General features: G+C 42.3%; 2 protein-coding genes and 1 long non-coding RNA gene across 5 annotated transcripts; 2 read left to right on the top strand and 1 right to left on the bottom strand.

The window, feature by feature from the left end:
* Window positions 1-8,252: 8,252 nt before the first annotated feature.
* TMEM271 (transmembrane protein 271) lies at window positions 8,253-13,985 on the top strand. The gene has a single exon (XM_036403110.2). The coding sequence runs from the start codon at window positions 8,575-8,577 to the stop codon at window positions 9,667-9,669; it is 1,095 nt and encodes a 364-aa protein (XP_036259003.1). The 5' UTR covers window positions 8,253-8,574; the 3' UTR covers window positions 9,670-13,985.
* Window positions 13,986-23,624: 9,639 nt separating this feature from the next.
* LOC118699501 (uncharacterized) lies at window positions 23,625-27,046 on the top strand. The gene is made up of 3 exons (XR_004982089.1): window positions 23,625-23,725; window positions 24,810-24,883; window positions 25,868-27,046. It is a non-coding gene; the product is annotated as an uncharacterized LOC118699501 (long non-coding RNA).
* A 26,655-nt stretch (window positions 27,047-53,701) lies between these two features.
* On the bottom strand, window positions 53,702-138,056 carry PIGG (phosphatidylinositol glycan anchor biosynthesis class G). Of its 3 annotated transcripts, XM_036402987.1 has the most exons (14): window positions 137,867-137,955; window positions 135,374-135,503; window positions 134,484-134,689; window positions 133,282-133,491; window positions 131,585-131,773; window positions 129,896-130,034; window positions 126,103-126,315; window positions 117,830-118,047; window positions 115,173-115,454; window positions 107,773-108,230; window positions 100,153-100,344; window positions 98,093-98,402; window positions 88,082-88,245; window positions 53,702-55,353 (listed from the first exon to the last, which is right to left on the bottom strand). In XM_036402987.1, the coding sequence occupies exons 3-14, from the start codon at window positions 134,685-134,687 to the stop codon at window positions 55,128-55,130; spliced, it is 2,805 nt and encodes a 934-aa protein (XP_036258880.1). In that variant the 5' UTR covers window positions 134,688-134,689; window positions 135,374-135,503; window positions 137,867-137,955; the 3' UTR covers window positions 53,702-55,127. The 3 variants fall into 3 exon arrangements, with proteins under 3 accessions (XP_036258880.1, XP_036258879.1, XP_036258881.1); XM_036402986.2 differs by lacking the exon at window positions 135,374-135,503 and having other exon boundaries at window positions 137,867-138,056; XM_036402988.1 differs by lacking the exons at window positions 53,702-55,353; window positions 88,082-88,245; window positions 98,093-98,402; ... (2 more) ...; window positions 115,173-115,454; window positions 135,374-135,503 and adding an exon at window positions 117,099-117,119 and having other exon boundaries at window positions 137,867-138,056.
* Between the last annotated feature and the right edge of the window lie 6,123 nt (window positions 138,057-144,179).

Below are 144,179 nucleotides of genomic sequence, written 5' to 3'. Positions count from 1 at the left end.
TGAAGGGATCCAGCGTAATTAAGTTAAGAACAGAAATTAAGTTCTAAGTGCAGTGGTAGATTCTTTCATGCTTTTGAAAATGAATGCAAGGAACAAAAGTCTGAAATCATGGCAGATGGGAAGACCTTAAAAATTTGTAGACAATAGATGAGAAGATTAGGCAGGCCAAGGATCCTTTACAGCATTCCTGAGTATGAAAAAGAATCCTTGATGAATGCACCTCAAAGTCAAATAGGAATATGCAGCCATGACAGAGGAAAAGAAAGAAAAAGAGAAGATGGCTGAAGATATATAGGACAGCATAGATCTTTAGCTCTGGTCAATGCACAAAGCAGAAAACATGCAGCAAAGATAGACTTCCTCTAGAGGAATGAGGTACTCTCATTAGAGGTGAGGTACTGCTTGCACCCAGATAATGGAGAATTAAGCAGAAGGGAACTGTGATGGTAAACAAGAAATGAGCAGAAAGCCTAACATGAGAAAGAAGGGCAAAGAGAGGCTCTATGAGGGAACAAACAACATAGAATAGACAGAAAAATATAACAGAGAGAACTGGAAACCAACCTCCAAATGAGAGAGGGGCAGATTTACATAACAAAGGACTCTGAGGGAAAAAAATCTGTCATCTGAGGGAAAAACATAAGGTTCTTTGAGTAGCGAGAGGCACAATGAAGTTTTCAACAGAGAGAGCGTTTGAAATATCAGAAAGGAAAAAAATTGAGTTACCTTAAAGTAATAACAGAAATTCGGGGGGAAACAGTCACACAGGAGGAAAGGTCATCAGTGCCCCCATCTGGCAGCCCCACAGCTGGGTGAAGGACAAAGAATGAGGCGCACTGAGTACAAGTATAACTTTCTATGGGAAAGACCTGGGTAAAAAGCAATCAAAATTCTCAGATAACTGGGAAAGGACATTCCACTAGAGATGAGGAAGCTGTAATACCATCATTCAAGGCCTTGGTAAGACCATGAAAGATACAGCATACTGTCCTGGTTATGTGCTTAGGGATGAAGTCAAACTGCAGAGTATAAAGAGTTTTTAATACAAAGGGTGGAAAAAAAAGAAAAATAAAAAAGAATAAGGAAAAAAGATCTGGTCTGTTTAGCAAAATAAAATCTCAGAGGGAGTTTGTTTGCTGTCTATAAATACATCCAGAGAGTAAACATCAGAGAAGGAGAAGAGCCATTTAAGTTAAAGGACAATGTTGGCATAGAACAAATATGCGCAAGCTGACCATAAAATACACTTAACACAGAGACAGGCAGTTTCTAATCACCAGAGCTGTCAGGCTCAGCACAGTCTTCCAACAGGCAGGCAAAGAATTCTAGAGAAAAAATGGGAGTTGTTCATGGGTGCCATGACAGGGACATGATGTGTGCAAGACCAGCAGCCTTACAAAGTGTCTTATGAAGTCTCTTGTGTCCCAGCATTTGCTAACAATTTCCACTCTTTTTTAACCTTAAAATTTATTTCCAGTAGTGCTGCAGGCTCAGAACAGTGAATTTATGTCCCCTGACAAAAGTTTCCTCTTACCAGCCCTTTAAAAGCAATCCACCAGTGTCTCAGGGAATCAAGAAAAGTCCAGTGCTACCCTGTGTCCATGGAGAGTCCATGGAGAGTCAACTCCAGCAGCTGCTGCTATGGGCAAAAAGGACAGTGTGTCTGCTGTTCACCCACTGTTGCTCCTTCAGTAGTACCAGCTTCTCTGCCCACTGCTCACCAGCCCACACCCACAAGTGTTCTCCATTGGCATGGAAAAGGATGCACTTTGATGGGGATCATTTGCAATTACAAGCTAGGAAAAGACCAGGCAAGCAGCTGAGATACGGCCTGAGATGTCTGGGAGAAAAAAGCTGTGACAGGCATCTAGGACAGCAGTTTTGTTACCAAGCTACAGCAGAAATCACAGCTCAACCACAAAAGCAAAAGTCTGTAGGCATCATTCAGGCAACAGCCACACTGAGCCCTCAGGCAGCAGGGAGGTACTTCCTAGACTATAGAGCAGTGTAGATCTACATGAAGGCAGACTCACTATGCTCTTTGCATTCAACAATCAGCCAGATTATTCCTTGTCTCAACATCCAGCCAAAGGAAGAAATCATGATGCAAGTGAGCTACACCTTCCTAGCATGACTTTTGCTTACAAGGCAGCCCCAGGTAGGAGAATGATTTCCCTATTACTCTGATTGAAGATCCTAATGTACACTTTCGCAGTGTTTCACAACCCTTGCTGGAGGAGGGACCTTTTCTCCCCCTCCACTCCTGTCTTGAAATCTCTTTCTGTAGAAAATTAAAGGTTATTTAGGCTAAAAAAGAAGGATCCCAATAGGCAACAAGTTTAGTAAAGCACTCAATAGAAGGTGACTTCTAGTCCCTCCTTCAAGAGCAAGTTATGCCCCTGATATTAAACAGTCACTGAATGAAATGCAATTTAGATGCACAGACATTCAGAAGTACAGCATCTTTTGAGGACAGTCTCCTCTAAGACAAAGTAGCATCAGCAGAGAGTTCTCAAGATCCATGTGTCAAGTCCAGTACCTAAATTTTGGACCCGGGCAGGTGAGACTGACAAGACACCTTCTTGAATAAGTGGGCAGCATCTGATGCATCTCAACTCATCTCCTGCACACACAGTCCTTCCTCCCCTGAGATGCAAACAGGTTTGTTGTCCCAACAGATGGGAGAGTACAGTGTCAAATTACAGGACACAGAGCTAAGTAACCCTTTTCTCCCAAATTAGGAAGCTAGCTCCCTTTCCCCTAAACCTGGAATAAACCCTGCTGTGCTGATTATGGCTTGGACAGAGTTAATTTTCATCATAGTGTCAAATATGGAGCTGTGTTTCAGATTTGTCCTGAACACAAGGTGGATAATACAGAGATGTGTTTGTTACTGCTGAGCAGGGCTTACACAGAACGAAAGCCTTTTCTGCTTTTCGTACTGCCAAGCTGGAGAGGCAGGTGGGGGTGCCTGGGAGGTTGGGAGGAGACACAGCCAGGACAGACCACCCAAACTACCCCTGAAAAGGGATATTTCAGACCATTTCACATCATGCTCAACATTTAAAGTGGGGGGAGGGGGAAGAAGGAGGGGGGAAGAAGGAGGAAGAGTGGGACACATTTGGAGTGATGGTGTTTGTCTTCCCAAGCCACTGTCAAGTGTGATGGGGCCCTGTTGTTCTGGAGATGCCTGAACGCCTGCCTTGCCATGGTAATTGGTGAATTAATTCCTTATTTTTCTTTCCTTGTGCGTGCAGCTACTCCTTTCCCCATTAAATGATCTTTATATCAACCCACAAATTTTCTGCCTTTTGCCCTTACAGTTCTCTCCCCAGTCCCAACGGTGGCGGAGTAAGACAGTGACTGCATGGTACTTGTGGGGTTCAGCCACAAAACCATACTGACCTTTCAAACTTCTTAATGTCTTTATTAGCACTGTTCAGCAGAAGACAAAGCACGATGTATGATTGCTGCTCAGGTCTTATGCTGAAGGCCTAACTAGAAGCTAAGAGATATATCTTAAGCCTGATCCCAAAGATAGGGGAATACATCAATTATGCAGACTGAACTGAAAGACTAAACAGAAACACACTTCAAAATAATCTGAGAGCCCAAAGTGAAGGACTTTGAGACACCTTTGGCTGGCAAAGTGTTCAATAATCTTTTATGACCAATTTAACAGCTTCTTAGAACCTACAAAACAAAACACCACCCAGGTCCCACCATTAGAACAGTAGTTAGGAAACTATTAGTTTTCCAAAAATTTGCCATAATTTAACGATTTCGTGACATAAGTAAAGAAGTCCATTGTTTAAGTAATATATCAAATAGTATCAAATACCCAAAGCAACCCGGTCCAACCCCAAAGATGTGTCTGCTTTGAGCAGGTCTCATTAGACACCTCTACTGCTCCCTTCCAACCTAAATTACACCATGATCTTAGAGTGCAAACCAGCTTGCTGTTCTTATAACCCTGACTTCTCAAACATTTCTTCCCTTTTCCAAAACTCCTAGAACTAACAGCTGCCAGGAAAGCCTTACACGTTCAGCTTCTAGCACAGGCTTTGCTTTCTCTATTTTAAATCCTTATATTATCTTCCCAACCTCTCTGAAATGTCACCCATTGAAACAGCATTTGCAGATGTTTTTCATCAGTGCCCAGCAACCAGTTAGGTCCAGAGTTTTAGCCTTATGTAGGTCCTTTTCTAGCATGTGTTCTCCATAAATTTCCTGCAGAGATGAGTCTTTCCCATAAAATACTGTGAAAATTAGAGAACAGCAGGCCTCTGGCACACAGAAATATGCTTGTAGACCTTATAAATGGGAAATAAGAAGAACCAGAAAGAAGTGCAATGGGTTTCACATTCAGTTTCAAATTTCTAAATTCTAATGTATTCTTAGTAACTGTGTGTACAGCAATTTTTGCAAGGAGATTTTACAGTCCATAATGTCCCCTATGGAAACAGGGGAAAAAAAGAAAAGGAAAAAGTAGTAGGAAACAGAATAAGTTATGGTAGGTTACACAGCCATCATGACTGAATAGTTAAAGCTATGACAACCGTTTATCAAACTGGCACAGAAATAACAACACATATATCTTATCATAAACACAGTGTGGGAGAAGAGGCAGACAATAAAATAATGCAATGCACTTTGGTGGCATAAGCTGAAGATCTCCATCTATTTTACAAGCACGCATTTTAGCTTCAAGCCTAGAGTGCAAATAATTAATAGCTCTGTTGTCCTTTGTGCCACTGAGTCACCACAAAAAGTTAAGAGGCTGATCTGCGCGTTACTGAAAACATCCAGTTCTGTGCAGAGCAAGCAAAGCAAGCCACCCAGCTGGTCATGGCAGTGACTACCCCCAACAAGGCACCCAACCCAACAAGCAGAGCTCCCTCAGCTTCCCTGTGAGCCAGACAAAACCTTGAACCAAAGATCTCCTACCATTCTTTGGAGACAGGACCTGGCCATAAATGACTGCAACACCCAGAAAGCCACGACCACAATTGTGAAGACACTGTTGGGAACATATGTTCCAGGCTGGTGCTATTCTACAAAACCTTATACACTTGCTCCAAAGCCCACCAGAATAACTCTTGAAAACAACTCATAAACTTTGGAAAAGAAAAATATGACTAATAAAGTTCAGTGATAAAACAGCTGCCAGGGACTCAAAACTACCTGCAATGACTAATTTAGCAACTGATGTCTGTCAAGGCCAAGTGGCCTGCAGTTCTCCCATCTTTTGTTGCTCACAGATACTATTTTTTTTCAGCGGGCAGACCTGGTTGAGGAATTAGACACAAACAGATCAGCTATGAACATGCAAAAGGGCATCCTAACTGTACTGGAAGGGGCCACTAGCTAGGACTGAGGTGATCAGCATTACCCTTTGGGGTCCAGAGAACTCTTCAGTGACCTTCATTTGCAACAGTAGGTCAGCCCTTCTTTTTATAGTAATGCCAATTCAGTCATCAACAAATCATTCAGTAAAGGCATATGGATGTTTTACAGAGTCTTATGTCTATTATTATTAATGCACCAACATCATTACAATGTTTTTTGACCTGTTATCCAAAGAAGCTGACCTTCAATGTGCAGGATATGCTAATGACCATACTCTGTGTGCATGTGTATGTGTAGATGTGTGATATGTGTGTTACTGAAAATGTGTCACAGTGCAAAGCTGTAAATAACCTGGTGAAAAACTGGGCTAATTCAGAGTGGCAGAGAAACACAGAAAGTTTATGAATAAATAACATGTGGCGAAACAAGTTGGCAGTGAAACTTCTGGCTTTGCATATTGAACATGGCGCTTGGAAGAAAAAGAGGCATTTTGGGGAGAAGCAGGTAAGAGCTGGAAAAGGTTAACAGTAGCAAGCTGCTCCACAGGAGAAATAAAAAGGTACAGCAGAATTATTAATTACATTATTAACTTTGTGTGTTAGCCTGGCCTCTCACAATGCACAGCTTTGTGGGATGCAATCAAAGATCAGTCTCCTATCACAAACACAGGGAGGAAAAGGTCCTTTCTTTAGAAGATGACATTCAAGATGAGGAAGACTGAACACCAGAAACAGCTGTAGGAACACCTGAAGAACCATGCTGGAGAAGCCTTGCTGACTACTTCTGGTAGCTGCCAAAACTAGATGGAAAGGAACACTAAGATGAATGCTTTGTACAAAAAAGGAACAATTTGCCGCCAATGGAAAGTTTGTTTTTTCTACTCTAACCATTGTTAGTTGAAGGCTGATTAATAAAGTGATGCATAAAGGCTTAGGACTTTTCTTAGTTTTGTTTTTATTTAGTGTTAAATTAATCTTCTCACCACTCGCCACAATAAGTATTTCACTTTTTTAAGGTCCTGACAATCAAGTTATACAAATCACACATTTCCCCCACATGTAAGTTTATCTTGTGTGTCAGGGAGTAAGGTACTTTGCACGTTCTACATATAATTAGTTCAGTAAGTGTTTGCTCCCCACTAACTACATCTCCTCATCCTCCACACAGAGTGTGTCTCCCAGGGTTCTCTAGATTAACAGTTGGTTTGAGAGTTTACATGTGCTTTCTGAAGCAATATTTTGATGCTCAATAGAGATCTCAAGCGGTGCATACTGTAATTTATAAAATCCTGTGTGTCCTCTATGCATTCATGTTTTAAGAGTGATGGGGTGAGTTCTTTTCCAGACATCTGAAGATCATCTGCAGTAGTCCAGGCACTCACCACCAGCAAAGCCAAAGTCACAGATCCTATAGCAAAATCTTCACCCGGCCACAGATGAGCAGGCCAAGACACTCAGTCCTCAGGGTTAGGGAAAACCTGGGAAGAGTTGAGGATGACTGGGGATCACATACCCAGCCATACCTTTCTCGAGGGACACAAAAAGGCTGGTCAGGACTTTTGTGTTTTCTCACATACTCCAAGCTCCATGGGCCTTTTGTGAACAGGAGGGAGAGTGCAAAATTCCCTTGGCTGCGTGGTCCTACGGGGCAGGATGGCACATCCCTTTTGGATATTAGCTTTTGGATACTGAGCCAATGATACTTCTGGATACTGTAACCTTTAGAGAGCTGGACGCCAGGCAGGACAGCCTCCCACCAAGCATCCCTGGGAGGACCGCTGCCCCATGCAGGGCCCAGAAACCAGTCTCGGGGAGGAGCAGCTGCTACAAAGGAGACCAGTGCCCATCTGCCCATGGAGATTACAGCTGGGTGCTGTTGTCCTCAGGGAGGTGCCAAGAGGGCCTACCCCGACGAGACAGAGGGAGCAAGGTCGCATCTCTGCAGAAAGCTAAACACCAGATAACGCCACACACACCCCTCCTGCCACCAACAGGTGCACTTGCGCTGCTGGAAGAGAAAACGATTTGGAAAACTGCTTTTTCTCTCTCGCTTGCTCCCCTGAATGCTAATCAGCGGCGCCGGCTAAAAATACCCAGCAAGGCTGGCGTGCGCACGGCAGATAGGGAAAATGGGGGAGCTGAAAGGCTACAGCTTCCCGGAAGAAAAAGGGACTGGCGAAGAAGAGCCTTCCTCAAGAACCCCTTGCCGGACTTGCCCCTCCGAGGCTGAGGTTCCAGCCTCTCCTTCACAAGGCCACTTCAGGTGCTCCCCGAGGAGTCGCCGGGCCACCATCTACCGGGGCAGCTGGCGGCACCACCCCCGAACAGGCTCCCACCCCCGGCAGCGCTTGCAGGCGCTCCCGGACGGGGCGTCCCGAGGGTGCTGCTGTGGCCGTCCGTCCCTCGAGCCCTGCCGCCCACGGGGTGCAATCCCACAGGGATTCACGGTGGTGCACGAAACAAAGAGGGCTGGTGGGGGCCGCCGCCCCCGCCGGCACGAAGGACTGCGCTGGGCAGCGCGGCGTGGGGAGCTCGGTCCGCTCGCTCGCTGCATCAGAGCGGCCGACAGACCGCAACGCGGTCACAGCGATGCCGGCCTCCTGGCGACCGCAAGAGCTAAGAAATAAATAAATAAAATTAAGAGAGGGAGAGAAGGCAGGAACACAGAGCCAAGCAGCAGCCCTCGGCAACGGAACCCGCGGGGGTGTTCAAGCCCCCGCCACCCCCTGCCCGGGCCGCGCGTCCCGAGCCGCGCTCCGCGGTGCGGGGCCGGCCGGAGGGCGATGTGCGGCCCCCCCAGCGCCTCGCGGGTGGGAGGGCGGGCTGGGCAGCTCCGCCGCCCCCGGCCTCACCGGGGGTCGCACTCTCCCCCCGCCACCCGCGACGGCCCGGTGGGCCGCCCCCTCCGTCCCCCCGCCCGCCGCGGCTTCCATCCATAATTAATCGCCTCCCCGCAGCCGCCGCGATAAGAGAGGGCGGGCGGGGACGAGGAGGCGGCGGCGACCGGGAGGCGGTGGGGGGAGCGTTGCGCGCTCGCCGCGCCCGGCTCACTGCGGCCGGCAGCTGCCTGCCGTGCGGAGCGGAGCGGAGCGCAGCCGCCCCGTCGGGGAGCGCCGCGCTCGCATGGCCGCGCCGCGCCGCGCCGCCGCCGCCGCGGGGCCGGGGGGGGCCGCGGGAGGAGGATGAGGCGGACGGCGGGGCGGCGGCGGCGGCGGCGGCGCGGAGGATGAAGTGGAGCGTGCGGGGAGCCTGCGCCGCGCTCTCCAGCTGCCTCCTGCTCGCCTGCGCCCTCAGCGCCGCCGCCGTGGGCCTCAAGTGCTTCTCGCTGGGCTCCGAGCTCAAGGGCGAGCCCTTCCGCTTGGGCACCGCCGCCGGCGCCTTCTACTCGGGGCTGCTGCTGGCCGCCGGCCTCTCGCTGCTCGCCGCTGCGCTGCTCTGCTGTCGCCCGCCCGACGAGGCGCCCGTGGCGCCGGCTCCGGCACCGGCCCCAGCGCCGGCACCGGCCTCTGCTTTGGCCCCCGCCGGAGACCCGGACCCGGCCAGCGGCTGCCCCGGCGGGGCGGAGGCGGCGGCCGCGCCGTCGGGGCCGGTGGAGAAGGCGTCGCCCGGGGGGCGGCAGAACTTCCTGCTTCTGGGGGTGCTGGTGTTCATGCTGGGCGTGCTGAGCGCCTTCGCCGGCGCCGTCATCGACGGCGACACCGTGTCGCTGGTGGAGAGGAAGTACTCGCACTATTGCCTGCTGCAGCCCGGCGGCGGGGCCCGCCCGCGGAGCGGACCCGCGTCCCCCGACGGCACCGCCGCGGCGCTCCGCTGCCAGAAGCTGCGGGACTACCAGCAAGGCTTGGTGCTCTCCACCGTTTTCAACGCGCTGGAGTGCCTCCTGGGCCTGCTTAACCTGCTTCTTGTCAAGAACTACAAGGCCGCACAGCAGCGCGGACGGAGGCGGCGGCGGCGGCGAGCGGCCCCGGCGGCGGCGGCGGCGGCGGGCGGGCGGCGGCGGCGGCGGAGGGGCGGCGGCGCTGGGCGGCGGGCGCCGCGCCACAGCCAGGGCTCCCTCTTCTCCGGCGGCGAGCCCGAGCTCAGCCCCGGGGATTGCCCCTTCCAGGCCGTCTCCTACATCAACGTGGGCGTCTTCCACGTCTTCGACGAGGCCGGCGTGGAGGTGCACTGTGGCGGACATCCCTCCGTCGAGCTGCCCGGCTACTCGCCCATGGACCCCGAGCTCAACGCCTCCTATCCCTACTGCTACCCTCTGCCCAGCGAGCAGCCCCCCGCCTACGAGGAGATCTACCCCGGGGAGCCCTGCTCTCACGGCACTTAGCGCCCGCCGCCGCCGCCGCCGCCGGGACGCCCGGCTCCCCGCCCGGCCCCCGGATCGCCGTGACGGCCGGGAGCGGGCCCGCCAGCGCTTCGCAGCCGCGGGGCTCGGGGACAGTTCTCGCACCACCGACGGGATGGTCCCGCCGTCGCGGGCGCAGCGGGACACGGGCGGCCTGCCGCCGTGCCTCTGGCTCTGCGGAAGCTACTCCTCCCTCCCTCCCTGCTCTCCTCTTCCTTCCCCCCCTTCCCTCCCCCACACCGACCCTTCGTCCGCCGGCGGCTGAATTTTCCGAAGGCTGCGCAAGAAACGCCTAAGGGTTGGTTCCTCCCGTCGCCTCTCCTCTGTAGCCAAGTTTAGTTCCCTTCAAGTGATTCATCAGTCTCCAGCTTTAGCAGTCCAGAGTTACCCATTTATGATAACCAGCCAGTGTAAGGAAAAGGTGTCATGAAGCTTCTTTACCTCTCAAAAGAGCTAAATTTCTAAACAACGCAGAGACATTTGTGTCACGTTTACTAGAGGTGTATTGGGGATCTTTAACGTTTACACTACTCCTTGGGAGAATTGAGTTCTGTTTTAAGATTTAGTGAGTTAAAACATTCGTTGGTCTTGTAAGATGCACATTGAGAAAAACCTGCACTTTGAAAAAGAAACAGGAAAAAAATCAACAACGTTTTTGTACACTAACGTGCCTGCTTTTGTTGATAACTTCTTACTGTAAAAGCTTTCAGAAGTCTATAGTGAAAATGTTTGGTAAATTCACTGCAGTTTGAAATTGATGATTAGTTCCTTTACTAAAATAACTGAGATGTTGCTAGGATATGGCAGTTAAAAAGGAAGTCCAAATGTAGTACACATTCCTTTTTGTAAACAGGTTCTGTGTTTTTAATGCAAGGCAGGATTTCTTTTTGTTTTGCACAGGTGAAGGGTATAATTCTATTTTGTACAACTACATGGTTTACCTTGTAAAGAGTTCCATTTTACCTGTTACAATTCATCAATCTGGTAAGCTTGAATATTAAAAGTTTTATTTGAAATATATATATATTGTAAACAGCCTTAACTGGTGCAGTAGTCACAGTTTTAAAGGATAAAAAATATATATATAAACCATCCTGGAAGACATCTTCCAAATGTGTTTTCAAAACAGTATTTATACTCCTATTTTAAAGCAAGGATTTTGTTTGTTTGTTTGTTTTGTTTGTTTATTTAAAGAAAGGCCAGTCTAATTTCTGAAAAGGGGGAGGGGGAAAGTGATGGGATCGTATGCTGTTAACTCTTAGTGAACTTTGAAGTATTAAAAAGGGTTTCAGCAAAGAGAAGTGCTAAATCCTCCTTTTTGGATTCTGCTGTGGAATGCCAGTACCAGATAGCATAAAAAAAGTGCTAATTAAAGAGAATCAGGTGCCGCATATTTTATTACATCATTTGAGAACAGACAACGGCTTGATTTCGTGTTGCATGCAGAACCAAATAGCAACTCTCCTGTTTGCATTTGGTTCAATACCCCCTCCTCCAGTTAAGGTATATTGAAATGAAGTATTATAAAATAACCTTTTTGTTAATCCTTTGTTTGGAGCCTGCTGCATAATGCCAGTGTATCAGCTACCCAGGGGCTGGGGCGGTGGGGGGAAGGTGGAAGAGGAGGGAAGACAGAGTGGACAGAGAGTTAAGAGTATGCAAAGTTACAGTCTATTTCTGTGGTTCATGGAAAATTATTTTGAACTTTTTAGCTGCAGAGAGGCTGACGTAATTTGCAGCCTTAGAACTGGAGAGAGAGAGATTTGATTCTAAAATAGTAAAAAAACCTCTGCACTGTTGTTTTCTAAAATGTTTTGACTTGCACACTTTGTACAATCTAAAATGCAGAATACCTGAAAAGTCTTAAAGTTGCAAACTGATGTCTGTGAAGCTCACATTTAAAGCTCTAGTCTAGAAAAGAGAGTGAAAAGCAGCAGTTGCCAATTTGTCAAGTAGTTCTAAATAGCAGAAATTTAAAATAGAGCTCCTTTTGGCCAGCAGATTTCCTGGTGTGGAATGCCAGTCTAAAACATATGCCCTGGCTAGGTCCCATTTTAGTACTGAAGATTGGTTTTATGCTGCCTCTCTCTGCAGATGCACCTTCTTAACCCCTTATGGGAAAGTAAGAAGTCCAGTAATCTTTGCCTGTAATATTGATTTAGGCACAAGACCAATTCCATATCATACTTTATTGCTCATACAAATGAGATTTTGCAAAATGAGTAAAGCAGAGAAACTAAATTCTTATGTAGGTCTCCAATTGAATGAGTTTATGAGACAGCATAGTACCTGATACTGAATTAAATGGGAACTGCTAGACTGCAGAGTGATTTTGAAAAACAGACAAACCAGCTAGGTGCCTAAATATAGATGCAGATGCATGATAATAGTTGTTGGTTTTTTAAAAATTGGCTACATACATTGTAGTTCATGAAAGTTGTATCCTAGTTTTACTTAAGGAATGGATTTTTTTGTCATAAAAAGACAGCATTTTACTTAAGATAGTTATTTTAGGAATTATGAACTAGACAATTCTGAAACTCCAGATGTTCCAAAGATCAGTGCTCAGGGAAATAAATGGAAAGTCAAGAAAGCTACCTATTATGCTCAATTGTTTAAATGTAAACAATTTTAGACTATGGATTTTTAAGATTGTTAAAGTCATAACTTTTTTTTGTATGTATGCGTGTGTACATGCCTGTGTAAGTGTGTTTGTGTTTTATTTAAGTCTTTTCAGGATGCCATTGAATTAGAATATTTATTTGCAGCTCAGTTTTAGTTCCTAAATTTCTACTTTTCTTCATTTGGGCTTTTATCCCTGGAATAGTTTAATTTAGTGGTGGACAGATTGCCAGAATAATGTCCAAGTCAGACTCCCACAGAAGCCAGTAGGCGTTGTTTCATTGACTTCAGTGTATCTGGGCACAAATGATATGTAACACCTACTCTAAATAATCTTCAAAGTAATCTCGATCTTCTGGCATGACAGGATGCAGCAGTGGCATATCATTTCTCAGTTATTTGTGATTTCTATGGACAGCAGTATTAACGGAGGTCAGCTGTGGTGTTATACACATGTTTTTAAAAGCAGGAAAATGAATTGGCAGGCAAATTGACCAAACAAGCCATGTTTTATTAAAGATGGTTTATCAGTGTTTCAGATGTCTGGTGACTAACTTTTCTGACAAAACACAAAACACCACACAAATTTATTTCTCAGTGAGAAGAAACTTACAAATACAGGATATGAGATGAAGCTTCACAGGCATGATTGCAGTATTGTGAAGCTGTTTTTAGTAAACCTGAGTCATCATTCTATCTTCTGAGCAATAATGTTAGAGTGTATAAACTATACTGTGCCAAAATTGAAAATAGGCTGGTGTGGGAAGCATTGGAGCTTAGATTAATTACCTGAGAGGACTCATACTGTCCCTTATTTCCCATTCTCCATCACAGGATTGTCAAGGTGAACGCAAACCTGATCAATTCCTGTCACTGAAGGGTGATAACTGCAAGGCTTCTGCCTTAAGTGGCAAAACCATGGAGAAGAGAAGAGAAACATGTATGTGCTATCAAATCTCCATTTTGCCTACCTGAAGTAATGACTTCTTTTTGCCTTATGGCTTGTTGTTTTAATTTGCTTCCAGCTGTACTCACATCTGTTCAAAGGGAGGGAAGGATAGGTTCAATACTACTGTTTTGGTCACAGTGAAGTACTGATTTTGTAGCTTTCAGCTCTCAGCATTCATGTTCCTTCTGCAGGTAATAGTGGCTAGTCAAGGTCTGAAATGGTGGAAAATCAAGTCTGCTGTCTTTGATGAGACAGGATTTGCCTTCATGTGGAAAAAATTTATTCCCACCAGCCTATTAGCAATTCACATGAATTATTTTCACACTCCAACATCCTTGCTTAAATCTTACTTATACTTTGCATTGTAATTGACAGACAGAATATACATTAATCTAAAAACAGGAAAAAATTATGTTAGAGGGAAATTGTATTAAAGTAGTACAATGATTTTACTCAAAGTTTGATTTCACTGTAGGACTTCTTTGGTTCACCAAAAAGTGCTATGGCGGCTGGTATAACTTAGATATATTTCAGACATACTGTTTAATAATCAGAAAAGGTTTCTGAATGTTCACATGAGAATGGCAATCTGTTTCTGCTTTTGGATATAGTACATATGAGAACCTTTTCTTCATTTTGCCATTTAATCCAAGATTGATCCTCAAAAAAATGTCAGTAATTGATCTTGTAACTTTAGGATCAATAAAATAAGTTTTAAAGCACAGCATATCCTATAAGAAAAGCCTAATGCTCTTCATTTCATATTCTTTATTGTCTTAGGTGGATGTCTGGTAGTAATAAATAAACTAGTATTTAATTACAATTTCCATTACAAAAACTTGGTTTTCAGATACTTACAGCTGGTACAAATGGAACCACAGTATAAAATTCCAGGTTTCACCATGAAGTTGAGTCTGTTTCCATAAGTCAGGTATTTCTCAGTTACAAGATGTTCAAATGTTTCAGATAAATTCTGCTGGTCAAAATCTGTTCATTTTGTATGATGGCACTCTATACATGTGCTAGAGTTACCTCTCCTTAATACAGGCACATATTACCAATTAAAGCACAAGGGTAAGACTCAAATTTGTCATGATCACTGTCCAGTTTTTAAATTTCCTAATTATCTCTCAGTAGTTAATGGCATGGGACTAGGGCTGGTGTATGTTCCAGAATCAGCAGCAGCTCATCTAATAACAGTTTAGCAGATAACAGATGGACTTCAGGAAATCCACAGGCTAATGGACTGCAGGGGAAAAAATCTCCAATTACCTGTTGCAACAATTCAGTGTACAGTGTTTCCTGCTCCAAAGGAGGCACTGCCCAAACAAAATAACTAGAAGAAATCTGAGCTTTTAAGTTGAGTACATTGTGTTCTCATTCTTACACTACCAGTTCTGAAATTCTTCCCTTGCATAGCTTTTGAAGAGTGAAATCCTCGAATTGGTCTTCTAAAAATATGATTTAAGTAACTGCCTGGCTTTCTATTGGCCAGGTGTGCTATGTGCTCTCCAGCCAATGTTCGGGCACCACAGGGAAGTTCAGTTGAAGTTACATCTCCCTGATGTCAGCCTAGATAGTCTGTGATAGAAGATCAGTTCTTCTAAGAAGCCATAAGACTCTCTCAGGTGTATTTACTTTACAGGAGAAAGTCCTGCTGTCCTGTTTCATTGCTTTTTTAGATCCAAATGCCTTAAACTTCAGTGAATTTACCTTGAGGCAGGAGTGGAGATGACATTACAGTTTGCCACTACTTTGGTTGTGGAATTTTAAATATCTGGAAGACCTCCTTAAGCTTTGTGGAAGGAAACACTTCTAGTGAAAAACACATACTGACTCATCACCAGAACACAGAAAAGTCAAGTGTAGATGTATTCCCATAGCAATACAACTTAGCAGAAGTTCCCAGGGTTTCACTTATGGATTATTTCTGGCACGGGTCTGTCTGATGGGGAAATTCATTTCATGGTCTTTGCAAATGAATCATTTGTTTCACTTCAGCAGGTAGGATTTAAACACCTCCTAAATACCTCAAGCATCCTTACCAGTTTGTCTCTTCTGTGGCCATTGTTAGCAGAGGATAAAGTGAAGTGTGGGAGGAGAAAAAGCTTATCATGATCCTCTTAATGGGTTCAGAGGACTAAACGTTCCAAAGCATTCATTGGTTTCATATAAAGATTTGAGAATGGAAGAATACCTATAATATCTAAAAGGATTATTTTCCAGGGTTTATATTTTTGGAAACCTAATACTTAGGTTTAGAGAAGTTTCTTTCAAAATTTGCTTTTTCTCCCAGGTTCTACATTTTAAATGAAAGCTCATCTCACAAAAATACTCAGTGAAATCTCCAGGCATTTAAATTATTAAATTTAGGGGGATTAAGTAGAGCTGTCCTACAAACTACTGAGTGCCACCAATTCCTGTAGAGGTCATATAAGGAATTTGACACATGGTGCAAATGAGGTCTTACTTGCCAATATTTAAATTCTGACATTTCCTCACAAATGAAGGAGGCAACAGCACAAAGTTGTGCTATCAAAAAAAGGAAGTTACAGGCAATCAGACAGTCATGGATTTTGGATGAGGTATGTACAGTCTCAAGGTACATTCATGATTAAAATGTATGCCTAAGGGATTGTCAGTGGTGGATCTAAGTAGGGGCTGATCTTGGTATGTCTAGGTCCAATGGCTCCTAGAAACATGGAGAAATCCTACCAAAGGAAGCTCATACTTGCACTGGAAAGGAAAGAGCCACTGAGAAATTTCTATTTCCTTGCATTTTGGAATATTTACCATTTCCTGAATGACACAGAAGCTACTGGTGTATGCAGATTGCCTAAATTAGACTCCTAGGAAAATAGGAAATGGAAATGTAAGTGTTGAAAACTATTTAATCTGTAGTAAAACCTTTTGATGTGTAATCAAAAATGCTAATTCCAGTAGCATATCCTCCTGACCTGGGCACTGAAAATTACTAGAATTGAAAAAATTGCTACCTCCAAAATAAGACTGAAAGATTGAAAAAAAAATCATATTCTGCTTTCTGATTCATCTTTTGCTCTAAATCAAAAAGAAAGAAATTCTGATAACAGCTCTTCTCGAAACTGTTGCTAAGAAATATGGTTTGTTATTCTGAATGGAACATAAGGGTGCTTCTCTCAACAAACTGGGAGATGATAGCTGCACAGAAATGCATTTGGCTAGCACAGAGACTTCCTTATTAGTAAGTCCTTACAGAGCCACTAGAAATGTATTGAAAGGCACCATCATCATCTGGGTTTACCTGGATCATTGTTTACTGCCTTGAGCTTCATTTTTCCCTAAGCAATGGAGCTTGTCTTGTCAGTGGGAACAAGCATCTGTCTCTGGTGACACACTAATCCAGCATCTGGATACGTGTGGGGAGCTCCTGGCCCTGAGAGTCAGAGTGCTGTGGCACCATGCTGTGGGTGCGTGACAGCGGGTGAGGAGCAGCCCAGGTGAAATGCTGTTCTGTGTAACAGCAAGGAGGAAAGCAGATTGCTGTCACAGTGCCAAGTTCCAGACTTGTTATGCAGTGGTCTTGGGGGCAGCTGGAGCTTGGCTACATTTGGGGAGCTGCTTCTGGATCATTTCTGCTAAAGCAAGTTGTTAAAGTCAAGTGGAATGGGAAAAGAACTAAATGTCTTTATTGGTACCCTCTCTCTCCCCCTCCAAAACCAGTGAGTGATCCAATTGCAGATGTTCACAACAGAGGTGTTGTGTCTTGGGTTTAGTATTTATCCTCTACTTCCTCCAGCAACTTCTCCAGAGGATCAGCTCAGGAATGCCAAGTGCACACTGTCTGTTGCCTCTTTGCTTATGGCGAGAGCCTGCTAATGGTGTACTGAATTACTCAATCAGCTGGTGGGGCAATAAATAGAAATGAGCAACAAATGATATTTGGCACATTGCAAGAGCTATGAGCTGCTCTAGGCTATCCTTTACTGAAGGCCTGTGGCAATTCTTATCTGCTTAAGGCCTGCATGATATAGAAGTCTAAGAATGAGGATCCCTGTTGCAAGTTTTCCTGGATGGATTTGTCTGAGAAGTCAAAAAGCAACTGTTCTCGTGTTTCAGTAAATGCATCTTGGCATCCAAGCATGAAAAGGAAGAAAGCATAAACAGGGAAGAAGTGTTGATTCATTCATAGTTCATTAATTTTTCATCAAGGGCAGCAAAAAGACAAACATTAGTGTTAACATCTCAGATTCAGAGAATTGCTTCATTGTAAGAGGTATTGAAGCTGACTGATAAGGAAGCAGCAGAAAGTAAGAAAGTACACCAAAAGAAAATTGATATTTCACAATGCTACTGTCAGACCATTCATAATGTTAGCAAAGGCTAACAAGACCATGAATTTCAACTGGAAATGCTGCAAGTCTCTAGACAATATTCAAAAACTTCTATACATGACTAGACTAGACTTCCAGTCCAGTACTTTCTTTGTTCATAGCTACATGTTGGGACTTTTCAGGCGTGTGTATCTCTGTGTGTGTGTGTGTGTGTGTGTGTGTGTGTGTGTGTGTGTGTGTGAAAAATGTGTAGGCTGGCTGTGGACAGATGGCCATCTTCATCTTGCTTACTGCCACTGCAGAGCCAAGCTCATCCATTCTGTTGGGCACTGCAGCAGAACATAAGAGCAGCCCCGCTCAGGCACTGAATCTCAGCAGAAGTGCAGACACTGCCAGCATCATGGAGCCACACCTGACTCTTTCCCCATCACACTCCATGGAATCCAGTGCAATCTGCAGGTCTGTGGACAGAAGGATTCCACCCTAGTTTTTCTCAGGAGAAAAAGGAAAGCAGGGTACTGATCAAATCTTCAACTTCTCACTTTATACTGAGACCTCTGACATCCTCAGAGATCCTCAGCATAGGCCCATCCTCAGCAGAGACCCTCAGTGCACTCAAGGGTGCAGCACACCAGGTCAGGTGCCAAAAGAAATGCCTTTCTTTCCTGGAGGAGGAATCACTGTCAAGAGCAACAAGAACACAGAGAAGAGAGACCAAAGCACAGATCTCCTTAACTTACAGAGTTATGTAGTTTGAGATAGAGAAGGCCAGGGTGCTGTCCTATGATCCCCAGCCCTACAGTTTATCACCTGATGCACATTGATACATGGGGAAGCAGAGGGAGCAGAATGACAATCACATTAAACCAGTTAAATTGAGTACTGAGGGACCAGACAAGGGGCAAATATGGAGTTAAAACACACAGAGGCAACCTAATCCTCATCCTGCCCTCTCCTGGGCAGGATGAGGATTGGGCACATACCTGGAGAATTTCAATGGATAGAGATTTTGTGAGGGGAAGTTTCAGTTGCATCAAGTGGAAAGAAAATCCCTGTTTACAGTGGAAATGTCAGGGTATTTCCCCCCTAAAATGGTCACCTTGTTACAGCAATATGGAAACCCAAAAAAAAATCCCAGAAGTAATGCAAATGGAGACATCCAGCTAAAACCCACGTAAACAGAGTAGAAGATGATGTCTTAAAATTTTACACCTCTTCTTTCTTTTGGAACAGCCACATCATGTTGTTCTTTGCATTTTCAGCTCCAGCTCTCAGGAAAGATAGAAGGTGGTAGGAGACAGACACTGATAAAGGCTGTACTGGCAAAGTGTCAGCTAAAGGGAAACCATTTTTACATTTCTGCTCTGACAAGAGAGGACAATATATTCTAGCCTGAAAGCTTAGATGGCAGAAGCAGCAGTGATTAATTGCTCTAATTAGGGCTCCAAATAGGAAAGAGTGAGTTTCCTGAACTATTGCATGCTAAATTTCCTCGCTTCTATGAATAACTGTATTGCTCAGAGGAGATGGGCATCAGAGTGCATCATCAGAACAAACATTTACTCACTTCAACCTAGGAATACCACTACAACCTCTACACAACTAACTAATGCAAAGACACAACAGGCCATTTTGGCAGCTGGGAAGCAGCACAACAGTCCAGTTTTCTGCTTCCCTAAAGGGATCATAAGTCAGAGAACCACAGAATCATGGAATGGCCTGGGTTGGAAGAGCCCTAAAGACTACTTGCAACACCCCTGCCATGGGCAGGGACACCTTTCACTAGACCAGGATGCTCAGAGCTCCATCCAGCCTGGCCTTGAACACTTTGAGGCATCTGGCAGCCACAGCTTCTCTGTTTCAGCACCTCACTACCCTTACAGTAAAGAATTTTTTCCTTATATCTAATCTAAACCCACTCTTTTTCAGTTAGAAGTAATTTCTCCTTGCCCTGTCACTGCATGTTCTTGGAAACATCTCTCCTCTTCTTTCTTTTAGGCTCCCCTCAGTTACTGAAAGGGCAAATTAAATCACCCTGAAGCTTCCTCTTCTCCAGGCTGAAAAATCCCAATTCTCCCAGCCTTTCCTCATAGGAGAGATGCTTCAATCCTCTGATCATCTTGGTGGCCTTCTCTGGACTTGCTCCAGCAGGTCAATATCCTTTCTGTGCTGGGACCCCAGAGCTGAATGCAGGGTTTCTGTACTCAAATGCATGCTCACTCAAAATGGGTGAGCTCTTAGTCTACCACACCACCACTTGCTGGTTTCAGTGAACTACGAATTTCTGCTGGCCACCAAAGCATTAACAGGAGATTTTTCTGTAACAGGGCTGGTATCTTAATCCTTTTGTGTTCTTTACTGATGTTTATACCCTTCCACCTCCACCTGCCTTTCAGACACCAGTGAATAAATCTCAGGTCCTGATTCTGACCACTTTGATGTGGACAAATGGAAATAAAATCACTACAGTCAACAGAATTACACAAAAAAAACCTACCTCATATCACCAGAAGGAGAAAAGAACATATAAAGTGCTGACTGTCAGCTTTGCAAAATGCATTATGGGAAATTCTGAGTATACTTCTTCAAAAAAAAAAGCTGGAAAGTGTTTAGGAAAAAAAAATCCCACAACATTATTGTTGGAATATATCCTACACAGCCCGGGAGTCAGCCAACTTTAGCAACACTCTTCTCTCATATGCAGGAAAAAGCTTTTGCTTCAGCTGAGTCCAGCTGCTTCTTATTGACAATCAGATGTACTGGCACAGAGAGCATCTAATCTGGATTGTGGCCATCTACAAGTAGCTAGAAGCACACAAATAATAATGGTTCATCATTGCACACTGATTTATATGAGGCAGGCAGTGACATGCATATGTCCATTATTTTTCTTTCAGTCTTTGTTTGAACTCCTCATTGCCTGACTAATAAAATACACTGATAAAGGCCACCAGGAAAGGAGGAGCTTAGCATAGGTGCATGCCAGCAGCACTTCACATTCAGTAAGTACAGGGTTCCTTTCACTGCCTGTGCCTGTCAGAGGAGTTTCTACAGTGCTACATCACTAGAGAGGCAGCCATCAGGTCTGCAGAGGATTGCAGGCTGGTCTGAGAAATGTTCCTACTGGTGAAGCAAAGCAGAGCAGAAATATGCAAAGCAAGCCTCACTGCTGATTGTACCCTCTCATTTGTATGCTCAGCACTCTTCCAGTAATGAATCATCAGCCCAAGTTCTGCTCAGCTCATCATGGCTAGAAATGCTGCAATAGCACCAAACTGGGTGGGGGGACACAGATTCATCTCCAAATGACCAAGCAGAGGAGATAGTGCATGGCTATGAAACTGGCAAAATTATACCTTGCTTATGTTGAAAGTGTCATAATATACAGGTATCCATGGCAGAGTTGAATAGAGGAGAGATACACCATGACAAGGTGTCTGCAGTGCAATGTGCATCAGTGGTAAAGTAAATGTTATTCCCCTCTAGTCAGAGTACTCTAGAGTGCAGCAAAATTGCACAGCTATGTCCATGTTTCCTTCAGTGAGGAAAACTTTTCATGTCAACGCAGGGGAAAGCAACATGTGCCACAGAGAAAGAACACTCCATCCCTTTCCAATCATCCAAACAATCTAGGGAAATAACACAATGTTTTAGACAAAATGCTTCATACATTCCCAGCCAGAAAGGCACGCTCTGTTCCAGGTGTCTGCAGCACTTACCTTAACATGGTGCCTGGAAATTGCACCCTGGTGAGCAACAGAAGGGAGCTACCAGTCCCATGGACACCTGAGACCAACTATGAACTTTTTCCTAGTGATCCTATCTCTGTAAAAAGATGCACCTGTGTCTGCCAAGAACAAAGCTTACATGTGGAGATAGCAGAGCAACACAGCAGGTTTTTTTCCAAGATTTTATTATGAGAGAGTGAGGGAGTTGGTTTTTTTTAACAGCTCAGTTTTGGTTACAGAGATTTATGCATCAGCTTAGCCAAGTGGAACAAAGCAGAGGGCTGGAAGAACTGAAGGGACACACCAACCCTCAGGTACTGCCTTTTGCCAAAGTTGAACTCATGCAAAATTCGCCTTGTCTTGGTGCCCTTCAGGGAAATAGCAACAGCTGAACAAGTCCCAAGTGCAGAGGAAATTAAGGAGCACTGATGCCATATACGATAAAGGGGAGACATGTCTAAACACAATTTCAAAATTAAAAATCTAAAATCAATTTTGTAAGGTGACATTTTGACATGGAGCCATTTGTCTCCAGTGTGAGTGGTCTCTCAGTTCCTAGAGGATCATAGTACCTTCTTGTTTTAGAGGACTACGTTAGGCCTTTGAAAGCCTGAGAAAAGCCTTACCATCAAGGAAATTTGGGATCCTTTATAAAGCCAGTCCTGAGGGAACAAAGATTTCCCATTTTGTCATGATCCACTTACAGCAGAGCAGTAAGGGGAACGATTGCAGGATCACATATGTCATCTTCAGAAACAAGGAAACATTTCATATGGATAAAGGGATGATTAGGTGGAGATAGGAGAGGAGGAAAGGAACTTGAAAAGGTGGATTTTTAGGAGAGCAGGCGTAACATATAGATCACAACAGCTGTGTTCTATAAAATACACAGACTGGCCACACATCCAGTTAACGACCAGAGAAGTATTTTCTTTCTCATGGGTTGACCACGTGGTTCCCTAGACTATGTATGCTCCTTTTCCTCTATCTCAGTTCCAGAAATTGCCACCTTTGCCATTTTTGCTGCCTGGCAGTATTGTGGAAGGAGGTAGCAGCTCTCCATACCATTACAAGCAGGACAGATAGGGCCAACAGGCCATAGCTCTGCACAAACACATTAGCTCCAGGGATTAAGACACTTCCTTTTCTTGCTATATTGTTGCTAGGGAGCTCCTGAGGTTCCCCTGGATACCATGTAAGAGATAATAAAATGCTGTCATCTGTCTGAAGTGAACGATAACTGCTACCAACAGTTTCTCTTGTTTTCTCTCCTTTTTTTTCCTTGTTTGTTTTATCCCTCATTTGTCTCCAAAACCAAGGTACTGCCTATGGTTGGTTTGGCATAGGCAAGAGAGCAATAAAACCACGTGCATTCAGCCTTGCTTATTGTGCAGACACTGAAGCAACACAGAAGCAACACAGAAGCTGCTGTGCATGTCAGCAGCTTTGTCTGAACCTGCTGGGAGAGGCAGGGATGTGTTCAAGGCTGTGACCTAATGCTTACGTCGAGCCAGGTCCTCATTGCATAACACGGCAGCACTTCCAGGGTGCATCCACAGCACCTCCTTGCCTCTTAGTCACTCTCCTAGTTTGCCTGAGGCATTTGCTTATGTGCACCTCAAAATGCATGTAGCAAATTAGATTCTGAGTTGAAGCCAAAGACATAAATACCTTCTTTGTAAACCACTGTGACCCATGTGTTGCCTGTGAGGATGCAGGCTGGGGAACAGCAGGTCTGAAGCAGAAGAAGAAATGTCAGATTGGCTGGAATCATGAAGTAAAGCCAGAAAGGGAAAAGTGCTCCATTCATACATCTGCCAGTAAAATTTGAAGAAGATGGTTTCATCTGTTGGATTTCCAAATGAGCCAAGATCCAAACATGCAGCATCACTGAAGTCTTGTCCATGTACCTTTCAGCTTCCTGAAAATCTCATTGTTTCTCTATACTCCAAATATTTCATATTCAAATCACACCACAGATCCTATCTGCAGAATCTGCATGATTGAAAAACTTCACAACCAGAACAGCAGGTACAGACAGTCACTGTATCAGATCTAGCTGAGAGCAGGTACCAATAGTGATGCATCATGTCAGCTTAAGGAATAATAAAAAAAGTCTGTCCAAGGCTCTCAGTGGCCTAACACATCTCAGATATAATAAAATCCTAAATCCCAACAATATTAAAATTATTCTACCAGCCAGCTCCAAAACCTCCTCAATAATCATCCATTGTTACTGGGGCCACCTATAGCCTTTTGGTGAAGGCAGATAAGCCCATCTCCAGCCTTTCAGTGAGAGGAATACTGCCTATTCTCAGCAGGTACTTCTACTGGCATCCCCAGTGAAAATTAATTTCCTGTCTCCCTTCAAGGAAAAGTGAACCTTGGAGTCCCTGAGATCAGCCAGAAGATAAGTGAGGACCAAGGTAGTGTGACCTCTTATTCAATGCATTTTTCTAAATCAGGACAGAGATGCTGAGTGACTGATATTCGAGCATTTGTTTTCCTGTGCTTTTCATATGCTTTTCCTTCACCTGTGAGAGGAGTTCTATGTTTCTCCTTTTGCAGCTACTTGCCCTGCAGAAGAATGACATCAGTCCCCACCTTGGGACTGCACTGGCACACAGAGCCCAGACCTTGGAGCAGAAGTGGGATACAGCAGAAGGCTGTTTGCCCAGCTTCTGTCTATTAACTGCTGGCCACAGCACTACTAAGCTCCCACTGGTGCTCCAGAGGTGCAGGCTGGTTCATCTGGTGCAGGAGGAAGGGAGTGCCAAGTCAGAGATCCTGACAGCCAGTCCCGTCTCTCAGCCATATAAAGCGGCTGCTACAGCAAGATGACATTGCAGCCAAGCTCAGCAGGGTGTGGGGGGTGATAGCCCTCCTGCTCAGGGCCAGCAGGCAGACAGCATCTCTGAGCTCAACAGGAGACCTTCTGCACTCAGGTCTGCCTCAGTGCATTCAGTGCATTCACCAGTTGAAAGACCCAGAGCAGCAGCTGGGATAAATTGCCCAAATTCAGTTCAACAGTTATTCAAAAGCTAAGGGAGATATTTGGAGGAAGTCTTGATTCCCTCAAAGGCAGAGAGGCTCTGCAGGGAGACCTAACAAAGTACAGGGCCACACAGGCCCAGCAAAGCCTGGCTTTTCACAGGCTGCAAGTCCAACTGCAAGGGATTATCTCAATAGAGAGACATGAAACCCCCATCCTTTGTGGCCCCCTTGTGCCCACCCTTTGTGGATAATAACTCAGAAATGCAAAACCAAAAATTAAACCTGATGGCTATGTTCTGCATAAAAGATGTGAAACTGGCAGTGGTGAATTAACTGCTACATTTCACCTCCTCTTCTCTTCATAGACTTTTAAATGACAAAAAGGTGACATTGGTTCATCCATTTCTTCCTCAAACACCAGCTTCAGGGCTGTGATGAAAGAAAAAATTAAAGTTTAAAAAAAAACTGTTAACAAAAATATCTGTATAATGAACTGATTTTTATACTTCCCCACAGACCACCATTGACGACAATGGCTCCTGAGAATACAGCTCCAAGAACTCCCTGCAGAGAAGGAAACCCAAGCCTTTGTAAGTGTTATTAACACTCATGTCAGGACTGCTCTGATCTTCTCTCTTTCTTTGTCACCTCAGCCTTATATATCATCTCCCATCCTTTTTTCTCAGCTAGGCACATCCTTGATCTGTATTTCTGAGATGATGCCACCTCACAAGGCCAGGAATAATCTGTAGTACATACACAGCATAACCTATCTTAAGCATGTGAGCTGGAAGCATGTACTCTGCAGTCATTAGACAGAGAAAAAGCACAAAGCAAGACAGGAACCTAATTTAGCTGCACTGAATTGCCCTCTGAAAAAGAACAAGGTGCTTGATGACAAATCAGGAAGATAGTCTCTCTAGAGAGTTGAGGATTTACCAAATATGCCCAAAATGATGTGGCACACAAGCTCACAGGCACAGGGACTGCACTGAGTGCAGAAATGGAGACTGGCTGCACTGCATGAGGCTGATGGGGGCTCACCCATGGGCTGGAACACACCACTGCTCAGGCATGGCTGAAATCAAGAGGGGAGGCCACTTGCAGCCCTTGATGCCCCCGTCCCCTGGGATGGCCAGCAGGTGCCGAAACTTGGACAACTCCCTTAGGATTTTCATTTTCCTGAGCTCCAGCTCGGGGGAGGTCTGTGCTGCAGCACATGCCATCACACAATGCCTGGAGATGAGCCCTACCAGCAGGCAAAGCACAGCCCTGATCCTGCTCAGTGGCTGCTCAGAGGGTGGTTTCCATTACTGCCTGACCCCCGCCGGCAGGGAAGTGGAGTAATTCAGCTGCTTGGGTAAAAATAGAAGGAGAGACTTCCCTTTCTCCCTTTGGCCTGTTCAGTGAAAGCTCTCCACACTGATTTCAGCCACTTTAACTGTTGTCTGCCTCTTTCTTTCTCTAACCTTTCACAGGTCTGATATTCTCTGCCCCTACATTTCATACCCAGTCTTCCCACCTCTTTTCTGCAATGCCACTTCATACTTTTCTGTCTTCTTCTGTTTTTGCAGCTGCATCCTACCCCTGCAAGTTCCTTTCCCCATCACTATTTGTACTGTCATGTTTAGGGCATCACAGATGCAAATAGAAGGCATATGAAACCATCATTTTGAGCGCAGCCACATTGCTGCCTTGCCCTCTGATGATGACAGCTGGCAGGAGTCGACATCTGCTTCAGGCACCTGGGCTGGTGGACTCGAGGTTCTGCATAGCCAGAGAGCAAACCAAGTTCCAAGAAATACGAGCCTGATCCTTCACACACCATCCACCCTGCTGTGACAGCACAACAGCATTGGGTTAGCAGCTGCCTGAGCACTCGGAGGAAGGCTGAGGAGATGGACTGAGACATGTGGCAGCTTGGAGCAAACTGAGACTCAGACTGTACAGTAGCTGTATATGAACTATCTTTGTTTAAATTCTTGCATTCGCTCTACATAAAAGTTAGTCCAAATGAGAGCAGAATCTGGCTTTACTTTCCATGTGTTCCATGTGTTATTGCATAATCCCTTCTGAAAGTATTTAATTACACTTGTAAGTACAATGTCTGTGATAATAGAAAACTCCAGTGGTGTATCCTACTAAAATCCTTTGGCCAGCATCTACTGCTCCATGGAAAGACACAAAACTCTTGGGCATTAAGTTATTACCAAGTAAGCTGCTTGTAGGTTGTTTCTTTCCAGCCTCCAATGAAGCTAAAGGATAATCTCTGCCTGAAAGCATAGGACTGAATGTGCTGATTACTTTCCTGTAACTCCTTTTTTGTAATTTAAGCAGAGTACTGGTTTTGATCCTGATTACAAAAGTCATGGGCTAGATGCTAATAAACAGTTGGGAAAGAAATCAACAGAACAGTACATGGCCTTCTCAACAACTTTGGCACAAAGGAGTCATCATGGAATTTCACTGTCACTAGAGTACCTAATATTAAGGCTTGTAAGGTAGAAAGATAACTTCACGAGTCATTATCCTGGTATCAAAGCTGCTACATCATATTTATGTAAGATGTAGACTACTGACCACTTTTGTGGAAAGTAGTCCACACTTCTAATGTTTTTCCAAGCACAATATTGTCAGAACTGGATTATAAAACAAACAAACAACCAAATAAAGGCAAGTTTACTATAGTAACATTGGCAGAATGGAACTATTCTACTGAAAATATAAATTACTGCATATTTATTTTAGACCAAAATGCCAGAATCTGTCCCACTTCTTTGCAAAAATTTCAGTGAAAAGCAGAATTTACACTAGATGAAGCAAAGTATCCCTGGTGCAGAAGATGCATAACTACATAGAAAATTTATTTCCCAAAGGAAAAAAATAACCTACTGTGACAGAGTTCACAGGGGTTCTTGGATGAGGCAAGAGACGAGAATGTTGACTTTATGTTCAGAAGGCTTCATTTATTATTTTATTTTATATATATATATTACATTATAACTATACTAAAAAGAATAGAAGGAAAGGGTTCCTCAGAAGGTTAGTTAAGAATAGAAAAGAATGAATAACAAAGGTTTGTGGCTCAGACAGAGAGGTTAAGGTATCTGGTCTGTGGTTGGCCATTAATTGTAAACATCCAAGATGGCCCAATCACAGACAAACCTGATGCATTCCACAGCAGCAGATAACCATTGTTTACATAATGTTTCTGAGGCCTCAGCTTCTCAGAAGGGAAAAAATCCTAAAGAAAAGATTTTCACAAAAAGATGTCTGTGACAACCTACAACTTCTCATTAGGTAATTGCAGATACTGTCATGAGACATGAGTTATCTAGCCAGTGACTAAATGTCATTCATCCTTCCCAAAGGCAACTTAATAGGTTTACCACATCTCAGGAGAAAATAAAAGGCTATTCTTGTGTGGTCTGTATTGCTGACTTCCAAACACAGTTTCCTGGAGTCTCCCATACAAACTCTCCCTCATGCCTGATGACCATACACAGGCTGGTGCCTGGACTCATGCTAAACATGTAACTGTGCAGCAGGTTTTTACTGATTTTGGAAGGAAATGGGTTTTCTGAAAGAAGAGCTGTTGAATTCCTTTTAGTTCTTGTGAGAATGAAGGCAAATGAAAGAACTAAATTTGGTGTCCAAATGCTTTGTATTGTTCCAGAAAAGGTACAGTACCAACAGCAACAAATTCTGGTGCAGCACATTCACAGTGATATTGGCAGTCACAGACCATGTCCAGGCCCTGTTTTATCAGATTTCTCTAACGCACTACGTCCTTTGCAACAGGTGGGACAGCCTGGGCAGCACAGGAACCTAGTCACACTGAAAAGGAGTAATGTCCTCTTCCAACTGGAAAATAGGTAAAATCCAGCTGAGGCTTCTCTTGAGCAACCAGAGTTTCCACAAGGGATCAGGTACCAGGTGTCTGGGGAGAGAAGTCTTTCAGCTAGAAGAGAACTACTGCTTTAGAGGTGAGACCAAGAAGAATCCCAGCCAAGGCAAAGGAGACTGGAACGTACTAGTGCATATGCATGAACATACTGGTGCAACAAGGGTGTTCTTCGCTTTGGCCTTTGCAGCTGCTCTACAGTTGCAAGATGATCATCTGCAACCACCTCAGAGACAGCACAATCTGCAAAACCCCAGGTGAAAGACAGAATTCTGCTTTGGTAAAGTTGTCAAACATTACTCCCAAGCTCTTATTTTAACAACTGAAAGCCTGAGTAAAAGATTAAATTGAAGAAGGGTAGTTAATCAACACTAGACTTTTCTTTAGCTGAAACCAATCAAAACAACATGTTTTGGGAACTTGCAATATCATACCTCCTGTATAAAATAAGTATTTTTACTGACATCCATACAAATCCTGGGATTTTGTCAAGAGGTTAAATGTTTATTTTGTTATTCAGTTTAAGATTCAGGAATCATACAGATACAGATTTTGGTCTCAAAGTTTCTAGCACTTATGGTGTACATGGAAATTTGGAAAGCTTCATAAATCCCTTTTCCTGTCTTCTTCCTGTCCCCAACCTTCCAGGCCCCCAGGAATAAAATATCAATAAAAGAAAAGAGGCCCACTATGATTTTACATCTCTGTCATAATACTCAGATGCCACTTCAACAGTATTTTTTCTTGGAAAATTTATGAAAATTTTTTTGCTACCACCAAAGTTACATTCTTTGATAATAATCTAAGCTATTAAAATAGATTTTTCCTTTCAAGAAAAAGACTGGAGCCTTTCAATTAGCCTTCGAGAATTAGATAGAGATAATTTTCTCTAATTAACCATTCCAATTTCTTCCTAAATGACTTCCCCCAGTAATTCAAACATATTTCCCTTCTTAATTCTGCTACTACTGTGTCTAAAATAAGTCTACGCTCAGTTTTACATTTCATTTTCTGCTACAGTGGATCTAATAAAGCACCTGATTTACAGAAGAGAATGCACAGTGCTTAGTGGCTGCAGGGAGAGGTTGTCCAACCCATTGGTTTCAGAGAGTAATTAAAATTTACCCTCTCTCCAGCTCACAGCAAATAAGAGACATTTTGCAAGCTTGCTTCCCAAAGGTCAGCAAAGATGGCTGTGACTGGAAGACGAAGATGCTTGAGGTGATGTGCTCTGAGGATCAGTGATTAAGAGCTGGGAAAGAGTGGGGAATGCTGGTGCTCACACAAGGTGACCTGCTGCTTGGTGCTGCGGGGTGGCCACGTCAGGCAGCATGGCCAGAGGCAGAGAGAGGAGCCAGGGAAAGGACACATACCCTGCGTGACAACAAGCGGCACAGACCTCCCTGGGGAGGGACAGCTGGGCGTGGTGAGGGCACTCCTGGAGGGGCAGAAATCACTACTCCCACACCACAGAGCAAGACCCACCATCGAACTCTGCAGCAGCCTAAACACAGAATGGGAAAAAGATTTTTGTCAACAAAACTCCAGTTGTCAGAGGTATCAAGAAGAGGATTTTAGGTGAATTGCTAAATTGTCTCCAAATATTATCTCCCATATTATCCTTGACCAGAAGAACATTTGTCACTAGTCATAGTCCAAGACTGGATACTGGAGCTGGGTGATTTGTGGTCTCTGGTCCCAGTCAAGTGTTTCCTCCATTTCATTTATAGACTTCTCTAGAAAAAAGGGAGATCCTAGTCTCAGGGGGAAAATAATCTCTCTTATCTTCTGAAGCAGAGATTTTCAATATCCTGTTAATCATGAAAACACTTTAATCATTCAGTATCATACATATTCCCCCCAAACAGGCCTGCCATGTTTCTCCTCATGGAGGGTTTTCTAGGACAGAAATCATGTCTATGCATGGAGAGAAACTTTTTATAAGGACATGCAGTGATAGGATAAGGGGGAATGGTTTAAAATTAAAAGATGAGAATTCAGATTAGTTATTAGAAAGAATTTCTTCCCTATGAGGCTGCTAAGGCACTAGAACAGGTTGCCCAGAGAAGCTGTGGATGCCCCATCCCTGGAAGTGTTCACAGTCACATTGGATGGGGCTTTGAATCATGTGATCTAGTGGAAGGTATCCCTGCCCATGGTGGGGGATTTGGAACTGGGTAATGTTTAAGATCCCTTCCAACCCACACCATTCAAATAGAAGATTCTATGATTCTGTGTCCAGCTCACTGCACAGAACAAGTCCCATCACAGACGAGATTGTGCAATGAACCCCTGGGATCCTGAGTGACTTCCTCTGCATTGTGTACTGAAGGTTCAACGCACCCATTTCAGTGTGTAGCAAATACAGCACTTGTATAGAACAAACCAGCTCCTCTGCAGTGCTCCAACTTGAAATTTCTGCATAACAACTCTGATCAAGACATTGAACATCTGGAATTACAGGCAAACATCCAAATATGGCAGATTTCAACCAAACATAATTTTCAGCAGAGATGGTATATGTGAAAGAGCTGGAAGCATAACAGTTCTATGAGCCCAGAGCCAGCCAATCCTGCCAGAACTGAAATCTCCTACTCACTCATTATAAAATCAGCTTTTTTTTTTTTACAACAGAAAGCAAGTATTTTTGGCTTTTTTTTTTTTTTTTTTTACAGAATTTTTAATCAAAGACCTAGAAGAGCCATTCCATCTCTCTTTCTATTCTCCCTGTGCTTCTCAGGTACTAATTATCTGGTTTTCAATGCTGTCACTATTGGCCTGACTTTCCATGCCTTATTCAGAGCATAAGGAGTCACTGGAAGTTTTTCTGCTGATTCAAGCCCTGAGCACACATGCAGTCTCCAGAGAGTTTGTCAGGGAAGGATGTGCCTTTATCCAGTCCAAAGCCATTTGGATTGAAAACTCAAGAGAGGCCTCTGGAGTCAATAAAAGGAAGCTGCAAGTGTCTCCCAAAGCTCACTGTGTCCCAGCACTTGCTGTCTCCTCCCTGCCTTCTGAAACAGTACAGACATGAGCAAGACAGTGGAGAAACAAGGCTGCCACCATGGGAAACACTGTAAGTAAAGAAAGAGAAAGAAAATCCCAGGAGCTGCAGCCAGTCTCCCCACAGACCAAAAACCAGGGGAAACCTGGACAACCAAAAAACATGTTTTCCTCCAAAACACAAATTTGACATAAACAGCTGTGGGGCCTCTGGAGATGCACATGCAGGGGGCACATCACTTGCGTCTACAGCTTCTAAACTGAAATGTTTATGACAGAGGAAGAACCAGGATTAGACCTCTGGTCAGAAGAACATTACAGGTTTGGGTAACAGATAGTCACTTCTTGTTATCATGTCTGTAGAATGAGTTAAAACTAGATAAAAATTTAGGTATAAAAGCAACATATATCATGCCTCAGTAGCCTTCTCACCTTCCTCCAAGGGAAGAAAGGCTGCACCCAAATGACTCTTACAATCTTCTTCCTGGCAAACAAAAAATTTCCTCTTTAGAGTACTTCAGTGTTGCAGGGTATATTTCATAAAGAGCAGAAAATCCTTTGCTAGGGAGCAGCAGTTTGCTATTAACAAATGCAGAGTGTTACTGCCTAGTGGAGCAGAACAGCTCACAGCAAACCTCTTTTTCCCTTTTGATTGAAAAAGTCATACAGTGTCTCAGAGACAGTATCTCCTATTTTCATAGCTGCTTCCACTGCTAGGATAGAACTTTGCATAGCTGCCTGAACACTAGAATTAGTCCTTGGCATAGCAGTGAAAATTTGGTCATTGAGCTACCAGTGAGAATTTGGCCATTCAGCTAGCAAGGAAACCATCTCTGAACTTTTGTACAAGGTCTTATAAAACATTAATATATCCAATAGCAGAAGTAGCAGTAAGATTCAATACAGCCATAGACAAAGTCATGTCAACAGCCCAGGTCCAGGCTCCCTCTGTTTCACTCCAGACTCTGATCCCAGATTGATAGCAAAGATTTCATCTTATTTAACTCCCTCTTGGAGGAAAAATGCACAGCTGACAAGATAATTTTTCCATTATTGTCTCCATCATGATCATCTAATAGACCTGCACCCCTAAAGGTTTTTCTGTTTCATGGTGCACACAACAGAGCATGGAAAACCTGAGAGTTTGTCTGCCATGAAATGGGGACATGCTAGTCCCCTCAAGCAGGAGAGAGATAAGTCTCAGCATAAGATGGTGTTTGTCTTTTTCAAGGCCATCTAGAGTCATGGCAACATAGACAGCCCAAACGTACATGCTTTGACTTGATGCTGATAATTCCATGTGCCTTGCCAATTCTTCTTCTGTCCACGGCCTTCCTTGCCTAGGCCAAGGAAGAAGTTTCTGTAGAGTCTTTCTGTTCCTGAAGTAGCACAGAGGAAAGGGTGATCTGGCATCCGTCTGTGGCTCTTCTCTCTCAATTCTTCCCTCTCTCCCTTGTGCTCAAGAAGGACAGACTTGCCTTGCACTTGGATCAGCCAGGCTTGGGGCCCAGGAGGAGTTGGGGGAGCAAAGGATTATGCTGAGATAAGGGAGGGAAGGGACATGGAGTGAGATCCCAGAATCTGCAGGCAGTCCCCTCTCTAGTATTCAAGTGTCTGGGTACCTTGGGGGTTATCACCAGAGAGGCAGTGCCTTCCCCTCAGACCCCTGGCCAAGCACCCCATGCCAGGACAGGGCTTCCTGCAGCACCAGCACCAGGCAGGTTGTCAGTGGTCCAGCCTGCCCCGTGCCTCCAGAGAGCAGTAAAGCAAGCCCTGAGATGAGCCAGGGGGATGATGCATTGCTGCTGCATTCCTATGAGATTCCTCCACTTTTGAAGGATGCAACACCTGCAAGTCACTCTGGGGGAGAAGACTGAGCCACAGTGGGATTTAAGGCAAGCCCACAGGGCCCTGCCAGACTTCCCCAGATGAACAGCAAGTTAGGCCTTGCTGCTCTGCTAGATGCATATGGCAGGAGTGCTGAGGTTCAAGGGCAATCTCTGGACAATTGAGACTCCATCACTGAGACTCCATCACAGCCCTCAATTAAGCCAGATGGGAGAAACTACCCTTCATTTCAGCTTTGAATTTGTTTTGTTTTAAACTGCAGCAACTGGGTCTTGTCATCTGTCTACCTGCTTTACTGAAGAGCAGTACTCTGTCATCACATCTCTGTTTCCAGCAGGCATTTAAGATTTGGATCAAGTCAGCCAGTGGCCTCCTGGGTGATTAGTCAAATAAATTGAACTCCCAACTGTTTCATTACAAAAGCAACTTTCCTGGTATCCTACTTGTTTTTCTCCCTCCTCTCAGAGCCTCCTTCAAATTAGCAGCATGTCTCTGAGCTGCAGGCTCCGGGCTGGACACAGCATTTCTGCTGCAGTCACCCCAGTAGAAAGCACAGTGGTGACACTGTTGCTCCACTTCTATCCCAGTGCTGCTCTTTTCATCCCAGACTCACTCTAGAATACTCCTCTGGGTGAATACCAGCATAAGATCTGTCATGCTGAATATGGACTTCCTTCTTCATTGACAAGATCTTTGTCCTAATGGTTTGTCAGCACCCAGCTCACATGGTTCCAGGTTCTTTTATAGAGTTGACATATCTCAGTAATTATTTTCTAATCTGTGTTTATTACAACCTTAGTATTGTAATTTCTTTTATGCCCCCTGATGCCTTGATCCAATCCAGCACCACATCCCACTGTTAACTGTCCCCTCAAAGAGGACAGGAAAATTCCTTCTCCTCCTAGGCACAAAGACATATTTACCTATCAATGGATATGTTGGCACACATCCCAGGCCATGCCAGCAGTTTTGTCCCCCTAGCTGTCAGTCTGAGAAGGGTTCCAGGGTGTGTGCCACCAGCACACCCTTGTCATAGCTGACTGCAGATCAGCCAGAAGAAACTCCTGGAAGAGAGTTTCTCCAGCACAGAGTGGGATTCAGCCCCAAGCTCTGCACCTTGTGTAGCAAAAGCCAAGAGCAAGGAAGGAGGGAAGTGGCTCTGTGGCCATGGCCTCTCCACCAGAGAACAGTGGCACTACAGGGAGGATCCACGCTCCTGTCCCCTTGCCATGTCTGCTGTGCCAGGCTGCAGCCATGCCCAGAGCAGAGACACAGCTCAGCAACTTCACATCAGCATATGAAGGAAGACTGTCTCCCACATCCCACCTCATTTTATATTCCTGCATCATGGCCACTGTGTATTCCTTGAATCCTTCCTGGGGCAACCAGGGTTTGGCTGAGGTGGCAGGCTGCTGGTCTCCAAGCCTGTGTCATTCCTTCATCCAGCATGCATCTGCAGCAGTGTCACAATCACTGCTATAAAGTTCAGGGTGGCCCCTTGCAAGGAAAAGAAGATGCATCAACATTGTCTCTCTGTGCCCAGCTGCTGGAAAAAACTTGAAGGTATTTCTAGCTGTTTGAGAGAGAGTTTAATGCATGGAAGAGTCTGTCCCAGCTCTGCTCCATGATTGCATCCTGTCCAAAGGAACAAGAGTCTGCCTCCAACTGCTGTGAAAGTGAAGATGTGCTTGGAAATCTGACCTAAGTCACCCAGCCTGTCATCAGAGAGTGTTAAAAAAGAAGAACCACTCCACAGAGACAACCAGGGCTTTTCTTCTTCACTATGTTTTTTCTCCAGGGTACTTATTTACCACAAATTTAAAGATCTTGCTTAGCACTACTGTGAGCCCAAAACACTCCAAGGCACTGGGGCATGGAGGGCACTGGAAAAAATTTTTAGCCAAATAGTTGTTTAATGCCTTTTCATTTAGAAGGCGTTCTGATGACATGTTCCACAGGGACGTGTATTCAAACACTCTCTCAAGATTCATTTAATGTGGGCCAGGTGAGACATGACCATAATGGGTTTCAATTTGATTTGGATTCATTTGACTGCCCTTCCAGAACTCTTGTTCATTACCAAATGTTTGCTGTATGAACTTTTTAAGTAGTAAAGTATTTTAATATCCACCAGTAGCTCTTTGGCTTGACTATTACTCAAGACACTCTCAAAAAGCTCACATTTCCTTTGATAAGCATGGAGGCACTGTTGCAAGGCAGTGAACACAACACAAAGGAGCTTGAGGGCTGAGTTAATTTTGTGTAAGGAGAAAACCTCAAATGCAGACATTATCTTTTGTTTCTAAGAGCAGATTTGTGAGATCATTACTGAAGGAAAAGAAATTAACTCAGTAGACTATGGATAATTTTTAGAATAAATGCAGATCAGACGTGTCATTTTTGGGGTCTGGATGACAGGCCATGCAGAGCTATGAAACTCTGTGTGTGTGTGTGTCTGTGTGTGTTGTATGTGTTTGTAGTGAATTAATTGACTGAGTAGCAGCGAACTCTGTAAGGAGGTGGGCCAAGAAAGAGATGCAGCAGTCCAAGCAGTGAACAGAAATCTCTGTCCCTCAGAAGTGAGCATTCACATAGCTATGCCTAAATTGGTGGCTTCAAGCAGCAGGACAAGCAAGGAGGAAGAGCATATGGCTTTTTTTCATGTTGTGGCTTATGCCAAACCTTTTGTCATGTATGTTGAGGTTTTGGAGGGATTTAGCACTTTACAAGCAGACATTAGAGGAAAAGGTCCATAAATGGGGTCCATATGATTGCATAAATAGAGGAAGGTGCATTTGGATGCTGCAAGGAAAATTTCAGGGATGGTCCTGTGACTTAAAAGAGAAAAGAGGCCTTAGTTTTATCATCCCTACAGATTGTCCCTGCCTTGCAGCTCTTCCTTATTTTCAGAATAGCTCCCAGAAGCTTACAAGAGTTCTCCTGCACATTGCAGATATTCCAGCCTGTAATACAAATATTCCACTCCCTTCTTCCCAGGACTCCTTCACCAGATCAGGATCTGGTGAAGCTTCAGGGGATCCTGAAGATATCTCAGGTTTTCAGAGAGAAGCAAATATTAACATTTCCAAAATCACAGCGTTCCTAGGGGGCAGCAGGGTGGCCAAAACCATATCTGACAGAAGCTCACCCCTCTGCATCTCCATCCAGTATCATGTGGCTTTCTCCAGCACGAACTCCTCCATCCAGAATAAAGGCACAGGCAAAGGGAATTCTCCTTGCTGTGGAAGCAGTGGTAATTTTCCCTCTAAAAGGAAAATTTCCTCCAATGTACAAAAAGAGAAACAATAAGACCACCTATATAATAACAAATAATATTGTTTGAGTTGTCAGAACTTAGTTTAGTATCTCCATCTGAAGTTCTCAGACCACAAAAACTGACTCTTATAGTGAATAACTTTTAAATCTGTTACGTATGAATGGATATTATTAATGCTATAGCAGTAGGCTGGAAGAGTGCACACATAAACACTTAATCCTAATCCAGAACACATACATGACTCCAGCTCTCTACAATTCCCACTCTGTATCTTTCAACGGCAGGAATTTCACATTACGATCAGTTCCAACTTTAGGTATCTTATTTTGGAAATAATCTTTTCAAAATATGTTAATGCCTTAAGCATCCCACACAGAACTAGTTGCTCTGAGTTCTCCATTATTCTTTTAGCATAGTGAATGCACACTTAAAATTTCCTAATAGGTACTAAGAAGCTCAAGGCAGAAAAGATTTCCAAAATAACTCATGCTATTTTCAGAGAATCCAATTTAAACAAGTGCCAGCTAAAATATATCTGGATTGAAAAGTTTTCTATAGTAACTTGCAAATACAAAATCAGTCACCAGGACAGTTCTAGCTGCTGTCTTTTTTGTCACAGACCTATACTTCTGTCCAGTTAAAAATTCCTAGTTTGAAAATAGAAAGGTGTGAGATGAGCATTGATTTTTATCTAAATGTTTCCAAAAACAGATTCATGTTTCTAAACCACAGATTACAGGTGAGGTCAAAGGATAAACCTGTCCAGGGGTTACTACAAGGTCAAAGGATGAGTCTGTCCAGGGGTTAGTACAAGGCTTGCTCTTGCAGCTACTGGAGGAAATGGAGCTATAGCTTCAGAACACAGGATTGATGGTCAGGTTCTGGCCAGTGCAAGTTTGGGCCAGTTGTGGCCCACAGTCTTCTGTGTGCATCTCAGAGACCTTGTGTTGTAGCATCCCAGACAAGTGCATTTGTAAGATCAAGACCAGAGGACCCACTGCACCTATTCTATTTTTCATCCTGGCTCCCTGTGGTAGTGGTCACAGGGCTTCTTGGATGAGGCAAGAGACAAGAATGTTGACTCTATGTTCAGAAGGCTTCATTTATTATTTTATTATATATACATATTACATTATAACTATACTAAAAAGAAAAATAGAAGGAAAGGTTTTCTCAGCAGGTTAGCTAAGAATAGAATGGAAAAGAATGAATAACAAAGGTCTGTGGCTCGGACAGAGAGTCCAAGCTATCTGGTCTGTGGTTGGCCATTAATTGTAAACATCCAAGACGGCCCAATCACAGACAAACCTGATGCATTCCACAGCAGCAGATAACCATTGTTTACATTTTGTTTCTGAGGCCTCAGCTTCTCAGAAGGGAAAAAATCCTAAAGAAAAGATTTTCACAAAAAGATGTCTGCGACAGCTCCACCTTTAAATTCTCAGTGCAGAGCAAAGCAAAAGCTACTTCATGATACAAAAAGGGGGAAAAACTGGAGCTGAACATAAAGAGAAGCTAAAAACTGGGTTTCAGTCACACAAAGCTATTGGGAAGTTCTGTTATTTTGTTTCCAAATGTTAAAGCCTTTGGTATGTTCTCTGCCCATCTGAAGGTCAGGCTGCAGATCTCAGCCTCTATGTGAGATTTTAAGCCTTTCAGCAAGCAATTTCCAGACTCCAGGCTCTCCTCACAGACTCCTGTGACCCTTACTGTGTGCACCCAAGTCAAAGAATCTGTTAGGAGGAGGTATGAAAGGTATGAAGGGCATGCTTGAATGCTCAGGCAGGCAGAGAAACATGGCTCATCCTTTTCAACATGTGCTCTGCTGTAAACCCTCCTGCCCACGCTGGTGCTGGGCTGGCCAGAGGGCAGCCCCTGCTCAGCACATTCAGATCCCTGGACACAGGTTCCTGCTTCTATTCTGAACAGCTTGGAGACAGTTTCTCTCCCACAGCAGCTCCTCATGTCCCTGCGCCACTCCCCAAACTCCCCTGCTGCCTTTTCATAGCTCAATCTTTCTATTTAGCTGCTTTACTTCCAACACCAACGACAGGTCCCCTGGGGCAGCTCTGTAAGTAGAATCAGCAGATGGAATTGTCTGCATCAAGAAACAAACAGCAAAAAACCTTCTTCTTTAGCCCTAGAGAAGTGGATGTCAAGGTCCTTCCCTTCCTGGAGAGATCAAGACTGTACAGGTCTCTAGTATGACATTAGCTGCCACAGAGCAGACCCCAGCACTCAGGAAGATTTGAAAGCCTACATCCTAGAAACTCAACAAGATCAATCCCACTGGGGATGGAGGAGCCAAAGCAGAGCACTGACTAGCACCCACACGCATCACTTCTTCCTCTGTCTCAGTTGGACAGACAGAGCACAAGCCATCAGGAAAGTTCACACACTGCTGCTTTAAATAGCAGCTAATTCCCAGAGCCCAGAACTCAACAGAAAGCTGCCTGAGGAAAAACATTCAACAGCCTAAAAATCCCAAATTAATTCATTCTGATTGCTGCTGCCAAATAAACTGAAGTGGATTAATGGCAGCACACAGCAGACAACTGAATGTAAGGGCTGGCTTTTTTCTTGTTGCTCAGCTCTCCAGAAGACATCACAGCACATCTCCGTGCAGAGAGCTCCAGCTGCTCTGCCCCTATGCAGCATTTGTGAGACAGGAGGCCAGGGGCTGGGGCTGGGGTTCCACGATCTGTGTGGGTATGCATCTGCTTTCAAGGACATGTTGAAAACACCGCAAAATCAGCCTGTGGAGGACCAGGGCTGAGTTTGCACCTTGCCCCAGCAGCCCCAGTGCAATTGCTCACCTTCATACAGCCCCAGTGCCACTTCCTCAGCACTAGCCCCGAAACACCTGCCCTGGCCCATCCCTGTCTGCAGAGGGTGTCCTCCTCACCAAGGATGTCACACTAAATTCCCTTTCTGCCATGTTCTGCCTATGTCAGACCCTCGAGGTGGATTCTCTTAAGACAGAAGCAACAAGTTACCTTCAGGCAGGGCTAGTGCCCACATCATGGGTATGGGGTTTCTGTCTTCCCTCATAACCCATCTGTGCCAGAACTTCACACACTGAAAATCAAATCTCCTAAATGAGCATGTGCACACCTGGGAAAATGGTGGTGGCTTTCTGTAAAGCACAGAAATTAAGAGTTCCCCATCTTCCATTTCATTTGGGAGTCTCATCCTCCAGCAGCCCTTAGCTCCTTGAAGCAATGTCCTCAAGGAGCTCCACCCTCACCTGTCAGCACCTCATCAACCAGCTTCTTGCTTTTGTTGGGTGCACCTGAGAGAGCAACATGCCCAGAAAACTGCTCCCCTCTTAGATTAGACACTGGAGATCCATGTACACCTTCAGATAACTCTATTCTTGGCAGTGCACAAGCCTCTTGAAACTCTGTGTTGCTTTTCTTTCAGCTTTTTGTCTGGACAAGATGGCCCTGCTCACTTTGTCCAGTTTAAGAAAGTTTTTGCCTTTTCTTCACATATTATCTTTGAGGTCTGGAAAACAGTTGTTTTCAGGAAGGAACCACTGAAATGTTGCTCTCACACACCAGAGGAGCAGACTCACCAGAGAAATCATTCCTGTCTAAATACTTACATGAACATGGACATTCACATGTCTGGGTGGGACTGCTGAGTACTAGCTTAAAGGACATCAGTCTCTAAGAGCACCAGCTGAAATCTTCCCACAGAGCTGCAGGAATTACCAAACTCTTCCTTCCTGCATGCCAGCTGGCAGTGAGATGCTGCAGTGTAGTAAGCTGCCTTCTTCCACAAACCCTTGTGGATGGCCATATCAAGAAATGTTGTTAGTTGGGATTTCTGGGAGCTAGCACATGTTTTCCTTTGGTTTTCTGACTTTTTATCACTGATATTTCCCTCACATGCATATTCTTCGTGTAGACATTCATGCAAGAACTTGCCTGATTTTTGCCTTAGCTAATAAAATTTATTCTCTCCCCTTCATGCCTTGCCTCTGCAAGAAATCATGTCATTTCTAGATCTAACCTGGTCTTGTGCACAGGGACATCTCTCTGGGTTCCCTGCAGGTCACACTGCAAGCTGTGCTGAGAGCAGGGCTCCTCGCTTTCCCTCTCAGTCCTTCAGCTTGCATAAGTAGTGGAAATATTCACAGCACAGAGGAAAACAACTCAATATCTGAGGGAGGAACCTCAGCTCTGATGGACATTCAGCTGCTTCATACAAAGGAAAAGAGAGTCAGCAGGAGGGGGTTGTACTGGGTTTGTTTGGACAGGCTTTGGTGGTGGGGGCACTACAAGAGCGGTCCCATGTCTGTGGATACCAACAGCCTGGTCAGAGAGAGAAAATTTCCCAGGAATTGTTCTGGGAAAAGCTGCGAGAAGCTCAGAGAAAAGAATTTAATAATTCTTACATTTCTGCACCTGGTGTTTGTGAACATATGGAATGTGTTATGGAAAGATGTTTACCAGAGGGTGATTTCTTAGTTAGCCAATGGTGATGGTGTGTTGATTAAAGGACCAATCAGGTTCATCTGTATAAAACCATGTATAAAAAGAACGGGTTTCCTAATAAAATTATTATTAGCCTCTGATCATGTATGGAGTATGTGTCACCTATCCTTCCCAGTCCTGACTCAATGGTGACACATGTCAAACAGAGCCAATGCCAAATGGCTCTGGGATGGACCTGCCACTGGTCAGGGTTAGACAGCCAAGAATTATAGTAATGTCTCTGTGGTAACGTATTTTAGGAGGGAAAAAATATTACTGTGCAGATTTAATTGCAGCCAGAGAAGACTGGGATGAGAATATGAGAGAGGAACAACTTTGCAGACACCAAGGTCAGTGAAGAAGGAGGGGCAGGAGCTGCTCCAGGCACTGGAGTTGGGATTCCCCTGCAGCCACTGGTGAAGACCACGGTGAGCAGCTGTGCCCCTGCAGCCCATGAAGGATCACCAGGATGCAGAGCTCCACCCAGAGCCCATGGAGGAGCCCTGCGATGGAGTAGGTGGATGCCTGAGAGGAGGCTGTGACCCTCTGGGGGGCCTGTGCTGGACCAGGCTCCTGACAGGGACCTGCAGACCCATGGAGAGAGGAGCTGGAGCAGATTTCCTGGTAAGACTCGTGACCTTGTGAGGGACCCATGCTGGAGCAGACTGTGCCTGAAGGACTGCGCCCTGTGTAAGAACAACCTGTGTTGCAGAAGCTCATGGAGAATTGTCTCCAGTGAGAGGGATGCCACACTGAAGGGGGAACAACTCCTGCCCCTAAGCAGCAGCAGAAACAATGTGTGATGAACTGAACCCCATTCCCTGTCTCCCTGCTCCTCTGGGGAAGGAGGTAGATCTGGGAAGGGGCAGGGGTAGAGGAGGGGAAAATGGTTTTTAATACTTTTCTAATTTCTCATTATCCTCCTCTGATTTTGCTACCAATAAATTCAATTAAAATCCTCAAGTGGAGTCAGTTTTGCCCATGATGGTATTTGGTGAGTGATCTCTCCCAGTCCTGATCTCACCTCATGAACATTTCTGTTATATTTTCTCTCCCCTGTGCACTGTTGAAGAGGAGTGAGAGCATGTCTTTGGTGGGTGCCTGGCATCCAGCCAGGGCCCAACCACTTCAAGGCCAAGAGCACACTGCAGTTAAAGCTCCTGGCTGCCTAGAGCTGGAGGGACCCAGAGAACTGTCCCCTCGTCTTGGCCATATTGAAGCTCTAATCAGAGGGCTCTGGAGAAAAACCTGCCTCTGCCAGTTTTCTCTCCCATTTTGTGACCCATTTCTAACCATGAAATCAATGCTGTGAATTCAGCCTGGACTGAGGAAGCTGAGCATAGGTAGAAGCTCATTTTCCTGTGAATACATTACACAGCAGAAGAAAGGATAGGCTAAATGTTTCCCTTTGCCTTCCTCAATCCTCCTCCTGCAAGATCAGAGCTAGACCAGCTGCAGTTTCCATGCCATAGCATGCTGCCAGCCTCATCAGTTAGCAGACTGAAATACTCATGTTTTTGTGTTGTTTTACACAACAGACAGCAGTTATGGAGAAGCATGCAGAAGAGGATGAGTTTGATCTCTGCCATTTAATTTGGGAAAAAAAATTAATTTGTCATTAAAAGGAGCAGAATCCCAGAAACTTCCCCCTACCCCTTTTGTCTACATACCAACAAGGCAGTAATGGCCCTGTGAAAGTAGGGGCACAGCACTGCTGATCTAAACCAGCTTTTCTCCCTCTTGAAACATAGTAGTTTCTCTCAACATAGCTGTGTGAGATGCAGCAGAGGGACAAACACATACACAGAAAGGCATGCATAAAGTTGTGAGATGCACCCTGAAAGAGGCACATGGTAGTGGTGCTACCACAAGCTGGTTTGTGTGCAGCTGAGTAGTGCAAGGACTCAGCAGTTAAAGCAAGAGATGGTAGAAGTTTCCTGAAAGCTAGAAGCCATGACACAGAAACAATGAAAACAAGCAAATACAGATGCTGTCTTCCACTTGGAGTGGTTTTGCATATTCCTGTAAGAGGCTGCACTCAGAAAATAAGGGATTTCTAGATACATATCTATTCATGGACTTGCTGTGTTTTTCTTTCACCAGTAAATCTCTCTCTCTTTAAAGCAATGAAAATTCTCAATCACTTGCTAGCTTCATCCTCCTTAAAACAAGCTTCCCTCCTTCATTCACAAGCAGTGACAGGACCTTTCTTGAGATGTTACCTTGAGGGAGGAAGCAGCTCTGTGAAGTGGGAGCCATAAAATGAGTCTTTTGTAAAACATTCATGCATGAAAAAGGAAATTGCTCTGTACTATCAATTCCAGCAATGCTCAGGGTGCAATATCTATGGATATTTTTACATTACATTTACAGCTTTCCCACCCTATTCCTGCTTTCCATAGCATCATAGAAAGATATGGCTTGTAAAGGACCTTTGAAGATCCTGTAGTCCAAGACCCCTGCAATAAGCAGAGACATCTTCAACTCTGTCACCTACCTCAGAGACCTGTCCAACCTGACCTTGAACATTTCCAGGAATGGTGCATCCACCACCTCCCTGGGAAACCTGTGCCAGTGTTTCATCACCCTTATAATGAAATATTTCTTCTTTATATCTAGTCTAAATTTCATAGAATCATAAAATCCTAGAATCATGAAATGGTTTGACGTAGAGGGGACCTCAAAGGTCATCTAGTTCCAGCCCCCTTGCCATGGGCCAGGACATATTTCACTAGTCCATATTGCTCAGAGCTCAACCCAGCCTGGCCTTGATTGCTGCCAGAAATGGGGCATCCACAGCTTCTCTGAGCACTACCCTCGCAGTAAAGAATTTTTTCCTAATTCTAAATCTTCTTTTAATTTAAAACTGTTGCTGCAGATCCTAATAAAGTGTTTGTCTCCATCTTTATTATAAAGTCCCTTTAAGTACTGGATGGTGCTGTAAGTCTTCTAGGATGCTTTTCTTCTCGAGGTTGAACAGCCTGAATTCTCTCATCCTCTCCTTCTAGGAGAAGTGTTCCAGCCCTCATTCTTGTGGCTCTTCTCTGGATCCACTAGGTGGACCTGCTTAGGTCCAGGTCGTTCTTGTGCTGTTTTTCTACCTGCACGACATCAAGGCACATTGCTCTGTACAGGTCTGAAGCTGCACAGAGGGTGATCATGACAGGATCCCATGAAGTGCTTGCTAGTCAGCAAGCCAGGCTAAACACAGTGAGATCCCAGCACTCAGGCATTGTCCTGTGGGATGCTGCTCATTAGAAATCATCCAGTGTGGAACAGAATGAATGTTCAGTGAGATGGAGAGGGAGAGTTCTCAGTAAGAGCAGAGAGTTTTAATTGGCATTTCTCAGAAATGCTACTGGCCTTCAAAATAGCTTAGTTTTCCACCACTAGTCATTTTGTCCAGACTATGTTCTTAAGGCCTCTTTAGTTTTCTTTGTATTTCAATTCACAAATAAAGTGGATTGAAGTTAGTCACAAGCCCTCAAGAAACACCTTGAAAACAGATTTCAACCCAGCTTTTTCACATTGCTACCAATAAGTTGAAGGATCGCTCTCTGACACTGTATTCACATATTTCAGTCTTCCTCTTTTGCCTCTGTTCATTTGCCTTCCTGGTGTTTTCTATGTCCCATCTGGCTACTTCCATCTGATTCCAAACACTCTATCCACACTGCTCTTTTCCTGCCTGCAACTGTTCTCACCACTTCTCCTCTCCTGCCAAGTCTCTCCCTCCAACGACCGGCCCTGCTCAGGGATAAGATGGAGAGTGCCTCTCCTGTATCAGTCTGGCAAATGCAGACCCAGCCTTGAGCACAAGAGTAGCTGGATGTCTGTGTCATCCCTTGAGAAGGCCTTCTCCACATGCTTAAGCATTTTCAGGATCTGGATCTTTGATGCCCTTGAATTAGAGACTGCACCATTCTCTTTGCAAGATCAACAGCAGTTAAGGCAATTACACTCAGAAAATAGGACTCAATACGCATTTGCCTACATAAAAGCAGCATGGCACTAACAGTTCAAATGAAGAATTAAACTGATTTGGTCTTTATTTTCTAAGAGTACTTCATACATCTCAAGCAATACAGCATCAGGCAAGTAAGAGATTTCAGTGATGGCAACTGGAAATGATTTGCAAGTTAGGGCTCTCTTGGCACTATGAGAAAAACACCCCTCATTTTAGTGGGAATAAGCAAGGCTCATTCCAGGGAAAAAGCCCATTCCAGGGAAACAGTACAGTTTAGTGGAGTTTGGGTGGGAGGGGGGGGAGGCACGTCACATGTAACAATGTAAAATAATGTAATTGGTCTGATGAAAAAAAATCCAGCAATTCAATTTAAGCATCTAACAGCAGGTGAAACACTTCCAGGGAAGTTACACTTGCTCTGTATGCAGCTAAGATATTTTCAAACCATCACATATCAAAATACAGACTAATTATAGTCTCTGCATAAAAGAGGAAAACTGCCCAATCTCTGTGCTTTTGTTTCATCTAATCTACGTTCATTGCACTCCTCATGCAAATGAGCACATTTGTTACAAATGGAGTAAAATTACTTTGCTAATCATCTAGTATTTTATCATATGAGTTTCAGGCTTTAAATATCTTATTTGTCTATACCTGTCTGCTAGCTGTGGCATGTAGCACGTGGTATACTTTTGGTATCATGATTTTTGCTCTGCAAAATTCACCCTAGGGCAAGCAAGCAGGCTCCACACAAGTGATCCTTAAAAGGCAGAAGGAAAGTCAGACCTTTGTGTGTCTGTGCTGATCTGTGAGCTAGGACAGTGTTGGGTGTCCCCTCGGGTGGCAGACAGCCCCCAGCCATGGCCCTACAGCATTCAATGAGGAGGAAAAAGCATTCATTCCCAGCTCACTGTCCAAGTCAAAGGCAGGCTGTGTGACACTCCTGGCTCCCTTTCTGCTGAGAAGGGAATGCAGTGCAGACAGTGTCACATACCCTGACAGGTGCAGCAGTGAGGGGGAAAGATGGAAAGTGCGACTCATTTTGATCCTGCACTTGTACTCAGGAATCAGAACAGGCAGCAGCTGTCCAGACTCCACCACAAGGATGCTAAGGCAGAGGTGCAGGTGTTGGCCATGGTTGTGGATAAGAGCCTTCATCAAAAACCCAGCAAAATTCTGCTACTGAGGCACATTTGTCAGATGAGTAAGGTGAGTAAGGAAGAACTTGTAGGAGCTTCTTCACTTTGCATTTAAATAAGGTTGTTCCAGGACCAGGGCAAGTAGCAAGGCCAGGTTTCAACACCTGTTCTTTGTCCAAAGCCTATGTGTATGGACTGGTCAGGCTGCTGTTATGTGGAATGGACACTAGCTAAGTTCTGACTGCCCAGAATCACTGATTTTTTAGGGTTGGAAGGGATCTCAGAAGATCATCCAGTCTAGCCCTGGTGCCAAAGCAGGGTCACCCTGAGCAGGTGGCACAGGAACATGCCCAGGTGGGATTTGAACACCTCCAGAGAGGGAGACACAATGAGAACAGTCTGTTCCAGTGCTCTGCCACCCTCAATGTAAAGAAATTCCTCTTTGTGTTGAGGTGGAATTTCTTGTGTCATGGTAATGGCCACTAACCCTTGTTCTGTTTCTGGCACTGCTGAGAAGTCTAGCAGCATTCTCTGGGCATGTGCCTTGGAGATATTTGTGTGCAAATACAAATCCCTCAGTCTTCTCTTCTCTTCCCCAGACTAAACAGGCCCAGCTCTCACAGTTTCTCATTTCTCATAAGAGAGATGCTCCAGGCCCCAAATCATCTTGGCAGCTCTCCACAGGACCCTCTCCAGTAGCTCCTTGTCTTTCTTGTCTGAGGAGCCCAGAACTGGTCACAGCACTCCAGATGTGCCTCACTAGAGTGGAGAAGAGGGGCACAATCACCTCCCTTGACCTGCTGGCCACACTCTTGCTGATGTCCCCCAGGATCCCACTGGCCCTCCTGGCTGCAAGGGCACTGCTGGCTCATGGACAGCTTCTTGTCCACCAGGAGCCCCAGCTCCTTCTGCACAGAGCTGCTCTCCAGCAGGTCAGCCCCAGCCTGGGCTGGTGCCTGGGGTTGCTCCTCCCCAGGTGCAGGACTCTAAACTTGCCCCTGTTGAACCCCATTAGGTTTCACTCTGCCCAACTCTCCAGCTCCTGAAGGTCCCTCTGAGTGGCAGCAAAGCCTTCAGGTGTGCCAGCCACTCCCCCAGTTCTGTATCATCTACAAACTGGATTAGGGTTCATTCTATCCCTTCATTCCAGGTGTTGATAAACAAGCTGAGTAAGACTGGATCCAGTATTGATCCCTGGGGAATGCCACCACTAGAGGTCTTCAATTGGATTCTACTCTGCTGGTCACAACCCTCCAAGCTCTGCCATTTCAGCCAGTTCTTGATCCAGCTCACTGTCTGTTCATTTAACCCACATTTCCTGAGTTTACCTACAAGGATGTTATGTGAGACAGTGTAAGAAGCATTGCTGAAGTCAGGGTAGTAGCAGAGGCCTGCCCTGGGAACTTTCTACATAAGACATTGTGGATGTTTAGCCAAGGGATATGGAAACTCAGAATATTCTGCAAATCTGTTTTTCTCCAGGTTTGATTTAAACAGGTCAGCAGGACAGATATGATCACTAACATACTTTTTGTTTCCTTCTGTTCCCCTGTCTCTCCACTAGCAAAACTTTTTGAGTTGGATGGTGAAATCAAAGCCTATTGGAAATCACTGTTGTGAATTTATATGTAGCTGAACTATTGGTTCCAGGCAGACAACTGTCTTGATTATTGTGATTGGGTTTTTCTAGTTGGGGTTTGGTTTGGTTTGGTTTGGTTTGGTTTGGTTTGGTTTGGTTTGGTTTGGTTTGGTTTGATGTGGTTTGGGGGTTTTTCCTTAGTTGGTTTTTCCCTTTTTTTTTAATTCTGGGGTTTTCATAAAAGGGATTTATTTTGGCTCACTCAGAAATGCTACATGTGTTGAAAGGGCAGATGGCATTGACAACACAGCCCACCCTGCAAAAACTACCCCTCAACAGAAAAGTTCCACACCATTGCTCTCAATAACTACCATTTTGTTTCATCCTTGCACATCCCTTACCACAGCTCTACTTTCCCTTAAATGTTCTTCACATCCCACCAGGGAATCCTCTCAGTCTGCTACTGTGAGCCTCAAAAATGAGCCCCAGTTCCCTTACAGGGGTTCCCTGGGCGGCCCTCTGTGCACCCAGACCTGCCAGGCATGGAGATTCTAATCACACACAGCTGAGAATGGCTCTCCACATATTCATCTTTCACACACTGCACACATCAGACTGCGCTTTGTAAACCAAAGCTGTGCCCCATGCTGCTGATCACCAAAGGATTCATCACTGCAGGCACCTCATTTCAAGTGAGAACACAAAGTGCTGTGCTGTGCTGTGCCGGGGTCCCTGAGGCAGTGCCACCCATTTCCCTCCCATGGTGGATCTCCACAGGGCTGCCCTCACACTTACGGCAAAGCAGGAGGGAAGCCACTACTTATGTGCTGTGGCACACTGTTGAGCAACATTAAACAGGCAACATTAGAGAGTTTCTGCCTCACAGAGCAGAAAGGAGATGTTCACGCTCCCAGAAGCATGTCTTTGTCAGAGCTGTGGACAACAATTCTCCAGTCGTAACTGCACCTCCAGCTGTGAAAATCCTCTCTAACAGGCCTCTCTGTCTTTTCTCAGCAGCTGCCTTGTGTTCCAGTTGTGCAAGGGAAGGACCAGGGACCTTACTCCACTGACAAGGCCCCTCCAGCAGGGCTTTTGTGGAGGAACTAGGCTTTCAGTGCCACTGCCAAAAGTGCCTGACCACTGATGTGCAGGGTGAGTTCATGTGCAAGCAAAATCTAAGAAGCTGTTCACCCACTCCAGCCACTAACTGCTATGGGGGTTGACTCCAGCTATGTTACTCTTTTAAACATTTATCCAAAACAAAAAGCCACCCACAGTACAAACCAAAAACTTGTGCCAAACCAGCAAGCCAGACACTACATGGCTCTCCAGAACTGTCCCTGTGACCACAGACTCAGCTTCCCCAGGGGACCACCCCATACTAACAGCCTCTGCAGGCCAGCAAAAGTCTAACACCAAGAAGGGCTATTTTGGGAACTCCTTCAGCCTCCAAAGACATCAGCTTTTCAGGGCTTTTTTTCTATTAAGAAAAGTTGAGCTCAAGTCTTCCTATCTACAGAGATAGAATCAGCTCTCAGGGTAACAGGTGCAGGGTCTTCTGAGTGTTTGGGACCTCATGTCTTCTGCTGGTGACTAACACACCAACATGCAGTACTGGGTGCATATTTGCTGTGTCCCATTTGAATGGGACTGTGTCAGATTCTGCATCACAGGTAGTCTTTGCAGCAGACATCAGCAAATGCAACACACTGCAGTGGAAATGTCAGAGGTCCAAAAAAGGCATAGGTGGTTAAAGTTTTGCCATGTATAGCTCATGTTGAGACTAAGTACCATGCTTAAAACCCATCTCTAGTGGCTGGCATCCTTAGTTCTTCAAATGACAATGATGTTATGCAAAAACAGTGGTGCTTTAAGCAACAGATTGAACTTTTCACTGAGTTACACCTTAACCACTGTATCACACGGAAAATGCATCCTCAGTACCCTGCAGGTGGGGAGGACAACAGTGTTATACTGAGTGGGAGAGACAGCTGAAGGAACAGGGCTATTGCTCATGGCAACCCAAGCTTTTCATCAAATGTTGAGGGACAGGTAACAAGTCCTTCGGGATGACCCTCTGTCCCCCATCAGGAAAACAAATGGAATTAATGTCCACAGGCCTATTTCTCAATCTATAAACAGAAAGTTAGTCACCTATGTGTGTCCTACCAAACATACTCAACACGGACCTGCAGAAATCACAGTCAGGCCACAAGTGTCACTTCAGGCCTGATAGGCACGTTGAACATTTTGGGGAACCATCTGAATCAGAGACAATACAGAATGGGGCACCTTTTGTAATCAAGTCTGAAAATACTCAAGCTACAGAGGCACTGAAGGACAGGTGACATTACAACTAGGGTGTAAATGCATGGCTACAGAAACTAATAACAATTTTCAACTGTGAGGTTTATCTATTTTTTTAATGACACAGACATTTTCTTTATTGCTGTTTTTTTTAATTATGAAATCAATTACAAAGTTTTTGACTTCAGGAAGTAACCTGTGAAAGGGTCAGTAAGAAATTGCAGAGACGGCTTCAAGCACAATGAAAACACTGAATCCTTGCTGAATGTTGGCTGGAAGAGAACTTCAGAGCACACACAGTACAACTTCCAACACACAGAGGGGGTAACTAAATGAGGTTGCTCCATTGCTGGAAGATCTCCCAGGGTGGAGACCAGGGGCTCATCCCCACAGTAAACACACAGGTAAGAAAAGAATCCCCTGAACTCCTGGAAATGTCCTGTACTCCAACTTGTGCCTGTTGTCTTTGAGGCTCTCCCTCTCCTCTTCTGAGAAAAATTCACCTCTGTGCCTTCCCTCCTTGGAGCTGATGGCAGCAAAAAGGTCTCTGATGCATCCTCATGCCCAGGCTGAAACAAGGCACAAATCACTGTGAAGTTAGGTGATAACAGACTGTTCATGATTGCACAAAGGTCAGATGGGCAAGGACTTGCTGAGGATCTCAGCTAACCTAATTGCTCAATCAACAATTTATACTAATTTATTTAGATGACAATATAATCACTCACTAAGCAACCCAACAATTATCCCTGGTGTGAAGCACACCAGGATTAGTAAAAAAAAGAAACGTCTCCTCCTGAAGACCTTGCAGACTCAAGGAATTTATTGCCTGGAGGAGCACAGGACTCATGGGATCCACAAGGAAAAGCACTTCAGGATTCAGTTAAATTTATGATGTGTGTTTAAGCGGATTGATGAAACATGCAAGTCATTACATAATACTTAGGGAAGAGACAAAAGGACAAAAAAAGGAAATACCAAGATGGCTCAGAAAGGAATAAACATGGAAAAGCAGAGGAAAATGTAGAGAAAAAGTGCTGACTCTGTATAAACAGGCCTCTAGTGTGTGTATTTCTGTTTGTGTCCTTCACTTCATCACTGCTGAGTGTTCCCTCCTCTCATTAAATCCTACTTCTTTTGAGTGCATCCTCTACTCTTGATAGATGTTTATAACAGCAGTGAACTTCAAGCTGGTCTCACTCGCAAGAGAAAAGGTCTGGATACCAGCAACAGAAGCTGGAAACCTCTGGGGTTCCCTTGTCTGACTGACAGCAGCAAGGCAGGCCACTGGGATCTAGGCCAGGTACTAGATAAACTGTCCATGCAGACATGCGTGTGCGCTTGCTCCTTGAACAGTGATGAGCTGGGGAACAGGATCAGGCTGTCAGGGCTGCTCAGCAGCCCGTGGGCACCATCCTGCACCATCACCAGCCAGGGACACGTGCCCAGGCTGTACTGCAGGCTGTCAGCAGTGTGCCACGCTCCCTCCAAAGGGTGGTCCTCCCTTTAGCATATACACCAGTCCACCTACCTGGTACCATTTCCAGATTTGCTCTGGTCTCTCCCCTCATCCAGCTTAAGAATGATCCTAAAGTGCCTTGCCCTAGTATCACATCACTTCTCTGACAAACAAGGCCGAGATGGGGTGACTCAGACCATTGAGCCCAGAGATCCAGTCCGTCCTTCAAGCTGCTCATCTATTAGCTCAACATGTGTCTGCCAAGTTCACCCTGCTAAAGGCCTTGCTCAAGTTGCTTAACATCCACGCTCTTCCCTTCTCCACAGAGTCTGTCATCTCTTAAAAGAAGAAATCAAGTACCAATGGGCCAAACATATTGGGCAAACTCCCTCTCAGTCATTTTCCCTCCATCTAGCTCTTGGCAAAGAGTCTCCCTCTGTATTATCTGCCTGTGGACTGAAGAGAGGCTATTTCCCAGACTTTCCATACTACTGTTAGATGGTGCAATGCCAGCCTCACAAACAGCACCTGATCACAGTCTTTCACAGTCAGGAGAGTGGGATGCGTATAATGACATCAGCCAGCTCCTTCTCCTGCCCCACTGCCCAGTGGGATCACAGCTCCCTTCCCCTCCTTCTGGTGGTGAAGCACTCAGGAAAACCCTGGTTTTTCAGAGGAAGCCCTTCATGGTAACTCGCAACTGTGGCCCCTCCGCTGCAACTGTGCAATTGTGGAGCTAAATCTTGGATCTTTAGTTTGCAAATGCCTGATGTGAGAGATTCCAGAAACTGCCCTGACCCTTACAGAGAGAACCACAGAGGAACAGTGGCCTAACACACGTGCCCTGCCTGCTGGAAAGGCTGGGGCTCACTCTGTGGATTTTGTGCTGGCTTATATAGAAGCAGGGAAAATAGAGGCTTCTTTTCCTAGAGAGCAGAAATACATATATGTAGTACCTGAAATACATATAGATTTATTATTTTTTCTTAAACCTGAATTCATTTACAAGAATGAAGCTCAAGCTTCACCACTGCGAATCCATGGGACCAGACCAGACATCAGCTAGGAGCTTTGAGTTGTGCTGGCTGGTGGTGACCTAGTGAAATCTAGCAGAGCAGACAGTAGCCCACAGTAACTGGCTGCACTGTCTGTAAAGGTGCTGAGCAGAAATATTTAACATGGCAAAGCTTTATCCAAACAGAGAAAACATCCCTGCTCAGAAGGTATTTAAGGAGGAGTCTGTGCCTATGCACAGGGCACTACCAAGGAATTCCAGGCTGATCCCACACTGGAGCAGGGACTACAGGTGATTTGGACAGAAGAAACTGATATGTTCAGAATGGCAAAAAACATCCCCAGTAGCATTCCTGCTTTCCATGTCACTTGTCTCCTTGTCTGAGAGTTTAAAACACGCTGAACATGACAAGAAGTGAGGTGCAACAACTAACTAGTGAGATAAGAATTAAGAATTTGTATTCAGGCATTTGCTTTATGTTGATTAAAAATAAAATTATTGTAACATAATCCCTCAGTTAAAGCTTGGTTGCCTGCAGCAGAAACTAATTCATTCCTTCACTGCTGAAGATTTGCATTGCTAGAGCCCACAAGCTCATGAAGCATTGTTTCATTTGCCTACACCCAAAGGGAAGGGATGAAAAAGAATTGAAATGTCGATTCTGAGGCTGAAAGCACCATGTTTCTTTCATATATCATGCAAACTCATGAGTTGACTTGAGACAGAAATGCAGTCTCTTCTCCTTCCTCCCCCCTTTCCTGGTCTTGAAGACCTAAGTGACAGCCTTCCCAAGCCATTTAATACTGCAGCCAATCTGGACAGGGATGTTTTCTCTTTCAACTCCAGAGGAGAAGGGGGACACTGATCATTTAACTAAGTAATTTGAAAAAATGCAATCTTAATACACACACAATAGTTTAGATTCCACTATTTGATAAAAGAGATATACTAGAAGCAAAAAGAAAACCCGCAAAAAACAAACAAACAAACAACCAAAAAAACCAAAAAAACCCCAACCAACCAAAAAAACCCCAAAAAACTAAAAAAAAAACCCAAACAAACAAAAAAAACCAAACAAACAAACAACAAAAAAGCAACAACAACAAAAGAAAAAAACAAACCCAGAAGGAAGCAATAAAAGACCTTGTAAATGTCATCCCACATTGTTTTAGGATTCTGTACACCAGAAGCTCTGCTCTATGCCTTCCATCTCTTTATTAGCACCCTCTCCCTCTGATTTAAATGTCTTATAAACATAATCTTTATGAATTTTATGGAGGACTGCTTACAAATTAACGATGTAAGTAAACAGACAATATGTTGATAATGCCAACATGGCTGGTAGCCAGCAGGTAACCAAAAAAAAATTGAGAATTGCAAAAATGGTAGATGCACATTCACAAATACAAACTGATTTAAATAACCTTAATTGCCAGTAAAATGTGATTTATTAGAAGTATTTAATTTTCAATCTTCCAGCAGGTCACAGTAAAGGACATTAAGATGGAGAATTCTCTCCTTCAGGTAATGAGCAATATGCTGCCAGTATATTGAAAATTTTAGTTGTTTTATAGCTGAAAAAATATTTCCTTATGAATAATCAAGATGGCCTAGTATTAATGTATAAAAACTAAAGGCCTACATTTTGAGATCTGCATTATCTGTAACATGAGACAAAAAGTACATCAGTGATTTTAACTGTGCTGTCAGCTATATTGGTCTTGAAAGCTTTATTTTTCCATATTTGTAACAAAAGTTAAAGGGTCTGCTTCTCTTCTGATAAACCTCAAATATATTTAGACTAACTCGATGGACAAAACATGGACAAAACTAAGAAGTAAAAAAGACCCCACATGAATACTGATAGTCAGTATAGTCGTTAACATGTATCTTCTTTACAGAACCAAGGAAAACAACATTGTTAGAAATTAATTACAGCACATTCAAGTGAGATGGCTAGACAGGTCACTAGGGGGGTGGTGATGCAAACTGCAAACACACCTTTTACACATTTTATTCTGCTGCTAACTTAATCAATTAAACTGTTTTCCTGTTCACTGCTCAAAACTCTCTACCAATGTGTGGAAAACATGATCAAATGTTCAGCATAGCAGCACCAACCTGATTTATCATTTAAGAAGATAAGAAGATAACATTGATAAGAAGAAACAACATTTTAGCTGTGAATAGACTCCATAAAAGATTCATTACTTTGTTAGACCATAAGTGTTTCTTATTCGGTGTCTGAAATGCAGATCGAAATCCATTACAAACAATGATGGCACTCATCCTACAAAGCAAAAGGCTGCTTTTAAACAGAAATGCTTGCTGCCTATGCAAAACAAAATCTCTTACCTGGGATGTTTGTACAATAAAAATTTCAATGCATCCACTAGAAAGAAAACAAACACAAAAATCCCCTGAAGCTAATGGATTCAGGATCTTGTGAACAGCACCTAGAAATCCTGCACATTTTTAGGATTCTGTAGTCTAAGACAGTAAAAAAATTATATGCACACAGGATTTCTTCTGTGCCTACGAGGCACTGGTCTGTATTTATATCAAGATGTATATTTTCAAATTCAAAACATGTAATATCACCATTCTGTTATTTGGGAAGCGCTATAATGACAGCTATAGAACAAAAGGTATCCTTGAAAAGACAGTTTATTTCAATTCAACATTTCTAAAGCAAGCTCAGTTTTAACACAAGCTGATCTTGAGTAAAATAAACAACTCTTTTAACAATTTACTCTTCAAAATCTCCACAACAATTTAAAGTCAGTATTTTCCTTCTTCCAATTCAGTGGCACAGTGGATACTGCAATGCAGAACCACACACCACACATCCATTTTCAGTCTTGCACTTTGTAGGAGTGGTTCTGATCCATTGCTGTGAAGAACAGGCAGACAGTAGCTGTGATGAACACATGTACTCCCTCGTAGAGGAGCTTTGGTGAGAAGACGCTCCATATGAACAGGTGGTAGCGTAGACCTGTCACCAAAACAACGTAGATGGCAACTGGGATGGAACGCATCAGAGCGTAGCAGAAACAGCCGTGACCCACTGCTGCAGAGTTCCTGGGAACAAAAACAGAGGAGGTCATTCTCAGGAAAACTCAGAAAAGACACCTGAGTTCCTCCCCTCTTCAGCATTACTTCACAGCACAAGGAGTATTCAGAGACCTCCACTTTGTTTTAGAAAGCTGATTGTTAATGCAATGATGAACCAATAAAATTTGTTCTTGTCACCTCTATATATCCTATAATATGTATGTAGGTGTAAGCATAGATTACAATAAAGGTGCCCAGTAATTCACTTCAACCTTAGATTGTTCTGTACTTTAATGTATTTTGTTCTCATTGTCAAAGTTTCCATTAAGCAGTTTCAAGACCGATTTGTCTCCTGTTGACCTTGCAGTGCCATTCCACCAAACCTGAATGGTAGGAAGAAGAGAGGACGACAGTACTTCTCACAAAGCTTCTAACCTGTTCAACAGACAATCAGATGGAGCATGCAGCCCCCTTGTAAAGGGCATTAAACTTGTCAGAGTGCACCACTGCCCATATAGCCAGCAACACTGTACAAAACAACATAAAAACCGTGCTATTGGAAAGCTTCACAAAGCTAACTAACATAACTATTGGAATATGATCCCAATATTACTGGATGAAACGTGCCTGGGCTCATCTGGCTCTTGCTGCTTGACAAGAGGCAGCAACTGAGGTGGTTTTACCTCAGAGACACCTTTGGCTGGCTGGATGCTGCGGATGGCACTTGGGACAAGTCCAGGCAAGCAGGAACTCAGTTTTACCTCTGGTGGAAAGGCTTTAGGCGAGGTGAAGGAAAAAGGAGTTGGGTCCTGCTGGAGGGTTTGATCCTGAGCTTTATGCCTAGGTCACAGACCTCTGAATCTTGCAACAGCTCCAACAGAACTCCTAACTGCATGGTCCCCGCGTCTTTTAAGCCCGGGGAGAGGGGGAGGGAAGGGATAGATGTGCCACCAACCAGGTAGGAGGGGGGAAGTCTCAGGAGACAAGTGACACCTGGATAGCCCAATGACCCCAGGGCTGAGAAGCCTCTTTTGAACTTTTGCCAATTAGACAATGGCCTTGCTGGAATGTTAAGATTGATGGACAGCACTTAGCAAGGGGGCAAGGGGAAGGGGAAGGGAGAGGCTGTTGTTGGCACACCTGAGGGAGGAAGTGGGATAGCTGAAACAGGATATTGCATCACACTGCACCACATAACATTCTCCAAATACCATATTCTAAATCTCACAAGAGTGATACATTGCATTCCTGTCACAGGTGCTTAGCTCAGCTGGGTCCACTACATCCCAAGAAATGTCTGCCCCATGTAACTTACATGGACCATATTTGCCACATCAATGTATTTTGGTGGATGACAAAAGTCAGATGAAAATGGAAGTGAAAAGGTTTTCTGCACTTTGATTGTCCTCCCTCTCCTGAGGCACCAACTCAAAGCAATGCTGGGTTGGCCCCTGTCCAATTTCCCCAAAATACATCTGCTGAAATTAATTCACACTAAATTCAGAAGTTTACCCCTTCAGAAAAAAGGAAGGAAAAAACTATTTCACTGGAATAATAAGCAAACATTTTCCTCTCCCCATCAAAATATTTTACATAAGCAGTTCCCAGAAGAACACACTGGCAAAGAGTGGAAATGTTTTACAGCGAAATCCTGATCTGAGGATCTGTTCTGCTCCTCCCAGTTTTTAATTCTAATCTTGTTCCAAGTAATAAAAATTTAACATGGCTAGCACTTCTGCAAGATGTTAATTAGTTACTTATGACTAAGTAAGCTACAGAACGGTATTTTACATAAACCATTAAACTTCTTGTTTTTAAAATAAAAATAACTTGGATACAGCCCTGTTTTCCAGTGAAGTCAAGATCTAAATTCCCAAGGCTTTCAGTAGAAGGAAGAACAGGTAATGAAAGCAAAGTTTTAAAATCAAGAACAGCAGGCATGAATGACTGAAAAGCATATATTCAGTTCACAGAAAACTATTTCCTTTGCTGCTTAGCCAAGAAAACGGAGCTTGGGAGTGAATTAGACTGCTCCTTGCTTCTGCATAACTATCTTAATCTTCAGTGAGCTTGTGTAAACAACCAACTTTATGTTTAATAACTGATTTTATTGACAAGGATTAAACAAAGTGCAGTTCACTCAGTCTTAGCTGTTTTGATGCTGATATGAGTTAAAACAGTATTTGTAGTAAAACAGTATTTGTAATAGTCAGATGACCACTGAATAAACAGAGGAAATGGCTTTTCAGTCAGACAAACAGGCATTTTTTAAAAAAATTTCTAGAGTTAAAAAATGCACTTGATAGATCATATAGATGAATCTCCAGGTCAATGATCCAATTCTTTCTGTATTCCGATATCATAAAAACAGCTGTTTTCTACTTACAGGATACTTCTACTTACAAAAGCTCTCAGCACTCACTTCACCTCTCAAGATAACACAGACACATATCTTTAGAGGGAAAACTTGGACAGTTTTGCTGTATGATGCAGTGGTGCAATTTAGAGAAGGCAGCAAAAGCACACTGTATCCACAAAGTTAAACTGTTAGTGGGATTCCACAGCAGAATAATTAGGTTTATCTCAGAGCTGGTGAAAGTGTTCACACATGCATCGTTGCAGACAGAGCACTGGAGTGACTGAGCAGAAGCAGTGAGACCTACCTGGCCTGATCCTAAGGCAACAACTTAGCACATCATCATTCTTTTCTCTTACTTTGGCCAGGGACAAAATTTGCACAGCGAGTAGTAATGCCCTTTGTGTGCTCCTTCTTCTCATTCTACAGACACAGTGCACACAGCATCTCCAGGCCACAAGGAAGGCAGCATCCAGGGATTAGGCAGCTACTGATAACATGACCATGACAATCCAGCTAGTTCCACCAGTTTCTGAGTTACTCCAAACTAATTCACCAGAAGAACAGAGAAAGCTGTCTGTGGGATGCCACTCATGTATCCTCATGTTTATGATCTGGACCAGCCAGTAATGAATAACCTTGCAAATTCTCAGTGCTATTCCAATTAAAATAATGGAAGACTACAGGACACATCTAAAGTACCAAACTGTAACTAATCCACACTGAATCATTCTTCAGCAATTAATACCTTTCATTATTTAAAGGAGAAGAGCACAGACAGGTATAAACTACCTCCATGTTCTGACAAAAACAGCCCACTATTAAGGCCTCTGCACAATGCAGGAGTAACAAAAAGGAATACTCAGCTTCTAATAATCATCTCATCTATAAAGTCAGCTTATGGGGATTGAAACAGAGATCCATGTGTTACAAATGGCAAAGCATATCCAAACTTCATGTGAGATCCTGGAAAAAGTAATGTTTTTGGAGAGTTCTGAAGCAAAGAACACTACAGATTAAAATCAATAAACATGCTGTAATTAGAATGCAAACATTAAGTAAGGTCTACAAAACATTGGCTTTCAGCAAAAACTGTCTCTTAATGGAAAATATTTAATGCATAGTAAAATATGCCCAAGAAACTGTTATATTAATAGGTTTACCACTTCTTTTGATATCCTAAACCCTAATAGTAGATGTTCCATCAACAAATTTTCACCTCTAAATCCATCTCTAAGGTGCCACTCAGTAATACAAGTCTTGCAAAATGAAAAAAACTACAATGCAAAAAAAAAAATCCACCCTGAAAAAACCCCCACAAAACAAAAAAAAAAAAAAAAAAACACTATTATCTTGTAAAAACATGTCTCCTATTTATACAGAATACTTGGCAGCTGGTGGCAACCTCCTGGTGGCACCAAGTTTTGTAGCTTAAAAATCAAGAAAAACATCTCCACAGACAGGCCTACAAATGCATCCACAAGGAATTTTAAAGTAATCTTTACAGTGTTTACAGTGTTCCAACCCTTTTTCCAACACACCATACCAAATAAACAGCATAGAAATATTCAAGCATATGAGGGAGGAATACCCTAGTATTGTCGCTCTTCTAGGGCTGGAAGAGGAGGGTTGCTCTGGAGGGTTTCACTATGAATGTGCTGAGTCCTTTCAATGCAAGTTACCCTCTAGCATTTCTGCCCTTCCACCTCCCCCTTTTCTAGTTGAACATCACTGCCTAAATTATCTCCTACTGGAGATCCTGAATTTGCCTATTTGAAGGCAATTACTGTACTGTTACTGTATTAACATCTTCTACAGCATTAAGTGGCACTTCTCTTTCTAGGCATTCTGCAGTTTCAAAGATCTCCCTGTTTAGTGCCCTCTGAAAAATACTCAGGATTTTGTTCATCTGCCCCAGACATACTAATGAAGGATTGCACTCAGAAACAAACTGTGTAGCATTCAAAATTTCTCCAACATCTTAGAGTATCTGCAATGTGTAAGAAATTTCTCTGATCTAAGCAAGTACCAAGCAGTTCAGCAACAAGAACAAATTTTCTGTATCTCTCTCACATGTCCCATTCCCACTTAGTATAATTCTACAACACTATTTTAGATTATAGAACACAATCCTGCATTTTCATGGAAAAACACCTTATATATTTATCAGTTCCAAGGGAACCAAGAGTCCTCTGGAAATTTACATGATTAATTCTGGTAGAAACTACCAATCAGAACCACAGTTTTAATGCTATGAAGTCACGATTTTGTCACAACACCCTATCAATGGATAGATGTCAAAAATGGTGCTTGCCAGCAAGATATAAGGGCTGTTAAGTGTATTCTGCTGCCATGGAAATTAGGAACTTGGGGATGACTGATTTTTCTCTGCCCTCTGCATTCTTGTCCCAGTAAGAAAGGCAGAGAAGGTACAACTACCTGAGCAAGGTCATGTCTGTGGCAGTAAGTTACAGGGGACTGTAGCACATGTGGATTGTAGTACAGGGTTCAGCAGGTTCTCACAAAGACTTAGCTGTAAAAAGCTATTAGGACTTAAAACTTCAATTCTCTTGATTTCAGCATCAAGAGTATGAAAAGTAGAATTGTATCAATGTTTTTTCTGGTTCTCACTGCTGGCATAATCAGTTGTGCTGTGAGCTTCATGTCAGCAAAATAAGCAAAAAAAAAACCAAACCAAACCAAACCAAACAAAAAAACACACATACACACAAAGAACCCAAAACAAAAACATACACACACAAAAAAACCTGAAAAAACCAAACCAAACCAAACCAAACCAAAAACCAAACCAAAACAAACAAACAAAAACCACAAAAAAAACCAAAACAAAACAAAAAAGACAAAAAAGAAAAAAAAAACACTAAACCAAGCCAGCCTATTCCTCTTGACACTGTCCCAGATTTTACTGCAGCAAGGTATAACCAAACCATCCTATCAAGCAAAACACAAATCCTAAGTATTTCAAAGCCCAGCATCAGTCAATTTTCTATGACTATTCTTCCAGAATTCACTGAACACTTCATAAGCTTTCCAGTAGGAAAAAAACCTGAAGCATTTTACAATGGCATCATACATGCAAGGAATAACAAGGAAATTCACAGGTTGATTTTCTGCTAAGGTGCATCTGCACAATTTCCTGCCCATCTTTGTAAACAAACAGTTATTCTTCATGACCTTAGCTAAAGGTGTAAAGAAAAATTGCATCTGACAATTGTTATTGACAGACAGGATCTGAAGAAATTTAACACAGACTGTTAGTGTCCAAGTTATTCAATTAAATTCAAGTGTAATATGTTAAAATATACCAGTATAACAAGACATATTGACAGTGACACAAGGCATTTCTAGAAAGGTAAAGCACAATTTATTTAAGAGTGGATAGGAAACTGACCAGCAAGGCCAGAATGGGTGGTAATCTATGTTTTTTACTCACTGTGGCAGTCAGTCACAAGTAGGGTCCCACAGTGAATGCTACTGAGCCCCAAACGGCTGAACATTTTCATAAATACATTATTAATTCTGGATGAATCATGTCTAGATGGTAAGACTTGAAAACACAGCTAATGTGCTGTTGGGCACTAAACTGGGTGTTGAGGTGGACAGAGTAGAAGGGACAGCTGCCTTACTGAGAGATCTGATCAAGCTATTAAGACCTAGATGAAGTTTCACAAAGTCCTGGACCCGGGTTATGGGCTAGGATGCACGCACGTGACTGGGAAACAGTGCTGCCAAAAGGGACCTGGGGGTACTGGGGAACAACAAGCTAAACACGAGTCAGCAGAGCACTGCTGCAGCAACAGGCAAATCACGTCCTGGGCTGCATTCTCAGGGCACTACTAGCAGGGAGAGATGTGGTTACCCCAACACTACTAAGTGCTTGTCAGGCCATACCTGTAGTACTATGTTCAGTTCTATTCCCCACCCTTTCAAAAAGACATGGACAGGCTGGAGGGGCTCTAAAGAAGGACTGGAGAGCATGAAAGAGCTGTACAACATAAGACATTAGAAGTTAAGTCTCTTCTTCGTGGAGAAGGCTCAGGGAGACTTCATCACAGCATTCCTGTGCTTTATTATTTCAAGATGACAACAAAGGATGGAGATGCTTTCCTCACCAGGTGGTATATGGAGAAAATATAGGGCAATGGGTACAAGTAGCGCTGGGAGAGGTTTCATCTCAGTATAAAAAAGATATGTTCTATAGTGAGAACTATCACTCACAGATACAATCTTGCCAGGGATCTGGTAGAGATCCCCTCACTGCAAATTCTCAAGACAAGACTGGACAGCATGCTAGATGATCTCATGGAGGCTCCTCTTCCCAGAAATGGTTGAACCAGATGATCTTTTAAGGGCATCTCCAACCTGGGGTGATTTGTGGTTCTGTGAAGCAATTCTCACTCTTCTGCACTGAGGGCAGACTCAATTCTTTCTTGTATTTTTCCACTACAGTAACTATTTTTAAACTTACGACTTAAATAAAATTTGAGTTCTCTCCTCAAATTACTCCTGCCATCCCAGTAACACACACATTCAATAAGAATTTGTTAACTTCAAGAAAAGGTGTGAGAAAAGAAGATAGAAAAATCCTAGATAAATGCAGAATGACAGTATGTCACAGCTACCAGAACCAAGCAGTTATGTTGGCCATGGAACAGAGGAGAACAGAAAAGTAATGGAGAAAAAGGAAAAGAAAAATTGTAAGAATAGTAGGACTAGGCCAATACCAGCAAAAGTACAGGTTATATTGCTACAACATTGCTACAATAAATAGGTATAAGAGGTATAGAGGTAAAGAGGTATACGAGGGACAATAAAGAGGTATATAAGCAAAGGTCTGCAAGTCTGACCCTCTCTTTCCAGCAGTGATCTTCTGAATGACTCTGCTTGTGCTTGAGCAGCAGCACAAACCACTCAGAGTCCAATATCATCATGCAGCTCTTGTTGATTTAAGAGAGGAAACAAAGTCGGTACTATGCTCCAATCTGTTTCAGAATAAATAGGGAGGAATATGCAAAATACTGAAGAGAAAGGGGCAATGGAATAATTTCTTCAGTGAACTGTACATTCATGCATTGTATCAGAATATTGCTCCCAACTTTCTTTACAGCTTTTTCTAGCACAATGCACAGCACATTCATCTTCAGAGACCCTTTATTCCTTGTGGTGCAATGAGATGCCTTCTGGGATTACACAGGGATACTCTTACTAAGCCCAAGTGTCATACACACTTTTTACTTATGCAAGTTTATAGGAGTGTTGGACTTAGTAATTCAGCTTTGTGCAAATTACTTTTAAGAGCAATACTCAGCATTGGGATAAAGACTGCAGAGCCCCACAAACCATAATCCAAGCAAAATGGATTACAGCATGATCTGTAGACCTAAGACCTCTGCAAGGATGGAAAGGATGAGACACTGCTAATATCAATAACTGCAAAAGGAACACTGAACAAAATGCAATTAATTGCAAGATTAATCTGATGTTTTATGAAGATACCTTGATTAGTAGCTGCAGAACCTCCTTCTCTTTGGAACCCAGCTGAGAAGACAGACAAATCAGCACAGGATTTTTCATGCCCTAGTTTTGGTTATACTGTAATTATAATGGCTCTGAGACAGAAAATGTAAACAGACAGAACACAACTATCAGAAGATTGCAGTTGTTAATTTGCACTTTGAGGAGGGAAGGGAAGGAAGGGAGGGAAGGAAGGGAGGGAGGAAGTGGCGGAAAGAAGTGGCGGAAGGAAGTGGCGGAAGGAAGTGGCGGAAGGAAGTGGCGGAAGGAAGTGGCGGAAGGAAGTGGCGGAAGGAAGGAAGGGAGGGAAGGAAGGGAGGGAGGAAGTGGCGGAAAGAAGTGGCGGAAGGAAGTGGCGGAAGGAAGTGGCGGAAGGAAGGAAGGAAGGAAGTGGCGGAAGGAAGGAAGTGGCGGAAGGAAGGAAGTGGCGGAAGTGGCGGAAGGAAGTGGCGGAAGGAAGTGGCGGAAGGAAGTGGCGGAAGGAAGGAAGTGGCGGAAGGAAGGAAGTGGCGGAAGGAAGGAAGTGGCGGAAGGAAGGAAGTGGCGGAAGGAAGTGGCGGAAGGAAGTGGCGGAAGGAAGTGGCGGAAGGAAGGAAGTGGCGGAAGGAAGGAAGTGGCGGAAGGAAGGAAGTGGCGGAAGGAAGGAAGTGGCGGAAGTGGCGGAAGTGGCGGAAGTGGCGGAAGTGGCGGAAGTGGCGGAAGTGGCGGAAGTGGCGGAAGGAAGGAAGGAAGGAAGGAAGGAAGGAAGGAAGGAAGGAAGGAAGGAAGGAAGGAAGGAAGGAAGGAAGGAAGGAAGGAAGGAAGGAAGGAAGGAAGGAAGGAAGTGGCGGAAGGAAGTGGCGGAAGGAAGTGGCGGAAGGAAGGAAGGAAGGAAGTGGCGGAAGGAAGTGGCGGAAGGAAGTGGCGGAAGGAAGTGGCGGAAGGAAGGAAGTGGCGGAAGGAAGTGGCGGAAGGAAGGAAGGAAGTGGCGGAAGGAAGTGGCGGAAGGAAGTGGCGGAAGGAAGTGGCGGAAGGAAGGAAGTGGCGGAAGGAAGGAAGTGGCGGAAGGAAGTGGCGGAAGGAAGTGGCGGAAGGAAGTGGCGGAAGGAAGTGGCGGAAGGAAGGAAGTGGCGGAAGGAAGGAAGTGGCGGAAGGAAGTGGCGGAAGGAAGTGGCGGAAGGAAGTGGCGGAAGGAAGGAAGGAAGGAAGGAAGGAAGGAAGGAAGGAAGGAAGGAAGGAAGGAAGGAAGGAAGGAAGGAAGGAAGGAAGGAAGGAAGGAAGGAAGGAAGGAAGGAAGGAAGGAAGGAAGGAAGGAAGGAAGGAAGGAAGTGGCGGAAGGAAGGAAGGAAGGAAGGAAGTGGCGGAAGGAAGTGGCGGAAGGAAGGAAGTGGCGGAAGGAAGGAAGTGGCGGAAGGAAGTGGCGGAAGGAAGTGGCGGAAGGAAGGAAGTGGCGGAAGGAAGGAAGTGGCGGAAGGAAGGAAGTGGCGGAAGGAAGTGGCGGAAGGAAGTGGCGGAAGGAAGTGGCGGAAGGAAGTGGCGGAAGGAAGGAAGTGGCGGAAGGAAGTGGCGGAAGTGGCGGAAGTGGCGGAAGGAAGTGGCGGAAGGAAGTGGCGGAAGGAAGTGGCGGAAGTGGCGGAAGTGGCGGAAGTGGCGGAAGTGGCGGAAGTGGCGGAAGGAAGGAAGGAAGGAAGGAAGGAAGGAAGGAAGGAAGGAAGGAAGGAAGGAAGGAAGGAAGGAAGGAAGGAAGGAAGGAAGGAAGGAAGTGGCGGAAGGAAGGAAGTGGCGGAAGGAAGTGGCGGAAGGAAGTGGCGGAAGGAAGTGGCGGAAGGAAGGAAGGAAGGAAGTGGCGGAAGGAAGGAAGGAAGTGGCGGAAGGAAGTGGCGGAAGGAAGTGGCGGAAGGAAGTGGCGGAAGGAAGTGGCGGAAGGAAGTGGCGGAAGGAAGTGGCGGAAGGAAGTGGCGGAAGGAAGGAAGTGGCGGAAGGAAGTGGCGGAAGGAAGTGGCGGAAGGAAGTGGCGGAAGGAAGGAAGTGGCGGAAGGAAGGAAGTGGCGGAAGGAAGGAAGTGGCGGAAGGAAGGAAGTGGCGGAAGTGGCGGAAGTGGCGGAAGTGGCGGAAGTGGCGGAAGTGGCGGAAGTGGCGGAAGTGGCGGAAGTGGCGGAAGTGGCGGAAGGAAGGAAGTGGCGGAAGGAAGTGGCGGAAGGAAGGAAGGAAGTGGCGGAAGGAAGGAAGTGGCGGAAGGAAGGAAGTGGCGGAAGGAAGGAAGTGGCGGAAGGAAGGAAGGAAGGAAGTGGCGGAAGGAAGGAAGTGGCGGAAGGAAGGAAGTGGCGGAAGGAAGTGGCGGAAGGAAGTGGCGGAAGGAAGTGGCGGAAGGAAGGAAGGAAGGAAGGAAGGAAGGAAGGAAGGAAGGAAGGAAGGAAGGAAGGAAGGAAGGAAGGAAGGAAGGAAGGAAGGAAGGAAGGAAGGAAGGAAGGAAGGAAGGAAGGAAGGAAGGAAGGAAGGAAGGAAGGAAGGAAGGAAGGAAGGAAGGAAGGAAGGAAGGAAGGAAGGAAGGAAGGAAGGAAGGAAGGAAGGAAGGAAGGAAGGAAGGAAGGAAGGAAGGAAGGAAGGAAGGAAGGAAGGAAGGAAGGAAGGAAGGAAGGAAGGAAGGAAGGAAGGAAGGAAGGAAGGAAGGAAGGAAGGAAGGAAGGAAGGAAGGAAGGAAACATATGTTGATTGAGAAAGACCAAGAGAGTGTAAAAGTGATAAACATTCACAATAGAGACAAGGGACACTTGAGCAAATAAGAGGTAAAGTGTGTATGGAAAAGTGAAAGAGCCTGTCAGAGAGGGAATGCATACAATAGAGCATGAAATTGAGGAAGAGAAAGTCCATGAGAGAAATATGAGAAGTATGAGAGAAAGGTGAAAAACAACAGGGAAAAGGAGGGAAAGCATACCAGGAACACACACTGAATGTGTCTGTGGGTGTGAGCATAAGGGGACACCAGAGAGTAGATGAGAAATTATGTGCACAAGAGAGAGGAAAGGTGTCAGAGAGGGGACAGGCAGGGGAAAATGGATGAAAAAATGAGAGATAATTTAAGAAGAAGACAATTTTATTAGGAATACACATGTGGAATCACAAGCATGTGACAGAACAGGAAAGTACACAAATGAGATTGCAAGGTTTCCAAGTCAGCACTGGAAACGAGGAAAATGGCTGCATAAGGGAGGGAACGTGTGCCCAAGAGAGGGAAAGTAAAAGCAATAGAGAGGAAGCATAAGACTGTGAGATGGGGAAAGTGTACCAGAGAGGAAAAACACATGCAGAAAAAGGGGGACACACTATAGAGAGAGAAGGAAAGCATGCATGCAAGGAAGTAGAAACTTAAAAGATGAGGAAATCAACAACAGAGTATGAGGCCGAGAGGGTGGGGTAGCATACACAAGGGAGAAAAGTGTACAAGGGCAAGCAAGGAAAACTGCAGCAGACCAAAGGAAAAGCACACGCAACAAAGTAAAGCCATGATACAGAATTCTAGGAATTGAAAGCATTAACTAAAAGAAAAGCACAAAAACAAACAGGGATGGAATGTGTGAAAGAGGGATGGAATGTGTGAAAGTGAGACAGAAAGTATGAGCAAAAGAGAAGAGGGGAAGTGAAAGAGCAAGTGAAGGTAAGAAAAAGGCAGTATGCATGAAATCAGAAAAGTACAAGCAAGAGAGACTGGGATACTGCTCAACTGAAACTAAATGTGGTCAAGAGAAAGCAGTAAAAGCAATGAAGTATAAAAGAGAAACAAAATATGTGAGACAACCCACAAGAAAAGGAAAAAAACATGCAAGAGTGCCATAGGGATAGGGAAATGCCTATACACAAGAGCAGGAGGCAAGACAAGCATGGTAGAAAGGGAAGAAGCCCTGTGAGGCGAGTGTGAGAAAGCAAGGAAGAAAGTGATAGAGTGTGTGAAAAAGTAAAAGAGGGTAAGAAGGTGAAAGACATCTGATAGGGGGAGCCAAAGGTACAGTGGGTGGGAGGGAAGGGATGTCCAGAGAGGGGTGAAGGGAGAGGGAAAGACCCCAGGAGAGACAGATTGATGGGGAAGGAGCATGTGGGAGTGACAGAACCTGTGTATGCCAGTGAGTGCCAAGGTGTGTGAGAAGCAAGAGTAAGGAAGCAAGAGAAGGAGTGTTAGGGTGAATTTTGGAGGGTAAGTGAGGGGGCAGCAAGATGAATTAAATTATGGAAGAGAGAAATGCAGAGAGAGGGAACTAGCAAGTAGACAGTGAGAGGAGTGCTACTGAGACACACACAAGAAGCACAACCAAGAGCGACAGCATGTGCTGGGGCTATAATGCAAGTGAGTGACATAAAGCATGCAAGGGAGAAAACTACAAGGTGGCAAAGTAAGAGAGCCCACGATAGAGGGAAAAGTGTGGGGAAGATGGAGACAAACAAGAAATCGTGCAAGAGGGAAGGAAAACAAGAGAAAGAAGGGAGAAGGGAAAGCAAAAGGGATAATAAAAGATGAAAAGGGTAGCATGACAGAGAGGTAGGAAAGGAGCACAGGAAATTGTCAGTAGGAGTAAGAGAGGAAGTACAAGCAGGGGAGAGGAGAACTGTGTGCTTTGTATAGCAATGCAAGAAAGGGGGGCAGCAGAAGAGCAAAGGGACAGAGGGCAAGGGTGTGCATGAGAAAGATGATACACACAAATGAGTGAAGACATGCAAGCGAGACAGAGAAAGCAAGAGAAGGGGTCAAAGACCACCCAAAAGAGAGAAAATGCACACTCAGGAGAGAGGACATGAACACTGAAGACAACAGTAAGGGCATATGACAGAGAGGGAAACATACTGTGAGAAATGTAAAGCTAGAGGAAGTGTGAAAGGCAGCAAGTGGGACAAGGACAGAGAACAACAGAGAGGGAGGTAGCAAGCTAGGGGGGGAAAGCATTAGCCAGAGGCTGGAAGCATAAGCAAAAGGGAAGTCCAAGAGGAAAAATGTGAGAAAGGTGGGAAAGCATGAGAGAGGAGGTTAGTGAGAGAGAAAGACTTAACACAAGATAAAAAAAGGAAACAGTATAGCACAAGGGGAAGAAAAAGCATGCAAGGGAAGCAAAGCACTAGAGAGCGAGCACAAAGTGCACGTCCAAGACAAAAACCACATACCAGACAGACAATAAAACTAAATGACAGCATGAGGAAACATGTGTGTGACAGAAGGAATATGGATGAGGTGAAGATGGGGAAGAGGTGTGAGAAAGTGCAAGGTGAGCAGAACATGACATCAGTAAATCATGAAAAGTTATGGGGAAGCACATGACAGAGAGAAGAACGGCAGGTGAGAAGGAAGCAAATCATATACTGCTGGGAAAGTGTGTGAGAAAGACAAGGCAAGTGACAGAGAGGGTGGGAGTTGAAGAAAGAGAGGTAAGGGGGAACTGAGGACAATAAAAAAAAGAGGGAAATGAGGAGAGAGGGAAAGCTAGAGAAAAAGGGAACAAGACCAAGGTAATGACAGTGAGACAGGGAACAATGACACTAGACAAGACAGAAAGCACAAGTGGCATTGAAAGTGCAAACAGGAAGGGTAATTTTGTGAGACAGAAAGCACACAAGAGAGGAAGGAAGACACAGAAATTAAGAATAGTAATACACATAAGAGAGGGCAGTGCCAGAGAATGAGAACAGCAAGCAAGAAAAAGCACACATGTAAGATAATGTAAGCATGACAGGCAGAATTCATGTGAGAGAGGAAACACATGAGAGTGAGGAGGATGCATCTGAGAGGGAGGCTGTTGAGACAGGTAGGTACAAGGTGCACCACGCATGGGTAAAGGACACAGAGAGAGGAAAAGGGTGTGGGAAGCCTGTGAAAGGGCAAGTGTGAGGAAAAAAAAAGTAGAAGAGGCAAATGACAGAGCCAAAGGGAAAGGGATAACAAAGGGAAAAGAGAGGGATACTTAGGGAGAATTACAGAATCACAGAATTAACTAGGTTGGAAAAGACCTGAGGTCATCAAGACCAACCTATGAGGTAACACCACCTTATCAACTAAACCATGGCACTGAGTGCCACATCCAGTCTTTCTTTAAACATGTCCAAGGACGGTGAATTCACCAACCTCCTGGGCAGATAGTTCCAGTGCCCAATCACTCTTTCAGTGAAGAATTTTTTCCTGACATCTAATCTTATCTTCCCCTGGCGCAGCTTAAGACTGTGTCCTCTCGTTCTGTCAGTTGCTGCTGGGGAGAAGAGACCCATCTGGTTACAAACACCTTTCAGGCACTTGTAGAGAGAGGTAAGGTCTTCCCTGAGCCTCCTTTTTTCCAGGCTAAACAACCCCAGCTCCCCCACCATTCCTCACAGGACCTATGTCCCAGACCGTTCACCAGCCTCGTTGCCCCCCTCTAGACACATTCAAGCATCTCAACATTCCCCCTAAATTGAGGGGCCCAGAACTGGACACAGCACTCAAGGTGTGCCCTCACCAGTGCTGAGTACAGGGGAAGAATCACCTCCCTGCTCCTGCTGGCCACACTGTTCCTGATACAGGCCAGGATGCCATTGGCCTTCTTGGCCCCCAGGGCACACTGCTGGCTCATGTTCAGCCGGCTGTGGACCAGCACCCCCGGGTCTCTTTCTGCCTGGGCACTGTCCAGCCACACCATCCCCAGCCTGTGGTGCTGCAGATTGTAGTGACTCAGGTCTGGGACCTGGGACTTGGACTTGTTAAACCTCATATCCTTGGACTTGGCCCATCTATCCAGCCTGTCCAGGTCCCTCTGCAGAGCCCTCCTACCCTCTAACAGATCAATACTTGCTCCCAGCTTGATGTCATCTGCAAATTTACTGATGGTGAACTCAATCCCCTTGTCCTGATCATCAATGAAGACATGAAACAGAACTGGTCCCAGCACAGACCCCTGAGGGACACCACTGGTGACTGCCCCCCAACTGGATGTGACACAATTCACCTCCACTCTCTGGGCCCGGCCATCCAGCCAGTTCTGAACCCAGCAAAGAGTGCTCCTGTCCAAGCCTTGGGCTGCCACCTTTTTCCAGGAGTGGAAGTCCTGTGGAGAGATGGTGTCAAAGGCGTTGCTGAAGGTCAGGTAGAGAACATCCACAGCCTTGCCCTCATCCACCAGGTGGGTCACCTGGTTATAAAAGGAGATCAGGTTGGTCAGGCAGGACCTGCCCCTCCTAAATCCATGCTGGTTGCATCTGAGCCCTGGGCCATCCTGGAGGTGCCATGTGACCACACTTGGGATGATCTGTGCCATTCTCCTGCCAGGCACAGAGGTCAGGCTGACAGGTCTGTAGTGTCCTGGATCTTCCTTCCTGCCCTTTTTGTGGATGGACATCACATGGACCAGCTTCCAGTCATCTGGGACCTCCCCAGTGAGCCAGGACTGCTGGTAAATGATGGAGAGTGGATTCACAAGCTCATCTGCCAGCTCCCTCCTCCCCCTGGGATGGCTACCTGGGCCCATAGACTTGTGAGCATCTAAGTGGCTCCACAGGTCTCTGACTGCCTCCTCCTGGATAACAGGGGACCATTCTGCTCCCTGTCCTCATCTACCAGCCCAGGAGGACAGCTGTCCTGAGGACAACCTGTCTTTCTCTTGAAAATTGAGGCAAAGAAAGTGTTAAGTATGTCTGCCTCTTCATCATCTTTAGTTACTAAATTCCCTCCTGCATCTAATAGAGAATGGAGGTTATCCTTGCATCTCCTTTTGCCACTGATGTATTAAAAATAACATTTTTTATTTTCCTTCACAGAAGTGGCCAGATTGAGTTCCCGCTGAGCTTTTGGCTCTCTAATTTTTTTCCTACACGACCAACTAAGCAACATTTCCCTTAAACATTTCCTGAGACACCTGACTCTCCTTCCAAAGGTGATACACCCTCTTTCTTTTCCTTAGCTCCTTCACAAGTTCTTTGCTCACCCAGACTGGTTGTCTTCCCCGATGGCTCATCTTTTGGCACATAGGGACAGCCTGCTCCTGTGCCCTCAAGATTTCTGTTTTGAAGCATGCCCATCCATCCTGGACCCCTTTGTTTCTAAGGGCTGCTTCCCAAGGAACTCTCTGAGTAAGTCTGTTGAATAGGCCAATGTCTGCCCTTTAGAAGTCCAGTGTGGACTTGACCCCCCTCCTTGTTTCACCAAATACTGAAAACTGTAATTTCCATGATCACTGTGCACTGGGTGGTCTCCAACCACCACATCTCCCACCAGCCCTTCTCTGTTTGCAAACAGCAGTTCTAGCATTGTCCCTACCCTGGTAGGCTCGCTCACCAGCTGCAACAAGAAGTTGTCCTCCACACACTCTAAGAACCTCCTAGACTGCCTCTTCTCCGTTGTGTTGAGTTCCCAGAAGGTATCTGGCAGGTTAAAGGCACCTACAAGAACAAGGGCTGGTGACTGTGAAACATTTTCCAGCTGCCTATAGAAAAGATCATTCACCTCTTAATCCTAGTTGGGTAGCCTATAACAGATTCCTACCAGGATGTCGGCCTTGTTGGCCTTTCCCTTGGTTCTTAACCATAGGCACTCAACCATATCATCATTAATCTCAAGTTTTGTGGTGTAAAGAGCCCCCCTAATATACAGGGCTACCCCCTTCCACCTCTTCTCCCTTTCCTGTCCCTTCTAAAGAGCTTGTAGCAATCCATTGCAGCACTCCAGTTATGCGAGTCGTCTCACCACATTTCTGTAATGGCAACAAAGTCATAGCTTTCCTGCTGTACCATGGCTTCCAGCTCCTCTTGTTTGTTACCCACACTGCACACATTAGTGTACATGCACTTCAACTGGGCTGCTGATTTCAGCCCTGATTCAGGCTTATCACCCATGGGCTTGTTTCTGGAGAGCCTAGTTGCATCTACTTCCCCCTTTGAACACAGCTGAAAGCCCTCTAAATGAGTCCTGCCAATTCATGGGCTAGAATCCTTCTGCCTTCATAGATAGATGAAGCCCACCTGACTCCAGCAAGCCATGTGGTGTTAAAGCAGCCCCATGATCAAAAAACCCAAAATTCTGCTGATGGCGCCAGCCCACTTGGTGATAATGTGGGTTCTCATGTTCCTTTCATCATCTGTCCCTGCCACTGAAGGGACTGAGCAGAACACCACTCTACCCCATCAACCACTTGACCCAGAGCCATGAAGTCCCTTTTAACTCCTCTTTTCAGTCTCATCACTGCCCGCCTGGAGTGTCAGCAGAGGGTAATAATCAGAGGGCTGAATCAGCCCAGGGAGTCTCCTGGTGATATCCCATACCTGGGCCCCAAGGAGGCAGCAGACCTCCCTGTAGGATGGGTCTGGTCAATATACAAGGTCCTCTACTCCCCTCAGAAGGGAGTCACCTACTGTGACTACTTTTCTTTTTAATGCTAGAGGTAGTGATCCATCTGACAGATGAAATGTAATCTGGAGGCTCTCCAGGCAGATTATTTTCTTCAATATCATCTGGCTGACCCTCTGGATCCAGGCCTCATACCTGTTCTGAAGTGGCACCTGGGCAGGTAATGAGGGTCAGGAAGAACTTTTTATTAAGTCCCCAAGAAGAAACCCATTTCCATTCTCCTTCATCTACTAGGTCTCCTCCTTCTGCCTGATTGTAGGAGGCACAGGAGTCCTCTGGCTCCTGGAGGGCTTCTCTCACGGATGGAAGGGTGAAACTCCACAATATTTCCCTTTCACTTTCCCTAATACTCCTTAGTCTTTTGACTTCCTCCTTAGCTTGGCCACCAGACAGGGGAGATCATTCAGCTGTTCACACTGCAGGCAGGCACCATCCATCCCTTGGTGCTTCTCACAGGCTCAAACACTCCTTACAGGAAAGGGTCTGGACAGATGTCTCCTACTTGAGGGGTTCTGTTTGGGTTGGTACACTTTTACTAGCTATGGCATCGTTTAGAGATCATTGCTGAAAAAAATCCCAAAACTAACCAACCAATCAACCAACCAACCAACCAAACAACCCACCCCCAATACAAAATAAAAACCCCACTAGGAGGAGGATGACTGCAACCCTGCCTGCACAAACTGCCATGCTGCTCCCTCAAACACAGGCCACACCCTGTTCACCATGGTCCTTAGAGCCTTCTTTTAATAGCACCTCTGCACCTCCCAGTGCCTGAATGGCTGCTGAGAGGAAGAACCCACCTGCTCAGCTCCCTTTGAGAGAAATCTGTGAGGAAAGGAGAGAACAAGCAAATCAGGGAGGAAAAGCATGCCTAAATGGCATGGGAATGGGAAGAGACCAGGGGTAGGGAAAGTATGAGCAAGAGATGGCAAGCATGAGCAAGAGGGAAAGTGAACACATCAAAGTAGAAAAATGTGTCTGAGATGGAAAAGCAACCAAAGGGGAGGAAAGAATGACAGAGAGAAGAAAGAGTGAGAAGAGGGAAGTGCAAAAGAAAGTAACAACACTCAAGAGAGTCAAAGCATGTGACAGAGGGACAAAGAGCATGTCAGAAGCAGAGTGAGAGAGGCAAAGAAAGTAAATAGGGAAGACCATGTGAGAGAGTGAATGTGAAAGGGAAAACATCTGAGATAGAGTAAAAGGAGGGTAAAAAGAGAGTAGGGAAATGGGAAGATCAAAGGAGGGAGGGAGGGAGGGAATTTGGAGACAGAAGAGAGAAAAGGTGAGGGAAAGTGAAAGCAAGAAAAAGAGAAGCCACAGGATGACAGCAGGGAGGAAAAAGTGAACAGAAAAATAGAAAAGAAACATACAAAAGCATGAACATTCACAAAAACATAAGGGAAAAGCAAACCAAGAGAGAAGCAACATGTCTGTGAGAGGTTATGTATGTGAGAGAAAGCAGATGTGTTTAAGGTTGTAGGAGAGGGCAAGGTCTGTGAAAGAGAAGACTGATCAGAATGGAAGAGAAAGCACCTCTACAAGAAGGAGACAGTTTCTTTGGGAGGAGGACAACATGGCCAAGAGGGAGGCAAAGGTTGAGAAGTAAGAGCAAATTGAAAAAAGCACACTGCTAAGAGGGAAAACAGGGAAGGATAGATACAAGTGGAATGCAAAGAGGAGTCCAGAGAAAGCCTAAGACAAGAAAAGACAAAGGCAGAAGCTACACAAAGAGAAGAAAGGAGTGAGACTGAGAGGTAATTTGTGAGGAGGGGAGGGAGAGAAAACACTTCTAAGACAAAGAAAAAGCCCAAGAGACAGATGGAGAGAGAAATGAAGGCAGTGGAATGTCAAGAGCAAGAAATAGCAAGCAGTGTAGGGAAAGCATAAGCAAGGAAATGAAAGCATGAAGGAGAGGGAAAGTGCAAGAATGTGTCAAAGAGGTGAGAAAGCACATGAGGAATGGAGAAAGTGAAAGAGGCAAAGCAAGGAAGAATGTAAAAAGGCAAACATGGGAAAAAACATCATGCAAGTGACGTGAGTGAGAGGCAAAATATGTCTGGAAGACAAGAAAAGCTGCAGGACAGAGATACAAATGAGAGAGGAAAAGCCCATCTCATGGAGGCGGAAAGACAGGAGACAACAGAAGAGATGAAGGAAGAGAAGGACAGAGGTCAAAGAGACACAGATTGATGGGGAAGAGGGAGGCAAAAAGAGATGCAGAGTGAGATGGAAAGTTCAGGAAGGAGAGGAATGGTTGGGGGTGTGACTGAGAAGAAGGGATTGAGAAGGAGTGAGCAGGAGAGAGAAGTACAGTGAGGCAAAAAATAAATAAGACAGCAAGCGACACAAGGGGGATAGTGAGAGACAGAAAGCTGTCATGAGACAAAGTCCAAGGAGAGAAAAACTGAAAGATGGAAATGCATGAGAGAGAAGAATGTTAGACACTATAAGAAGAGAGACTAGGAGAGTAAAATGGCTAAATTGACACAATGACTGCAAAAGACAAAGCTGCAAAATGCATCTGTGGGAGACAGAGTGGCAAAGCACACACACAGGAGTCGAAGTGCACATGCACAAGAGGCAACGCATGAGTGCAAAACACTGAGGAGAGAGAGAGAAAGAGAAAAGCGAGAAAGGAAGGAAATGGCAGAAGGAAGGAAGGAAAGAAAGAGAAAGAGAGACAGAGAGAAAGAGACAGAGAGACAAGAAAGAAAAGAAAGAAAAGAAAGAAAAGAAAGAAAGAAAAGAAAGAAAAGAAAGAAAAGAAAGAAAGAAAAGAAAGAAAAGAAAGGAAGAAAGGAAGAAAGGAAGAAAGGAAGAAAGGAAAGGAAAGGAAAGGAAAGGAAAGGAAAGGAAAGGAAAGGAAAGGAAAGGAAAGGAAAGGAAAGGAAAGGAAAGGAAAGGAAAGGAAAGGAAAGGAAAGGAAAGGAAAGGAAAGGAAAGGAAAGGAAAGGAAAGGAAAGGAAAGGAAAGGAAAGGAAAGGAAAGGAAAGGAAGGAAGGAAGGAAGGAAGGAAGGAAGGAAGGAAGGAAGGAAGGAAGGAAGGAAGGAAGGAAGGAAGTGGCGGAAGGAAGTGGCGGAAGGAAGTGGCGGAAGGAAGTGGCGGAAGGAAGTGGCGGAAGGAAGTGGCGGAAGGAAGTGGCGGAAGGAAGTGGCGGAAGGAAGGAAGTGGCGGAAGGAAGGAAGTGGCGGAAGGAAGGAAGTGGCGGAAGGAAGGAAGGAAGGAAGGAAGGAAGGAAGGAAGGAAGGAAGGAAGGAAGGAAGGAAGGAAGGAAGGAAGGAAGGAAGGAAGGAAGGAAGGAAGGAAGGAAGGAAGGAAGGAAGGAAGGAAGGAAGGAAGGAAGGAAGGAAGGAAGGAAGGAAGGAAGGAAGGAAGGAAGGAAGGAAGGAAGGAAGGAAGGAAGGAAGGAAGGAAGGAAGGAAGGAAGGAAGGAAGGAAGGAAGGAAGAAAGTGGCGGAAGGAAGTGGCGGAAGGAAGAAAGTGGCGGAAGGAAGGAAGGAAGTGGCGGAAGGAAGGAAGTGGCGGAAGGAAGTGGCGGAAGGAAGTGGCGGAAGGAAGGAAGTGGCGGAAGGAAGGAAGTGGCGGAAGGAAGGAAGTGGCGGAAGGAAGTGGCGGAAGGAAGGAAGTGGCGGAAGGAAGGAAGTGGCGGAAGGAAGTGGCGGAAGGAAGGAAGTGGCGGAAGGAAGGAAGTGGCGGAAGTGGCGGAAGTGGCGGAAGTGGCGGAAGTGGCGGAAGTGGCGGAAGTGGCGGAAGTGGCGGAAGGAAGGAAGGAAGGAAGGAAGGAAGGAAGGAAGGAAGGAAGGAAGGAAGGAAGGAAGGAAGGAAGGAAGGAAGGAAGGAAGGAAGGAAGGAAGGAAGGAAGGAAGGAAGGAAGGAAGGAAGGAAGTGGCGGAAGGAAGGAAGTGGCGGAAGGAAGGAAGTGGCGGAAGGAAGGAAGTGGCGGAAGGAAGTGGCGGAAGGAAGGAAGGAAGTGGCGGAAGGAAGTGGCGGAAGGAAGTGGCGGAAGGAAGTGGCGGAAGGAAGTGGCGGAAGGAAGGAAGGAAGTGGCGGAAGGAAGTGGCGGAAGGAAGTGGCGGAAGGAAGTGGCGGAAGGAAGTGGCGGAAGGAAGGAAGTGGCGGAAGGAAGTGGCGGAAGGAAGGAAGGAAGGAAGTGGCGGAAGGAAGGAAGGAAGTGGCGGAAGTGGCGGAAGGAAGTGGCGGAAGGAAGTGGCGGAAGGAAGTGGCGGAAGGAAGTGGCGGAAGTGGCGGAAGTGGCGGAAGTGGCGGAAGGAAGGAAGAAAGGAAGAAAGGAAGAAAGGAAGAAAGGAAGAAAGGAAGAAAGGAAGAAAGGAAGAAAGGAAGAAAGGAAGAAAGAAAGAAAGAAAGAAAGAAAGAAAGAAAGAAAGAAAGAAAGAAAGAAAGAAAGAAAGAAAGAAAGAAAGAAAGAAAGAAAGAAAGGCGAAGCACATGACACAAGGGACAAAGCACAAATGAGGGAAGAGCAAAGCATGTGACAGATAAAGCCCACATGAAAGACAGAGTATGTGAGAGAGAAGGCAACACGTGTGTAAAGATGACAACAGGCAGAAGGGAATGAAAGATACGTCAGAGATGAAGTGTACAAAGGAGGGAAAATGCATACAAGAAGAAACACACAAGTGCAGGCAAAGGTCAAAGCACAAGAACAAAGTGACAGAATAAGAAAGGGAAGTTCAGAGTTACAAGAAAAAAAGGCACATGAGAGAGGCACAGCACAATATTCAGGCAAAAGGCAGGAGAGGCAAAGCACACAGGAGAAAGCAAGCACTGGATAGCAGGGAAAGCATGAGAGGGAACATACATGCAAAAAACATACAAAGTCATTTAGGCTGGAAAAGACTCTTAAGATCTTGGAGTACAACCATGAACCCAGCACTGTCAAGTCCACCCCAAACCATGCACCTAAGTGCCACATCTGCACATCTAAGTACCCCTAGGGATGGTGACCCAGCTACTTCCCTGGGTAGCCTGTTCCAATGCTTGACAATCATTTCAGTGAAGAAACTTTTTCTTAACATCCATTCTAAACTTCCCCTAGTCCAGCTTGAGGCCACTTCCTTTTGTCCTATGACTTGCTGCTTGGAAGTAGAGACTGACCCCCACCTAGCTATAACTTCCTTTCTGGTAATTGTGGAGAGCCTCCTTTTCTCCAGGCTAAATAATCCCATTCTCTAAGCTGCTCCTCATAAGACTTGTGCTCCAGACCCTTCACCAGCTCCACTGACCTCTCTGGATATGCTCCAGCCCCTCAATATCCTTCCAGTAGTGAGGGGCCCAGAACTGGACACAGCACTCAAGGTGTGGCCTCACCAGAGCCAAGTACAGAGGGGCAATCACTGCCCTGGTCCTGCTGGCCACACTACTGCTGATAGAGGCCAGGATGCCATTGGCCATTGTGGCCAACCTGGACACTTGATGTTCAGCTGCCAACGAGAATCCCCGCCCGGTCCTTTCCCACCAGGAAGCTTTCCAGCCATTCTGCTCCCAGCCTGTAGGTTGTTGTGATCCAAGGATAGGACCTGGCACTTGGCCTTTTTCAGTATCATACTACTGGCCTAGGCCCATCAATCCAGGCTGTCCAGATCCTTCTCCAGGGCCTTCCTGTCCTCCAGCAGATCAACACTTCTACCTAACTTGGTGTCGTGACTTAATCCCCTTGTACAGATCACTGATAAAGATACAGATGAGGGGCAGGCAAAGCAAAGCACAAAAAAGGCAAAACCTATCAGAGAGAGAGAGAGGGAAATGTGGGTGCACACATAAAGAGAGAAGAAGCTTCACAGTGAGAGGGAGAAGAGATGTGGGAAAGGAACAACTGAGAGGAGGAAGAACAACTGGAGATAATGACAGAGGGGAGAGAGGAAGGGAAGCCATTCTGTTTTGGGAAGGACTCTCAAAAAAGCTTGAAAGACAGATAGGAAATCCCCAAGAGAGAGGAAATGCAAATCTAAGAGGGAGGAAAAGCAGCTTCAAGACAAGCCAAAGCAGGGTATGGCTGGGGCAAGCTCTACAGATTTAGAAGAAAAACTATAGAGGTGGAAAGGATAGAGAACGAGTGAGAAGAAGAAAGCACAAGTGAGACACTGCAAGCTCAAGAAAGGCACAGTGCATGCAAGAAAGTATGTCTGTCAAGAGACTGGAATACATACAAAGGAGAAAGTAAAAGATAAAGAGACAAAGGGAATGAGGGAGGGAAGTCCTAGAGAAAAAGGCATGTGAAAGAAGAAGGGTGAGGGAGAAGATGAGGACCCAGGTAAAAGATTTAACATGGGACAGAGAAGGAGAGTGCAAGCAGTTTGGATTTGAAAGTATTTGAGTGCATGTGAAGCTGGAAAATCTGTGAGGCATGGGAAAGCATGTAATAAAGGAGAAAAGCTGCAAAAGGCAAAGGAAGACACAAAAAGGATAAACAAGAGACATGAGGATGCACAAGAGAAAGAAACAAGAGACCAAACATGCACAAGAAAGCAAGAGAAAAACAAAGCACATTCAAATGAGAGAGGGAGAGCATTTGCATGCTTACAAGAGGGAGAAAGTGCATGAGCAATGAGAGTTGCATGCGTGAGAGGGGGAAGCATACAAGGGGGGAACTGCAAGATGGGAACACTCAAAAGAGGAGAGAAGTGTGCCAATCAGGAGAAGAGCATAAAGGTGAGGGGAAAAGGCGAGAGAGAGGGAGAAAGGTATGTGAGAGAAAGGCAGAAGTGTGTGAGAGAAAATGTAAAGAGCACATAAAGCAGGAAGAACGCATACATGAGAAGGAGCAAGCATGACTGAGAGATGGAAAAACTGAGTAAGAAAGAAGGGGAAAAGCCTTGATGGGGAGTCAGGGATCCATGAAGTGTGAGTGAGGAAGTGTGTGAGGAGGAAAGCTCATGCAGAAGCATGAAACAGGAAGAAGCACGCTTGTGAGGGGCAGAATCATGAGAGTGACAGGAGGGCACTGAGGAGGAGAGAGTGAGGAAGCCCAAGAGAGAGAGGTAAGCATAGCCAGGACAGGAAGCACAAGAGGCATAAAGCAAACACATGTGGCAAGTAGGAAAAGTCTGCATGTAAAAGAGGCAGGAAACCCAAACACATGGGATGATGAAAGCACAGCCATGAGAGACAGGCAACGTGCACAAGAAGGGTAAGTGTCTGACAGGATAGGAAAGCAAGAGGGAGGGGGGTGGAGAGAAGACAGGTGTAGCACCATACAGAGACAGAGAGAGAGACTGACACAGTGAGAGAGGAGAATGAACAGAGGTGTTAAACCACATCCAGGTGCCTCTGTTTTACTGGGACACCTCATATGCATAAATAATTGTTTACTCCTGTAATTCTATGCTTTCCATCTTGGTCTCTCTCAGTCTGCATGCAGCGGTCTTATCTCGATGCAAGTATGAGAGGGAGAGATGTGTTGCACACGCAAGGGAGAAAAAGTATGAAAAACAGGTGCAAAGTGTGTCCAAGAAAGAAGGGAAGTTTGGGGTGGGGTGGGGTGCTGCTGGCAAGCGGATAACAAGTGAGGGATAGGAAAGATACCAAACAAGCTAAAGAAAAGGATACGGAGGAATGAGAGAAGAGACAGCAGGCAAGATATAAAGAAGGACAGTGAGTCAGAGACAGCAGGAAAGCACATGGGAAAATGAAATCTTCATTTTTTAGCAGCACCAAGCTTCACAGCTCAACATCTACTATGAGCTGGGCTGACTAATCAAAATTTTCTTACATGGTAGTGTAGAAAAACCTAATCCCTTCTCCATACAACCTTACTAAAATTCTGCTTATTGCAGAATGATGTGTTTTTTTTAGTTTTCCTCTGTTAAGTTCCAGTAAGCATAGTTCAGTAACAATAGGAAGGACTGCTATAAGTTTATTTACAGACACAAAACTCAACCAACCTTTCATTATTAGCTTTTCAGCTTTTCAAGTCCTTTTAGAATCCTGCTAACAGTTTCTGACTAGACTGTCATTATTCTCTGAGGATACTCTGCATGTTTACCACTGGAACACAAAACTTCCCCTAGGCTACTCATGCCCAACACAGTTAATACTGGTTGTCTTAATATTCAATAAGCTTTGCATGTATTAACATCTAATGAACTCTTTTGTGCAAGCAACTTTGGGAAATCTAACCATATAGGATGGCAGAAAAATACTGTCTCACAATACAGAGGTTCAAAACAAAAATAAAGAACAAATACTGCGCCCTTTTGTACAGCAAAGTGGTGCTACATACTTGCACTGTAGGTAGTTGCAGTCTAAAGATGCAATGAGAACTGTAAACTCAGCTATGTGCTCTTGAGCAAAAGTCACATGAAAACCAGAAGAACAAGAGGAAGAAGACAATGTAACCATGACAACCTCAAACCAGAGCTTGGGCAGAAATAAAAAAGATTTTCAGAACCTTTTCAATTCAGTATTACCTACAAAGTGATAGACCATTTCAATTAAAAAGTGTAGCTGATGTTACTCGAAGTGGTCTCTACCTAAGACTGCAGTTCTGCTGATGAGAACAAATCTCATAGCAATTGTAATAAACAGCATCCATAAGACCATTTAAAAGCCAAGTGAGTAAGCCTCAATGATTTGGGCAGTAGCTAGCACACTGGAGGACACGTTCTCAATTTCCAGTCATTACTGGAAAGCAAACCTCATGTTGGATATGCTAACTCCACCAAAAATTAGATTATAATTTTTTAAGTTCTAAATCTATTCAGACACTTAATTTTATCTATAGAAAGCAAAAATAACCTAACCTACCCCCAATCTGTTTACTCATAAATTCTGTGCACACAAGTTTCCTTAATACTTACATAGAAAGTGCTTCAGCTCCTAAAACTGATTAATGGAGCAAAAGGATGATATTTATTTTGCAAATGGCTTGGAAGTAACTTGTTATTTGTTTATAACAGAAGCAACCCTACTTTGCTGGATCACTTTCCAATTAGAAAATACTTTTCAACGCTGAAAGTCATGGCTGCCTGGAGGAAGCCTCATAGGAAAAGTCGGTGTCTCAACAACATGAAAAGGAATGACTGAAGAGGTATCCATCACAGAGTAGTAACAAAGTCCAAGAGAAATCTTCAGCCATCTCTACAACGACAGCATCTCAGGAAAAACATAAGTGAGTAGAATACTCCTTCAGCTCATGTCAATAAAACCCCAGCCCAGTTTTAGCCAATCACTTCCAGATTTCCACACATATCAACAAACAAGTAGATGACCTCTGTATTTCTTTTTATTTATTTAGAGAATGAGACTGCTACAGTATAACAGATAATAAGTATTACAATTTTAGAGAATGCAGCAGCATATACTCATAGATGCCAACATTTTTTCAGCTTACACCTTGTTCAGCTAACCTAAGACAGAATGGATTTAAACAGAAAAATTAAAAACTATTTGTACAAAATATTGAAGGATTCAGTGGAAAATGTTTGGACTGTCCTTTGTCTTTAAGAAGACACTTTCTACCTAGGACTCAAAAAAAAGGTATTGAAACTCACTGCATGTCCACCTTACGCCAGAAGGAAAAGTTTTAATGCATTAACATGGGTAGTGAATGGGGGGTGTCTTAGATTGCAGATGGGGGGGTCTATTCTATCGCCTTCTCTTAGAGGTGGGGCAGTTATCTTCTGTTAATTGGGCAGTTTCCTTTATCTTTTCCATGATCCATCCTCCCTCCAGGAGATATCTCCCGTTAATGGGCCACTGAGTCTCACTGCATGACTGATAAAGTCCCATAATCCCATGGTGAGATGCTTCGTTCAGGGGGAGGAGCTAAGCATTCCTTCCAAAATATAATCTGAGATATGGAACACAACAGGCAGCCTCTTCCCACTGGATTCCCAGAGGAGCAGCTTTCTTCTCCACTGGATTCCCAGAGGAAGACCAGGCCCATCTACACCACCACTGGACCTTCAGAGGAAAACTGCACCCTTCTACAGGATCCCTGCTCCAACAGAACCACACCTGTCACTGCAGGAGGACTGCAGCCACCATTTAATCAGACTGCTACCAATACCCTGAGCCATGGGGTGTCAGGTCATATTCTGACTCTGACAGTGTTGTTTTATATTACTGCATTTTTATTTTCCCTAATAAAGAACTGTTCTTCCTACTCCCATATCTTGCCTGAGAGTGCATTAATTTCAGAATTGTAATAATTCAGAGGGAGGGAGTTTACATTTTCCATTTCAAGAGAGGCTCCTGCCCTTCTTAACAGACACCTGTGTTTTCAAACCAAGATGGGGGACTCAATCAATCAAACACAATGGGCTGAAGATAGCAAAAGCTGATATGAACTGCTGAAATTCCTTCAGCTAGCACACCTTCCTAATTCTGTTTAGATCAGCATCATAAAAGAATTCAGAGCAAAATTTAAGTTTGATGTGCCAGAGCTCTACATTAAGAGAGTCAAGGCATAACATTAAAGTTATGCAACTATTAACACCCTCCTGTTGGGCATACATCCATTTTTGCTATCTGAAAGCCATTTGCTAATGTGAAAGCACCGTTACAACTTTTGATATCTGAGGAACAAAAACTAATAGGCATGCAGGCTTCTAGTGCTAGGAAACACCCACCAGTTCACCCTGACACTTAACTAACTAAACTAAGTAAAACACAGATTTGAATGTGCTGGTAATCTGAAAACTATCACGATGCCTAACTGAAGAGTGGTAATTACACAACACTGTGAACATCACCCACATGACAATTTTGTTTTGGTAGGAGCTCGGAAACTGAATCCATATGGAGTGTACCTGCACAGTGAGGTCTTATAATATAGGTTAAATTATCCAACAACATGGCCCTTTTCCAGTTTTAGGGAGCCAAAACCCCGAAGTTCTAATCCAGAACAGAGCAATAGAGTGGTCACTGTAAAAACTACCTTTTATATGAACCAGGTACTCACAGGAATTTATGCAAGTCACACACAGAACACTTGGTTAAGTTCAGGCATCAGTTTAATCAGTACTCCCCATCTCAAAAATAGTTTCAAGAGTTATTGCACGGTTTCCATGGAGACTGAACCTAAAGAGTTCTTTCTATTTCTGTCTGTGAAAATCCCTTCACATTTATGCTGCCAAGTTTCTCAGGAGAGCCTGAACGATTAAAAGTGGCAGTAATATCCATGTTAGTGTCTATCATATGCCACTTAATTATTTTAGAAACACATTTACCTTTCCATATGAGGAGAATATCTTATAGTTTCACGAGTTTATTCAGATGAAAGCAAATTGTTTAAGGACTTCCAACTACATTTCCACAGCAAATGTACTATCTGAAAACATCCTTATCTTCTATTCCACCTTATCATACCAGCAAAATACTGGTATGATACATGGGCTACATGTATCTAACGCACTTTCATCTCACAAGTAGGCTTTTAATGTCTCTCATCACATCTCCACAAGCAAACTGGTATTTTCTGATATTTTCCTAGCCTAGTCCAGGCTAAGAAAAGTGGACATTCAGGTGAACTGAACAATTATTGAGATGCTGTAGAAATTCCATCTGAAGGCCAGTCACCAGTGGTCAACCACAGGATGTCACACAGGGGCCAGTACTGCTTAATGTCTTCACTAATGAAGTAGGTGATGGGGCAGTGCCCCCTCAGCAGGCCTGCAACCAATACACAACTGGGAGCAGTTTGTGCGGGACTTGGGTCAGCAGATGGTCTGCTACTACTCAGGGGCATCTCGACAGGCTGGAGAAATGGACTGACAAGAAACTCAAGATGTTTAACAAAGGTGCCAAATTCTGCACCACACACCAGAACAGGCTTGGGGCTGACCATCTGGAAAGCAGCTAGGTAGAGAAGGATGTATGTCATTCCTGAGGGACAACAAGTTGAGCATAAGCAAGCAATGTTCCCATTAACCAACCCAAGGCTGTAGTGCAAAAAGTGGAGCCAGCAGGTTGAAGAAGGTGATCTTCCCTCTCTGTTAAGCAGTTGTGAGATCACACCTAGGTTCTGGATCCAGTTTTGGGGTCTCCAGTACAAGATAGACATGGGTCTACTGGAGAGAATGCACTGAAAGCTCACAAATATGTTTCAGAGACTGGAGCATCTGACAAAGTGAGAGGCTGAGAAAGCTGGGACTGTTTAACCTTGAGCAGACGAAGTTTGGCAGGGTTCTCACCAATGTTCATAAATGTCTCACAGGCACAAGAAGATGTACTCAGACTCGTCTCACTGGTGCTCGGTGAAAGGATGAATGATGCACAACAAATTTCCCTTAAACACCAGTGAACAACTGTTCAACTCCTGGAACAGGTTGTTCAAGAAGACCCTGGAATATCTCTGCTTGCTCTGACTGACCCTCCTTTCAATAGGAGGGTTGGACTCCAGACTCAAGTATTCTGTGGCTTCATAAATGCAAAGTGCCAAAAGAGAGAAGGGTATGTATGTGTACTTGCACCTATGCAGTGATGCCCAATGCAAGAAGGTCTGGTAAGCCAACCCAGCTGATGCAGCTGTTAATTACATGGACTCTGCTAGAGTGGTTGAAATTCACAAAGACAGCCCTGGAATCAGGCTTTCCTATCCTGGCCAACCTCCTCAGATGCAACAGCTGTTAAACAGGCTGCAGAATGCCAGGCTCTTTGCTAAGAATGATACTCCTGAGTGGTTCTGGGCACATCTTAATCTTGCACTCAGAACCACAATCAAAAAGCAGAGGTTTGAATTCCACTGACCAAAGCATATTGCTATAAAGCAGTTAGTAAGAAGCTTTTATAAAGAACATCCTAAAGCATCTAGCATTTTTTTAAAAAAAGTTCAGTGTCCCATACACTTAAGAAAGCACATGAAGTAGCTGACCCCCTGCCTTCTTCAGTTTCAGCTTTGGTTCCAAGGAGTAACAAGCAAGTAATAAGAACCATTTGGACAGCAATGGCAAAGCACAAGAATAAAAAATAAAAAGCATATAGACCAAGTTCCGAGCAGATTAACATATCAATTTAAGCAAGTCCCAGCAGCTAGAGATTCCAGTCCATATTTATGGACTGTTTCATTGAGGAAACAACCTTACCAGTTGACCGAAATGAACCTTAGAATGGGTAGAGACACAAGCTGCTTGATGGAATCTACTTACATAAGTGATGTGGGAGTTACTGGCCGTAGCTACCTGCTTGAGAGCAGGTTAAGCCAGCTCTGTACCTGGCAACACTACTAGCTGAGATTTAATCTGCAAAAATTCAACCAGGAAAACATCAGAACAACAAGAAACATTACTGTAGAGGCACATTATTTGAAATAATATTAAACAAGTACAGATACTCAAAGATTTTGTCACCTACAGTTTTTCGTTATTTTGTTAGAAGAGCTTTCCAAAACATGCTGTATGTTATCACTTTCTCTTCATTGTATGTTAGTGTTTATCACAGTCTGCAGTCTAGGTTTTAAACAATAAAACTGCAGTTCTTTAAATTACAGAAGTTAAATTTTTTTCTTCTCCTTCCCCAGAGAATGCCACCAAGGCAGTGCTCTCTACTCTGCTTGGAATCCTCCAAGCTCAAACCAAAAGTGCCAGTTCAAAAGCACCTACAGTACACGACAAAGAATGGAGAGTTAGACCACAAGAAAAAAATTCAACATGGCAGAAACACGGATGTGAACTCTTAAAATAGCACAGAGCTATTTTAAACAAGTCACACCAGAGGTATAAAGGAATTGGGAAAAAAAGGACATTGAAAGAATGCAAGCAGTACCCAGATTCATGGGTAACACATTTACCAGAAGACAAGTGGCAACACTTTTTATATGTACTATTTTGTAAAATAGAGTGAAAGAATGGAGAACACTTGAAGAGTCTGGACACTGGAAAAATGTATTGATTGAGCAAAGCAGTAACTAAAGCTAAACTGGGGAGCATTAGAAACTGAGTTATAACTCAGTCTGGTGTCAAGTCAGCAGGCAGTAAGGAAAATTCAGGAAAGGCTTTATAAGGTTACACAAATCAAAACACCAATATTTAGTGTACTCCACATATACTCTTGCTGAAGCAAAAAAATGAACAAAGTGAATGAACAGAGAAAAGCCTGGCTTTCAAAAGTATTATATTCAAACACCAGTACTTAGACCAAAGTATCAACCTATTTAAGACCAAAGACAACTTCAGGGTAGCTGGCTCCAGACTAAGACGTAAGGTTCTACAGAGAGTCTCAATTTACACTAAGAAGTGCACGAGTAGATCAATACAATGGCCCAGCACTGGTCTGCATAAATCCACAGCAACAAGAGACTGCTAGACATCTTTAGAGAGCCATGTAGCTGACAGGCAAATCAGTGAACAAAGGTTAATAACTCTGAATACCTGTTAAGGGGCCTGTTAGTCCAGAAAAATGGACGCAGTGACTGGGCACAAATTTAGTCTGCTACAACAGGTCCCTCCTGGCTCAAAAACCTCCACTGGTCTGTGCAGTTTTGTCAGCTGCACAGAGATCCCATCTCCCTACACCTTTAATGAGCCAACACAAGTACACAGTGTAGGCATAGCCCAAAACAGAGAAGCAAAAGGAGAAGAGAGAAGCCAGAAAACAAAAAATCACTGATAGAGTGAGACCAGATTACACTGTGTAGATAAAAGGGAATCAGAGGTTTACAGATGTTGACAAGTAAGGTAAAAATTTGTGATAAACTAAATACTGCCTAAAATCCCACCTACTGAGCCTACTGTAATATTTTTACAATCACTAAAAGAAAGTAGATAACAGAGAAAAGACTCTGAGATGGTAAGAATTTTGTCACTGTCAAATGTCAATTCTGTGAAAATTCATGAAGTTTTGGCATTTGTACATTGGTATGATACAATAACTCCCCTATTTAAACATATTGTACCATTCAGTTTAAATACCCTGAATGATGAGTTAAAAGCAATTTTAGAGAATCCAATTGGATGTTATATGCACACTCCTAAATTACATTAGCATTTTACAACTGTCTTAAAATTCTAATTCCAATGCAATAATTCATTTTACTTTAACTCATCCACTACACAAGATACCCAAAGAAGTACAAATATTTTAGCTACAAATGACTGCAATAACCAGTAACATACAATAATATTAGTGTGTTTTATTTATAAAACTTGGCATGTCACTATGTCCAAGGACATTCAAAGAACATCATGTTAGTTAAGTTTGAATTCTATTCTAATACTTTAAAAAGCCCTTCTCAGGTCTCAAAAGGTTTCAAGAACAAATGTTTTTAGGCAGAACATGCTGTCATAAAAAAAAAAAATAAGTAATTTAGCACAGCAAACTGAGAACTCATTAAGAAACAAAATTAGTAAAACATACATGTATATTCCCAAAGCAAAGCTTCTGCAGATAAAATGGAACTGGTAGAGTTAGGTGAACTTATACTGAAAAAAGTAACATGCATGTTTTTAATACAAAACTAACTTTCAGGGAAAAAGACTATGTGAACAAAAATTTCTTTGCAAATATATATATGTTATAGCTGGTGTTTATAACTGTAGTGCATAGAGGAGCATTACTTTAGTTCAAAAATTATTACCTCCTAACTTCAGAACTCAAGTAGCACAGCAGATGGATGGCCCAAAGGAAAGGTCCCGCGTATGTGGCAAATGCTGTGAGGAAGATAGCTGGTATCTCCACATAGCTGTCTAGTCCCACAAAACCTGCTGAAATGTCCACAGTAGCAATGCCATTTGAATTTCCCTGAAAATAGGGATAAAATAGTAAATATCCAAATACCTACAAAGATACATTTTAAATACATTAGAATAATATTAACTATTGCACCCATTAAGGACTTACTCTTTGAATTGCTTTATAGTACAGCCGTATTCTTTACATGTGACTTTCAATAATACAGTTTACCAAACAAGTGTTTTTAACTAAAATTTACAGATTAACAAAGGCATAAACAGCATGCTACTTTGTGAGTCTTACTTTTTCTGCAAATTAACATGCCTATTGTTTAGTAAGTTACATTAAAAAATAAAGAATTTAAAATAAACAGTTCCAGTTGCTGCTTTCAGATACATTATTGAAAAATATACATTATTTTTGTCACACAAGGTTAGAACACAAGATTTTAGGTCTGCTGCCTAAAATTACACCAGGAATAAATATTTCTTGCCCTTAGAGACAGCAGGACTCTAAATTAGAGCTGTAATGGAACATTACATCGCCCACCTGCCTGCCTCATGGCACAAGTTCCTGCATGTAAACAGATTAAGACAGGCAAATGTAGAGACACTTCTCCTTCTCAAGTCCCTGTACCACATAAGATTGCATTGAAATAGACCAGAAGTCAGTCTAGATAGCCTGAATCATCAATAAAAGGCATTTAAAACTACCAAGAGAAAAACAGAAGGAACATACAGCAATTAAAATACCAAGAGCTGTCAAAGTCTGGTATGTTTTACCTAGTTTTCTTTTCCAGTGACCAGGACCACTAAATAACAAGAAACAATGTAAAATTGAAGGAAGTGTTTTCCATTGAAAATCCAAAAGTACTTAACTTTACCCAAATACCTAAAGTAACAAAGACACCCTATGATTAAGGCAGAATATTTCTTAAATTAAAAGGTCACAGATAGGTTTCCTCAGACTAGTGAGAAAGCTCTCAGGTATTCTTGCTGTACCTTGAGAAACTGCTCAGTTTCTACAGCACTAATCTTCTAACAGCCATCAAACCCTCTTTTTCCACCTACAGAATTCCAGAACAACATTAATGTAAGGACAGCTGTCACCATCAATAGCTTTGGACTCAATCCCCGCAGAGCATATGAGGAGTGGTAGCTCTCCATTTCCCTCAAACCTGACCTTGGGTCACCTTAGTGACTGCAGTCCTCTTGAACTGCAAGTTAACCCAGCAAGGAAGTGCTATCATCAAATACACATTTCTGTCACAAAGCCCAGAGCACAAAGGGAAGCATAAAAGATAGACAGCTCTTTTAGGTACATAACTAACGAGGCACCAGCAAAAAAACCTATTTCTGAGACAGCTCTAAAACCTAAGAGAAAAAAGGCATCTGTGTTGATGGAACCATTCAGAGCCCACTATGAGTAGTCACCATCTCCGTCAATCTCACCATGAAGATATCCCCAGAATGTAAGGGGAGCCTGAATCTGTAAGAGGGCTGTATGGTATAGAGTTTACCAAGATATTATACAGTATAAAAATCTTCACTTATGACTGTTAGTCTTCCTCATTTTGACTTTCATCATGCACCACTGTAGTAAATCATGGCACCAGTATAATCAATTATTGTTATGCATTTAGTGCAATGCCCAGAAATGCCAGGAGCAAAGCACAGCACAACTAAGGACAAGCAGCTAAAAAAGAAAGCGCGTCTGTGCCCTAGAACCTGTAATATGAGACTGCAAAAGGAAGCTGCAAAATAAGACTACTTCTCAGGTTTAACCAGTACAGACTGAGGTCATGGCAAGAGCAGAAAGGTAAGTGTAAGCACTCTGAGTGCTGAGCAAGGTGCTGCTTCTCAATAAGCTACAGTTTGACAGGGACAGGTAGGGAAGGAACCTGCTCTATTTTCCTCCAGTCCCTGTCAACAGCAGCAGGTCTTTTGCCTACCACATCTACTTATTTTCCATTGCCCTTCTCCTCTGCATGATGCATACAGAGTAGAAAAGCTGAGACATTAGGAGACCCCTCCTGCTTGTGTCATGAGGAGCTGAAAAGTCTCTTTACACTGCTTAATCCTCATGCACATGGTTGATTGTTGGCATCTTGGGGAAACTCCCCATGCCACTGTATATGTGAATAAGCAAGAATAAATGCTGCACTGCAGTGCACATCACTGGTCCTACAGAACTGGTGCAGGCAAAAATATGTACTTCCCTGTGGAAGGTAGTCAAGGCAAGCAAGGAAGCTGGAGGAAGGAACAGGTTCTCCTCCTCAGCTCCCTGAGTCCCTTCACCACAGGGCTCACTCCATCTGTCTTTGACTTTGCTTAAGGTGACATATCTGTAGAACAAAGACGCACACATTTGGATCCACACACAACTCCAATCACACTGTGAAGTGTCCAAACATCTTGTTCCTACCGTGAATCTGAGTCTCATGGATACTACTGCCACTATTCTACTGGAAGAGTCCCAGTGAGTAGGAAGAAGCATTTTTTCTTCACATTAAATATCTTTCTCCAAGACAAATTCATGTATTTACACTAAATTTTCAAAGCTATAAATTCTAATATGCCACACAATAAATAACTGACAATTCAGAGTGCCTCCTTTTATTTTAACATACCACTCTAGTATTTCAGAAAAGGTTGGCCAGAAAGGTTCTGCTGTCTCCGGACAGACCTTGGAGGTTTCAAGACCCTGAGCCATCTCGTTTGACCTCACAGTTGACACTGTTCTGAAAATGGGACTGAACTGTGAGTCCTTTCCAACGTAAATTATCCTACAATGCTTTGAAATCATAACAAGAAAAAGTTAAAATCACTTTAAATGGTCACTCAGTCCATCTCTTTACTTAAAGGCAAGCCGAATTAGATCCAAATAATTCTAAATATACAAACCTATTCTGGTTTCTTCTAGTGATAAAAACCACCAGAAACTGGAACTGTATTTTCTTTCTCCCATTCTGCAGATATACTGCTCTAAGCATGGCAACAAAATTCCACAAGACTAATAAATAAACACATCGAATTTTTGTTCATTAATGAGCATTCACACAAGGAAACAAAAATATTTTTAGCAATATTTACAGCAAAGTAAGTTTTTTATGAGCTGGGCTATTAAAGAGAAAAAAAACGAGTAATTTATTTTTATTCTTGCTGTATTTTAAGGACAAATAGTAATGATATACAACATACTTTTGGGAAATGACTGCTGAGTTATGAGACGTGGACAACTCAGGGCTTAGGAGAAAACAATCAATTATTCAAGCTCATTGCAAAATTCATCAAGAGATTCTCAAGCTTGCAATAATATCCTGGTAAATAAGTAGTATTCCGACTAAATGTATTAACTTCATCTATTTTTGACAATACTGGAGTATTTTAACCTTTCCTTCACTTCATCAATTCACACAAAGTGATAAATCAAGCCTTTAATTACTAAAACAAGACTAGAAAACAAATTGGGTTTACCCAGCTCCACATTAATAACACAACACTTTATCCAGACAATCTCTAGAAACCACCAAGCATGAAGACTACACAACCTGTGTGAGCAACCTTTTCGTCTGCTTAATATTCACAAAAATCTTACTAAAATGCTGGAAAAATGACATCACACATAGCCTTCTCATTTAATTTACAACTGTTTAACAAATTTGCCTTTTAGATCCAAACTGCAAGAAAGCAGAAAGGGACTTTGGTTCTGCAAAAGAAGATAAGCTGGGAAAAGAGTGTGAAAACAAGGCAGGTGAGAGCAGTAAGTCAGGACTCTTCAGTGACATGTCCACGTCAGGGCTGGATCCAGAGATAATGATCAGGGCTAGATGCAGCCTAGGGATTGCAAGTCTGTAGTGACAAGGCAAGTCCAAGATTAGGCCAGAAAGCCCAGCCATCAGGTCCAGGTCCAGGGCAGGATCAAGAAAGTTTAAGACAGGAACACACATACCTGCTTACACAGGCAGTAAAGCATCAGATTAAAGCAGAACCAGAATGGAAAGAAGAGCCAGGCCTTTCCTTCTGCTTTTCTCCCATCAGCTCCTCTCTCAATCAAGGACATGACCCTGAAGTCTGGTAACTAAACTGAGACAGAAGATGCATTCACGGTTCAGACACAGACGAAATGCAGAATGCAAAACCAAGTGTAATATCAAGGTATTTGTTTTCAACCCATCCTTCTATTTTTTTCCTATTACATTCAAAATCAATAAGTTAGCTTCCACACCCAGGCACTTCATTTTTTCCCCCATGTTCATCAGTTATAGCAACTGATTAATAAAAAGTAGTATCTGTTCCTGTCAGCCTTGCTTATTCTGTACACTTGGGATTTTTGCAGAGCTACTTCCATGAAGTCTTGAAGGACTCTACAATACTTTTTTGAAAGAACAGTGCCTCATTCATTAAATATGCTATCCTGAACAAGGCTATTTTTACTATCATATTCAAAAGGCCATCACTTACAATCCACACTCAGCAAGACAGTTACTCCTTTAGTCATTATGTAACATATCGTCTACCAAGACTTAATGAAGACTCAGCAACATGGGCAACACTCATTTACTTCATAATCACACCAAGACATGTGCAAAAAGTAGTTCTCTAAACCTCTCTCCTACTTCCAGATGGAAGCATTCCATATCACATTTATTTTTCTCTTCTCCTACCTCATTTAGGCAACACAGTATAAATTTAGCATCCAATGTGATCTACATTACCAGTGAATTTCAGTGGTATTCAGTTTTTGTATTTCAACCATAAGCCTGCTATTTTTTTGTATGCTACATTACATCTTTATGTCTGTCTGGAAATTAAAACCTTAGCATCACTCTGAACTCCGTAAGTTTAATACTGAAGCTCTAGTGACCACAAAACTTGGAGAAACAAAGTAAAGGAAGACATTTAAATCTATGCCAGCAGTACATATCATACCTCATAATACAGTTGTGCTTCCTTCACATCTCTCCCCTAGAATTCTAGCATAAGTATTGCTTGCTCCTGAGGCAGTAAACAAATGACTGTTATCAAGAGCAAGCTGAACAGAGGTCAATACTGAAAGGGAGAATTTGATGGACTCCTTCCTCCAGAAACAGCCCAGCTGTACTTCCTTAATGTTTATTCAATGTCTGAGAACAAACCATACATGCTCAGCCTGAAAGACAACCCTGTCCTAAGTCAGTCAAAATGTATGAACTCAGCACTGATGGTCATGGACAGGACAGAGTTCCTAAACCTGGGACACCTGAACTGTACTCAGTAAGAACACTGTCACTTCATGGGGAGGCACAGAAGTAAGGTGGGGATCTGAATCTGCTTGTCACTAAGCAAAGATCTTCCTGGTTTTCCCACAAATAAAGAAAAAAGATCAAATGGCTTATTCAAACAAGTAAAATCTGTTACTGAACCAGTATGGGTACATCCAGACCTCCACCGTCCACCACTCACTTAAGGAAGAGCTGGAAAATGTATACAACCATGCAGAATCATCTGTAGCTTCACCTGAGTCACTTGCCTAGAGTACTCTCGAGATACATGAAGAAAGCTTGAGTGCCTGCATTTGTCAAAGAAGATGTGAGTAAACAGGGAGAGGTTACCTCCATGTGTTTGGTAGACTGGTGGCCCAGCACAGGAGATTTTTTTAGATTTTTTTTCCAACTCAGGTACACAAAATAGCATAAATATTGGTAAAAGCTCACCTGCTGTATATCTTGTATGGAACCTGCATCTATAGTCCAGTGGCAGTTCATTATCAACATAAAGTTGCCAGTTAATTATGTGTCACAAATAAACTAAAGAAACATTTCAATCCTGATTTTCAGCTGTACAGAGGGAGTACTTTTCCCTTTGCAACAAGTCATTCATCTCTAGACAGAACTCAAAGGAAAGGGAAGAAGATATTTAAATACATTTTTAAAAAAACTAATAATGAACAATTTGGTTTCGTACGTCACCAGCTTTTTAATTTTCCCAGATAATGCAGATCAGAATGCCACACAGAGAAAAACAACATAAAAGAGGCATGAAATTACACATCATTTTTGGAACAAGTTCCTTCCGTCCTTGGAAATATGGACCCAGACTGGAAAAACTATTCTCAGCACAAACTGAGAGAAATTTACAAATTTAAGAGAGAGCATTAACTAGATTTTGAAGCACCTTTGTAGCCTCTGTAATTTATGAACTACCAGCTCAACCATTCTACTTTTCTATGCTAAAATTCTGCATATCAGATAACTTTTTTTCAATTGTGAAATGCAAAAAAAAAGTCCCTCTTACCCTTGTATGAATTAATTTGCTTCTTTCCATACCTTCAGAACAGTTTTTTCATCAGAGAATGAAAGAACAAGCCAACATCTAACGATGGGTATTTTGGTCAAACTCTTAATTTCCACCCTAAAAAGGCATCTAATATGAATGTACTTAAAACATTTCTAAAAGAGAACCAAAAACTTGTTCTCTAAGGGGGTGGGGGGAGGAGGGGAGTGGGAAAGAAAATTCCATCTGACTTGATCCTTAAAAGCTGTTGTTTTTTTCATTAGAAGAATTGATTTCTCTATTTCTGAAACATTTCTAAGATGTTCTGAAAATAGAAAAACAAAAAGAGAAATAACGAGAGACAATAGAGGAAATCTGTCCTGTTCTGTTACAATTCATTTGTCATTTTAATCAGCCTTGGGCATCATGAATAGGCATGCACCTTCATTTTTGTGAACCGACACACAAAAAAATTCTAGAAGACTGTTAGCATGTTCTGCAGAAATTGTTACTTTTTAAAGGGTACTGTGCTAAAACAACTTAAGAATTTCTCAAAACTTTTGCTAAGCCGTTGCTATTCAAAATAATATTTTCAAAGCTAGAGCTTTGGGGACAGAAAAAGGGAGCTTCTTATCTGGGCCTGTTCTATTTCATACATAGCAGCAGGAGAAGCAACAGTGGGGGAAAAGCTTTGCTGAGCTTCTAACGGAAGTTCTGATAGGTAAGCATCATCCAGATCAGATAATTTTCCAGATCTTACAGTGACGGGAGATGCACAAAGACCCATCTAGAAATCTGGCTCATAATAGAGCAATGGAGATTTTCTCATTTATGAGATTTGGATGCTGTGACTCAGCAACATGTCTATGTGGAAGAAACTCCCCTGTCAGATCTAATTTTTCAAATATCCTGAAGTTTGCTGAAATCTGTATCATACTGGAAAATATCATTTCCAAAGGAAACGCTTCTAGAAGAAATGTCAAACTTGCCAGCAGAGTGACAGGGCCCAGGCAGATGCTCTGAAACTGCAGGATGTGCAGGAACACAATCTGCAGTCATGTAAAATGGAAATCACTTCCAATCTTATAAAAATGAAAAAATTCCTCAATTGCAAGGGTAGTTAAAACTGCAAAAGATTCATAACGAAAAAGAGCAGCCTTCTCCATAATACCAGTTTAAGACCACTAGAAAGTTGAAACAGATGTTATTAGATCCTGTTATCTTCTATTGGTCTTGCATAAATATGTTTTTACTGGTGTAGAAAAAAACCCTTTGACACAGCACAGTAAAATAGAAAGATGTATCAAGCTCTTGATAGCTCTAATAGCTTATTTCTGGAAGATGTTTATAGCTGCTTCAAAGTTGATGTAAATTCTTCCAGAAAAATTAGTCCAAACTTTTTTGCATCATTCACAGCAGAAAAGACACAACATCTCATCTGCCACAATAAACTTCCAAATCAAAACTATTACTTTAAGAAGCTTTTGTTTTCTTTTCCATCATGCAATACTGGTTGAAGATACATGGGCTACATTTATCTAAGGCACATTCACCCCACAAGCACTTTTAAGTATCTCCTCAGGCAAACAAATGGATGCAGTCCAGGCTAGGAAGCTAGACAGTCATGTGGACTGGAAAATGCTCAAATGTTAAGTTCACAGGGCTGCTATCAGCAGCTTGAAGCCATCTGGAGACCAATCACTAGTGATCAGCCACAAGGATTGACAATGGGGCTGATACTGTTTAACATCTTTACCAATGACCTGGGCAGTAGGCAGAGAGTTCTCTCAGGAAGTCTGCACACAATACAGAACTGGGAGAGTGGCAGATACGGCACATGGGTCAGCTGCCATCAGAGGTGCCATCAGAGGCATCTCAACAGGCTGAAGGAATGAAATGACAAGAAATTCAGCAAGTTCACCAAAGGGAAATGTCAAATCTAGCACCTGGGGAGGAATAAAATCATGCCTTTGGTGACACTGGGAACTAACCATATGGAAAGCTGTTTGGAAGAGATCAGCCAGCCATTGTCCTTTTTGTGCAAAGACCAACAGCATCCAGGACTCCATTAAGCTATATAAGGGATATCTCCATTCTCTCTAATAAGCAGTGGTGAGACTCACATTTGGGTGCCTGAGTCCAGTTCTGGGCTTGCCACCATGGAAAAGCCATGGGTGTGCCAGAAAAATTCCACTGAAGCACCACAGATGACAGCGGGAACAAAACACGTGTCATACAAGCAACTCCCTATGTCTTTTTACTCTCAAGAGGAGAAAGCTCAGCAAGGATCATAACAATGTGTATAAATACCTGATGAGAGGAAGTACAGAAAATGTAGCCAGACTGTGACTTTTCTCAGTCATCCAATAATGACTAGCAAAGGAATGATAAGCAATACACAGAAACAGAAATGCAAGAAGTTCTGATTAAAATCAGAAAAAGCTTTTTTTACTAGCTAGGGTGGTCAAGCCCTGGACCAATTACCCAGGGAGCTTGCAGAGTCTTCACCCTTTCAAGTATTTGAAATAGGGAATGGACAGTTCAGACCAACCTGGTCTGTTTGATCTGCTGATTCATGTCAGGGTCAGACTGAACTAACTGATCTCCAGAGGCATCTTCCAGCTTTAACTCTCCTGTAATTTCTTGGTCCTGTAAAATTCTCAGCCAAGTATATCAAGAACACAACATCACTGAAAACATTACCCATTTGTTGCTTAATGAAAAAATCAGAACTATTCTTTTTTAGTCTCTTTTCCACTAGGATTTTCATGCCAGCCTCCCCACCATTAAATTTTGGGTAGCTGTTATGGTTTGCTACCTCAGTACAGAGATGGGTCTGTCTTCAGCATTTTGCCAGCTGCACTAAGAGGCGCTCTCAGAAGACTGTAATCAAAGCTGACTGCCTGAATAGTAACATTCAAAACATGCAAAAGCCACTCAAGCAAGACATGCTAGGCCCTCTGAACAGGAAAAGTGGGGACAAAGGGATGAATCATGATGATCTTACCTGCATCAGCTGTCCCCTGTCTGGACATACACTACCCTCAATCTGCAGTTATAGTACCCTAAGCTTGACCAGAGTTTCAACATCCACAGCCATGACTCAGAGGTAGTCAACGGAGGTCCCACATTGAAATTTTGCAAACCCCACCTTTTAAACCCGATTCCCAGGTTAACAAATGCTCTCTTTAGACAGCCTGCTATGCTATGGCTCCCACAATACTAGAAGTAGAAAGATCCTCATACCACAGCATTTTCTTTCAGTCTTAAATAGTATATAGACCTATCGTAATTCTCAATAACCAGTGACAAAAGCCACCTGTCTTTTACTGGTATTAAACAACTCAGATGACATTTTTAAAGTAATTATCACCTGAAAAGTACTTATGAGGCCCATTAACAGACCAAAATCATCTGGGTGCAGCTCTCTGATCTTTGTAACACTTTTGGAAATCTACAATGAGGATAAGACACTAAGGAATGCATCTTTCCCTGATTCTGAAAACTAAACATTATTAAAGCATTTAGAAACTAAATCCTTCTGAGAACTCAGTAAAGTCTTCCACTGTAATATTTAGTTAGCATTTTATTTACAATGGAAAATATTTCTCTGAAAAACTATTCCATCTCCCCCTCTGCAGCAGAGAGAGTATTCAGCTTACCTGAAAATAGAAGAAAGCTTGGCCAAACCAGTAGTGCATGATAGTAATCTGTGCTGCATCAAATTTCAAAGGCATCCAAATATATTTTGTCATCATTGTCTGAATCAGCAGACAAAACACCAAGACTGGTAAATTGTGAGGTCTAAATAGAAGAGCTGCTAGTAGAACCAATCCACTATATACTTCCCATAATCCTGTGCTCTTCGTGCTGGAGTCTGCAGAAATAACCTGTGACTTTAGTAAATCTTTAGTGCCAGTGAAGACTATGCCAAGAACAAAGACATAAACAAAACGAGCTTCAGTAATCCCCCTAAAGAAAAAATAAAATTGAAAAAAAGTTAATAAGTAAATAAACCAGAAAGATTAGTTACTTACTAACACCTACTTCAGAACCTTTCAAGAGAGGTCAAGACCAACCAGTTCTGCCAAACAGGTTAAATCCAAGGCTAGTATTTTTGAAATCCCTAAGCAATTCCATTACAAAAAAATGTACATCTTAAGTTGTAAGTGTAATTAGCACTTACATTATCTTCAAACCATTATAAATTCATTTGCCTCTTAATTTCCAGTGAAAGCCAGCTTCTGATGGAAACACAGCATGCTGTTCAAAAAAGCTGACAAAAAGGAGGATCAGTAAGCTTAAAAACTGTAACCTTATATTCTAGAAGTGCAAGGTCTGAGAAACTAAGACCAAAAGGGACTACAGCAAGTCATCTGATCCAGCCTTCCTGCTCAAGCCTCAAACAGAGCACATTGCACAAACTAGAGCATGTTGCACAGAATTGTTTCCAGACAGTTCTTGAATATCTCCTGTGAGAGAGGCTTCACAACATCTCCATGCAACCTGTTCCAGTGTCTGATCACCCTCACAGTTAGGAACTTCTTCTTCATATTCAAATTGAACTTCCTGTGCATCAGTTTTTGCCCACTATCTCTTGTCCTGTTGCTTGGCACCACCAAGAAAAGCCTGGATCCATTCTCTGACACCTTTCTTTCAGAGACATTGCTGAGGTTGTCTCTCGGTCCTTCTCTTCTCATGGCTACACAGGCCCAGCTCCCTAAGCCTTTCCTCATTCAAGAGATGCTCCAGTCTCCTAACCACTTTCAGAGTCCACCTGCCAACTCACTCTAGGACCTCCATGTCTCTCTTGTCCTGAGGAGCCCAGAACTGGACACAGCACTCCAGATGTGCCTCACCAGGGCTGAGCAGAGGGACAGGATCACCTCCCTTGAACTGCTGGCAATGCTCTCCCTAATGCACACCAGGGTCCCAATGGCCTTCTTGGCCCCCAGGACACACTGCTGGCTCATGGACAGCTTGTTGCCCACCAGGACTCCCAGGTGCTTCTCTACAGAGCTGCTTCCCAGCAGGTCACGCCCCTTTCTCTGCCCAACTCTCCAGCCTGTTGAGGGCTGTGTAGATGTGCCACTCAGCCAAGACCTAAGTGTCCACTCATCCAGTCCACACTACTTGAGCTTGTCTATGAGGGTTGAAATGTGAGAAAGAGTGTTGAAATCCTTGCTGAAATCAGGGTAGACAACATCCATTGCTCTCCCCCTGTTCATCCCTGTATTTGTTTCATAGCAGAAGACAGTCAGGTTGGTCAAGCATGATTTACCTTTATTGAAAGCTTATGTTATAGAACACTCAACTGCAAAAGTAAGGTATGGAAAAGCAGCTCTCTGAACTACTAAGCACTTTTGAAACTAAGAAGTAGTTAAATGAGCTTAGCTTGTGCTCTGCTAGATGTGGTAAATCCATCTAAAAACAAGAGAAGGTGCATTTGGAGGTTTTAGTAGCAAAAAATATAGAGTATACCTACTAGATTTCCCTCATATTAATGTTTATCTGACTGGTTTCTCATGTGTCACAGTGAAAAGACACTTCATGTGGCTTGAAATTAAGCACACATCACAAAAATTCAGTGCTGGTTACCTATAAACTACAATTCTATTCCTAAGAATGTAATTCCAACCTAGAACGTCCTATCCAACTCATCCCCTGATAGGCATGTTCAACACCTTGTTAGAAACAGTTCCTTATCTGCTGATGAACTTACTTTGAAATATCTTTGCCACCATGTTGCCATGGAAATGTGACATTTCCAATAGCTGCCCGGTAACTGTAGACTCCCAGGAGCCCAAGTGCCATAGCAATTTTTGAAACCAGGGAGCATCTTCTTTGAACCAGAAAGAAGATCATAAGAAGGGAGACTGCAGCCAAGAAGGAGAGTTCAGATTTATGTTCAGAGCTGGGAAGAAAAAAAACAAACAAAAAAAACCCTTTAAAACCAGTAATTAGTGCTAAACACATTTGATAAAGCCTTAGCTACAGCACTGTATTAAACAAACTGTATTAATTAATGCAGCACCAAATTAATCACTGCTATGGTGTCTGTTATGAACTTTCCAAGAGGTATGGTAAAATATTTTAGTATTTTTAGAAAAGCAGTTTTATTAATGAGGTTTTCTATTCAAGCATGCATATTAAAAGTGTAATTATTATGTTCCACCATATGCTAGTTATTCTGTTAATTATATAAAACTGAGCTGCATATTGCATAATGGAAAAGGGTCTACTGCTTTTAAACTAGAGTTTTGTAATTTATACATTTTGAAATGGTGTGTTTTTCTTATACTACAGTATTTTATTTTCTAGCCCTATACAAATATTTTTGCACTAGAGGATTACAACTGTCTTTTGAAATAACTACATATGTATTTGCTTCATTTTAGACACATTACCTACCCTACCACGTCTAGAACACATTATCTACCCAAAATGACCAAAAATATACTTACATAGTTTAAAACAGACACAAACACACACACACAAACTCGTTAGCACAATATGATTCCCTTAAGCAACTACAGACCCTTGTATTCTGTCAATACATTCAAGAGACAGACATGAAATTTGCATCACTGGCAGAGAAGATCACAGACACAGCTTGTTTGTTTGTTCCCCTGCATCTTAAATAGGTAACACTCATTCCAGAAACAAGGGCATTCCACTCAGCATGCTGCCAGTGTTATATATTTAAATCTTCAGTAGTAGGAGCCAGCACTGCAAAATGTAATGGGGTAAGGAAAAGATCTGCACCCACTCCTTAACATGTAGCTTCAGAAAGCCTGCTGTAGTCCAAGAACTGCCAACCCATGCCTACTGAAAATATTCCCAGTATCCCAAATAATATAAAACCACTAATTTTGTTAAATCTGCCTTCAGTTATGAACTACATTTAGATTTTGAGAGCTAAGGGCTCCATCTTCTGTTTTCCACAACTCAAAATCCCATGATAAAAGATCACTAACTTCAAGAAATCAACAGTGTGCCTGGGCTGTTAGCTGCATTGAATTCAATCACACTTATGAAACTCCAGTTGTATCTCTGATTTAATAAAAATTATTGTACTTCAAAAACAGGTTTACTTTCCTATTCCCTAGTATACATTTTATCAGGAGCTTGACCAATAGCTGTTCCAAGTGTGGTGCTTGAAAAGTCATGGAAGAAAGGTTGTAGGGCAGATAAGTTGTCCTGTTAGTTCTGCATGCAGGACCCAGTCAAGTAGCTTGTACACCTTAACAAAATTCCCAAGAGATGAACTATTCTCTGAAACCCAGCGGAGAAAAGTGAGAGGCATAAAATCTAGAATACTATGAAACAGAAAATGTAGTCTTGATGTTTCTCCTCCCAATTATTTTCCCTATACACATGGAGAGAGCAGAAACAGTGGACTCCTGCAGCAACCTATGAAGTAACGCAAGCACCACCTTCTTTATGATCAAAACTAACTAATTTAGTAGCCATTTTTGAGGACTTACAGAAAACTCTAACCATTCTGGTCATATTCTCCTTGGCTAGTCATTGTGTGAGAGCAAGACAAATCCGGGATAAATAACAGCACACCCTCATCATCATCTTTGTCTCTTTATCTAAAAAACTCAATACACATTGAGTTTACATTCTTGACTGCTAGCACAGGGATTAACGCACATCTCATGTGTGTTCATTACACAATAGTCCAGGTCTTCTGGTCTTCTCTCATGTCTGTGATCTTCTGTTTGGATTTTTTTGGAATCATATAAATCTGTTGGAAAAAACCCTACCTGCATGTTTCATAGCATTTGCTGATGAAACAAGGAAAGGATTTACAGACAGCCAAGTCAGGCCAGCACAAATCACCTACTGTTTCAAGGTTTTCCAGCCAAGGTTCTTACAGTTAGGCAGTTAAAAGCACATGTAATTAGCATATATTTTGAAAGATAACGGAAAGTTCTAAATGGTTTTGATAGTCTGCTCAGAAATACAAGCACAAACAAGCTATTCTGATCTCAGCTGCCCTGTCCTGGGTTTTGGACAAACCACAAAACCAAAAGTGAAGAACCAATAGTCCCCTGAGAAAAAAAATGGTGAGAAAGGAAGGAAAAAAGAGCACTTTGGCTCTATCTTCCTACTGTATCAGCTTGTTAGGTCTACATTCATACTTCTGGTAATAGAAGGAAGGTTGAAGACATTTTCTTCCACTGTTTGTACCTCACCTCATTACTGCAAATACAAGTAGAGTGAAACAAATTGTAAATGTGCATGATTAATAACTTAAGTGGATGTGGTCTTTTTTAATTGTTTCTTTCGTTTTACAGCCAAATACACAGAAGTCACAAGGTGTGCTAGCTTTGAGGGGAAGGGCATTTGGGGATGGTTAATATATTATTTAAAGAAAATGTTATCATCTTTCCATGCTGATGCTTCTTGTCACTTCTCTTCAAGCTGACACTTCCATGGAGGAAGTACATGGAAGATACTTTCAATTATCAGCGCTGACCAAGATTAACAGCCAAATAAAGCTAACTGAATAACAACCAACCAAAAAGAAAACTTGACTTCTAGTCAGATTTAGATTGCATGTTTTCTTTAATTTCATCTACTATCTGATTTTCTTTTGCTTTTTGTCCCATCAAAGTATTTTTCGGGTTTCAGTCTGTCTGTAAGTAACAAAGAACATTTTCCTTATTTCAGCACTGCTGAATGCTTTCCTAGTAGCCAAAATCAACACACTATAGGAAGATTGATTTTCTGTGTTTTGATCCTTATATCAAACAGGAAAATCTAGACAACAGTCTCTCTGTTTTAAATGCTGAGCCCCTTTAGCACTGTCTAGTTAAGCAAAATCCTAGTCTGAGCATGAGCACAGATGTCCAGAAAATAAATACAGAGGAACAAAAAAAGAGGGCTGTTTGTTCATTAGTTTATCTTAGAGACAAAACAAAAGGCAGGCTAGAAAAAGTCTGTGTAGTCCAAATTCAAACTAACAGCACACATGATCTAAGTAAGGTTCCTAATTCTTACTAGTAAAAAACATGCTATTAAGACATAACTACACCAATTAAATCAATACTAAAAACAGAATAACAATCAACCTTATAGACTAGCAATGCATTTTGGGAAGAAGAGTAAATGCTTTATGCAACTCAGTTTATCACCAACTTTTAATTCATGCTATTAATCTCAATACTGATCAAATCACTAGGGAAACAGCAACAACCCTAATATCATGTGAAGGAGAAGGAATAAAGATGTTAAAACCCCTGACCAAAGAAAATGTAAGCATGTTGGCCAAATAGGAATTCCCAGACATTTTACAGATCACAGGATGTGTAAAGATTTAGCTGCATCATTGACTAACCTTTCCAAAGCTTGTTCAGTGAGCCATAACAGAGTCATACACTCAACTACATCCCATCATTCAAGTTCAAAAATTGTCATACTTCAAATATTACTAATCTTTTAACTCTATATTGCAACTGAAGTTTATGTCACCATGGACACCTACATAATATTCTCCTGTTAGGCTGAAAATTGCTCCGTTGTTTTAAGTCAAGATGTAGTCCCACAGCAGCCTGAGCCAACATGTGCCCTAAACACAGCAAAAGTAGTTGCACCAATGAAAGGGAGATGGCTGAACTGTGACAGTGACAGTCCTAATCACATATCCTCTTAGCCTGCCATGGCACAACACTCTGGACTGTTGCATAAGCTTTTTAAGCCTCCCAAAGTACAAGGTAGGGAATCATTGCTTTCTCAATTAGATTTGAAAGGCAAGTGAGTTTTGTAAGGAATGCTTGACAACAGCAGAAAGAAAAAACTGTTTGTCTGGAGCACTTCAAAAGATGCAGACACTTCCACATTCTCTTCTTACAGTAATTGCAACAACAGCAGTGCTGACTTGTATACATTTCCCATCCTGCATTCCTGTTACTAAGTCAGCCCAATTGCCTGCCAAGACTGATGGTAAATTAAAGTGAAAAGTGAAAGTCCAACTGAAAGCCAAGAGTTTCCCATGCCATCTTGAGTTATTTTTCCAGACACGTCTATGCAGTGACATAGTAGTTCACCATACTGACACAGGAACAAGTAAAATACAGGCCAGTGAGGTGAGGAGAAAGAAAGCAAGTTCCTTGCCTTGTATGGCAAAATACAGCATTTTAGCCAAACAATCAGTCATAGCCTAAGACTACAGACATAGAATCTTTTCTCTTCTACTTACTTCAAGACTTAAGCAAATACACTCAATGTGAGGCCATAATTTGACAAGGAACAAAGGAAGAAATTTATCTGCAAAATTCTGGTGTTTTTGTTTTGATGTCTAACTGCTATACCTCAGCCTTACTGAAGGGGGAGGCAGACAGTTTTAATAATAGGGTTGTGATGGCTTTAGGAAGGAGAACAGTTTATCAATCTGACAGATTTTTGTGATGAGACAGGCTCAGTGGAAGAGCACAAAACAGGCATTGTGGTTTATCTGTGCTTTAACAAGGTTGTTAACCTTGCTCACCAGCTCCCATAAAAACTCCCACAACATTCCCATAGGCAATCTCATGCTAGATAAGTGGACAGTCAGGCAGACTGGAAAATACTCAAATGCTGGATTCACAGAGTTGGTAGCACAAAGTCCACGTGGAGGGCAGTCACTACCTGTCAACCCTAGGATTTGGGTATTGACCCCCACCGGGGGGGCCAATATGTCTCCACTAATGTCTCCACTAATGACGTGGGGGATGGGGCAGTGCCCCTCCAGCAAGTCTGCACACAATACACAGCTGGGAGGGGTGGTTGGTACCCTAGGTGGGTCTGATGACATTCAAAGGCCCCTTGACAGCCTGAAGAAATTACCCACCAGTGATCTTATGAAGTTCAGTGAGTGAAAGAGGAATGTCCTGCACCTTGGAAGAAATAGCTACACATATCAGGACAGACTGGGGGCTGACCATCTTCTCAGAGGTGACTCTAAATGCCTGGGTGGACCCTGACTCAACGATCAGCAATGCAATATGCCCTTGTAACAAAGGCAACCAACAGCATGTGGAGCTGCACATGCAGAACCCTACTCGAAGACAGAGGAAGGTTATTTCTCACCCTGGGCTCAACCATGGCTCCAGTTAGGGGACACCCAGTGCAGAGAAAGATATGGACATATTCAAATTCACATGAATTCCAATTCACAGGGACAAAAATCAAACACAAAAATAGAATCCTCTCTCCCTTCTCCCCTCTCCTTCCTCAAGAGCAACAATAACAAAAAAAAAAAAAAACACCAAAAAAACACAGACACACACAAAAAAACCAACCAACTAACCAAACAAAACACCACCAAAAAACCACAAAAAACACCAGAGTAAACCAAAAATATGTAAAAAGCTTTAGGTTTACCTGAATGGGTTGCTTGGAAGTTCCAGACAGGCAACTAGTGTTAGTGCTGGGCATATAGAATTTCCCACTTTTGTTATAAATTAGGAAGCACCTGTTCTATCTGCAGTCTACACTCCATCTGTGTTATCCCCCTGAGACCCTCCACAGGCCAAAGCTACAAAAAGTTTTGCTGCTTTCCAGGCATACTTAGCACCAAGAAATCAGAGGTGGGAGCATATTAAAGCAAGAGAGGATCTTCGAAAGTTAAGTCCATACACACACACACACAATTTTTATAAGTCTGGTAACATTTCCAAGAGTAAATAAACATCTCTGGCAGACCACATGAGTAAAAGGATGTATCTAAAACAAACCAAACTTTTCAGTTGCAGGAGTATCAGGTCCTTATTTCATGGCCTTCTGGGACCAGCACACTCCAAAGAAAAGGACTGACAGTCTGAAGAAAAAAAATCTGGCTCAGGACATAACTGGACAAATAAATCTTCTGCAGATGCTCAGGATTAATTGTAAAAATCCTCACAGTCACACTAAATCATACCTCATCCTGCTCACACATTGGCTTAGCACATAGTGAAGAAGTGAGTTATCTATCATATGGACTTGATATAGGAAATATGACATTTTTTCCTCATTTCCTGACCTCAAGAGCAGAAATGCATGCTGAAAACTCTGGTGTGATGGTGTTCACAGGGGTCTTAGGATGAAGGAAGAGATGAGGATCTGACTCCATGTTTCAGAAGGCTTGATTTATTATTTTATGATATATATTACATTAAAACTATACTAAAAGAATAGAAGAAAGGTTTTCATCAGAAGGCTGGCTAAGAATAGAATAGCAAAGGATGATAACAGAGGTTTGTGGCTCAGCTCTCTGTCTGAGCCAGCTGGGCTGTGATTGGCCACAAACATCTAACATGGGCCAATCAAAGATCTACCTGTTGCTTTCCACAGCAGCAGATAATCATTGTTTACATTTTGTTTCTGAGGCCTCTCAGATTCTCAGGAGGAAAAATCCTAAGGAAAGGATTTTTCATAAAAGATGTCTGCAACACTCTGGTATAGAACAACTGCTATAACGCAATAAATTCCCTCATAACTCATGTCTTTCAGCACTTATGTCTGTCACTGCAATTAGCATTTCATCTGTGAGGCTGCCAATAAATAACAAGTCTCATATTAGTCCATTTCCTCATGTCATTTTTAATGAATGATGAATGACATTTCATCCATGTGTTGTAAAATACTGGCAAGAAATCTATTTATCTTACACAGCAGAGCCTCTTCATATGCTGTTTGCAAAACATTGACTAGATAGCCAAAAAGTATTGCATCTCTATCTACTAACTGAAGTACATGAGACAGTTCAAGTACCACTGAATAATAACTTTAGTCCTTAAAAATACTGAAAGGCATTAGAAAAAGCAGAAGCCCTTCTCTGCTGTACTTTCAGTTATAAAAAATCCCTTTCATGTTTATCATATTACACTCAATAAATTCCTTCACCTTTTCACCCACACATTACAAGCATGTGATAGACAAGGAAGAATTCTATGTGTGGCATCTTCTCCTGTGACTTCATAAAGTTTGGAATTATGCAGAACCTTCCTGCCTTAATTTCAAAAGCTTAATTCTATTAAGTAATTTTTAATTTCTCAAAACAGACACTGTTGACTTACACATGGAAAATATTTACTTTTTGCTTCTGATAAACCTATCATGTATAATTGACATTAATTAGGTATGTCATGGTGCAGGGCAAAGATTATAAACTATTGATAGTACACAAGGAATTACTCCTGCATGAAACAGAAATGAAAAAATTCCTTATGTCACTTCACCATTTATCTGCTTTGTATGTTTGCAGCACTTCCTGATCAGAAACCATATAGAAAAATACATATTCCACCAAATTAAACACACATTAATTTTTAAATAAGGCAGAAAGTGTGACAATAAATCAGATACCAACCTTGTCAACCAGTGTCCAAAGTCTGGCCGATGAGCCCACTGAACACCTGTCTGATTCAAGGATCGAAGCAGCCGACAGCAAATAAGGATGATCCATGGAGTTGCTAAGCTTATCCACTTATCTGATCCTTTTATGAATTCAGATGAAGAGGTAGCCTTGCCCAGTTTTGAATTACTTGCAGCTGGAATGTCTATATTCTTGCACTCAGAGGATTCCCTGACACTATCAAAATTTTGTTTCACATTGGTGCTATGTTGAGGGTCACATTCTTTCAGAAGAAAATTATTTCTACAAAGTTCCTGACACAGCACCAAACAAAGTGTATTGATAAGAAAATACCAGGTTTGATGTTCCTCTTCTATAAAACTGCTTGCCCCCAAACTCAAAACATGGCCAATAGTTCCAGCCAGAATCAGGACATCTATTTCTGACCAGCTATAACTGGAAGCAACAGGATTCTGAAAAAAAAAAAGAAAAGAAAAAAAGAAGTGGTGAAAAAGTATGTAAAACTTTCACTTGTAAGTATTCACCAATGAAAACAAAACAAATAGCAGGATAACTTATTTCTATCTTTAGAAATTCAAAATTTTAGTGAAGCATACTCAGCACTACAACATAGTAATGATTTTTAAAACTGCATTCTGTTTAAGGAATAAAACTTCTCTATGAATAATCATCACAACTTTACAGATTAAGATTCCCTACCACCCTGTAACAGAAGGTTCAAAGGAAGTTCAGGCCCTGTCGCATATCAGTAGAAGTAAAAATAGAAATCCGGCAGAAATCTTGAGATATAGATAATAGGTAATTCTCTAGTAGTTGAAATCTGTGATATCTTCAACTCAATGCAGTGACAGCCTTCACTACTCAAGTTAACAAAGTTGCTGCCTGATGGCACCCGTGACCTTGCTTAGCTTGAAATGCGTCTTTCATCATAAAATCTACTTTAAACCTTTACCGATCTATTATTTACTTTACAAACTGTGCTTATCTAAAACCACAATATTTTTTGTCTAATGCCTTCATTAGCTCAATTTCTAATTGGAATTGCCTTACCATTACTACCTTCAATGGTAGGGCTACAGAGAAAGCATAAGGGCATGAGGAAGTTGAGAGTACCCAGTTTATTGCTGTTATCAAGTAAAGAACCATTTCAGCACAAAGAGAAAGCCATGAAAAGACCACAGAGAGACACAACCATGGTAAGTATGCACTAAGGAAGATCACAGAGATGACCAAAACTCTTCAGCCATTAACTGACAGGCCAGTAAGAAATCACAGGCACAGCTCTGAAGAGCATCAGTCTGGACTCTAACAGATAAGGGAGAAGTGACAGTACATGGGCATTACAGGTATCTGAGAGCGCCTGTGGATCTGTACCAACTCATTAAAGAGAGATTCAAGAATGTCAAGGGTGGGGAAGAGGGGGTGGTGAGGAACATGCTGGAAGCAGGGGCAAAGTAAGAGGGGAAAGGAGAAAGGATTCAGTCATATATAAGCAGGAGCCAGTGCACATCTCAGACTGAGCCCTGTGCCTGGTCACTGTGGTCTATCCTGTCTTACTAAATCCTCTCCTATATTCTGTTCAACCCCATTCACTGTCCCACCTGTGGGTGTTTCAAGATGCCACTGCAAGTAGCTGGGGACAAGCCTGTATGTCAAAAACTTGAGACCAGAGCAAGTAAAAGCAAGAACCAGAGGACACTGGAACCACCAGGAGCTTCCTAACAATACCTTAATGAATAGGCTAGCATACATGCTTGTGAAGAATTTTGGGAACGACATTGTCAATACACTGTCACACATTACTATTTTATTTTATCTAATTTTGCACTATTACAGAATATTATGCAGAATCTCTTAAAATGTATTTGAAGCACCTAGTGAAACAAAAATTTAAAAGCCAGACTGAAATTACTGCATGCCATTTTTACTTCAGAACAAAGATATCTGAAACTACTTTCACATTCATTTCTTTAACTGCGTATTTTAACTACATCATCCTCCTACATCTGACCTATGAACAAACTTTTTAAAAAATCTTGAATATTCACAGGGATAAATTTCAGAGAGAAACTACTAAATTAAAAGATGTACAGTGTACTACTATTCCTGCACAGTTTAAGTCATGTTTATAGAAAATCAAACCAAACTGACCTTTGAGCCAATAATAAGTAAGCAGGTATAAACAATACCTGTTTGTGTTTATGACTTACTGACAGCAGCATATGTATTTTTGTCCAATAAGCAAGACAATGTAACATCGAGAGGACAACAAACACATGATGCAAGAAGATAGTTAACATTATCAGTTTTGGTTTAGGAAAAAAAGAACTTTTGCAAAATCGAAATTTAATGACATGTATGTGAAAGGACGCAGGAGCTATAACTACAATTATGACCTATTCACATCTGCTTCATTTCTTGTGTTGTTAAAGAATACATTACATCAAACTCATTTAACTTAAAACAAAAACCAACAGAACACAACAACACAAACAAACATACAAACAAAACCCCACACAACCAAAAAGTCTTCATGAGGTTACACACAACAATAATGGAGAGAAAAATACCAATAATCAGAAAAAATGCCCAGGTTCAATCTAAATTTACTAGCATTTGAAATTTCTTTGGTGTTCTAAAGACCACTCAGGTTTGTTTAGTACTCTATTCTGAAAAGCAAATACCATAAGCTGGTATTTGGAACAAAAGGACAAGGTAGTCTCTGCAAAGACCAAAGAGCATGAAATTCACAAAGCTGAGACAAGAACAGTACATGATGGATCTTCAGCAAGTTTAAATTCCAATAATTCTATCATGCTGACCTTAAAGATCTTGGCTAACTAAATAAACGAGCATGTAAGCACCATCAGCTTGCAGAGACAAAGGAATCTGAGATCCTAAATAAATGAGAATGAAAAAGTCCATGATATAATTTGTCTTCTTTGTAAGACATAACATAAAATCTATAGAAGGTTTGGTCTCTTGTATCTGGTTTCTGTCAGCAACTGATATGAAAACTGAAGAAGTGATGCATTATCAATGGGGAACATACAAAAATCTCATTAAAATGATGGCATAAATGTGAAAAGTCCCAGGATCAGAAATCTGTATTTTTTGCCTGCTTGTCTCTCCTAACTTCAGTGAAAAGAGAAAAAAATTACTCCTACATTTACATCAAAGGATTAAAATCCAATGACATTTACAGATAAACCACATCTCAGATCAGAGTTAAATCACTATGCAAAATTAAAAATTATGATGCAAATTATAATCTCCCGAGCCTTGATAATCTTAAGAAATTCTAGAAATACCTTCATCAAGGTTTTCTACATTTACTTCTAATTCCTTATATAGTAACTAACTGTGCCTTATTACGAATGCCATGAGTATGGTGTCATATACAGTCTGACCTTCGATTATTTAGATTGTACCTATTTTTTAGATTTGGTTTAAAGGCATTGAAATGTGGGTCTTACTCTGATATTCACAGCTCTGTTTTTCCAGCTGCTGAACATTTCCAGCCCTCAGGAACTCAGCAGACACTCCAGACACTAAAAAACCTGTATTACTCTCAGTTTGTTTGGTATCTTGGCAAAAAAATCTTAAAGCAAAAGCTTTTGTTTAGAAATCTTTAAATGCCAGGTTTCAAACGATGTAAACATATCATCTCCCAAGCCAAGGCAACTTTAACAACTGATATATCAGCACTAATATTTAAGCAACACAGAAACTGACCTCTCTGCCCCATCTTTGAACATACCTTGCCAGCTTGCAAAAGTGTCAGTACATAAATGACAGAGTACGTGCACCTTTGATCATTAAATTTTGAAACTTCTTCACTTTGAAATAAAGCCGCCTGCACTCTAAGTCTTATTCCAGTTACTTTTTTTTTTTTTTGTGATTAACCATCTACAGCTAATGCCTGAGAAATTCTGCAACTACTCTTCAGAGGAGAAACATTTTATTTTTCATGCTCACCATCACTCACAATTTAAACACTTATCATTATGTTCCCTTCTGATACCTGAGCTCCCTGAACCCATGATTCTCTATGATGGTAACTTTTCCATGACAAAGTACTACAGATCACACTTGCTCCTACATTTTCACAGCAGTTTGGGATAATTTTTGAACACTATCTGGTAAAGACACTACCTAATCAGCTTTTTTCTCGCCAGGTCAGAAAATGACAAAAATATTTTAGGTGCAATTGCATAAAAATGTAACATTGTTCAATTCATCAAGAATATCAAAAAAAGGAGGAAAATCAAAAGTACCGTTAAATGAACAGGTGCTTTAAAATAAACTGAAAGAAGGACATTTTGTATATGTTATAAAAACCCACTATAATTCTGCATAATGAAAATTCTCAAGACCTCTACTTGACAAGCCTTAACTTCTGTATTCTAGTTCAAAAAAATGGTTAGTTTTTATTTCTAACAGAAACAGGGAAAAAAACCCCCACAATTAGTAGTAGTAAATACTATGCTTATATCAACTACCAAGCAATTACAGTGAAACTATGAACAACAAGTTAAAATTTTAAACAATTTTCTGGAATTCATAAAGGGCTGCAGAACTATTTAAAGCCTGAAGTATCACTAAAAGAAGGGACTGGTTCTGCTAAAAACACAGCAATCAGAATCTATAAATAACCATCAGGAAGCAGATGCTAACACTGCCTGCACTGGTCTTCAGAAAATTCATGAACTTGGTAATCAGTTTCTATATTCAGCCACAGTGAGGAAAAAAAAGCATTACAAATGAGAAGCACTTCAGAGAAATCTTTAGAAGAGAACGGAAACAATTTGAAGGAAAAAAGCTCTGAAGCCATTAACAGGAGAGCTTATCTTAATTACTTTTAGAATACCTACATTTTATCGTATAGCTTGAGCTTAGAAAAGGCTTTTTAGCTTTTTTTTTTAACCAGAAAGGGCAAGATTCAGGATTCTATTCCCACCATCAGAAGATGAGGGCTTCAGAATTCTGTCAGAAGTGGACTCTACAGGCAGATTCACAAAACATCTGTGGAGATGCACAGGTCACAAAACACTTGGATTCAGAGATATTTTAGCATAAGTGACACTCACAACTCACACAGAAGGCCCCTCGAGATCAACACACAGCATACGAAAGCAACCCATTTCTCCCCTGAAACCTAGGCATTCTACTGGAAAGGGGATGAAAGATGGAGATGAACGTTTGGAACTCATCTTCATTACAAGCAGCACCAGATTTATACACTGCTCCTTTCACATTCTCAGGCTCTGTATTTGTTTAAGCAGACCCAAAAAAACCCCGCCACATCATTCTACAACAGCCTTGAGACTGATAAAAATGTTATTCAGAACCAAGTCACTGCTTTTACACATATCTGGAATGAAGGCACATACTAACTAAACCCAAGAAATATTTCAAGCTTTGTTTGGAACTTGAACATCCCTGACTGATGCGATGAGATACATCCAGTAATTCAGTCACCTATGGAATAGGAGTGAAGACAGGATGACAAAAATGTATTTCTACAGAATTACTATTGCCTAAACTTCATAAGATTTACTTAAGCTTCCCCATTTTCAGATATATCTCAGGTAGGTATACAATCACAGACCAGCCTGGGATGGAGAATCCAGTATTTTTTATTTCTATCTGCCCCAGCCCTGGAAAAAAACCCATACAAACAAACCTGGAAAACATTGCTGAAAATCTCATTTGTGTATTATCAACTTGAAGCAGATGATCTGAGGGTAGTGAGACACTAGAACAGGTTGCCCAGAGAAGCTGTGGATGCCCCAACAGGGTCAGGCTAGACAGAGTTCTGAGCATCTGGTCCAGTGGAAGGTGTCTCTGCCCATGGAAGGGATTTGGAACCAGATGATCTTTTGTATCCCTTCCAACCCAGACCATTCTATCATTCTGTGATTCTTTGAGACTATCCACCTGGAGAAGAAACGTATCATCTCTTGCAATTGCTTTCCATGCTACTGAAGTGGTATGTACATAAATTTTATGCAGGTCCACAAAATGCATCATATTTCGATTTCTACTGTTTACTAAAATTAGAAAAACTAGTAACAAAATGAAGAACAAGTTTATCTTTCGTAGTTGTGTTTGTCATTGCACACCAAGTACGTGTGAGATTTCTACACTGAAGCATTAATAATTATTTCAAGATTATACTTTTCTTCTTTTTCTAAGAAAAAAACCACCTAGTCAGAAATTATGGAAACAAAATTATAATCTGGCATAGTTTGAATAAAATATATTAGCAACCCTACTTATAAGAATTTAAATCTACACTCAGGAATTACAGCACATATCTGCACAGACTGCAAAATAAATCTTCACTCAGGAATTCTGAATTTTCTGAATTGTAAGAAATACAGCTGTTACAAAATGTTTCTTCAAGTTGGAAAGTTTGCTTTTTTCCTTGATAGAGCATGTTGTCATATCATAAAAGCAATGTACTTGCCCTATTTTGTCAGACACTAAAAAAAGGTACTAAACCCCCAAGCTTGATTCTACGAAACAGATTGATGAAGGACTGTACTGCACAGAGACTGCACCATCAAATGGAGTACTATGAACAGTGAAGCTATTGAACATCAGAGACCTTTGAAAAATATGACTAACAAGCAGTAGAAAAAACAGCTAGAAGCTGATTTTATGGTCTGACTGATGGCTCTTAGCACACTGAGTTTCACAGTGGAAGAAAAGGCATTGAAAATTCTCTTTCCTTTGAATTACCTGTATTCTACTGAACACAAACAATAAAACTCATCAAGTAACATACAGAAGGTACCTCCTTGCACTGAGAACACTTTGAGAACTCCCAAGATTTTAACAAACTCTATTCCTTAAACTCAAAAAGTAGAAAAGACAAATTAAATTATCTCTCTCTGTTGCATTTTCAAAACTATTTAAAAAACCCAAACATTAGTAACACCAATACAAGAAAAGGTATACTTACAGCATTACTGTCTGTTGTATCATCACTTTTCCTTTGTTCATATTGTTGTAAAGCATTATACATCTTGCTTTAATTGCAATTGTGAAACCTAACTATGTAAAAGCATAGGATTTGTACAAGGCATAACTGTTTCCAATCTCATAAAGTCAACCAGAAAATACTGTACAGTATTTTAAAAAAATTCTTCAAATCATGTCAAAAAAGCACTTCTTAGATCTTCATTAGGTCAGTATCATGCCACAGGAACAACAACACATTTCAATTACAATTTTAAATAATAATACATATTCATATTGCATTACAAATAAGAATTTCTTTAAGCACATGCAGAGAAAACACAATTTTAACTGACAATATTATGAAAGATATAAGATAGTATATGAAAGATAAAACATTTTGAAACACAATTAATGCATGCTCTCACCTTCGGTGGAAGTCTGTAATTCTCTAAGATCTTTCCAACAGCAGATAAAATACCACACATGAGTGCAGAAATCAGCATCATCACTCCAACTGCTGTTAACCAGGACATACTGCAGAAATAGCACAAACTTTCTGCTGATGTGCATACAATGACATGAACAGCACACAGCATCAGACACATTAAGTAAAACAGCAGAGAGAACAATGGAGGGGAGAGGGGCACTTCAAATTCTGCCCGCTTGCTCAAGGCTTTTGGAACACTGAGCAAAAGCAGTATCAGAACCTAGAAAAAAAAGAATTAATACCTTGAAAATTGAGGTTAGCTATAGCACACAGTAAGAATTCACATAAAAAATCATGCTGCTGTCATCCATGTCACTATGCTAATATGTATACTTTGTAAAAACAACGGTGAAGAATTATGTTGGATTTCTTTTCCCTCTGTAAGATATTACCATATAAATGGGAGAACCCAATATTGTCTTTTCACTTATTAAGGGCTTAAACACACAAGTTCCCAAGTTTAATAAATCATCGTTTGCCTCCTCACCTGTGGCAACCAATGTTATGTATGACCTTCATTCCCTGTAAAAGATCTTGAACTCCCAGTATCAAAATAGTTCCTAAGCAAACAAATTTGACCCGTTGTTTGTCACCTGTAAATCCCTGAAGTTAATCCACTCTGTCAAAGGAAATTTATTTCCTGTATGAGAAATACATATGTATGAGATCCTGCTGAGCTAAATAGCTTCCCAAATGAGGGGAAGTTCTCATACCATCACACAAGTGTATGCTGAATTTCTAGTTTATGAATTCTCCCAGTACTTCTTTTATCTCTCCTGATCTTAGTTGAATTTATTGGTTTTACTTTCACTTTGCTCTGACCTGCACACAGATCAAGCAGAATTCCAAGTTTTCTCTTACATAACTGTGGCAGCAGAGATGATCAACACAAAGAAACTTTCTGCAACTCATATACAAACCTTTACCAAAAAGTGGGAAATTTCAGCCACACGCTAAAATGCTTGCAAGCTGCAGAGATGGAGCTAGGACTAGACTGACCTCAATCAGCTGGTGCTAGAGCAAGATTAAAACAAATCAAAACAAAAACAACTATATCAGACCACTGTCACCCCGTAATCTTTCTCTGTCACTTGTGAAGACCTATGCCTAAAATTTTTCCCACACTACAGTGAGACATAGTAAAGTAGACAAAAAAAATCTTTGGAATAGTCTGCTGTTTCTTCATATTCTACTGCATATTTCATTTGGTTATGAAAATATGCAGTTATGGCTTAAGTCTTACATTTCAGCCCATCACTCAAAACCAAAACAGCACTCATGGCAGGAAAATGCTTGAACTGTAGGTATCTACCAAACTAAATTTAGGTCTTTTGAACAAATGCACTGTCATCAGTTCACATCTCAGAGGTATTCTCCTCATCTGAAATACAGGATAAATGGCATTTATAGCATAATGTAGTTTGAAGAGACATCTGAGTTTCTCTACTCTTATTTATTCAGTGAAGGTGGAAAATTGATATCAAGACAAAAACATTTTGGAGAGCAAGGCAGTTTCTTTAGTGTTGCACTGGAGAAAATAAATAACTCCAGCCATTTTGCTGGAGTCTTACAGCTACACTAAGCATACACTTCTCAACAAAAATTTCTGTGGTTAGTAGCTGCATATTTCTTTGATGAAGACTGATTGTGTATAACACCTAAGATTTGTTTTCAAGAAATAGTAAGCATCTACAACTGCAGACCAAAAAAAAAATCTAAAGTAACTGTCACCAACTTGAATGCACAGGTTCTGAAAATAAAGGAACAAAGAAAGATATGCACCTTCAGCTTTGCACTGAACTTTGTCCACCTCCAGATCTTCCATCTGTAGAGCAGGAACAGAACCTACCATCCCATCTACCCAAGGGCACCGTGGAACTCATTCCTGTGAAGTGATCAGCAGAGTGACTAACCCCACTGAGCACTCTACCAGAAAGCCATTTCAGAAGCACTCTATGCAGAGAGCAGTGCATGGGAGACAAGGCACAGAGCCCCGTCAGAACAAAGGAGACCCAGTACTTGAATTTCCCCAAAACATCACTTGGAGAGATCCACTTAAAATTAAAGATATGGTATTTCTTATCCTTGTAACTACAAGAGATATGAGGAGGTAACTCTACAGCAAGTATTTATTTCAGGGCTCTAAATCTATCAGTACAAGGAACAGTTCCTGGAACTGTGAGAATTTTCCATATAAGGTATTGCCTGTTTGCAGCAGCTATACTCAATATTAGATAAAGAGGAACAGCTAGGGATTTACTTGCCAGACTCTTTTTCTTTTTCCTTATGCAGTAAAGTCACTCAAAAATAGGAGGCTAACTAAAATGGGAGTAATTAAAGTTGTAGCACATCTGCATATCTACTGTAACTAGATACACTAAAATGTAAGTAATTCATATCAAAAGCACAGTTGAATCATTTTAAAGGCCAGATTTTACTTTAAAAAGAGTATTAATCATGCAAGCAGAATGTCAGCCAACCCTAAGAACCCATATTCAGTAATTTTAAAGACTAGTAAGTGTATACATTAGCTATCCAACACCAAGATACTTTACTTTTGTGCACTTAACTTTTACACAGAAAAGATTTTCATACCTCCATGATGATCACAGTCCCCACCATCATTGAATACATGTCATATTGTGCCACTTGTTTGCTTAATGAAGAACTCAAAGTCTTGAGGGCCTCTAAGTATTGCTTCAGGACCTTCTTTCCAAGATTTAAGAGTATTTCTGAATTATTCCCCTCTAAATACAATTTGATCCAATTACCATGGGATTTTTCTGCTATCTTAAAATGTTCATATCCGGGATCTGAAGAGAAAAAGAGAAAAGAAGAAAGAGGGTCCATGAGCAAAGATTACTTGGAGATGTGATCATATTTTTTTATTTGCTTGTAAAATGTATAAAAACATATAATTGGTATGGCAGTTGAAAAGTTTTTCATGGGTACAAAATCACACTATCTTTCTGCAGCAATACCAGTTACTTGGAATAAAAGCAATTAATTCTAACCTAATAAACTTCAAGACCTCCAACAATTGACAAACTTATTAAAATAACCATTCATTTTTACAAAATGTTTCCAGGACAAACAATTTAAACGCTTCAGATACTGGAGGGGGAAGAAAGCAATGCTGTCCAACGGAACACATTGTATAAGCTAAATAGGAAATTATCAAATAGCTGATATATAGGGAAAACACCAAATGACACAACACACATGCCACATCAGCTGGTAGTACAGGTTGGATGAGTGGATGGTGAAGGTGGACTGAGAACTAAAAGAAAGGCAGAGCTCAGAGGGTTTTAATCAGCAGTGTAAAGTCTATCTAGCTGGAGGCCTGTTAGTAGCAGCATCCCCTAAGGATCAACACTGGGTCCAAAGAAGTTTAACTTAATCACCAACAACTTGGATGAAGGCACAGAGGCCTCCCGTGAGCAAGTTCCCTAATGACACAAAGCTGAGGGGATGGCCAATACCCCAGAGGGATGTGCAGCCCTTCAGAAGTACCATGCCAAGCTGGAGGGACGGGAAAAGAAACATCTGAAATTCAACAGAGGCAAGAGCAGGGTAATCCTCCTGCACCTGGGGAGGAAAAACCCCAGGCACCAGCACAGGCTGGGGGTGACCTGTTGGGAAGCAGCTCTGTGGAGAAGCACCTGGGGGTCCTGGTGGGCAACAAGCTGTCCATGAGCCAGCAGTGTGTCCTGGGGGCCAAGAAGGCCAATGGGACCCTGGGGTGCATTAGGGAGAGCATTGCCAGGAGGTTGAGGGAGGTGATCCTGTCCCTCTGCTCAGCCCTGGTGAGGCACATCTGGAGTTCTGGGCTCCTCAGGACAAGAGAGACATGGAGCTTCTGGAGCAGGTCCAGTGGAGGGCAGCAAAGATGATGAGGGGACTGAAAGCATCTCTTCTACAAAGAAAGGCTGAGGGAGCTGGGCCTGTTCATCTTCAAGAAGAGATGGATGAGAGGGGTCTTCATCAATGTCTGTAAGTATCTGAAAGGAGGGTGTCAAGAGGAAGGAGCCAGGCTCTTCTCCATAGTGCCCAGCAACAGGCAGGAGTCTGCCTGTTGACAAGAGGCAACAGGAACACAGAAGTTCTACCTAAACATGAGGAAGAACTTTTTTACTCTGTGGGTGGCTGAGCACTGGAACAGGTTGCATGGAAAGGTTGCAGAGCCCTTTTCTCGAGATATGCAAAAGTTGTCTGGACACATTCCTGAGTAATGTGCTGTAGGGGATCCTGCTCGAGCAGGACGGTTGGACTAAATAAACTGCAGTGATCCAGTCCTATTTTACCTAATCTGTGACTCTGCTTTTCAAATACTGATCATTGAATACAGTATGCATTCACAATACAAATTCAGTTGATAACACATGGAAAGCAAGAGCATAATTTTCAGAACCTCATAGCTCACTGGAACTTATCTTATGCATGAATATTCACATTTATCAGCATTTTTTCTGAAAAATATATGTTTAATTTCACTTCACACTAATAGTACTTGCTATTTCCCTGCAATTTAATTTGAGAGGTAATGATAACTTAAGTACAAAAAGTCGATTTGGAAATTTTATGTAACGTGCAGTTCTTCCCTTTTTAGCTTAAAGTACGGTGAAACATTTGCTGTACAGTTTCAGACAAGAAAGGTTAAAACAATGAGTGAAATAACTTTGGTGTCACAAAGACTTAAGCTGCAGTTCTTTTTCACTCCTCGTAGATGAACAGTGTATTCCACTTGGAAAAAAAAAACACTTTATTTTTTTTAAGCCCTTTCAGCAAAAGGGCATTATTAAATCTAGAAATATTTTAAATTTTATTTCAAGTGAGTGAAGCTGAATGAAGTATTTCTATTCTCAATTCATATAGTCATGAAAGAATTACTATTTTCATGTCTCTTACCATACAAGATATTTCATCATTTACTGTGGGCTGAATTTAAGGTGAGAATTTTAAAAGGCAATGTGTTTAAAAGGCAACTCAAAATGTGCAGTTTGTTTTCCTAAGACTTCTAGCAGACTCCAAGGCATGCTGACCCTGCTATGCAGGGGACTTGCAGGAATCTGCCAGAAAGCACAATCCAGCCAGCAGCAAACACCTGTATATCAAGATAGTTGCCAGTGCACACAGACGATTCTATTTCCTTCCTGTAATTCTTTTAACTTCCCTGTAAAGTTTCTCGTTCAGTATATTTGAAATAAGAGTTAAATATTCATACGTTTGAGGACATCCATGAAGGATCATCTAAAATGAGCTTTAATCAAACTGAGATTTGGCATGACACTTTTTCATTATACAGAAGACTGAAATGAGTTCAAGCTATATTTTGAAACATAAATAAATTTTCTCCACATCTTCTGCTCCATTTTCATGCTTCTTGACTAGTCTTCCTCTTCAGCCCCTTCAGCATTTTTATTTCATTCTCATCTATTCCTTTCTATGCTAACTGCCCATCAAAACAATGGTGTCCATGCTATGAAAGATGACTTTTAGCCAAACTCTCATGAATGAATTATTTAAAGATCTTTCAGAGAGGAATAGAAGACCATGGTTGCCAAATTTCATTAGAGAACTTCAGTTATATTGGTTAAGTGGCACATTTATATGCAGAAGGCATAAAATAAGAAGGGTCATGGGCATTAAGTTGTTGGAGACATATTTTGGTAACAGGCGGGTAATACTGGCAAGTCACTCCCATACAGGATACTTATAAAACAAGTCAATATTGAAGCAAAATCCAAAGAAAGCTTGCCCAGCTGCATATTTCACAAAGCACTGGCAATGTTTTACTTGCATAGTATTACATTAGCAATTTCTGCTTCAACCTCACTACCATCTTATCACAACCAGATGGATAAGCTTTGCAAGCATCTGTTTGACAATAATTTCACTGAGTTCCAGTCACAGGCAACAATAATTTAAAAAGAGTTATAAGAAAGAATGAATAACGTAAAAGTGACTTCTCCAGTTTCAACATATACATGTCCCAGTAAAAGTCAAATTATTTTAATCTAATACAAGTTTAGGATCAGTCCCAAATTGAAAAGCTTGCACTCATTTTAATACCACCAGCCAACTTGCTCTCCAGCATGGCTCTTCATTCCACTGTAAAATGTCTTTCAAAGAAGAGGTCCTAATTTATCATTCAACTACATGTTCAGAAGTTCAGAACATAAAGGAAGCATTGCTAGATACCTAGGGCTGCCTATCTTACACTGAGGTATGAACTTGCTCAAAAACCCAAAGTGTGTTTTTAGATAATTCTTCTTTCAGCTTTTTAATTTTTGCTGGCTATTTTTATTCTCCTTTTTCAGACTTTTTCTTTAGCTGCATGTATCCACATCTATCAAAAGAAAATCTTATGCCTCACATTACAATTTATTACCATGTTTCAAAAATATATGTTTTAAATAATAAAGCCCTTAGTCAACCTTCAAGTTTCTCATGTAAAATTCAATTTACTTGATGATATGCTTAAATGTGAGGATTCTTTTGAAGCTCAATAAAGCAAAGCCCAAGTCCCATTGAATGTTGTGCAGCTTTTTTGTTTGAAAATGCATGTTTATGCGAACAAATATGGTGGGGGGGGGGGGGAAGTTACTGACCTGCCTTCATTCTGCTCTTTATTTATTTTAACAGATACATTTAAAACACATTTGAAGATGAAATTATGAAATTTTTGTGTACTGTTACAGTTTGCTCTTAACATTGGAGCAGTTGAATTCAGGGAAATCCATGGCTTCTTTATGAAACAGCTTATTAAAATCATTCTGTCTTCCCATCTGACAGCAATTCAACTCAACTGACAGCTGACTTCATATCACTGTGTTAAGAAGGAAACCAATATTCCACCAAAAATGAATGTACATTTTATGATATAGCTTAAAAAGGGTGAGTCTTTTCCTGACCCAGTCATCATCCTCATGGTCCCAACAGCTGTTGCTCTAATCTCTGTGCTAAGTTACAGCACTGGACAGGACTTCAAGAGTCAAAAATATATTTTTTTAAAGCAGCAAGGCTTATGCTATCCTTGCAAGCAGAGGCATTTTTCTTAGCATTGAAACTGAAATGTTTTGATCCACTAGTTGTTCCTAGAGGAGAATCTGCAGTGGAAAGCTTGAAACTGCAGCAGCAGTTTCAATATGAGTGATGTCCAACTAAACAAATGGGAGTGATGTCCAGCTGAATCCAACTATTTTTTGGGGTTTCTTTTACTCCAAAAAACCTGGCAGAAGACCTTGTCTGTGGAATTCAGAAATTATACAGCTCAAGAGCTGTCAGCACAACTCTGCTGAGTGCTCAGATGTTCCACAAATACAGATTAAAAGGCTCTGAGTAGGGTGAGTTAAAGAAGATTGCTCAGACCTGTGTCCAGTCAGGTCTTGAATGTTTACAGGTATGAAGCCTCCACAACCTCTCTTGCCAACTCATTCCAGTGTTTGACAAATCTTACCTAAAAAGGTTTCCTCCAAATTTTTTGTGAGGACCACCAATTATACCCTGGTCCCATCTTGTTTATTGCCTCCCATCATATTGATAAGACCCCAAATTTTTTGTGAGGACCACCAATTATACCCTGGTCCCATCTTGTTTATTGCCTCCCCTACATTGATAAGACCCCTCCTAAACAGTCCTAGCACCCTCAGCCTTTCCTCATATGACAGACATTCCAATCCCTTCATCACCTTCATGACCATGCACTACACTTACTATGTTACATCCACTAAATGATGGTACCAAGAAGCCCAGCACCAGACCCAAGACTCCTGATGCCCGCTCACCACAGCCGATAGGAGAGGCAGGACTGACCAGCCTGACTGTCCTCCTAATGCTACCTTGGATGCTATTGCGCTTCTTTCCACAAGGGTGCTCTGCTGCCTGATACTCAACTTGGTATCCCCAGTCACCCCGTGGTGGTTCCTCCAGCTGCGTCCAGCCAGCCAAAACCCAATCTGCTATGATACATTGGGATTACTTCTTCCCAGCTGTAGGATTTAGCATTTCCCTTTGCTGAACCTTAAGAGGTTCCTGTCAGCCCATTTCTCCAGGCTATCAAAGTGCTTCTGAGTGGCAGGAGACCCACCTATTGCATCAAGCACTTCTCCCAGATCTCTGTTGGGTCCTTCCTTTGCTGAGATGCCACTTTGTACCACTGGCCAGATCATTGATGAAGATGCTGAATAGTTCTGGCTTGAGTCAAGCCCTGTGGTTGATCACAATAGCTTTCAGGGAGACTTTGTGCCACTGATCACATTCACATGAACCCAGCAGGTGAGCCACTTTTCAGTCCATCTCACTGTCCAGCTATCTAGCCTGAAACGCAACAGTATGGCTGAAGCATCACATGAGCACCATGGATGGTGAAAATAAGACCTCCTCTAGTTGTCTGAAAAGCTACAATCCTTACAACAAATTCCTACGAAGCTACGATTCCTTACAATCCAACTGTCTGCCCTAGACACCCATAAAATATTGCCCATGTTGGTCTGTGCACTAATCCTGACTCAGAAGTTCTCAACTATTTCATCATCCACTCCCAGGAACAGCTACATGCCTGTCACCACTCTCTCACATAAAGATAAATTTTCCCTCCTCACATTCCAAACTTACAATCTTAGAATTGTAGAATTATTCAGGCTGGAAGTTGCTTTTAAGATTATCTCATTCATTGCCAGCACTGTTAATGGAGACATCTTTTGCTACATCACCATTCATTTGGCTTCCAATCAGACATTAAGCCACTGACTTTACAGACATGCAGCCAATTTCTTATTCATTACAGAGTCCATTTGTCTAACCATATCACTCTAACAACAGCAGCACGAATGTTTAGGGAGGCCTTACCAAAGGCCTTACAGAAGTCTAAGTAGATGACACATCTTTTGTCCATCATAGAAGGACACTAAATTAGCCAGGCTCAATTTTCCCATGGCAAAGTAGTGTCAGTAATTTCCAATAACCTTTCTGTCTTCCACATGTTTAAAATGTCTTCCAGGAAGATCTGTTCTGTGATCTTTACAAGTATAGCGGTGAGGCTGACTGGTTCAGCAGTTCCCAGAATCCTTCCTTTTTCCCTTTTTTAAAGAGCAGGCAACCTTCTTGGACATGAATCAGATTACTGAATATACTAACTTCTCCGCAAGCTAAGGGGAATCCGGAGAGATGTCTATGTTTCTGTAGTGGGATAGTGGGAAGCATTTATCTTCACTTAAAGGCCATGCAAAACAAATGGCCATCCATGCAGCTCTTGAGTTACATATGTAAGTCACTGAGTTAGTGGCATTGTCTTTAGTACTTCTAGGCCTGAAGTATCCACATCACTCAAACAACACTAAAGAAACAGAACATACTGCTTCCCTGCCAGTCTTAACTGAACAGACCAAAGCCTTGCACATCTAGGACACTCTAAGAAAAACAAGACCCCCTCTAAGAAGTCCACAGAAACAGGGGAAATTGACATTAAGACTCTGTAAAAAAAGCTTAATTTCCACCATGTTATTGAGACTTTCCATTACTGAAAAGAGAGAAAGTCATTGTGGGTGCTTTGGCTCTCAAACTCTTTCCAGTATGGCAGCACCTCTAATAGGTTTGCAGTCACAAGCAAGCACCATAAAAATTTCTCACATTTTTATCCTCAGCAATTTTGACTTTCATTTCTCAGATGAAAGCTACAAGTTGAAATTAAACTGTTCTCAGACAAAAAATAAAATGAAAATGAAGATATAAACAAGAAGCTGGTAGAAACTCCAGCCTGTTTCATCAGTGTTTGCAGAAATACTGTAAGATAGGAGTTTTTTGATGGCATTTTCAGCAACACAGTCATATCCTGAAACCCCTCAACGGGGCAAGTTCCTCACTTGACACAACTGGGTCAAGTGAAGAAATTTGTGCAGAAGAAAAATGTCAGAAGAGATGGAGCATGGGTCCTGCTATAGGCATGTTGTTGCTACAAGCAGAATTTGTTCTGTTGAGATTCCTGGACAAGGTTTAATTATGATTAGAAGCTGTGATGTTGAAAGATAATTGATTCTTGACCTAGAACAATCATTTTGCTAAAATCTACGTTGGTATTCACTTTAATTATTCCTAGCAATACAACAGCTCTGCATTCTCATCTAGTTATTTTAATAATTCAACAGATTACAAATCAATTGACAAGCTTCAGAGTCACTTTAAGACATCTTCTAATGTCAATGGTAAAATATTCTCCTTCACCCTCTGACTCAATTTTTTTAACGAAATTATCATATTAACTTCATTATTTATACTGCAGTTTGTATCATGCTTCCTAATGAAATACAACATTTTGCTAGGTTTATTTTTTCTACTTGTTTTTTATTCTTTCCTCCAAATAAATACACACACACACACACATTCATGCATTTTTAATAAGCAGTTCTCCAGGTTCTCATTTCAAGTAAATACATAAAAATGAAATAAAAAGATAACTTACCCTAAATTATCTCCCAGCTTTACTTGAAGCATCTTTTTATTTAAACTAGAAAATTCAGTCCATTGTGTTAATTCTCCAAATAGCTCAGAGTCAGTGCCCTATATAGAACACCTCACAAAGAGCAGTTATGAAACCACTGAGATTTAACTACACTGGCATTTTTACTTTAATCTTACTCCATCTTATTTTTGCTCTTTTGAATATTAGTAGTCATTTAAAAAATTGTATTCAGAAGCAGTATAAAGTAGGTTGCAGTAAAGATTGAATTTAGTACAACTGTTCTGAATACTGCTCTCAAAAGAATAGCTAACTTGCAGTGCAATGCCATACTATTGAATTTAAAAATCCAAACTGTTTTATAAACAACCTCCTTTTAGTATATCTGTAACATTTTTTTTAGCTAATTTACCTTTTTCATATGCAGGCATATTCTCTTGCAGCAATCTGCTGAGCTGGAACCCATTCAAGTGCATAAAACGTAGCTGTTCTCTCATTGTCTTGCCTCCAACAACTGGCAATATAAGGTTCCCAACACTGTTTCTTGAAATTGGTAGGCCAAGACCTATTGCCAGTGTGCTAGCTAAATCTGTTTGCTGCACATGCTCAGGTTGGGCTGGAGGAGCTAGAATGAAGAAAAAAAAAAAAAAAAAAAAAAAGAGAGAAAGAAAAAGAGAGAGGAAAAGAAGTATTTCAATAACAAGTCCATTCTATTTCTCCAGAGACAGCTGGTACCTTTTTAGATTCAAAATTGTTTCATTGGTGTTAGATCAGCTATTTTAAGTGGTCTACAGAGAGCTGACTGATCTTTCTCAGCTGCTATCCTCTGCTGCTGTAAATCCAAAATTTATTAAATTCTTTGCCAGCGCCACTCTTCAATGATAATAACTACTGTAAACATAAAATAAATGTTATACAAGTAGAAGTAAGAAAATGGATGGTCCAGGACATCACCTTAATATCAAATTGCAGCCTACATCCTAAGAGAGTTTCATAACTTTTACATTAGAAATAATAGAAAACACTACAGTTGGTCGATTTAATATATGAACATAGAATGAAAACCTAAAATAATGCTGACAGCATTCCAGAAGCATCTTGATATAATGACAACAGCTCAAGATTTAATTAATATCAGGTTGCTAGGAAAACAGAATTAGACATCAGACATGTTGAGGCTCCAAATCCATGGCTACCTGCAGGAAAACCTAGTGATTTTTTAAGGGTTCTGTGTAAGATTCCATTAACTTACTGCAGTTATCAGGATTAGCCTTCAGTCCCACAGAAATCTACAGACATGAATGATTTTATTAACATAAGGAACCTTCTGTTTGTTTTGCCAGCTGCTTCTTTTCATCCTAAACCAGTTAGGTAACGGTGGTTTTCTATATGCTTTTATTTCATCCTCTTTGTAACTTCAAGCATTGAGTTTTGACTTAAATGCAGTATAGAAAGAATTCTATATAGTCTTTATTCCTCTCAAGGCTGCTTTTAAGAGCATTAAAATTTGCCTCATTTCTCATCTAGCTCTGATTAATCCCATACTTGTACAGAATGCCATCTATAATCTGTAAAGCCTCTTTGCATGAGTGCCTGTATGTCAGCAGTTTTCAGATTTTATCTTTAAAGGCAAGTTCTTCACTGGTAAAAAAAAGCCAAACTACCCAAACACATTTAGCCAATCATGGGTGACACATCTCTGTAGAAGGCTATACAAGTAATACTCTGACAGCATACTAAATGTAAAAAGCCCACAGGATTACTATTTTGAGGTCTACCAAATTAACCACCGTACATTTTGTTTACAGTAGGATCATAAGGAGCAGTCACTAGAATCCTGATTACTGTACCAATGAAAAGTAAACTGCTGGATATTTACAAAGGCATTAGAAATCACAAATGCTATTCCAAAAGACGGGTAAATAGATACGTTTCACTGAATTGTAAGAACTGCTCATTCAGGTTAAACCTCACAGAAACTAATTCCAATGAACAGGAGACTGCATTTACAGAATCTATACTCTTGTGGCCTGGCTGTCAACACATGCTAGTGAAATTCATAAAATAAAAATTTAGCCAAGAGTTTTGATCCACTCTTGACTTTGTTTTGTTTACAGACCTGAGAAGAGGTCAAGGACTCCTCAAGCAGTGCTTTCTACTGCAGCTGGATAACAACTTTACAGGAAAATCTACCTCCACCATGCTGCAGGAACTTCCAGCAAGATAAATAAATCAAAGTTTCTGCACAAAGGTTTTCGAAGAAAAGAAATCACATGGAAATGAACAAGTGGCAGAATGAAAGGCAGAAGGGAGTATTATTTTGAGGAAAATATTCACTCCTGGTATAATTGCATTCCACCTATCCACTCAGTCAAGAATTTTGTTTAAGCACAACTCTACAAAGTAGATTAAGATTCCCAGTCCATTTCTTTATTGCCTCTTGCCTTTAACCGTCTGTCTTTTGGTTTTTGTCATTATCTACAAGTAGAAAATCAGCTTTAGAACCATGTGAACTCACATCAGTTATATAAAACTAAGCAGCCTGTACAGTAAACAAACTCGTGGTCCATATTCTATCCTTAAGACTTAGCAATCAATAGTTATGTTATCAGTGCCATCACCTCTCACCCTTTCACAAGGGTCAGATCAATTTAATGTTAAAAAATAATCAAATAATCCTATTTCAAATAGTCTCTAGTCTCCCTCCCAAGGGCTTTCTTCCTCCTTCTGGGGGACTCCGTGTGAGAAATTTTCATTCTTCTATCCTAGCTGTCTGAGAGAGAAGAATAGAGGCCAAGGAAGTATTCTGGCCCTGACACAGTTTCAACCCACTTCAAATAGGATTTTGTATATACATCTATTCATTTACCATTAGCCCAATATTCTGACAATAGAACTCATTAGCGCTCAACATTTGGATGTAAAAGTGCTGTAAAACATTATCATCTCAGAAATACACAATTCTCTCACTGGTTACAAAGCTTCATTCATGATTCTCGGTTTCACCAAGATACAGATGCTAACTTTAGCTGAAACCAGAGTTTTAGACCACACAGAATGGGCTTCCAAAATAACTGTAAAACAAACCAAAGCACTTTTCAAAAAGAATTATAGTATAATATAAATTAAGAGTTGACAGTGTGTTCTTGTCCTGGTTTCAATTGGGACAGAGTTAATTTTCTTCCTAGTATCCGATACAGGGGCTATGTTTTGGATTCAGTATGAGAATAATGTTGATACCACACTGATGTTTTAGCTGCTGGTAAGAAGGGCTTACACTAAATCAAGAACTTTTCCACGTCCTGTGCTCTGCCAGGGAGCATGAGAAGCTGGGAGGGAACACAGTTGAAGCAGCTGACCTGAACTGCTTTAAGGAATACTCCAAATCATAGCACATCGTAGCCAGTATACAAACTGGAGGGAGTTGACTGGATGCTGTGGATTGCTGCTTGAAGATGGGCTGGGCACCAATCAGCAGGTGGTGAGCAATTGCATTGTGCATCACACATTTCTCTTGGGTTTTATTCCTCTCTCTCCCCTCTTTCCCTTACAATAATAACTACTATAATCTACACATAATTATTATTGCTATTCTTTTTACAGCTATATACAGTAGTAGTGTTCCCATCCTATTAGAGTACACTATGCACTGGTACCTACTGGAGCCTTACACCAAGTACCATGCAGCCACCCCCCATCCTGGTGGGGAGGAGAAAGAAAAGGTAAACCTCATGGGTCGAGACTAGAACAGTTTAATAATTGAAACAAAATTAAATATTATACTAATAACAGTAATGAAAAGAAGATGGGGGAAGAATAAAAACCCAAGAGAAAGAAGTGATTCACAACAAAATTTGTCACCCCCTGCTGACTGATGTCCACTCCATCCCCAAGCAGTGACTGGCAGCCCCAGTTTATATACTAGGAATGATGTTCCATGGCATGAAATATCCCTTTGGCCAGTTCAGGTCAGATGTCCTTGCTATGCTCCTTAATGTCTCCTTTTGCACCTGCTCAATGGCAGAGCATGGGAAACAGGAAAGTCCTTGATTCAGAGTAAACACGAAAACACCAGTCTGTTATCAACATTATTCTCATACTGAACCCAGAAAACAGTCCTGTACAAGCCACTAAGTGGAAAATTAACTCTATTCCATCTGAAACTAAGACAGTTCTAAAAACCGTAATGCTTCTTTGATCCTTACCACTTCTCTTCCCAAAAGCAGAACTGATAAACAGTAGTGGTGTGTGCACTTCTCCTTCTGAAGAGCCACCATGACTGCCTGTTTCAGACATTCCATGATCCCCACAAACAACTAACAAATTGGGAAGAGAAGCTTCCTCCTGCAAATCACAGAAAAAAAATCTAAGTTACCATACAAACAGAATTAATTTATATAATTTCACTATCTTCATCATTTTCAAACATGAATATGTCTCAAAATTAACTTCAGTTTTGAAACTTGCTCACCCTGGGGCAGATAATAAGAGATCACTGCAATTAAGTACAACTCAGTAACAGTAATTTTTAAAAGTTAAGGCATATTCATATCTAACATACTTGCCAGTATCTTAGCAAAAAAAAAAAAAAGGCACAAAAAAAGCTTTTTTAAAAATCCCTGAATTTATAGAGTTACAAGAAACTCTCTGGAAGACTAAATAAAGGCTATCACCATGAGAAGAAAATCAGGAGTCCCAGAAGAGCATCATTAACACAGACATAATCCCCCTCTTCATTCCCTCAGCTTCACTAAGTTTTAATATAAATGCCAAATTATTAATATTGTAAATACTAACATAATATCAATTCAATATTAAAAAATAATCCTGTTTCTAATGGTTGATAGTTTCCCAAGGGCTTTAGGGATTGAAATCTGACTGATTTGGGATTTAAATCTAACAGTCAATGAAGACTAATTGATAATGATTGTTGAAGAATGATGTTGAATGAGGTGTATGTTTCTGAACAAAGAGAAACAGAAACTTAAGTGAGGTCTGTCCAAGAATTTTGAGCTAACCAAAGCGGCAGAAAATTAACAGTCATTCAATAACAAAGCACTTTTGTATCATCTCTAGTTATTACCAGTACACATGCTATCCAAAAAATAAAGTGCTTTTATTATGTCTGTATTCTAAAACAAAGATAAAGGCTTGAATATAAATGGCAAAAACAAAGATACTAAAAAACAGAAAACTGTAACATTCCTGGAACTTCCACACACAGGATTTAACCTTTTTTTTCAGGTTATAGTACCCACTTGACTAAAAATATTATTAAAATTTCATGATCAGTTATTCTGAATTGCAGTAGCCAAAAACAAACAATAAAAAAAAAAGAGCTTCAGGCCACCTGGAACTAGAACTTGGTATTTCAGTATCCAGACTGCTTAGGTAAGTGACAACTAGTATTTACAAATCTAAAAATAGATTCAGATGTGCTACATTTACCATAAAAAATGCAGATTAAGACCACCACTTCCATTTGAATTTATCAACTATCTAAGAATTAAGTATGCCTTCATAATTCTGGACATCAGAACCATTAGCTACACATGCCCATTCCTCCTTCTGCAGAATTTCATTACTTGAAAGCACATCAATAACCATTTTAATTCACAAGTGATGAGAGAACTTTGGCAGGCATTCCTCTCCTCTTCCTGCACATCAAGGGGATATTATGTCCCACAGCTGCCCAGAAGAGGCTGTTAGCAGATGTTACTAAGGTCAGCCACCAAATCCTTAAAAATACTACACTGGGAAATAGCCCAGGAAAGCAAAGAACAGAATACACACTTTAGTCTATGAATAAAGAAGCTAACAACAACAACAACCAGCAAGCATTTTAATGTCAGTCCACAACTAACAGACATTGACCCAAGAAGAACCTGTATTACCTTTGAAAGAAGGGAAATATGAATCTTCTTCAGTATGTTATCCATTTCACGAAGCTTTGGTCCCACTAATGGGCTGTTTGGCCCAGTCATATGACCAATATGGTCCAACCCCAGATAATGTAGTATTAGGAGATCCCAGTCTTCTCTCTTTAGCACCCTATCCAAATGCCTGGTAACATTATCATCAACCTCAAAGAAAAGGAAAACAACTCTATGGTAAAAAAAACCTTCCCTCTTTTAAAAAGCACAAAAAAATTAACCATATGCTACCCATGAAAATTCCATAGAAGTTGATGAACTTACATGGGCAATGTTAACAAGAAAAAAAATTTATTAGTTCAATGTCAGGCACTCAAATATATTTGTCTAACAAAATAGATTCTTCACCCCATTTAATCTTTTCTGGTAAGGACACACCAGGTTACATGCAGACAAGGCAATCTGTTTGCCAAGCTTCCATAGAAACTTTTAAAAACTGTCCCAAGAACTTTTCAGTCACTTTCACCCTGCACGATCCAGATTATCACTTCACATGCGATACATCATATCAAAAGTACAACAAAATGTCTCATTTTAATGATGGGAAGCTCAGGGGTACAACAAACCCTAATTTCTCAGCTCCATTTTTGCTAGTGTGCAAACACAAGAAGGTGGAACTTGTTATGAGTAAAAGAACTGACAACACAGTGAGAAAGAAAAACTGAAAAGTTCTATTCAAACTAACCCAACTGTTTTCCTGCTTAGATTGACAATACATTTTTAGTTGCATATATTCTCTTCGGTTATTAAAAATCCCTACAATATTTCCCATGATATTACTTTGATATCTGTGATACTACTTTGTTGAGTCTGTATATAACTACCAAAAGAACTGTAAAAAGCTGTATGTTTAATACACTGCATTAAGATAGCATAAGGACTGCATAAAGAGTTTGAGAGCCACATAACCACAGATCTAGTAGAACATTGCACTTTTTACTCCAGGTAGAAGCTTTTGCAAGTCTCATCAATATAAACAATTAAACACGTCTTCCAATTCACATTAGACCTTTCTAACTTTCTTAAATAATAAAATACTTCAGTCAGTAGCAGCAGGTCAATGGCTTGAGGTTTTAAAAATCATAAAGGTTCAAAAATGAAGTAAATTTGTCAAAGCATTTACTCTTCTAATGTGCCCAGAGTAAAAATTATCAGCATTTGTTTCACTTACTTTCTATGCTCCTTCTTTTACAACATAAAGAAACACTGCTCCCATTGCAATTACAAAAGTGATGCAATACTATAAAAGTATACCTTTAAGACACCAAGCTAATATATTAATGGACCTCTTAAAGATTGCACTAATTAAAAATATCTGATAGCAAACTGAAAATGTGCTTAGCAGAATTTTTAAACAAAGCAACTAGTCTAACTTCCAACCAGAGCAAGTTTTGTGAGAAAATGGCATGCTTAGTTAAATTAAAGAGTGATAAATTGATGATTACGTATCATCCCAACACTTTTTACAGCAGATGCATGAGGGATTCAAATGCTTAGCTTTACAGTACCCACACCAAAATTACATACAAATTCAATTTCTGTTTAATTGCCAGGTGAATATCTCAGAACAAGGATAGCTTTATTCACGTATTCTCAAAAACTGACACTGTCTGACTGTACTCACTTCATTTAACTTAGGATCATACGAAACCTCTCACCTCTGTGAAGTCTGACACAAAAAATGATGTTGTTCCATCATATTCCACGAAGTGCTTTGGGAACAATTTGACCCAAGTATCATCACCATAAAATATGATTCTTTTCCCAGCTGTTTTTGCCTGCCATATCAGATTGTCATCCAAGAGAGCTGGAGAATTGAGGTTTACAACAACATCAATGAAACCAGGTATGCTACCTGTCATCAAAGCCTAATGAAAGAAGAAAAGAGACGCATTAAACAGGAAACTTCCAGTGCTCAGAAGACAGCAGCTATGGGAGGAAGGAATAAGCCAGATGGTAGAAAAATCACATTTTTGAGAAGGAAATATAACAAAGTAAAAGAACACAAGCTGTCTTGCCACATAATCTCATCTGCCACAACACAGTGCTAGTTTATGTACGTGATTACTGCTTTACAGAAAGTAAAAGTATTACTGTCTCAATTAATGGACAGAAAAAAGACTTTCAGTCTTTTCATCAAACAAACAGTTGATGTTTGCTGGTCATTAAACCACCAAAAGACAATTTAGGTGTAAGTAAACTGACTCAACATTAACAACAACAGTACCTTCAAAACAGTAAGTAAGAAACTTCTAGAAGAAGCACTGAAGCCCACCTATAAAGAGTTACCAGACTGTCTCTCCTTCACTCTCCTGCTAGTTAGCCTACCACTGATCACTGCCTCGGCCTCTTCAGTGCACAGAGTTGCTACTCAGATCTACCACTGATAAGCCTGGATGATCTAGTATTTTGATGACACCAACACAATTCATCTTTTATTTACCTGGAACTTGGCAGAATTTCCTTTTTAAGCTCTTCAGAAACATCCCTATGACAAAACAATTTCATACTAAAGTGGATTTTCTCTCAGAAGTTACAAGAACACAGAGAAATACAATAAAAATGTTTCTAGATAGAAGACCTCTGGAAAACTGGACAACTAAGAGACTACTGCCTTCCCATGATTACAAATAAAAACGCTACATCGATCACTTAAGCCTGGACTAGGGCCTTACCTGTCCTTAACCTCTTGCGCACGGGAAATCAGGAGTCTACCACATGCACTACTACCGCACAGAGACATTCAGCCATAGATTGCACCAACACCACACACGTGTCCTTTATGCCAACTCCAAGCATATGAAACACCTCATACTTCAAAAGCTTCTCCAATGAAATGATAGAAAAAAATCCCACTTACTTTAATTCGAGGCATAGTCACAGTGGGTGGCTTGGCTTCAGCAATGAAACTGTAGGAAGTCCCTTTTTCAACAACTTGAGTAGTGTACGGCATGAACTGTTTACCTTTGGGTCCAAACACAAAATCATCTCTCAAAGCATCTATCAGCACAATGACAACTTTTTTGAAAAGTGGTGGAGGAATCTTGGTCCAGTTAGAAACCATTCCTAAGCAACAAAAACAGGGCATATAAAAGTCAAAAAATTTTACCAAAGACGAGACAGAAGTTAAAGGACGACTTCACCACATAAATGAGTGCTTTCGACTTCTTTATTAATTCTACACCCAGAAACAAGAAGCTGCAGACAGCAAACCTGAGAAGTAATCTGAAGAAGAGTTTTCAAGCCATCCAGCACAGGAATAACACAACTCCAATATCACCTTTAGGAAGTAAAATACGATGTGAAAGGAATGTGTGACATGAAATTGAGAAAAGGAAAAGCTTTGTAATGGAGAGCATTCAAAGTAACAGCTGCTACCTTCTCTCTTTTTACTTCAGTAAAGCTGAACTAATTGTATCTGACAGAAAACTTCTGTTAGAAAAAAGACATAGCATTCACCTGTGCTAATACCCAGTTTTGCACATCACAACATAAACAATGCCTCTGTATGAAATGTCACCGTAAGATAACAGGAAGATTACAAAGAAAGAGACAATTTCACTGAAACTTGAATCAAACAGATTTATGCACATTCACTCCCTTCAAGGTAGAAGACTGTATGACAGGCTACTTCAGTGATAGCAGCTGCAGGGCCAAAATCCAATTCCAGAATTCTCTGAACATATAGGTGGGTACAGAAAAATGCTGCTGTGCATCAAGCAGTAGGCAACGCCATGCCTTCAAGCCCACCTCTTTCTCTTGCATGGATTTAATTCTGGCCACAGCAACTCTTCTTTCATCTGCATTGAACTTGGTCCACATGGTGACATTCAGGACTTACAGCAGCATTTTCGCTCCAACCTCTACAGGTCTCATTTCTCTAACAGGAAAAAACACAGAAGGGCAAAATGGAAGCAGAATGTATCCTACCCACAGGCCTCTATCCAGACACCATCGTGTTGAATCAACTTCTCTCTAAATGTGTTATATAAAGTTAGGGGTTTTACATTCCTTCAGAGTAAAGATTTTTTCTGCAAAAGTGGTTGACAGTTTGGACAGGTTGCAGATAATGGTGTGTCTAACACAGCAACATCAAAAACAACCTCAGAAATTTTATTTTGGGGTTACACAGATAAGCATCAACCAACTGACATTTACAGACTAGTTACTGCTAGTGATTTTTCCAGATCAGGAAATGGAGGAGGAGGACACAGCAGGGAGAAGAAGGAAATCTCAACAACAACAAAATGCTGACTGCAAGCAATCCTAATTAAACTGATAATTTACTTTTTTTTTTCAGGACTTGAATTATCAACTTATCAGGCATGCTTTGGCTCTCCATGAAAAACAAGAAGGCATCACCAGATGTTCTGTTAGTTACATCTTTTCCCTATCCACTGCTTAGTGAAAGAAAGCTTGCTGGACACCAAAAATGTTCAGATCACAGACACATACGCCCTACTCCTAAATTCCTCCTACAGTGTGATTTATCAGAAAGCCAAAGTGTTGAGAAGTTCAAATGAATTTGGAGTAATTTACAAGCCATATGAAAATACTTAGTGTAAGATAGCTAAAGCAACACATTGTCCAAGTCTTGCCATGCAGCATGCTTATTTATCTCTGCCAGGGTTACTTAGAAAACAGTTACTCTAAATGAACCTGAACTCTGTGAAGAAAACCACAGGTTCTCTACCAAGAACTTATTACAATAATGTGCTGCAAGCATTCAGTATCAAGCCTTTTTACAGCTATGACAGCATGCACTCAACAGCAGTCAGGACTCACAAAGTGAAACATTCAGGAATTTAAGAAGCACTGGAGAAACATTATTTTCTGAATAGGTCTAAAGTAGGTTGAAAGCCTTCTGCATCGCGGGCAATACCCTGCCTTTGGGCAATATCATCCAGACATCACTCTGCAAGCATACTGTAACCAAGTACTACAGAAAGTAATCATTTTTCTACTGTCACTCCATTTTTGCCTACTACACCTAGACTTGCTCATGACATGCCTAAATTTAAACTGCTTGTAGAGCCCTGTGGCACACACTTCCACTCTTCAACACAAACCAGTCCTTCCAAAACCAAATTGTCTGACATCTCCTTCCCATCTGAACAGTCTCCTTCTACATTAAGTCTTCTGCTAATAATCACATGTGAATGCAATATTTCACTCACAGCAGCCTTTCAAATATCTGTGATACTCTTGGTAAACTCCAGCTAAAAATCAACCTGCCTTTCAGCAGAAACCACACAGTCTGTTACCAGACTAGATTCTTTCAGTGTTCCTGCTAAACCAGCACACCACACTCTAAACCACACAACCTTCTGGTTCTCTCCACTGTGTCTCGCAATTTAAGTGAGCCTGTCCCTACAGGCATAACGTCACACACTTAGAAGACTTAACAGTAAATATCAAGCAGCTAAAGACCCAGTTTGGCTATTACAGTCCTGCTCCAAAAAGTTAACCATAACTTGGTGCTCCAATCAAGAGCTTTGTATGAGCAAAATACTCGATCTAGCTGCCAAGTGAACCTGAGGTTTCACCCCACAAGCTCCAAACTGGTGAAAAACAGTCCCTCAAGTACACAGTCCTCTTCACATTACTTTAATACAATTTGTGACTGAACATATGAGACAACTGCTTTATTAGCACATTCTCTACAGGCTCCTTAAAAAGATTCTTGAAAATTCTGGTTTCACAAATTCAGCTCTGGAACAGAGTAGGACCTGTAAAGACAGCGATTTCACAGAAACAGTGACGGATGGCAATTCCGTACTCATTGCAACCTTCATTACTACAGTTGCTCTCTCACTACTGACGTGTTAAAAGTCTCACTGAGGTGGCATTAGGACACTCACACACCACAGAAACATCAATGAACAATGAATCTCGGGCACAACACAGCCAGCGAATGATCACAGGAAAAGCGTGAGGCGTTTTAGCCGAGGCGGCATCATTTAATGCAAACAAGGTGCCATTGAACAGGCCCGGGTATCACGGCTCCATCAGAGTCAGGGAGAGGGAAATAAAACGACAGGAAAACACACCTTTCAAAAAAGTGACAGCTGACGCTTGAGGCTTTTCGACTGCGAGCGGGTACACCTGCCTGTGATCCATAACTACGTGAAAACCAGTTAAGTTCTAAACTACTCGGGAAACTGGTCTGGAAACACGAGGGCGCTACAGAAAGATGTTCCGCGACACCGCGCGACGGGCGCGCCCGGCAGCTGCTCGCGTTACCTGGGCCGGGCGGGGCCGGCTCGGCGGGAGGGTCCGCGCGGGCCTCTCTGCGGGGCACGGACCTGACGGGCACCGGGAAGAAGCCACGGAGGAATAGCGCGACGCCCAAAGCCTGCACGAGGAGGCAGGAGGAGGCGAACACCCCGGAGCGCAGCCACATCCTGGTTCGGCACCAGCGGCACCGACCTGACCTGACCCGACCCGGCCCGGCCGGCGCTACGCCGGCTCTGGGGGGCGGCACCTGCGGCACGCCCGCCCTGCCCGCCTGGCCCCGCCTCCGGCCCACCGCCCGCCAACCAGCAACCAGCGCGCGCTTCCGCCAAGCCTCGCTATTGGCCAGCGTCCCGGCAGCCCCTCCGCGAGCGCGTAACAGCAACACCGAAGCGGAAGTACGGCCCCTCGTTCCTCCCCCACAACCCGCCTCACGGACCCGCGCCCCGCCTCCGGACCCGCCTCCGGACCAACCTCCGGCTTTCGCAGCCCGCCTCCGAGCCCGCCTCCTGGATCCTCGTTCCACCTCCGCCATTCGCCTCTGGGACTCACGTCCGGTCTCTGCGTTCCTGTGCTTTCGGTCTCTGCATTCCTGCCTCTGCTTGCCCCTTCCGCATCCCGGTCGCGCGTCCCACACCTGCGACCCAACTCCACATCGTACCCCGCGTCCCGATCCCTCATCCCACCCCGCGTCCCGACCCCGCGTTCCCCGGCGGGAGCGGAAAGCAGGTTTGACGAATTGCTGCAGTAAAGAGTGCTTGGCCGGGCAGGAAGGAGTCCTGAACTGTGGCTGCTGCGGGTGTTGGCAAGCAGAATCTTTCGCCGGGCAAACACACACCTCTTAATAAAACTGGATAGTGGTATCTCTTAATCTTTCCGTTGGAATGGAAATGGACTATGGCAGGCAGATCATGTCAGAAGATGAGGAGAAGTAAGTTTTAAACTTAAATTTTCTGAAAAAGGAAACCAAAAACTCTCTGCATTGTGAACAGAGTTTATACTGGTCTTGCTATGTATACTGAAATAGGAGGATAGCCTCAAAATTTCATTCTCCCAAAGAAAACTGCTCCTCATTCCTACCCAGGAAGTTTTTGTATGGCCCACCACTGTGCTTGAAAGATGCGGCACATGTTTCTGCAGTGTACACAAGTCCTTGGCTTTACCTATGAGTGGCACGTTTTCCCTGATCTAACAAGCACAGCACCCTGCCGGCTCCATTTCCACTTACACCTGGACGTGTCCCCTTGTGGTCATTCGGGACAAAGCTGCACTGCCACAGTCTGCTGCTGGCACGGCACCTGTTTGCAGCCACCACCCACAGCTGTGTGCCTGTGCTCCCGTGTGACCCTGCAAGAACCATGACAGCTGATGCCAGGGTGGTTTTCCCACTGGGTCTTTTTCCTCAGCACAACGCATGATCTGTTCTGTGTAAACATAGGCCAAATGCGTTGTACTGTGCTTTGAGAAATGTTTCCCTGCTGCAGTTGGTCAGTTTGTGGTTTTACTGCCAGTTACATTGGCCAGCTGTTAATTCTGGGCTTTGCAACACCTGCCATAAGGCAAAGTTGCTGTGATGTGAGAGGCATGTGTGAGTGGGTTCAGGATAAAAGCTTTGTGTTTGGCCTTTCATAGGGTCTCCAAATACAAAGAAAAAAAAATCAAGGAGCCTGAGTGCTGTGTATTCATGCTCTTTACGTATGAGCATCCCTGAGCAATATGCTACCTTTAGGCTGCCTGAGTGCATTTTCTGGCCACTTTTACCACTTCATGCTTCTACTGAGAATACTGATAGCATTTCCACTTCTTGAGATGATCCAAACCCATTATTTTTAAAAGAAATTGCATTTTTGCAGACACTATTCACTTGTTTTTTTGCAGAAGCACAACTCTGAAGGCCCATGAAAGTCAGTATTCAGTTATTAACTTCGGCTGATTATGAGATGTGCAATCAAATTCAAAAAAAAAAACCCATGCAAGGAATGTTGCTTGAAACAGTAGGACATGGCAAAAGGCAACTTTGGGCCATTGTATACAAACTTTAAAATTACTTTAGGTAGTATGCCTTAAAGTTACGTTATTTTTGCATCCAAGAGAAGCTGTATTGGTTGCTTTTTTATGGGTATTTTTCCTCTCCTTTAAACCTTGAATTAGTGAGACTCTCCAACCAGAAACTAGGAAAGGTTGCCTAACAAATATAAAGTAACCTAATGTAAGAAATGTTTATGCATCACAAAACAGCATCTAAGAAATGTCTGTCTTCATTTTATTTCATGTGTAAAGCTTACTTTCCCTTTCAGTAAGTGGAAATTCCCCAAACTGCATCTTTCTCCTGTCATTCAAACCTTCAAATTCCCACAGAAGATCAGAATTTCTGCGTTCAGGAAAAAGGATTTCTCTACAGACATAAAAAACAGTATCTAGCATGTGATTCACACTCCCTGGGACCTATCACTGGGCATTTACTGAGTACCATCACCATTTGGCAAGTTCTTGCAGCAACATGCTTTCAAGTCCATAACTGTAGCACTTAACTGCAGGGGTCAGATACAGGAAGAATCCTGAGCGTTGTACCACACTTTAAATCTGTCTGTCTGTGAGCCTACAAGCATGTTGCAACATAATGTATTGACAATCACTGCTGCACACTGCTGTGGCCGTTTTGCAAGCTCTGGGGTACAACCCCCTCTGTTGTGCATAACACATTTATGCCCTGAGAGCTGGTGATTTCGTGAGCTTTCAGAGGAAGTGTTTGTGTGCTTCCCAGTTTGTAAGCGCAGTCAGTATTGCGTGCACCAATTCATGTCAATGGGTACTGGCTGACTTAAATACTCTCTGGAAGGTTAAGGTTCATGCCAGAATGTCTGGAAAGGTGCAATATAGTGCACTTCATGTGATTCAGAAGGCTTTTGTTTCATCACAGCCAGCAAACATTTTAGAGCATGGTACAACCCATCCCTGTGGGAGATGAATTTGCATCTTTCTCTATAGGAGAGCATGTTGCTACTGCTGCTGTTGTGAAGAGCCACTCAAGCAAATTTACATCTCTGTGTGTTGAGGAAGAAGGAATTTAGTGCTCTGTGCAGAGCCTTCTCTAGAGGCATTTTCCCAAATCTGCTGAGAAATCAGCAGACTGAAAGCCAACCAAGCCTTGTCTTCAACAGGTAAATATAGGAACCAGTAGGAACACATTTTTGGTGAGAGTAATTGCCACCAGCATTTAAAGCAGCCAGGTGATGCTGTAAGTCGCTCTGGCATCCCTCAGGCTTTTCTCTATGGAGTCAGCTAGTAAAAAATTTGTGTGTCCTGCGAGGGAGGAGCACATGCCCTTCCAACAGTCTCTGTGTCCTCTGCCACCCCTTAATGAAAGGCTGCCCATTAGTCAGCACTCAGCATGTCTGCTTCCCCAGCTTCTTCTCTCCTGATTCTTTCACTTTTTATGCATCACAATTTGACTAGAAAAACAGACCCTATCTTCCCTTCTCCTCTAGTTTCAAATACAGACAATTTGCAGTCAGTTTTCTCAGGGTTTTTTTTTTTTTTTTAATTTTTCCATTCTCTTACTTAGCTTTATTTTTAATAATTCCCTTGTAGTTTTGCTCTCAGGCCTGTTTGCCTGCTGTTGATAAGTTCTGGGTATCTGCAGATCACCCCCTTGCTTTTTGAACTGCATCAGTTATTCTCCTCTCTGGGCCTAATTTTACAGGATTTCACATCTGAATCTGTGTGTTTATGTGAAACCTGCTCATCTCTTCTGTCACTGACAATGTCAGATATGTGAGCACCTCATGCCAATGGTTTAAACAAGCATCTCTTTTCTGTAATCAGTGATACCTCTTAAACTTGTCCCTAATACATTTAATATTGTATTGGGGAATACACAAGTGGAGCAAGAATATGGACAGTGGCAAAATTGGTATGTATAAGCAAAAGCAATCATTTTTACATGCAAGGGGTGTGACGAAGAATTAATTCAAAATTGAGTGAAACTGTAATAAAAAATGAGACTTTCCAAGGTGATCTGACACTCTGAAACACTGTGATGCAGTTAGAAATTCAGAAGGACACATAGTAATTTTTTCTCTCCTATTATTTCTCCATTCTTCAGTACATGGCAATTTGAATGTATGTCAGGTCTCTGCTGTATTTAAGACACAGTAAAACATCAGGAAAGGTTATAAAAGTCTGTCTGCTGAAGTGTGACTCTCCCTCCTCCATTCTGGTGCACTGCAAAGCCTCCAGAGATTTGTAGTTGCTGAGGCAAAAGACAAAGCAAAAGCGCTGCATTGTAAACCCAGCTTCTGAAATCTGAGACTAATCAGAAATTTCTTCACATAGGAAAAAAAAAAAAACCATGTTAAGAAATAATTCAATAACTTTATCCACATCAAATAATTGATTGTCTATCTTTGTGCACACACGCACGTGTGCACACATGCACACATGCACAGAAGTCTGCCTTCAGATTTAGCTATTTTGGAAACCCTGCTTGCAGAGCTTATGGGATTTGAGATTGAGGCAACCAGGGATCACTGAAGACGATAACCCCTGATAACCCCTGAGCTGTGAGCTGTAGGGAGCCAAAGCCTGGTTTGTTTCTGTAGACTGCAGACTTGTTACTTGCCGCAGTATGAGATTACTTGCTTTTGAAGGGAAAGCAAAGCTGCAGAGCAAGAATTAATTGGAGAAAGAAGCTGCTTGTTAGTTTCCCCCAGAGCCTTGCACTCAAAGCTTGCACGGTTTAGTAGCAATATCTGCATCCCTCTTTCTCTACACAGGGTTGTACAGAGATGTACCTAGTCATTCCTACTTGAGAAAGCCCTGGCTTTAGAGCTGTGTTTGTGCACTCATCCAGGCAGGTTCTTTCAGAGCTGCAGCCATAAACTGGGGTCACTGACCGTGAACCCCATATGTGCTGCTGATAAGAACAGATCATGGGATGCTGACCCAAGGTAAGTTTTTCATTCCGTCTAAATGAACTAGTTAAAACGTGAATGAAAAAGAGTAAAACCTCAAGGAAAACTTCCAAAACCACTTAAGTAGATGGACTGATTCTGGTAGTATTAGTGTCTGAAACTTCCTCCAAATGTCACCAGACTCCACAAGTTAGAGTAATGCCAGTCATCTAGCCTTCAGAGCAGGCACTGAGAGAAGGAGCCAAATCAGGGCACAGCTGAAGCAACATCTTTTCATGACACATGAAAACTAACCATAATCTCTCGTCCCTACAATTTTACCCACTAATCTTACTTATCTTTTACCCTCCTTCAATCCCACTTTCTTTCTTATCTCTCTCCTGCTCTTCCTGACAGCCTTAGCTATTTTTTGGAGAGGTAATGAACAGGGAACCCAGTGATACTAGGTTTTTCCAGATTTAATGATGACTGAAAACAATAAACAGACATTGTCAGTGTCCCTATCAAGGAAACTGCCTGTTGTGTAAGCTGACTCCCTATCAGGTGCCAAAGCATCCCATCCAGAAAAATGTGCAAAACAACCAAATGTTTGCATCTTGGTTACCAGGGAATCCAGCACCTCCTCCCTGCAACTGCAAGAAACCAGACTGTCCCTTTTCCTGCTTAGCTACTGCTTCTCCATGACATTAATACATTATACTCAGCATGCAGGTGATGAATTCAACTCCCTCCAATCCTCCTTGCTTGCCTGATATGCCTAGTGCTATAGGGCTTTCTTTATTCACATGGTCTTTATCCGACTGAGAATTTCTCATGCTGCAGAAATCTTCTCTTCCTGTGTCCCTGCAAGCAATGGTGATAAAAAATTACAACCATGAAGTAGGAAATGTAGCTGCATTCTTCCATGACATATGACTTTACTAAAATAACATTCCTAAAATATCCTAGTAAAGCATTTTTTATCTCCATAGACTTCTTGCCTCACATCTTTCCCTTCCCTAAGCCAAAACCGTCACTTTTAAGTGATTTACCTGCAGGTGCCAGATGTTCAATGATATTGCCTTTATTTACCTTAGGCCTAGGTATTTTTTACTAGCTAAACACTACACTGTGTTAAAAAATACCAGAACATAACATAAGCACTTCTTGTTTCAGAAACCATCTTCTTCTCTGACACTTCCTCGTGCAATTGTTTCCGGGAGAGAGATCTTTATGTGTTGCTTTTCACTGTAGGGAATTGCTGTGCTGTACCAAGCCAGCATCACAAGCCTGCTCATCTTAATGCTCTGACGCTCTTCAACTGTCTGAGCTAAGGAAGCAGGGAGTGAGGGAGTCTGGCAGGCGTTGAGGGTGCAGGCTGTTGGTGTGCTTGCTAGCTGAAGTGTGCACTTGTCAAATTTCACACTGGA

The sequence above is a fragment of the Molothrus ater genome, chromosome Z (assembly GCF_012460135.2).
Source record: "Molothrus ater isolate BHLD 08-10-18 breed brown headed cowbird chromosome Z, BPBGC_Mater_1.1, whole genome shotgun sequence".
In the NCBI taxonomy this organism is placed as follows: Eukaryota; Metazoa; Chordata; class Aves; order Passeriformes; family Icteridae; genus Molothrus; species Molothrus ater.
This window is presented reverse-complemented; position numbering and strand designations above follow the sequence as displayed.

Excerpts from the sequence above, each read along its gene's own strand:
- PIGG (XM_036402986.2), bottom strand. The coding sequence starts at position 138,026 with ATGTGGCTGCGCTCCGGGGTGTTCGCCTCCTCCTGCCTCCTCGTGCAG. Across the intron at positions 126,316-129,895 it reads TGCTTTTGGGAAGAGAAGTG|CTCCTCCAGCCCAACCTGAG; the intron begins GTAAGGATCAAA and ends TCTTCATTCTAG. Across the intron at positions 108,231-115,172 it reads ATTACAGACTTCCACCGAAG|AATCCTGTTGCTTCCAGTTA; the intron begins GTGAGAGCATGC and ends TTTTTTTTTCAG.
- TMEM271 (XM_036403110.2), top strand. The coding sequence starts at position 8,575 with ATGAAGTGGAGCGTGCGGGGAGCCTGCGCCGCGCTCTCCAGCTGCCTC.